We start from the raw sequence: 144179 nt of genomic DNA on the forward strand, positions 1-144179 counted from the left end.
TCTTTTGGATTGCAGAGACTCAGAGTTGGAAACTGTCCCAGCAGAACCCTAAGCTTTACAATTCAAACCATACCAGCTTCTAAAACTAATAAACACTACTTACAGAACTGTGGGAAAAAAGCCCCAAACATTAGTGTGGAAATATTGAATATACATCCCCAAGACAAGGCCTGTTTTTCTCAATTCTCCATATTGCATTCACACTGCCTCTGTATTAGAAATAGTTGGAAATCTCTTGGCTAGGAGTATTTATGTCTGAGCAATGTCAAGCTGGATCTTTTATGAAAAGACACTTTGATTAACCACTAGGAAAACTTACTGATTGCTGTGATCAGCTTGCACATTTCTAAATGTCTGTTTATTTATGAAGCTTTGTAAGTGTAGAATTTGCCTTGCTTCTTAGTACTGTGCCACGACTTGCAAACTCTTCTGAAACTGTTAGAACAGAAGGTTAGATGTTACTAAAAATGTTGATTTATATAGATTATGCAGATTGTATATAGCTTACAATACAGCCAGTCATAACTGCAAGTAGTTTTTCTAAGAGCACAACTGTACTGAATTGAGAAGACAGTAATGAGTGTCAGCTAGTGATTTTTGATGATGTTTAATTATTTAGATGTGCATTAACATCATATTTACATATTTTTACATCAATAAAAAAAAAAAAAACAAACAACCACTGAAGACAGTTTTCTTTCCTTGTATAAAATAGGAGAAAGATTTGAAGGTTATTTGAAATTGGGGCATTTGAATAAAACAGCCCTGAGTAATATCAGGGAAGTTATCAGAATGGTTTAATTAAATGTCTACTTGATCATTCATAGAAGCAATTCATAAGCACTAATCTTTGAACTAACATTGAACACAGGCATTCTGTTAGGACATACCAGTTTACAATACATAATTTTGACACAAACTTCAAAGCAATGTAGATACTTCTTATGAAACTAGTGCTGTCAAACCCATTGATCCGTTGTCAGTACAGCCTCATATCAAGTGCTGCAATCCAGTTGTGATATTTATTGCTTACAAATGCTTCAAACCACAGGAAATCTTTGGTAAAACCAAAATTGATAAGATTTTCACAATAGCTTTACATGTAGTATTGCACAACAAGGCTTTTTCAATACACAAGAAAAAAAAAAGGAATGCTCAGATCCTCAGTGAGGAGATTAGAACTGTACAACATTCATTAGTTTACCACTATAAGCAAAATTTCTTTCCATAAATGTTTAAAATATCTTCTGGTTTCTTTCAGCATATATGAACATTTATTTTTTAATCTATATTTGAAACAGAGGAGTAGTCAAATAGAACAATTTAAATAAAAATTGGCAGCTATACAGCATTTTTTTGTCTACCCTACAACAGCATCAGATCTTTTCAAGTCTGTACTTCACAAAAAACTCAAGAAGAAAGAAAAATGCTAAAAATAATCATAGTCCTCAGCCCTCTATGGAAAAGAGGAAAATAAGTTTCATGTCTATTCTTGAACATAGACATTTCTCTAGTGGTCCAATTGTGCAGATTCAAACCTAAGTGGCATTAAGCTGCTCTAAATGAGCTCTCAGCTCAGGACACAGTTCAGTTAGCAGCAGTTCCAGCAAAACCTGAAAAACAGAAAAGAGTTCAAATGATGCAGGTGCCAACCAAATTTCTCTTCCTTTCTGTCATTTTTAGATAACCATAAATAACAGAAGCACATATGTTTGATTACATTCATACTTTTGTTTCATCCAGAAGTTAGCACATGCCCTACAGATTACATGGGAAATGTCTTAAGGCTGAAGGGAGGCAAGCGTTGAGGGCAGCTCCATTCAGATGGGGATCTCCCACCCAGTATAAACTGGTGCTGTTGTGTCAAAGACTCCACAGCATCCAGCAGCAAGCAGCAGGGCATGCACCTTTTCTCTCTGGTGCTGGGGCAGCATTGTGTGACAGGCTGCTGTCTGGAATGTGCCAGAAGAGACTGACTGACTGTGAAGGTGTCATACTTAGATCCAGCTGCATGGTCCAACTATTCCCAACAGCTGAGGAGTGGAACTTCTGGAAGGCTGTCATGTCCTAACTAGGATTCTCCAAGGTATGTTTATTTTTCTAAGCTGTATGAAGAAATTAGTTTGTACCTTAGGAAGTCAGGCACATTGTATGTGGTAGAAGATCTCTTTTAGACAAAAACAACGCTGCTGTTAAACAGTCTTTTGTTATTTAAACTTAGTCAAGTGATCAAACATAGAGCAACTGACTTATTTTAATAATAAATGAATCTCTGCAAAACCACATCCCCTAGGCTTCAATACGGAGTGAGTGGAGCTCAGTAACTTACAGGATTATGAAGTTTAAAAGGTACTTTTCTGGGTACTCACATAAAGTAGATGCTTATTAGCCTTTCTCTCTTGCAATGCATTGAACACTTTCACTACACCATGACGGGCATTTTGTTGTCCAACGAGATTCTGCAGAGTATCTGCAACAAACATTACTTCAGTTTATGTTGTTTCACTCATGCTAGGCAAAACCTCCAGCCAGAATCATCAATTTACTACCCATAATCACAATCATAAAGGTTGGAAGAGACCTTCAAGATCATCTAGTTCAACCATAAAGACCCAAAAAGGAGGGGGAAAAAGCCACTGCAGTTCATTGGCCCTTGACTACAAGATACACACAGTCCCTACTCAACAACCTTTTAAAAGCACAGCTTGAAAAGATACCCTTATTCTCCAGTTACCCACTAGATAATAGTGTGTGCATCTCAGAACATTTTAAGTGTTCTAACATGGTGCATCAAATGCCTTTTCAGTAGTCTACCTCACTAAGTCAAGTCTCATCTCACACATCATTAAACTTCTCACTCAAATACACCTTAAGCCAAAGACACAACTTCTACAGCGTTTAAAATAAATTCAGCACTTTAATTGCCACTCAATTATCACAGAATACTTCCCACAAGAAGGCAGTTAGAATTCTAAGTCAATTATTTACACTTTGGATTAAATTAGAGAATAAATAGTGATTCAGTGTTCCATCATTAATCCAAGGTGCATTCAGCTATGTCTTGACATATGGCTCCAAGCTCAGAAACAAACAGGAAATCAAACAATACCACAAACCAACTATGGAAGGCTATTTAAGTAAGTAGATGAGTATACAACACAGGCAGTAAATGGAAGGGTTTTTTACACATCAAAAGATAAATATTTTCCACGCATACCTACTCCTTTTGTGCTGCAAAAGTTGATTAAACTGCCTAATGCATGGGGGTATATGAGATATCTAAGTGAAGCCATAAAATAGCTCATTCTCTTCACACAGAGCAGAGAAAAAGCATTCAAGCTATGCTGAAGTGCATTTCCAAGTGCTAACGGTAATGATTTTGATTCTTTTCAGTTAGGTGCCTTTGGGTTTACATGATCTCTGAGAAGTCAGAAATTTGTAACTGCATTTCCTGTCCTGTGAGTGGGACAGCATGGAACATCTCAGAATAGTGCCCCAAAAACATTCTGGCTGAAAAAGCAGCTGCCCAGGCTTGGGAGATAAGGGCAGGTGAAGGAAAGTACTGAGTGAAGGAAAGTACTGATAAAACCACTCCATCTAGGAGCTGCTTCTGCCCGGGCTGCAGGTCACTCTAATGTTCAGTGCCCTGAGACCTCTTATCAGAAAGAGACAACACACAACACTGATGGCATGCGTAGATCCCTCGCTCTCCAACTTCAAAATATAGGAGGAATTGGGGTGGTGCCACTGTCCCTGTTTGACAAGTAATTCCAAGTAGCAGAACCACAAATTTGCTCACAGAGAACCAGCAAAGAGAGACTCGACTGAGATTCCTTGATGAACATTATGCACAAAAATACAGCAATTCTGATTTTGCATCCACCAGTAATATCTGAATCCATGCCTTTTACCAGACAGGCAGGAGAGGCAAAGACTAAGACCAAAATAATCCTTGTTTATGCAAATAATCATAACTTAAAAGTCTACATGAAAATAATTTGATTAACCAGTTTCCTTATAAGTTATTAGATCTGTGATTAAGCAGAATCAAAGTGAACTCACCTGGAATGTTTTCAAGTAGTTTTTGCTGTGCTCTCTGTTTTGTCTCCTGCTTTTGTTCATCGCTCTTGGCTCTCGGTGCTGGAGCTAACTTTCCATTTGGCCAGAAGGCATCTCGAAACACCCCAATGTAGTAAACAAGCATTGGCTCACTGAACATCCAGTGTACAGTGTCACGGATCTGCCTGTAAAGAAGTGGAGAAGGGAGCCCATCAGAGCTAGTCTCATGTTTTATCCAGATTTATTCTTTTTTACTCCTCAAAGTAGTGGAAGAGATGTTCTTTTTCACGTAATTTTGCCAGTATGCCTGAGTTGATTTCATTGGTATAACAGCAGGGCATATTCAGGCCTGGGTGCTCTAGCATCCAGGTCACTCCTGATACATCACTTAGATCTGGAGAAGGCTGCTTTTCAAGGTAATCCACAAACATCCGTTTCAAATTACAAGTACTACATTGAAATATACATCAAAGCTACATTTCAAGGACAAGCACTACAAATGCTCCACCAGGAAAAGTCAGGAAAATCAGGTCACTAATAGTAGCAAATTCCAAACTAGTTGCCTGTGGAGATGTGCCTGCTAGGATAAAAACAGACAGTTTTGATAGAAGCACAGTAAGTTCCTTCACAGATAGCAAAGCACATTACTGAAGACAGACAGAGATAGCAGCCTCTTCCTGTGGCTGCACCCCTCAGTGAAGCCTTCAGCACCAGGAGTCTAAGGCAGAGCAGGCTCCAGTCAGTGCTGTTGCCATACAGCCAAATCCCTTAAAATCAATAAAGTCAACCTACATGTAAAAGCTACACAGGAACTTTGCATGCAAGCTATGCTCAGAACTTCTCTGCCTCTCTGTCCTCCGTCAGGCATTTTCCAGTTATCAGCAGGGTATGAACAAATGAACCAATCAATTTAAAACTCAGTGAGTGGATACTGTCTGAGACCAGTCCAATTTACTGCTACGTAATACACATCAGAGGTTTTAAAAGCCATGCTGGCAAGTGCAAAATTTAGTCACTGATTGGACAAAAAAAAGCCTGCTGTGCTGATAGAATACTTCTAAAATTTGTTTCTGACCAGAGATACAGCTTTCCATATGAAGGTGTTTACAGACAGGTATGCTCATAGCCTCAGGCAGGCCTCACCTGGAAGCATAAAGATAATTCACATATCTGTGTTTTCTCTAATAAATATAACATAGCTGTAAATTGAGCTATGGAAAACAAATGCAGATTACCATATCCAACAGGATGTTCAGATTATTTTAACAGTTCTTCTGTCAGCCTTTTTTTAATAGAATGATGATGAAAGTTCAGTTAAAGCAACAGCTACTTACTTGTTGATGGTTCTTCCAAAAGTGACTTGTACTAGTGCAATTAATGTTTTTCTGACCCACTTGAACACTACAACAACAAAAAATTATAAAAATAATGACCAAGAAGTTAATAACATTACAGAACCCATGACCACGTACAAAAACTTCCCCCTACCTCCCACCAAACCAAACCCAAACAACCCACCCCTACAGTAAACACATTGTTATAACCCTTTCTAAGATTCCATTAATTGTACAGAGGTTTCACTTTTCTTGATCACATTCCTTGTACTGTTTGCTGTATGGTTTTTAAGCCCTGCAGATTACATAACCATGCATATAAAATGCACTCTAGGTTATACCGTAAATTTTTATATACAGGAATATTTCAAGTTTATTGAGCAATACAACTACTCAAAACCCTTTTTCTACTAAAAAAAAAAAACCCAAATATTTTCAAACTTCCCACCCTTTTCATAACTATTAGTATAAAGTACACACAGCAGCACCATTAAAATTCTGAAAACATTTTCACTCAAACCAAGCAGTCAGCTTCCCATTACAAATAAATGAAACAAAAGTGAGTGCTTCCTAGTAATTACTGGCAAACCTTCCTTTCCTACTGTTCAACATCACAATAAAGTCTATATTTGGGAGATATATCTACCATTTTTGGAAGGTGACACATTTTGCAATAGTTACCCTGTAAATAATTTTATAGAGCATCATGTGTGGCTGCACATTGAAACAGAAACAAAAATAACTTTATTATGATCATTCAGTTACATAAAGGGGGGGAAATCCAGTATTTAAATATACCTCAATTCTAGTATAATTTTCATCATAGAAGTTGCAGAACTAAAATGCATATATAATTTACTTTAAATTGATATTAAAATTATATTTCTTTGTCAGAGACATGTTCTATAATAAAGTCATCTTTCCTTACTCAAGAATTCCTACAATCTAATGAAAAGCCTATTTACAAAGAGAATACTACTGTCCTTTTTTTCTAATATTTTCATGAAAAATTTAATAATATTAAGTGTAAATGCTCTCCCCTACCAGTTACATTTTTATTGCCATTTTATATTGTAATTTCACTTTTGAATGAAAGCTTTAAAGTTATGAACTACTGAACAATAGCTTGGTCCCAAACTGGCCATACAGATTGAAGAATGAAGATTAGGTGCAATATAGATTGCACTTATTGAAACAGCAAAAAAATTGAATTCTGAATTGCCCTCCAGAACCAAGAGATTCCATTAGCAATTGAGCAGGTTCACATCTTACTTCCTCGCAGTTCAAAAATCTCTCCAATCAGCATGAAACACGGCTCAGCAAGAGAGTCCTTCTTCCCATCCACCTCCTCTCCGTAGTCTGACAGGTCACTGTCCTCTTCTGTTTCTTCCTAGGAAGAGAGGGACAACATGGGTGTGTGCTGCTGTTCCCCAGCCTTCTTCCAGAATGGATTTAGTTACTGCCATGCTCTGCAGAAGGAGCACAGCCAGTCCTCTCAAAAAAAAGAGCCAAAAACTGCTGCTGGCAGGATCTGGCCAAGAGGAATCTCACTAGGGATCTTGAAAACTTCGCATTGGACTAAAGTGATGAGGACACTGCACTGCTGGAATTATCATCACTGCTGTATCTTCTGCTTGCAGCCTTGCCCCAGTAAGCACCTCAATGCTGCCTCTATTGCCCCACCAACACCAGCTGGATGAAAGAAAGCAGGTGATGTGGGAGTCGTGTACTGCTGGGAAACAGGTGACAGCTGTAAGCAGGAGATGGCACTCAGCAGTGTTTGTGATTGCAAAGCTCCCTCTGACACAACATCCACAAAAAACATTCAGGATGGGGAGCTAGACAGCTGGAGCTCTTTGCCACGCAAACAGCTGGGAAGAAAGGGGGAAAATCTGGTTTTGCACCAGGAAAAGCAGGTAGCTGGTTCCCCAGGAGAACAGACAGTGCCTCCACAGCTGAAGCCCCTCAGTGGGATTAGGCCCTAACCAGTTGTCCTTGAAGTAAGCTGGGAGCCAAAGCCAGCAATGGAAAGAGAACTAGCCAGAAACACAAATTGTGATAGTTGGTGACCTGAGCCTGAGGATACCCCAGCTCAGGGCACCAAAGGGAGAAGAGCTATTCAGACAGACTCCCAGAAGATGACTGGGTTGAACCCCCTCCATTCTGGCAGTACCATCTATTTCAGAGTGAAGGGCAGACAGCAGGTTGTTTCTCACTATCATGAAGATTGCTTCAGGATCAGGACTACAACTCCTGTCACTGCTCATGGCAGCCAACACATCCCTTTGCTTTCCTGGATCTTGCCCTGCCCGCCTTTGCTTCCAGCAAAGCTAAAGACAGGCAGACCTGACCTCCACTGAGGCTGGCGTGATGCCCCAGTCTCTGGATCAGAAATGGTCACAATAATGTGCAAATTTTCTTCTTCAGCCTGGTTTTCAAAGATATCAATCATCTCTTCCTTTCTTCCTCATCATTCAATCATCTATAATTGGTTTATTTTTCTGCTATTCAGTGAATCTCCTGTCATTTAGAAAATGCAACAACAATTGTAAGTTCTTACACTACAGTGCATTTTCTATCCAGTAGATTTATAAACCTAAAAGCCCTTCTTTCTAGATGATATCAACTGCATTTTTGCTCTGATTTGGTTTTGGTCTAGAGAGCTAAAAAATACATTCTAAAGCTAACCCTGTCCAAGGAGTTATATATATAAAGAAATTGCTGCAGTATCTAATCCTGAACACAACACTCAAGAGGTAATTTTATTGCTCTGACATATATTTGAAAAATGTGAGATGAGATTAAGGGCAAAGAGAGCTGAATCTGAGAGCATTCTATACTACAAAGTTCAAAACACAAACTAAACCAGGAAGTCTCAGTTACAAAAAGAACACAATTATACCAGCTTTACGTGTGGTTTAAACACAACCAACTTCATTTATGGCCTTGTACCAAATTATTTAAGCCCAGTTTAACTGCTTTAGGGAAGTATCCAAGGTGCTATCAGTGGGGCAAGACTGAGCTGATCCAAAGCTCTTTCTGAAAGACATGGGAGTCCAGGAAACAGCAGAGCTAGTCCCAGACTGCCTCCCAGTCTGTCTTCCTCCATTTTATTTTATTACTTTCACTTTAGGGCAATTGTTTGACATACTCATTCATAGGGTCTAAGAGTTCCCACCATCTGTATTCTGTTATGTGTAAGCTTAAGGAAAGAAGGGAGAAGAGAGAGAAGAGAAATGTGAAGCAGTAACAGCTGCATAATTTCTGCTTTGTTTATTTGTTCTTTCTCCTTTCACACACTGGTATTAAAAATTCTTTTTCCTTCTCCTGTATTTCCCAACTTTTTCCTCCTACACACGCCCATAATACAATATCTAGCTCCCATAATACAATGTCTTGAGGATGTTTTTCAATTAAATAGCAAAATATAAATAGCTTCACCCTTCAATACTCTTATGCTACTTCTACCTATCATTAGTCATTTTAGTGAAAGCACTTTGGATTGTATAACTCCAGTACTTCTATCAAAGTAAAACTAGTTTCTCAAACTTCCTTTATATTTATTACTCTGAAATGAGGCACACGCATTCAGCATCTAGATGCAAACACAGCACTCTTTTGCAAGGTACGTATATAGGATTTTCTTATTTCTGAGATGCAAGACCACCTTTCTCCCTATAAAAGCCTAGAAGTATACATGCTCCTCAATCTCAAATTGTCCTGCATAAGACCCATCTGCTCCAGACAACTACAGCATGTCAGAAATTAACTGTTTTAAATGAATTTTGTATAACATGTAACTAAAAGGGGGAATATAAACATCTCCTTGAATGTTGCATTGTCTGAACATGAACCACACAGAAGAGAGTGCCATGGATTATGGTCAATTTAGTCAATGAGCTATTTTGGTCACTAATCTATTATTCATTGGATTTTGATAAACAATGGGGTTTTATGGCTTAATAACAAATTCTCCATCTGGTTTGCCTACATAGACTCCTGCCTGCACTTGCAAATTCCCTCAGTAAGCCTGTACTATTTGCCAACAGTTTTTTGTCAAAACTAGCTCTGCTTATGAACTTGTCCTGAAATTAGGGATACACAGCTCTTCTTTCTTGCCAAGAGAATATTCCCAAGTGTATTTTTACCTGCCAAAACCTCTCTGAAATACTCATGTCCAGAACTCAAAAAGTGGAAAATTCTGCTGTAAAAAAATAAACAATCCCACATGAACTGCAATTTGTTTATTTGTGATAGCTTACACATTTGCCTATATGCATGTACCAAAAGGCAGGAAACCTGCTTTATTAATAAACATCTTTTAAATTCATAGGTGGCTCTTTCTTCTCTTTGTTCACTTACAGTAAATTACAAATGACCTTTGGAAATATTGCCTGCCACTCAAATACTAATGACTCTTGCTGCTTACTTAGGATAAGTAATTAAATTTGGGAAGATTACTTTTCTACCACTTACCTCCTGATGAGAAAACAAATCACCAGGAAGTCGTTCTAGAAATGAGGAGAGTGAAAACGATGACTTCTTGCCTTGCACATCAATAACTTTGAGGTGCTCTGGGGAGGGGCTCAGGAAGGCATAAAGTGCTTCACTCTGGCAGAGTCTTTCATCAGAGAGTAATTTCTATGAAACAAAAATAATGACACATCACAACACAGCAACACATCAATTAAATATTTCTTGTTAAGCAATAAGATGTATTGAGGCATCCAATAAAACTGATTAAATTGCAGCTCAGAGGTAGTGTGAGAAAAAAATCCCTATCTCAGAAAGATACTTTAAGAAATTATTTCTAAAGTACTGGAACTAGTAAGAATAAAGCTTTTAGTCTTACAACCTTCTTGTTTTATAACAATTTCTCACGTGTAAGGAATTTGTTGTGAATGTTGTGAATGAAGGAGTTTTAGCTGAAAGTGGCAATTAAAGGATTCATTATGATTCTTCAATTAATTGAAGTTTAAATTAATTTACTACTAGAGGAATGGTTACTATCAGTCAAACTCATCTCAACTTTGACATTTTGTACAACTTTGACATTTATAGTGTCAAATTTTACATTTGACCTATTTGTTCTAGGCTCTTTCTTTAGGCAATAGAGAGGCAGCAGCCTCTCAATTCTCCTGTTTAGATATCTGTCGGTTTTGTCCTTATTTTCTTACCTGTAGAAAGTTATTAAGCTGGTTTTTGGATTTCTCCATGAATTTCTGGTCTACAGATTTGAAGGGCAGCTTGCTGAGAGAAGGCAACTGAACTTTCTTTAATGATGGAAAACACTGTGTAGGAGAAAGGAGAGCTCAGTTAAGATGCATGCAGAGAAAAAGACAGGTAGTTCAGAATGGAAATGAAGAGACTCCTTTTTGCTCTCATCTCACTTCCACACCCCTCTCAAGAAAACACCTTCCCTTTACCACTATGGGCTGACACATCTGAACCCTTCCCCTTTACAGCACCATTATCTATTCCTTATCAGACAGAAAGGTTAAAGCACTGTGAAAAAAATCCCAACCTCCTCTCTCCCCAAAAGCTGTCATTTCTACTACTTCCCCAGAAGCCAGACATAAAACCTCACTCTTATAGCAGGCTCTTGTATGACAGTGCAGAGCATATACCATTTTGAAATGGGATTAGTCCAGTAAAACATTATTAAGGGGAAAAAATTAAAAACAAGTTTTATAATCATTTGTCAGAGACCAGAAATATGCAGATAGAAATCTAGTTCTAAAGGGCTAAAAGCCAAAAGGCTGGCATTAAAACTGGAAGCATTAAATTGTTATCATTCTGACAAATGTTGTCAGTTTGTATCTTTTCCCTCCCGTAGCCAGGATTCATACCTCGCTGAGTTTGCGGTGTAGGTTCTGAAACTCATTGAGCTTCCTGGGAACAGTCCAGTTCTTAGTTTCAGCTCCACCAACTTCTTGTAAACTCACCATGACAGAGTAACAGGGCACTTGTTCTCCATTCTCTTCTAAAACCTTGTGGGGGAAATAAAAACAGATAAGGTAATATCTGTTGAAAGTAAAGGGTGGAACATTTAACTGAGAACACAGGAACATCTGAACAGTGAACAGGTGACTGGCTTACAAACTCAGTCATCAGTCCCACACTTCTCTTAAGATTTGAAGGCTACATATGGAGCAATTCCCTTAATGAAGTAACATCACCCAAAGTGCTGTACCAGCCCCGAGCCAGCCCTGCAGCTAACCACTATTACACCTTACCTTCAGTTTGCAATGCTGTCCACCAGCAGCCACGTCCTCTTCAAACAGCTGAGTGTATTATTTTGGTTTTTAAGGTACCTACCCTGTAGCTTTGTGATTGCTGACCAATGCTCCATCTCTCCTATCTTCATTTACCTGAGTGTTCTTCCTTCACTTCCCTCCCTCCCAGTGCTTCTGCTGAGGCACCCACACACCAGGCACAGCAGCTCTGCAGCTGGGTCTGGCAGCAGCTGCTGCTGTTATGGAGTGATTTCTCTGCTCACTTGAGCTGCTCTCCTTGCACAGTTTGTGGTATCCATGCACTATTTCTGAGGAACTCACAATTTTACAAAAATACTGATAAATCCAAAGACAGTCCTCAGGCAGAAGAAGGAGAAGCAATTAACCACATTGTGCGAGTGGGAAAACTACAGCAAAGTTAAACAATTTTTCTTGAGATTACAGCAGCAGTGTGACCACATTGTTTCTTAATTTGATATAAGAATTGGCATAAGAATTTCATCCTTATGTCCTATTGGTAGCAAATTTTTCACTTATTTTGAGGAGACACCCAGATTGATTATGAAATACAAATAACAGAAATGCATAAAATATTTCACTCTACAATGCTTGTGTCTTTATATACATGCAAATAATGATAAGGTAATTATAAAATATCACTCCCAGTCTTTTTGAGCAAAGTTATAACCTTAAAGCTTTAAAAAAAAGAATATTTAACAAATCTAATTAGAATAAGAATAAATGTTAAAATTCATATAATTATGACACCTTTTCTGAGAAGCCTGTAGAGACAACACAACGCTGTGGATGAGTAATTTGACAAGCACCTACATCACCCTTGTAAAAGCCATGTGGCTGAAATGTACCTTCATATTTTTAAGCTATTCAGAGCTGTACATTGATAATATTCCCTGTGATGCATTCCTCATAAAGCTGCACAAGGACCACTGGGAAGCCAATCTGAAGCTCAGATTTCACAAATCTCTGTCCAAAAGCTGCAGCAGCACTCAGACAGAATACAAAGCACCAGCCTGAATGCCTGCAAATGTGCCTGGTTCTCAGTGCAGCTATTTGGAGAAGTGCCCATCTCCTGCCAGACTGCTGCAGAAATAGATGCTTGAACAGCCTCCAAGGTGCAGGTCAGAGAGACATGGTGCAGAACAACTGGGGTTGTCTGGGACAGTCCCTGCCCTGCCTACCCTGAGCTACACTGGATCAGAGTTTGCAGGTGACCCACAAACACCTCCTGGCTGTCACTTTTCCGCACTGGGAGATGAGTGCTGAAATTGCTGATTGGAGTCATGCCTATGATTTTCCATGCTAAATTTGTTCCCAGGGCAGGAGTTTGCATGTGTAAGGTCAGCTGAACTGTAATTGTCAGGAGAGAGCACAGACCCTCTGAAAGCACATTTTCAAAATGGGAGGACTTAGTACTCCTGCTTCAAGCTGTGTGCAGAATCCTCTAAATTCCAATTACCAGATGTAGACACATTACAGCTTCTTTTTTTTCCAAGTACCCTCAAATAAATACTGAAAACTTTCAGGATCTTTATAGGAATGCAAATTTTTTTTATCAACTTAGGTGCTTGTGAATTTGTTTCTCCAAATTAATGAATAAACTGGAAAACAGAAAAATTGAATGTTAGGAGGTCTTCTAAACCAGGAGATCTTGTCCTCTGCTGTTAGCAGGCACCACCTCATACAATTGCTATCAGGCATTAGTTCAAACTACAGAGCCATATTCCTCTGATTCTCCCTTTTGCTTAGTTAAGCAAATGAAGTTTGAAAGTGTTTTCAGAACCACTTCTCATGGGAGAAGTTCCTCATTCAAATCCCCCCTTCCCAAGGGACACGGCCCAGCACCTGCAATGGACTGTAACACTTCCTCATCCTGAGTGGAAACTCCTTCCTAATGTGTCCAGGGGTTGCATTTACCCTTGACAGACCTGCAGCCTGCTCAAGACGAGCTGCACATCTGCCAAGCCAGCAGCATCTCCCCTGTTTCCAGCCAAGAGGCGCTCAGGGGGTCAGAGCTGAAGCCCAGAGCTCCTGCAGAACACAAACCTTGCATGCCACATCATGAGACTGCACTTCTAACGCTCCTGCCCAAAAAACCATCTGGCTTTTCCCCAACCTTCCCAGCTCTGTTTCAGGTGCTGTCTGTGCAGTGCTGAGTACTGGGGGAAAATCACTTCCCTGCTCCTGCTGGCCACACTATTTCTGGTACAGGCCAGGCTGCATTTGGTCTCCTTGACCACCCAGGCACGCTCCTGGCTCATGTTCAGACAGCTGTCAACCAGCAGCCCCAAGTTCCTGTCCACTGAGCAGCTTTTCAGCCACCCCTTGTGCAGGTGTGTATGTGGTAACCACAAGAAACCTGCAATTTGTTCACCTTATTCGGATCTACAAACTCAATTCCTTCTGAAAGCAATAGAGTTTTTAAAAGATGTTATGCTCTGAAACAGTCATTCTTTGGACAAGGAAGACAGAATGTCTGTTAAAACATTAAATGATACAAGGCCAAAACAAATAAAGCAAGCAGATCAAGTTAGATAATTTAGCTCTAAGTTACATACCTGTAATGAGGTATGTAATTACGGAATTACACAAGTTGTTAGCACAGGTCCCTCATTCTGCATCTTCCTATTGTATTTTTCAACCTCTACCAGTCAGCCACTGAGTGTCTTTCAACACTGAGTCTCTTTCAAAAATATGAGCTACCAAAAGACACCTAGAGACTATATTATTTACACTGATTTATATATATATATATATATATATATATATATATATATATAGTTCACACACAGACTTAGTATATTTTAATTACTCAAAACTACAAAGACTGAAATATTCAAGCTAAGAGATTACAAACAAGAGTGTGGACATGGTTTTTTGCAAGACTTAAGTAATTTTTTTCTTTTGTGCATTCTCTGTTAACTGATTTAGTAGACCAGTTTAAAAGCTAAATGGCTGGCCATTACACTTTCAGCTCAAGATCTATAGCAAAAATTACTTTTACTAAAGTTTTCTGCTAAACAACAGGGCCAAGATTTTCTCTCTCTAAAATCACAGAGCTATATTCTAGGATTGGCAACAATATATTTTGCAGATAGAAAGACTATGTCGTCTACTCATGCCCCCTGAAACCATCAACTGCAGCTGGAATATTCTCAAGAAATTAATTGCCATAGATAACTACAACACCCATGTTTTCTCCAGCCTACCCTTTGAAGCATGGAGCTGCAAACAGCACAATTTATGCAAGCCTATATTTAATTTCCTAATCCAGTACTACTCATAAGTTATAGCTAAGGCAGCAAGCAATTAAAAGCCTTTTCTAACTTCTCTCTAATTTAGCCAAAGCACCTTCTCCTCTGGTAGAGAGGCACTGGACAGTTGTATATGGTTACATAAATATAAATATGATATATAAATATGTGTATGGTATGTTATATAAATATGTATGTTTGTGCAGAAAGCTGCCGTTCTGCACCCAGAGTTTACCAGATTTTAACACCAGGTTTCAAAAGCTACAAATAACTCTTAAGAAGACAACTTAAGAACTTTTCAGTTCTCAAAAGTGCCACCTGCCAACAGCATTAAAACAAAAACAAATCCAGATGTTTACACATGGGAGAATTTGGTTTTAAAACTGGCACCTCACATTTTTTGACCTGTTGGATTTATTTCTTTCACAATGACTTTAACAGTTGACAGACCTATCACTGGCTTGCAAGAGCTTAAGACACAACCAAATAAACTCCACAGCACATAATTTTATGCTCCAACAAAGAGTTACCTCAAGAAAACTATTTGTATTTTTTTCAGGAACATTTTCTTAGTGGCACACAAAGGGAAGGCAGTAGAGACCCAATTAATCTTTAGATCTTTGCAGTGATACTTTTAAGAAGATTACTTACGTATGTCAGCCTACACTTACTAAATAACCAGCATTCACTGAGTTCCTTTCATGGTAAGTGTTACTAGAGAGCCAGAAGATGGTAATACTTTCTGTTTTCATCACATTTTTTGGCATGGATGCTACAATTGTCTGCCTATGCCCAAATGGAACAGCAGAACAAGATCAAAAAAGAGTAACAATTTCTTCAACTTACAGATATAAAGTACTTTCTTTCCAGGCATTCAAGCCCCTTGAAACTGTACAGCCATTAAATACAAAACCCAAAAAGTATAAGCACTGCATCTTTGAGACACAGCAGAGACACAACTGCACCCAAGTGCAATAGCATGGTAATATAGGAAGACAGTTCTTATGAAAAACAGTGCCCCTAAGATAGCAAATTACTGTATCCAGTGCCAAAACTCCTTTATGTACATGCAGGTAATTTTTATAACTCCATTACAACAGTGTCTGAGGAATAGAAACTGTGTATGCATCACAGTAGCCACTGGGAAACAGAGAAGGAGCTCAGAAGATGTCAGGGTTCTTTCCCCCACAAGCAAATTTTAAGTATAGACAGGTATAAGGAAAGCATCTACACATTTTTCTTCTGCTTTTCATTCAAGTTTGAATAGACCCAGCGGGTCAAAAGGCAGAAAAAAAATGCCCTACCTCTCCTGAGACAATGAAGGCTTTCCACATGCCAAGATTCTCACACCACCAGTCTGTTCTTGCAATGTGCAGCTGAAGGTCACTGTGCTCTCTCTCCATCAGAGTAATTTCATCCTTCAGCTTAGAAACAATCTGCAGAGAAAAGTTTATTCATTACAATTGGTAGGGAAAAGCTTGTGCAGCACACAAGATTTATGTCTTTAGGGACACTGTTCTGAAAGAAGGTACAAAAGCACGGGGAGAACAATTTCTGTGGATTAAAAAAAATAAATTACAAGTGAGAAAATCGATGATGTCTCAAACTTGTAGAGCACACAGCAATCTTAAAGGTCAACCCTCACATTAAAATAAAAAAAGAAAACAAGTTAGAAATACAACTACTATCCCACTACCGGCATAAAAGACACTTGAGATAGGATTATATATTACACACAGTATGTTTTATAAGAATTTGAAATTGCCATTAATGAAATATACCTTACTGAAGGCATCTTTATCATTTTCAGGTACACATCATGTGACTGAAGAACCTGGGAATAGATTTCATGTCTAGGAATTTAGCTAAGTTAGAAATCACTCAAAGTTATCACTTATTTCATTCTAGTTTTGAGAAGGCAATGATTTGTTATTGTGGAAAGCACAAAAAGTAGCCAAACATCCTGCCAGGAGACAGTATAACAAGAGAAGGTGGAAATATACATAAGATGTGACATTAGAAACACAGCAAAAGCAAATTACATTTTTCCATTTTTAAATATGATATACCACTTAGCCAAATTTATCAGTTCTATCACTTGTCACAAGTAGTGCATTCTACAGAGCTACAGGAATTCTGTCTTGTTCAGAATTTTTGTCTCATGTCAGATGTAAAATATGTATGGGACAGCTATATAACAATTTTCTAGCAAATACCTCGCCTTCAGAATAACTTTATATTTTATTTGCTATCAATGCTGAGGCTTCTCTACAATCACCTTACATTCACTCCAGCAGCATCCAGAACATTCAATAAATACAGAACAACTGGTAAGATTTTATCCTAAATAAACAGCTGTTACATTTACAAACTGAATACTGAGACGTTACAATAATACTGGATCCATTTTACTGTTCTGTTTCAGAGATGTAGCTATTTTCCAAGCCCATTTTAGAAACAAAACATACAGGGAAAAACCCACAACTTCAGTAGGGGTGCAATCCCTGCCTCCCCAAAAGCCTAAGCAGAGAAAGAATACAGCTGTTATGGTTTCAAGAATGCAAAAGGAACATAGAATATTCATGTGAATGGAACGCTATATAAAGGTTTAGCTATAGAGAATCATAGAAGGGCTTGGGTTGGAAGGGGGACACCCCAGAACAGCTGCAAGCACTTTCAGTTGTCTGCAGTACCCTCTGGCAGAAGGAAGATGTGGCAGGGACAGAGGGAATGAAGCCAGCCAGGGTGGCACAAACTCTGGTGCCCACACCTTTCTCCTGAGGTGGCCATGCCCAGAGCTGGGGCGTCAACTCCTATTCAGACAAGCACCTCACACTCACCCTGAGTGCAGGAAAAATGTATACAGAAGCCAGCCAGGTTCAGAGCAGTGACTAATGCCCAGGTACATTTCTGCCATCGCTAGCAGCGGGATTTTAGGAAAACACTTTGGCTCCCTGCTCATCTTACCCACCATCTACCATCTGCAGCCCAATCCCATTACAGCTGACAAGACAGGCCCAACTGCACCTGAACAACAGGCCTGTAAAATCAACACAGGTAAGTTGGCCCAAGCCATGTGCAAGCCCCTTGCTTCTCCTGAGTATATTCTCAGATTAGTTACCCGTTTCACTTTGCAAAGACAAAAGGCTGGTTTTTGTTTGCCCTAGTCCAGAGGTTAAAGTTTCATATCACTCCGAATTCTCCCTATATATCACATTCACAAGTTTATTCCCCATATATAAAAGCCATTGTAACTAAACAATTAAAACTAAGTTCTGAGTTCACCTTCTGTTTTACAAGCTGACTGAAATAACCATCTGACCCATCCAAAAAGTGACATCTGGATATTACACAAACTTACACTTACCCAAAAATAAAATAAATCAAATCAAAGAAAAGAACTGAAGACACTAAAGTTTCATACCTTTTTGTCGGGTTTTGGTGAATTACAAATGGAATTTAGAGCCTGTTTCTTATACTCAAGCTTGTCATTTAGCTGGCGAAGTTTATTTACAGCATAACTGGCCTGTTCATTAATTCTTGTGCTGCATTCTTCAGTAGCTTCTTCACAACAACCTTGGCTCTAGGAATAGAGGGTGGGGGTAATTGCTACATTAATATGAGAAAAGAGACAGTTATTCACAGAATGACAGAATGGTTTCAGCTGGAAGGGGCCTTAAAGATCACACAGTTCTGATCTCACTGCCATTGGCATAAACACTTTCCACTAGACCAGACTGGTCAGAGCCCATCCAGCCTGGCCTTGAACACTGCCAGGGATGGGGCAGGAGGTGAGTTATTGTTTGCTTCTTGATATAGATGAAAATGTAGGTAATAACAGATATTCCAGCCTTCAGATCCAACATGAAATGTCAGTCTGTTGTAAAAAGCCAAACCAAAACCAAACACCCCAACAGACAAAACCTCATTACCACTTCTAGAATGGGTCCTTGTCAACTCACAGCAACAGTGTAAAAACGACCTTCAAGCTGAGGCTTTAGTGTTAATGAGAGGTAAAGTTTGTTTAAAAAGCAAAAACAGCTTAGTAGTCCTGATGAATATTCAGAGCCAGATAGAAAAGTAAATACTTAGCACTGAGCTGAAAGATAATGAGGATGGGGCAGCAGGGAATAAAACAAAAAAAAAATTCCATATTTCTAACAAACAGACCTGCCTCCCACAAAACTTCACAAAACAGATTTGTCATCCTGCACAACAATTTAAACCAAGTGCTTTAGCTTTCTACGCAGATTTTACTGCTGTTTTTAGAAGTGTTAATAAAAATGTGTTAAAAGCACATATGCCTTACCCTAAATTCATAAATCATTTTCATATATTCATTCAGACAAACCAATAGCTTTTTCCATCATGTGTACTACAGGCTGCAAAAAAATAGAAAACTTCACACCTTTCAGTGACATTTTCCTTAATATCTTCTGACATATAGCTCAACCTCCCCCTTCTTACTGTACTTCCCCAAATAGACATGAAGACCTTGAGATCTAGCAAGCAGCACTCAGCTTTTACTGCTGCTATGTTCAAAGATCTTTGAGGTCTGTTTGTGACTGAGTATATCTAAATTTGTCTGTGGGAAGCTGAGTCTATTCTCTTGAAGAGGGGTTCTATGTTATTTAATGATATTCCAATTAAGTAAACTGTATCCTTATATCATAAAGAAAAAGTTAACAGAAGGAACTCTCATTCTCTTGTAAATTCTGTGAGTTTTAGAGGAGACAATCCTGTTGTAAATTCCATCTTTTATCTTATTTAAGAAAATCTGAGAAGAGACAACAACAGCAACAATAACTAATCTCCTTAGCATCATTCTCGAACATAATGCAAAAGTCAGGAGTTCTAGGTTGAGAAATCCATGCCCTTTTCTAGCTCTGCATTTGCCTGCTCTGTGGCTAAGTAAAAAACCCATCAGCTCCATGCCCTGTCCTTTCTTCTCTCTATTCTGCATGGGCTATGAACTCCTAGGGTCAGAAACTTGTCTCCAAGCATGAGCACAGACCTCAGCTCAGAATGTTGTCTTCTGGCACTACAATAACACAAATAATAACAATTAACAATATTGGGTGTTATTTAAAATGCTAATGTAAAGAACCATAAAAAAACCCCCAAACCTTACACTTGTGGGGAAGCACAGAGGTAAAGAATGAATCAAAAATGCTATTTTCAACACAGAAGAATTAGAAGACTTTTTATAGGAAGTTCAATGCTAGCAATCAAAGAATTGAAATTAAATTAGAAATCAGTGAGGCTGTGCATTGAGTGCATGAGATGGCTTTTATCTATTCAGCTACAGCAGTGCATGAGATGCATGAGATGGCTTTTATCTACTCAGCTATAGCAGTGAAATTTATAGAAAATGAACACAGGTGATGCCCGCAGTGCCCCAGGAAGTGAGGACATAGACCCAAAACCCAAACTAAACAAAACCAATCTGTATTTCCTAACAATACGTACCCCTTCGGAAACATCCAATATCTCAGCTGTCATTTCCAATATATGGGGAGAAAAAAAACCCACAAACTTATTAGCCAGTACTGCATTTTCACCAAAATTTGAAAGAACACGGGAAGTTTCAGAAAGACTTATAATTTGCTTTCACCTCAAAAACCCTGAAGCATGGCACAGCACCATAAGAACTGCTCTATTCGAGATACTCAAGCAGTATATACAACTTCATACTTAATTAGTTGTTAGATTTTTTTTTTAAACTGTTTTGAATGTTATCAGCAGACTTGGCAATATATTAGTCTTTAAGGCTTCACAGCTCACACAGACTTCATATCTGGTCCACGCATATCCAAGGACTCAAAGAAAGGACAGATGACGCTGATGTCAAAAATCAAACTTTTTGGCAGCTAAAGTAGATGTTATCAGTACAGCTAGCCCTAAAGTATTGTGCCAGTTTCCTCAGAGAAATCATTATCTGTGTAAGACTTTGAATAAATCATATGAAGAAATTAGAAAGCACAGCACTTAATGCTTCAAGAAGCTCTGAACAAAACTGTTCAGAGCCATTGTGCAAAGCCAAGAACACAAAGCCTTTGAAGTACCTGCCACTCTCAACACAGAGCTGAGTTAGCAGTGAGAAAACAGGAAAACACATCTTGAATGTTTTATCAAGGAAAAGAATACAGGGGAAAGCAAACATTGAAAAGATTCATCAAGCTCTAAAAGCACATATTGCAAGTAATTTACTTACAACTATTCATCTCTGCAGATTTGCTGATACACAAACAACAAAGACTAGAACACCTCACCTACAGAAATTAAAGTCATTTTAAGGAGTAAATACAAAAGCCTCAGGTTCTGGGAAAATTGTTTCTAAATAGCAGAATGTAGATCAGCACTTTTGGACTTATTTATTTAGACCTGGTTTTGGACAAACTGTTACATTTCATTGAGTTCTGAGCAAGTTCACTGTAAAACGAAGGCATGCATGCTGATCTGAAGCAGCAGCCTGACTGAAAGAGGCACTCAATAGTCTGAGAGATGCTCTTGTCAAACTGTTCTTGGATAAACACAACACACAAGTTCCCCTGACATGACTGACTGACACAGCCCAAGGAAAAAACCTGCCCTAAGAAGAGCTGCCATTGGCTTATTGCTTATGGCATTTAGAATGCTCTGTTTCAGTACTTAGAGTTCTTGTGCCAGATTTATCTTCCAACATGGTCTATTAATTTATTCAATTAATCAATAAAAACCACTAAGGTTATATTTTACATTACTTTTTCTTCTCTTTTGTGCAATTTTAATACCTATTTAGTACCTAGGAAATGCAAGGAAGACAGGGACAGTGTCTGGGCAGAAACCTACTAATGTTTCAGTGAGAATTTTTTCACTCAAAAGCAGAGCAGCTGAGCTTACACAAAGTGTGTTTTGCATTCTCTGTTTCTAAGGAGCATAATGAAAGATGTGAAATACAGAAGGCTTAGGAATCTGAACTATCTACTCCAACTAAATTAAAATTTAAGTAGTCTGTCATTTTGTACCATTTTATTTGAAAGCATGTAAACAAAAAGTTTTATCAGATGAAACTACAAGAGTGATGATATTTCTAAATAAATGAGTAAAATAAAGAAGGGTAGTCCAAAGCTGAAGGACAGAAGATGCTACTACATTCTTTTCTCAGGACAGCCTCTCAGATCACTTTAAATAACAGTGAAAGAAATTGTCTGTGTGACTCACCACTTCATCTTTGTCCTCAGGAGTTAGCTGAGCAGAACTTCTTTCTTCCTCCTGCTTGACTGATCTCTCATATAAATCACTGACAATGAATGAGGGGTAGTATCTGTCCTTTAGAGTTTCATAAACATCTGCCTGAATTCTGTAGAATACTTCAATGCCTTTATTTCCCACAAGACTTTGCTGTATTTCCTTATAAAGGGATTTTTCCACAGGTATTTCTCTGCTTTCCACAAAAAAATTCTGGTAAATTTCACTCACCAGTTGAGGTATTTCAGCCTAGGAAGCAAGGGAGAGGGAGGGAGAAAAGAATAATGAAAAGATACTGAAAATATCAAGATGACTCAGGACCCAGGTGCACAATTTGAAGCATAATCAAGCTAATTTCCCATCCAAATGTATGGGAAGACATCTGTAAACCTCTTACTGAGCCCAAGCATGCTGCCTGCCTGTGCACCTCTGCTGAGCAATCCATTTTACAAGTTAAGTATGGATGTTTGTTAAGTGAAGGAACAGCTGTGCCCTACAATTGCCAGAGCTTCCACACCCACTCTTTTAAATCCATGTTCCAAAAGCTGGCATTAAAAGGAAGAAAAGTGCTAGAGCAACAGTGTGGTCACCATTTTATATTCAGATGGGAAAGCTCAGCTGGATCAGCTCTCCTGTCTTCTGCTGAATAGAATCAATTCACTTTACACATCATTATAATTCATTTGCAGAGGAAAAGAGAAAAAAATGCAAGAGGAAAAAAAGCACAATTGAAGAGACATTTACCAGGACAGGAGGCTGGGTATTTTTACTGAGCACAGTAAAGTGCACAGGATTGAACTTTGCATTAATGAACAGGAAAGAGAGAAAGTAATGCAGCAGAGCCCATGATCAGCTCCCTAAATTACCAGAATTAAAAAGGGTTTATCCACTCCCTCAGAATGGCACAGTGTTCTTACCTGCCTCATCTGACAACACCACAGCCACACGGCTGCAGGACACTACCTCTGTGCAAGCTGCCCTGTAGGGGCAGATATATCCATTTCCATATGTACATGCATGTTGTTTTCAACAGGAGGACAAAAAAATCACAACTGAGCAGTCATTAAATGATTTATAGTACCTTTTCCAATCATGAGCAGTTTGCAAGTCAACACTGATTTACAGAGCTCTTCTCTTCTCTCTGACAAACCATTTTTATCAACACTCTCTAGCTTGAGTTGGTTGGTAGTCATTTTTTCAGCCTGTATTAATGGTTCACTACTCATACTCTTACAATTTATCTCTCTCTTTACAGGATGCTTTGTTTTCCAATTGATTGGAGTAAGAGCAATAAAATTACAGTGAACAAAAAGTTAACTGATAATCAATAATCAAATCTGTATTTCATGCTAGCATGAATCCTGAAGGTTTAATTGCTTCCCCCAGAAATCCACCACACTGGTGGCAAACAGCAAATTTGTATTCTACAAATTCTTCCTCGGCACCATTGCTTGTTGCAACTTTAAGTGACATTCCCTATCTTTGTTTCAGGGTTCTAACTCCTACTTTATTTTAGCCAAAATTATGATATAGCATTGTTTCTTCTCTCTATCAGTAGTGGGGCATTCGTGGAGAAACTTAGCTGCTACAGATTAGGGAGAGGTCTTTTAAAGCAACATCTCTCTTCCAAAAAGATTTTAAGAATGTATATACACACGATTTCATTATTTTGGATGGAATGGGCTGTCTGTAATTGGCAAGATGAGACACTTATGTACAGAGTATCCAAGTGCAACATTCTTCTCGATTTCATGTGAATTAATACAAATAAACCTGCATGTTTTACTGCATGTTTTTTCTCTGGTGGAGGGGGCTACTCCTTTTGCGTATCAAGTATTCCTTTTAACAGATGTTGTTACACCAACCAGCAAGAAATTATCACAACAGCCCACAAATTTTAATTGCAATATTAACCTCAAATATTGACACGAAGCAGCTAAAACAAACCCCAAATTGCTTAGAACCCATCCTATGCTATTGATACTTCAAAAACATGAAGACATTTCCTATCATCAAGACCACAACAAGCAGTGTCACCAATGTACAAAGCCATATAGGCTTGCAACTTCTTCCACCTTGTTAGCACTCTTGAGATTCTCCACAGACTCCCAGAAGCCAATCAAAGCCATCTTGTCCATCCTCTCCATGTAGATCCGGAAGTGCTCTCGGTATGAAGGACTGGCCAAAATCTCTTCAAACTGAAGAATCTGAAGAAGGGAAAACTAAGAATAAAAACTGGAAAAGTGCCTAATTCTAACTCCTTTCCTTATAGGGAAAATCTTTTCATCATGCATCCCACAAACATGTCCTAGATTCAACTACACAGACCTCCTACGGTAATAGTTTTGCTTCGTTAAAAAAAAAGAGTTTTAAGTACTTGGAAGATAAATTCATCTTTGCTTCTATCAGATAGTAAATACTCCACATCTTTCTAATCAGGATACATTTCAAAGGACTAAGATGGCATTTCAAGTCACTCATGAAATGCTATTGTCAAAAATTTAACTTCCCATGTTCCTGCAAAGCAGAGGAGCCTGAAAGCTAAATAATCTGTTCTTGTTTCAAACACTGGCAGTTTCCATACCACAGCCCACAGAGCTTTGAGATATATCTCAATTATTCCCAGAGACACAGAAAAAGATGTAATACCTTGTCTGCCAGGGCATTTGGTGCCCAGTTCCCACTGTTATTGAAAAGCATCTATCAGAAACACAGTCAGGAATGAGTATGTTCTGTGATATAGTGCTAAGGACTTTTCCTGAATGAGGAGGGTTTGCATCAGGCAGCAAAGGAAATGAAACACAGGCTTCCTGTACCTATGCAGATGCTGCAGCCATTGAGAAGTTGCATTAAAAAGCAATTATCACTTCCTTATCCTCTACTATTTTTGTGAATCCAGGCCTTTTCTTTGAGACAAACACCTGAAAACAAACGCTTCTCTGATAAAATGAACAAAACTTTCCATACTGAACAAAATTAATAACTTTGTTTTTCTCTGAAAAATAGGACCAAGTTTTTCCTATTTTCCAAAAATAGGACCATTTTTTGATGTTTCCTCATCAAAACCAAGCAACCTTTTCCCTCCAACCCTCCAGTCTTGCTCTTGCAGCTGAACCAGTTTTCATATCACTTATTTAGTGCCATTACTTTTATCACCAGGAACCCAAACACACTACACAGAGTAGTCTGAATTTCTTTGTTTCTCACAGGCACCAACCAACTCACACTTTTCCCTTTGAAAAGAAAGAAGGTCCTCAGGCACTAATGAGTCTTCCTATGACTTTGCATTTTATAGCAAAGTTTGTTTGGTATGGAGCAAGATGTGAACTCTGAGATTGAGGCATTAATAATTTCTCTAATATGGGTTTTCTTGTACCTAACAATAATGATACAATTCTAGTCAGCATCAGGATGCCTCCCTCTCTGGGAACATTGCTCCTTTTCCTAAATCTAGCACCTGTGAAACTCTGCAACCAAGTTATAGGTAGGAAAAACAGTTTCCTTGTCTCAAGCTACACATGAGGAAACCACATACACAATTATTGGCATAAAATCAGTGCCTTTAAAAAGCAAGCTAAATATGGTTCTTAAACAACTGCAGTCCCCTATGTTTTGTCTGAAACAGCTCCCCCAAATTTTGGGCAGTGTTTAAGCAAATTATATTTGTCTCATATGAAATGCTCATTTACATGTTTAAATTTCCCCTGTGAAAGTCATGTGCCATTCTTCTCTTTATCATCCCAATATCTTCTGGACATGACTTTATTCTTGGGTTTAAAACTATTCAGATATATGAATATCTGCCCTTAAAAGCTCACTCTATAAACCTCACTGAAAAGCAGAGGGTACCTTGTTCAAGCTCAGCTTAATACAGAAATGGTGATCAGGGTGATCAGGCTGTCAAACAGAACAACACAGACACGGCAATTTAAAGGCCAGTCTGTGATTTAGCCTCATTACTGTACATCATCACATTTTCTATTCAATCCTTCTACCAGGGACAATGATTTAAAATACAAGTGTAAGAGGGTCTTCCAGCCCCTCAAACAGATGTTTTCCCCATCTCAGGGACTGTCAGCTCTGTGAATAGCAGAGTTAATAAACCACAACATGGGGCATGTGCTGTCCCTTCTTGAGTGAGAGGTCACCCTGGTCTCCATGCTTCCATGACCCAAGCTATGCCACTCTGGCTGCCAGCAAGGAGGGTAACCAGCAAGCAAACAAACAAACAAACAAACAAACAAACCCCCCTCAGAAGTAACTGGGGCTAAGTGCTGCTGCAGGCAGCAAGGCAAGTGCCAACACCTCTCCCACCTAACAAAGGGCCCATTGCACCAGTGCCCCACAGTAACCAAAGCAGTGGTGCCTAGCAACAAATCTCCTAATAGATAGCCTTGCAAGCTGAAACAAATAAATTAATGGCAGAAAAGCTTACTCCCTTGTAGAAATGAGACCTCTCAAATGTCTTCTTGATTTTTCTTTAAGTCAGGAGTATTCTGGAATCATTAAATATTACCAGTCCTGTACTGAAAGCGTTATGTTACAGCTGCAACGCCAACAATGACAGACACAAGAGGGTTTCAGTTTTGAGGTGAAAAATCATAAACGCATATCTGCTGGTTTTGGTGGGGGTAAAGTTAAACATTCTTAAGAGACTGGCAGGGGCTATGTTTTAGATTTGTGCTAAACACAAGGCTGATAACATAGAGATGCTTTTTTGATGCTAAGCAGAGCTTCCACAGAGCCAAGGCCTTTTCTGCTTTGGGTACTGCCACCCTGCAGAGCAGACTGGGGCTGTGTGGGGCACTGGGAGCAGACACAGCCAGGACAGGGGACCCCAATTGCTCAGTGTGTGCAGGGGGGATGTTTGGGGTGATGGCTTTGTCCTCCCAAGTCACAGTTACATGTGATGGGGCCCTGCTCTCCTGGGGATGGCTGAACACACCTGCCTGCCCATGGGCAGCAGTGAATTCATTCCTTGTTTCGCTTTGTTTGTGTGTGTGGCTTTTGCTTTCTCTGTTAAACTGTCCTTATCTCAGCCCATGAGTTTTCTGGGTTTTACCCTTCTCCCCAGTCCTGCTGGTGGAGCAGTGAGCAAGTGGCTGCATGGGGCTTGGCTGCTCCAGGGGGAGAAACCACAACAGTCCTTTTTGGTACCAAACTGTTCTGTGGATCTTACTTCCTTTCATGATTTAAAGAAGTTCTGCAGTAATTTGTAATCCTCAGCAAAAGATCATTTTATGATTCAGTATCACCATGGATTAGAGCACAAAACTCTAAGCTGTGCTGGCACATAGGCAGGCATTAGGGCATTTGTACACACTCAAATCTAATATCCAGTTAGCAGATATAATCTCAGAATTATCAGCCTCCACAGCAACCCTTCAAATCCTGTTAACTCAAGAGCAGCTTCTGGGTTTGGAAAAACCAGAAGCTTTAGTGTTGCCACATCAATTCCCTGCTTCAATAGGAATGTAACATATATCACAGCTGGTCACAGACTCTGCCTAAGACTAGGAAAGGGTTAGGTTTTTCTATTTCTTTTTCTCAAGTGGGATGCTTTAACCAGCATCCCTAGCATGTGCCCACAGAGGAGACTTGTCCCTGGCCCTACAGAGCAGAGACTTGTCTTGTTAAATCCCTAAAGACAGTCACAACTTCCCTCTGGACAGGAACAGAGAACTGCTAGGTAACTTGAGACTGCACAGGCACTAGGCACAGATTAGATGCATGGTACTGTATTTCTTTGCAACACACCAGATTCCCATTCACTACAACCACATTGACCTATAATGAATAGCCCAAATAAAGCTGGTAACAGCACTGCAGATGGTTGGGATGAACAGCATTTGGGTCACTAAAGGAAATTTTCTGCTGGGATAACAGCATACAGTCAGACTGCAGAACTGGTTGCTGCTTTGGATTTTTTCCTTTTTTTTATTGGTAGAAGCCAGGAATAAGTGAAATGTAAAAACCATAAATATCTTTTTCCAAGCTGTACTTTAAAAAACCCTTAACTAATGTTTTTTCCGTATACTGACCAAAATTAAAGCCTATATTTATCTCGTTATGCTTTGAAAAGAAACAAGTCATCAAAGTCTCTCTGTCACAGCGATGTGAACTAAATGCAATGATTATATAAGTATTAGAAAGTACATACTAACCACATAAGGTACCTGACTACTTTACTGCACATACACTAATGTAAAAGCCCCTGCCTTGAGACTCACATGTTCACAAACATACTTCTGTCATAAGAAAACCCATCACCAGGCAAACAGGTGACAACAATTGAAGCTTGGTTTCTTAACATTCCCCAAATTCTGTACCATGATGTATCCTGACATAATATGATCTTACAATCTGAAGCTCAGAAATCACTGTGAAAATCTGCTAAGTCACCAGTTAAATCAACATCTATCCACAGATGCAGTGGAAGATGTTCTGCAGCAGTCTCACCTTAGTCCTCATCAGCTGAATTATGAAGACAAGCTCATTCCACCTCAAAATACACTCAGATGGTTTCCTTGCTATTTCACAGCTAGTTCAGGGTCAGATCCCCAGATCCCCTCCCAGAACCCACGATCCACAAAACAGCTCCACTAAGATGCTGTGACTCCATATGTCAAATCCCACAGATGAGGCGGGGTGGCTGTTATGCTCAGCACAACAGAGGGGAAAAAACCCCATTCACTGGATAAACACAGACAAAAAATTCAACTAATTACTGCAGTACTGTGCAGGCATAGTTCCTAGGAAAAAGGACTAAAACAGCACTGACTATAAAGACATGCTTTATATATTGCACTTAGTCAAACTGCATTTTCTCCAAAAAAAAAAAAATCTAACACCGTGGGCAGAGTTTAAATCAGGATCAGAGGTAATGACAGAACTCAGATTCAGAGAATAGCTGTGGTTTATTTGTCTGTTTGCTTGCTTATAAGCATTTGATTAGAATTCACATATATAGGATTTCCCTAGAGAACCTGGATTCAGGAAAATTAGGTAAGTGAAACATGTACAAAATCAAATGAATAAAAATCACAAGACTACATAATCAAACAGAAGACTAACAGCTTTTTCTTGACTGCAGTAGCAGGGGAGTAATGGCATTGCTGGTAAAAAGTCTTTTATGCATGTTCTGATTATGAGCTTATATATGGAGATGGATTATTTGGAGCTTTCTATAGGATGCGTAAGTGAAATCAAAATACAAGTTTAATTCACTAGTCAGCTCTTTGTTCAACTAGTACCAAAAATTCCCCAAAGTTAATAATGCATTCAAGATTCTACACTACACTTATATAAAATATTAATTCAAAACACCATCAGTAAATATCCATTTCTGACCAATTTCATGCAAGTTGAAGAAAGGAAGGCCAACATGCAGTTTCTTCTGCAAAAGCTAGTTCTGCAATTCAGATGCTGCCTTAACAGAAATGTTAGCACAGCCATACTCTAATATCTAAGGGCCACAAGCTGCAACCTACTAATGTATCTTACCTACTAAATCCCAAACAATGCCTTTCCCTTTTGCTTAGAAAAGAGCCTGAGTGTTCAGTCAATACTGTCCAAATAGGAGGGGCCAACATCCAAAATAACACCAGCTGCCCTGAAATAAGTACCCAGGCTGCAGCTACCACAGTGCTAGGAGAGGATAAGAAGGAGCAACAGTGAAGGAACACTAATTCCTCAGATAAGCATGTTTTTGTGCTCAAAGGGGGACAGCATGGCCTCCACCTCTCAAACAGCTTCCCACAGCTTCTTTCCTGGCAATGGAGAATCAGGGACAAGAGAAGGGGGAAGCAGTTTTCCTATTTTCTATACTGACATGACATTAGAGGAGTTCTAGGGCTTCTTCACAGAAACACCAAAAGCTTAGAAGTAAAACTGCCTCAGATCCCACTGTTTACACCATCACCACAACAAATGCTTCTGCAAGATGTCATTATTTCTATTAATAGTACCATTAACTCAATATTGAGCTGCTCATTGGTATATTTGCAGGACGTAACCCCAGGCCAGCAACTCCCACTAAAAAACCCTATTGGTTCATGAAACATGCAACATGAACTTCAGGAATTCCTTTAGTTTTAATTACAATATTATATTTTATTATATTCCTGACCAATCCCTGCCCCTATCAAGTGCACTTTCACTGCTGGACTCCAGTCTGGAACAATCTTATGTCCCATGTATCTATCCAGAAAAGTTGGTAACATCTCAGCAGGCATCAAAAGTGGCATCATTGGCTCATGCAGTGCTGCCACATGCTCCCAGCTCTCTTTTTCTTCTTGGCACCACTTGCTGCATTCAGCTTTAGGAAAGAGAATAGGACTGTCTTGGCACAACCTATGACACACCATCTGAAATCATGCTTTAAAGACAAGTGGGGAGTAAGGAATCATTGTGTTTCAGACCTTACTCAAGAAAAAACAAAATACAAAAAGTAGGAACTATTTCTCCATTATTCTACTTCTTCTAATATGCTACTGAGTTACAATTATTATAAGGCCATAATGAAAATAAAGATCCCGCAGGAAAAGACAAGCTATTTCCTACCTACATGAAAAACATAAAATCTTTTCACATTTGAATACATCAGCTACTATGCTTTGCCCAAAGGGAACAGAGCAGATTACAAAAGTCACTAAAATTTTTAAAGATTTGCAAGACTAAGTAGTTATTTTATTTTTGTAGATCCTGGCCAACACAATAGTTACTTCTAATTCCAGACTACAGTGGTATTGAAAACCAGCATTCAGTCACAGCAGCTTTGCCAAAGACTTTCTGCAACAACTGCTCAGAGTTTTGTCAATTGCCTTCCATAAGTGTTTACTTTTGAATAATTCAGTATCCTCAAAACCCACACATATTTCCTAAAGTAAGTATAACGAGGGCCAAAGACATATTGCACATATGCTGGCAGCCTTTTATTTGAAAGCAAGTTGCTACTTTGACAAAAGCTGCTAAGCTGCATGTCCTTATTAACTCCCTTCAGGTGGTATGTCTGAAAAATCACACGTGCTTACAAGCCACTCAGCCCTCTGTGAAGTTTCACATTGCACAATATTCCAAGCTGAGCAATTAATGTGTCTTTTCAGGTACTTCAGTAACCTTTTCCCAAGGTAAATAAACCAAGCAGCAATTAAATTGTACTTGACTCCTGGGGGAAGGGAGGGATTAACGGCAGTGAGGCAACACGATCCAGTGGTAACACACTTAGAAGGACCTTCAGACAATAGCATTTGTACCTTCTGACTTGGAGGGCCATCACCTTCATCAGAAATGCCATCTTCCTGCTGATCATAAGCTGGCCCTCCCAGGAGCCTTATTCTCTTCTCACATTGCTTCTTTGCCACTGTCAGCTGATTAATGTACCTCTTCACATTGCGAGCCCTTAGGAGGTCAGCTTTCATTGCTGCAGTTTCTTTTCCTTTTGAATCTAAGAATAAAGCAAATCAGAGACTGTATTTTATTTTACAACAGGAAAACATCCTTGTACCATTGCTTCTGTGTAAAGCAAATCAGAGGCAGTATTTTATGACATGAAAATATTGTAGCACTGCTTCTGTGACCTGTTTGTCATCCATGAATCAGCTATGCTCATCAGTACAGATACTGGCAAGTTTGCATTTGAAACAGAATGATGATTTTGAAACATTCTGCAATGATAACTCAAGGGTTTACACAAAAAAAAGTTGAGGAAAAAAATCCTTATTCAAATGCATAGCAAAACCCAACCCCTCCAGCTCTCTTTATAGTTTGTTGCAGGACACAGCCCAAGACCTCTATACAGGATGTACATTTATCAGATGGCATTAAGGAAATTACCTACAGCCATGGCAAATGATAACATGTGGAGCTGATGGCCAATATACCTCACTGAACACAGCATTGACTGCCTGGAATCACGAGGGACTGGGCTCTCTTCCCCCCAGCCCAGCATGACACATTCCCACATATCTTATTTGCAAACCCAAACCTCTTGTGCCTGATGTGAACAGCCTATCATACAATATCCCCTCCAGACAACTGACCAAAGTTCACTCAAAATAGTCAGATGACTAAGAAAAAAATCTTATAATGCCACGCCAAAACTGCACAGTACTGTTAGAAAGTAAAGTAATGTGAAGATGACAGTCAGCTGAATAAGACTTAGTAATAGCCAGTGTAATGGTTGTGCATTCTACATTCCATCCCCTTCAGCTAATTACCAGGGTTTAAAAAAATGAGCAGCAGATAAAGCAGATATAAAACCTTATTGTGCAGAAATCATGCTTAATATCTGCAGGATGCAACTGATTTACATTTATACACTGATTTTATTTTCCTCTTGCTCGATGATAACATCCATGCTTTTTTGGGCTGGAGCTATTACTCAGTAGCAAAGTACTTGGCTTTTACTTGGCTCTGGATTATCTGACTGCTCAGGGATAAGTGGTAAAGATCTATTCTACTATGTTTTCAAACTATTAAATGCTAGCAAAATCATCTAGATAAAAACAGCATTTGATTTTCACAAGAGTTGCTGTTAAGAAACAACTACATAGGTTTGTGACTGCAAAAACAGCAAAAAGGAAATCTCTCAGAAATTATTCAAAATCCCTATTTTAAGCAAGTTTCCAATACATTATGGCAACTTCTCCTTTTACAACTGTTTTTATCCTTATATTTCCAGCTTAAAGCCACATGTAAGCATTGGATGCAACTCTAAGTTGTCTTTTGCATACTGAAGGACAACTCAAGGTACATGGAGCTCCCTTAAGTTCTACACATAACTGAGTCCAGATATTCTCCCATTATCTTCACCCATATCTTTAATCTCACTTGATTTCCTTTATGTTTTTATGTTGGTAGGGATGGTTCCTGATACAAATACTCTTAGTATTTTAACGGATGAGTATCATTTGCATCTGAGCTGCCACATAATAGTGAACTAAAGAGATTATACTCACTGAAGCAAATGATAAAATTACCAAAAAAAAAAAAAAAAAAAAAAAAGCCATCTGTTTTCCTGGCATGTTATCTCCACAGGGAAGTCAACAGAGCTTTTAATTTAGTGTTTCAGTTCCCTAAACAGAAGTACCAGTATTAATGAGAGAAAAGGAAAGGAAAAGACCTTAAGGACAGAACAATGCTCTCCCCCAAACCAAAACATTTACAGCTATTACAAATACAGGAACAGAACTTTAAAGTTTAAGATTAAATCCCAACCTTCTCCTTGCTGCAGTTGACTTTAAGATGATTTTTGCAAGTTATCAATTCTTTCAATAGTTTAAATGCTTTGGGCTCATAATGCATACCTGAAAACCCACAAACAGTACAATGCAATGATCATTCAGTCTTCTTAAAACAAAAGTACCCTTCTTGATGGGAACAAGGCATTCTTGAAGGGTTTTCAAAGCATGCATGTCTACTTCACCTGAAATCTTATCATCCTGTGACTGCAGCAGGCCCCCGGGAGAGATTAATGAGCCCACCATTTCCAGTGATTATTCCCTGTCTTAACAGAGACCCTTCAAAAACATTTACCTCAGCTCTTCATATCCAAAAGGAGCCACTCCAGCCAAGCATGTCTCAGGGCAGCTCCAAAGCTGGTGCTGCCAGGCTGTTTCTGCTCCATGGGTAAACAGGACCAGGCACTGTGAAAGGGCCAGTGACGTCCTTCACACATAAACAAGAGGCTGCTGAAAAGCAGAGCAAGAGCAGCACACAATGGGGCTGATGTGCTACAGGGCAGGAAAGACAGCATGGAACTGGGGACTAACACTTTCCTCTTCCAAATTATGAAAGATAAACTAGCAGAAATCAGGAGGAGCATTTTCAGCTCAACTGGAGAAGGTTAGGTGGATCACTGGTTTCATCCAAACCTGAATGTGTTTTGAGATTTTAGAGATTTTCAGACCTAAACTGCTCTGCTTTTATCATATTAAGCACTATCAAAACAATATTGTAAGTTATAAAGATTTCTCTTTTGAATATATTCTTGTCTGATTCCATAATCACCAAAATACCGAGACAGAATTAAGAGTGATTCTCTCCATTTCTGAGCATCAGGAAAGATGATGTTCACATTCAGGTATCACTGCATAAACCAAATAAAACCAGAAAGGCACGAAAGGAAAGGCTTGCATGTATTCACACACCCTCCAGCAAGCTTCAATAAATAGAAAAGAAGTCAATTTCTGCTACTAAGAGACTTTCACCACAATGCAAGGAGGAAAAAAGCATCCTTTGAGTAATATTTTTTTCAAGAGTAACAACTTTGCACTTTGGGTATTTCTCTAAAAAAATATTATTAAAAACAAGCAAAAATCACTCCTTATCAGCAAGACAAGAAAGATGCTACTTTGGGATTTCCTCCCCACAAGCTGCATACACTTTACCAACAGCAACTGAGCAGAGCTTCCATCTTCATAGGAGCAAAGTGTCTTTTACTAACTTCCTCCAAAATAATTCCCCTTATCTGGGGAAATTTTGACAGGACATGCACTGCCTTGGAGGAATTTTAAATCCCAGAAGGGTCCTGTGCAGCTCTCCCAAAGGCAACCCAAAGCAATTAGTACCAAAAGCTGAATTTCAAACTCTGCTTATCAATCCACAGTTGTAGATAACTCAATTTGCACCAAACAACATTAAAATATAAATACTTGAAATGAGCTCAAATTTACCAAGCAATCAAAGCTATGCTACCTGTGCAAATTGTTTTATTCTCTGCATTTTTTTTATATCTCCAGTGATTTCTGACAAAGCTGTCTTCTAAATCACTCCTAACTATCTTGACTTGAGCTAAACTAGAAGCATATCCCCAGAAGCATATCCTAATCCACCAAAATGATTTCTGAAAAGTGATTTCTCACACCTAATTTTCTTTTCTCTTCTTTTTTTTCCCCCAATGGCAGCTTTGCTACTTGAGGAGCTTTATATCTATTAAATAGATCAAACTGAAGTACATATTTGCATCATCCATTTTTAAGTCAGAATAAGTCAGAATATGGGGCCTTCCAAATTGTCATGCCACAAAATGTCACACAACCTTTATTATACTTAAGCACACTGGAGGATAAACAAAAACAATGTAAATTTGCTTAAAGCAAAAACAATGGTATTTTAGACATGCATGACCTCTTAGTAGTGCTAGCAGAAGGCAGAGATTTCTCATTTTACTTACAAAGTTATATATGGCAAAAGCATGAATAAAACTGAGAATACAAGTTCTTGTTCCTTTATAGTTTCAGTAACTACAGATCCATGACACCTGGCAGCACATGCAACAGCACTGACCAGCCCTACCTGTCACTGAAGGAGCAACACACATACTCCCCATCACAAGCTTTTTTGCAAGATTTTTTCCAAGAGCCAGGTTAAGCACATGCAGGGCCTCCTAAATACCTCCTAAAACACTTAGTATTTAAGTAGTGAAGATCAATTTAAGATCAATTTAAGCAGTAACTGGAACCGTATATATAACTTACAAGTCTTTATGGACCTCCTCATATCTTAGAAACCTTGAATTACAAGTTTTAAAAGCCTACATAGGCCTGTAAAAGCATTTGTTCAATTCTGTGAGAGCAGGATGACCTTTAAGAACAGCACACACTGTTGTTCTAGTGCCCAAGGTCCAAGGAAAGGACCTTGAGGAACTCTCCTCTGGTGTAACAAAAGACTGAGGAAAGGAAGTGTTAAATCCCAACCACTTCCACAGACAGCTCTGGGAAAAGGGGCTTGCAGGGAGCCCATGGACAAGTCAGGCTCTGATCATCAGCAGTGTGTCATGCAACACAGCCTCCCACTCACAGTCACAGCTGAGAAAAATAAAAACTCCAGTGGCAGTAAGGCAAAGCTGAGCCTGGGAGTCAGCATGTGCCATACAGTAAAATAAAATCCACCACAGAGAGCCTCTGTCTGCAGGTCCTTGCACCCCCTGTGGTCACATCTATCTGAGCAGCCAGCCTCTTCCCTCCCTCTTCCACTGGACAGCATCTCCATTACCATCACCAGCAGACACAAAGGATCTCAGGAACAGAAAGAAAAACTTCCCCTACAAAGCTGATTTGCAAATCACAAATAAAAGCAAATAAATGTACCACAGACTCTGCAGTCTTTACCCTCAAGCACATGGATTCCCTGCACATTTACTGCTTGAGTATGACGTGCAGGCACAATGTCAGCTCTTTAAGCCTTGCCAGAAAACTGTGCAAAAATAATTGTGTGGGAATGTTTATTCCTGTGTGGAGGATGCAGGTCAGGGGGAGGAATCATAATAGAGTTTTGGAATCATAATTAAGTTACATGGCATCTGTAATCTTCTGGAACCAGTACCCATTTTACTTCACTTTAAATTACCATCTTGACAAAACCCACACATCACAACCCACATAACTAAGCTAGCCCACAGTCCCAGGGTTTTTTTTTTTTTTAAGTCCCTTTTTACAGCTGAACATTGAAGCCTCTTTCAGAACCCCAGCACCTGAGAGGCCTGCTCACAGCCAGGCCTGTTCCTGTGCCACTTGTCAGCTTTGCTTAGAAAAGCAAGTATCTAGACACACAGTGGGAAGGCTCAGCAGGAGAAATCTTCTGCTGCAAGGCATCAGATCTCTCCACACAGAAATGGCTGCTTATTTGATCTCTCTCACAATCCCTGCCTGAAAACGAGCAGTTTTCTCAACAGGGATGCCCTGGGGTCGATTACACTGCAGTGTCTGAAAAACAGCCCCACCCAGTCACATCCAAGGGTGGTTTCTATTCATACTGTAAAGTCATGTGTAAGGTGGAGGGCATAGAAAATTAAAAGGCAAATCAAACAAATCCCTTTACAAAAAAATCCTTAAAGAAAAAAAAATCTATTGAGAGACCTGCTCTGTGTTGCCCTAAGACAAGGTATGTGCATTTTACATTTTTGGGGTTTGTTTTCAAAAGCAGCTAGTAAAAGAACCTTGCTGAAATTCTGGTAGGATCCTGTAATACAATATCAGTATGAGAAGAAACAAATGTGTCTGTTAAAATTAGAACCAGTGTATTTAAGCAGCTTCCTATTCATGTTACAGCAAATATCAAGTTAATATAACAACTTACTTTTGTCGCTATTTCTCAATTGGTGTTTTCGATACCTTTTCTTTACAAAAATTTAAGATTCTTGCTTCTAGAAACTTGCATATCATCTGTCATTCATGCTAAAATGCCTAATCCAGGTATTTGTCCTCTTACAAACTGCTTTAATAGATCAAAATGCAGTAAACATTTTCAGATAAGCAGTTAGAATCCTTCAAAATCTTCAGCAGATAAGATAGGTTTTGTAAAATAAATAAAAACAAACCAACAAACAACTGAAATAGTTAAAATGTAGCTTAAATTTTACTTGGTTCAGTATTTAGAATGAATCTGTATCAAAAGGTAAGATGAGGAGAGTTGTTTATAATTAAAGGTGTAGAAGGATGTGACTATTTGAACCATAGCGCATGTGACTGTAGAGAGGTACCATCTGAAAATACCAACAGGAAGAAAAACCAAACAAATTAAACAAAGAAAAACGACAACAAAACTACCACCAAAACCAAGCTGCCTCCTACAGCCACTGCTTGAGTGATCATTACCATTTTGGAAGAAGATACACAGGAAGATACTGCTGGAAAAGTGAACATGTACACACCAGATTCTGTGCTTTTGTGCCAGTGTAAATGAGGGAAGTGCAGTGTCAGAATGCAAGGAAACAGCTTCTATTTACAGTGGCCTGCAGTGCTCCAAAATAAACTATCTACCCCTCTAGAAACAATAATGCCGTGTTATGTTTCTTATTCAACTTCAGCAACAGCCAAAAGCAATTCTCCCAGCCACAGAAATTCCACCATCCACCCACAGCTGGCATCACACTGCAAATCCCTCACATTACTTTGTGTCCCAACATTTTGACCTCTTTGACTCTCTCAGGGAGCCAAATGCAAACCTTACTGCTTAACATGAATCAGATGCTTCTGTACATTTTTGTTTGCTCTCTTATGCTCACATACCAGAAGATTCAAGTCATAGAAATCTGAAAAGTTATAAATCCTACAACACGCCATTGTTTAACTATAGAGGGTTTAATAAAATCATGTGTAGAAGTACTTTAAAATACTCTGATTTTATTAAGGTCCTAACAGCTAAATATTTTGCCAATAGGTGGCACCAGCACTAGTTTAAAAGTGTAAAGAACCTTGTCCTTACTGAGCAACAAGCCTTCCTCTCCCACCTTACTGGGCACCAACATTAAATGCATACTTTGGCATCACCAAATAAAATAGTAAAAAGGTCAGGTAACTGTAGCTCCTATGAGAAGTCATCAGTCTGATATCTGGTCCTCAGACTATTCATCCTTTAATAATAGACACCTAATCTTTTTAGAAAAAATAAGTCTTTTTGGTCAGTTTTAGAGACTTAATTATGTCTCTTTAACCAATAGTAAAAGCCCAGTCCTGCTCAGGAATACTGATTGCAATTCGTGTGGTCGCACAACGCTTCTTTTGCTAAAAGTATAAATAGTAGCTAAGCACTCGCTACTGCAGAGTTTTGGCCACTCTGCTCCACTAACTGCTCCTCAGGTTTTTGTTTATTTCTTCTTCTATTGCAAACACTGCCTTGGAGAGCTCCCATATTTCCAAATGATGGAGGCTGAGACCACTCTTGTGTGGAACTCCACACTCTTGAGTACTGCATCCAGTTCTGGGGACCTCAGCACAGGAAAGACAGAGGAGGGCCATGAAGATGATCAGAGGGATGAAACACCTCTCCCAAGAAGAAAGGTTGAGAGAGCTGGGATTGTTCAGCCCAGAGATGAGAAGGCTTTGGGGACACCCAACTGCAGCCCCTCAGTACTTAAAAGAGGCCTGTAAGAAAGATGGGGCCAGACTTTGCAGCAGGGCCTGTTGCAACAGGACAAAGGGGCAATGGTTTTACACCAAAAGTGGGGCAATTTGGATTATATAAAAGGAGTGTCTTTTACAATGAGCATGTCAAAACACTGGAACAGGCTGCCCAGAGAGGCGGTCCCATCCCTGGAAACATTCAAGGTCAGGTGGATGGGACTCTGAGCAGTCCAGTTGAAGATGTACCTGCTCATTGCACAGGGGCTGGAGTGGAGGATTTTTAAAGGCCTTTTCCAACCCAAACCATTCCATGATTCTACATCCACATACGTACTATCTACACTTGCTCTACTCTCACACCTTGAGAGCAGAATGCTGGCCAGCCAGAGCTCAGCTGCTCCAGTTGAACAGCCAGGCACTAAAGAAGCAGTTACATTTTCAGGAGCCAACTTTGCCACAGGAAAAAGGAAACAGCTATCAGTAAGACTCTCTCTTGCCAGGCTGGGGTCAAAGCTAAGAGATGCCCTTGACACAAAAGCCAAGAGCTCATTTAGCAGCAAAGGAGGAACTGTCCTATTCATCCAGCTGCCATGCTCACACATCAATGCAGGTGTGCACCACATGCTGGGGGAGAAGGTTAAAAAGAGAAAGACAGAATGAGATTGTGCAGACACACTTTGATTTTGCATAAAGCTCACATTTAGTTATTCACCATTAAATCCAGGGGTAGCATTACACTGTAGCATCCAGAAAAGGAAACATCAAAACATGATGGCAGTAACATGGCAGTCTGTTCAACAACATTTCAACAATCTTTATGTTAGCAGTGAGCTGTGCTGGGTTTTTTTATTCGGTTTCATTTGTTCTAAGAAGGGTATCACAGTTTTTCCTTTTGTTTTTAAAATTCAGGAACATATTATATTAATTACCACATTAGGTAAAATGCCTCCACCTCCTTTAGGAAAAATAAGGCACAAAACAGTCTTCTGAACTAAATTTTACCCCTCTACAATTTTGATAGCCCTCTTAAGAATTTATTGTGCATACACAGAGCCTGAAAAATTTTGGTAGATGAAAACCTGAGTGGAATAACTGAAATTAAAAATCTGCCCTAAATTTGTGCGAACTATAAAACAACACTTAAATTATATGTAACGTTACCACAGGAATAAACCAAAAATAAAAGTCCATATCATAATAAAAAAAGTCAATGCACCACCTAGTGAAATTTGTTAGGTTTTTTTTTTTTAGTACAGGTAGAAATCAAGAGCCCATAAAAATGCAGAATCAACTTTATCACATACCACCAACTCTATATTTTTGTATCTGTTCTGCAGCAACAGACAATTGTAGCTTCAAAAAAAAATAAATCTTCTGTTCATGATTTAGAACAGTAGATATTTAAACAGATAAAGTCAAGTGAGATAGAGGAGAATTAATTAATAAATAATTCATTGTAGGAACATAAACTGTATCAAAATATTCCCCAAATCAATTATTGTCTCAAAAAGACCAATGGTAGCACAAATGGAAATACAGGCTTAGCAAGATTTGATTTTTCATAATGCTCTCAGAGTTAAATTCCGTATCCTCATTTTATTACTTTATGAAATAGACTTTCCATTCAATTATCTTTTATCTGAAAAATATTAATATCTATTTCTATAATGTACACTTGAATAAAAACCAATGCCTACTTTTCCTTTTATCTTGGTTTAATACAAGCAGGATAGCCTACTGGAATGCACATTTAGCCCTATTTTAGAGAGTAAACAAAAAGTATAATTGGTATTGACAACCTTATACTTTCTAAAACTTGAGCATGGACCTCAAGCTCTTCAGATTGTCAAAAATTTCCCCACCCCACAGCATGTTCATTTTCTGTTTCTGCATTTTTCAGTACACTTGAATATACTTTTTAAAGTTTGATATAAGGAACTAGAAAAGGATTTTTTTAACCTAGAGAGATTCAGATCACATGAGAACCTAAAATATTTTGTATTTATTCACAAAGAAATTAATTTTACTATCTGTTGCCTTTTTATTATGCATTGATACGACTTAAGTATACCTCCCTAAGCAATGACTTAGTCAATAATTTTGCCATTAAGATCATCTCCTGATGATATACCTCAGTTTTCACATATTTTGAGAGCCATAAAAAGTAGTATATGTAATAAATATAAGTACAGCTGTAATATGCACTGCTTTTTAAAAGGCGGCCATTGCCAAATCATTGCAGAAAATGAAGAGGACTCTTTATTGCAACTCAAAAATGTAATACATTAAAAAGTCAAAATAACTGACTGACAAATAATGCTGTATCATTCCTTCTTCTGTGTTTTGAAAAAAGGACAGACTGAGATTTTGAGGAACAGATTGTATGAACAAGAAAGTGGAAATATGATTCTCAGCATATGAATTTGTAATGTCAGAATTCCCAGTTGCAGCAAGTTCTGAAAATAAATGTATCATAGATATGACCTTTCTCATGATCCATCAGCTTAGATGAACATAGGATAGGGGGGATAATCATACCATGTGAGCTTCTGGAAGATTCAGACAAATGAAACAGAACCAAAACACTAAAGGCATAGCATTCCTAAAATCTGCCTAAAAAACCCACACACACTGATTGCATATGTATGGCAAGAGTTCAAACAGCTTTTCAAAATGAAAACAACAGATGTTGGAATCTTACCTTTCTGTCTCTTCACTTGGGGAATATTGCTGATTGTGGTTGCCTGAACTATTTCCACTACAATTTGATACCTAATTTTAAAAACAGTAGGGAGTAAGGGTGAAGAGAGGGAGGAGAAGAAAAAAACATGGTATTAATTTTTTACAATGTGTTCTTCATACAGCACACTTAAGAACTAATAAAAATCAAAATACTTTTACTTCCTCCTCACAAAGAAACAGAATAATCTCACAGTATACCTGAAACCTAAGGAGCAGTGTGCACAGGGAGCAGGGAAAACAGATTATCTTGAAAATGAGACATTCAACTAACAATAATGCTGCACTCTTCTCTCAACTGATGGCATTGCACAGACAGGTAATATTCACAACACTATATTAAGTCACAGTATAAAGTCACACTCCAAACATTAAATATAAGTTTTCATAGGAAACCAGGATGGTAGTTCAGTTTAAAAGAAAAGAGCCATCTGTAAGGTTCTTCCAGCTAATCCACTCAAAACAGAGCATATATAAATTTGTAGAAGAAACAAATTACACTGAAATACGTAAAACCTCAAACTGTTACACTCCAGGAATAATTAAACATGTTTATCACCTAAAACTACACTAAACAATAGCAGACAGTTAAGCAGCTAGCAAACTGAATTTTAAGTAAAACTGATTTTGCAACTAACAAATACCATGCACTCAGCAAAGAAAATGACTGTCACTTAAGTTTCATAAATGTCAAAGTCCAGGTCATAACACTCAAATTCCTTTCAATGCACTTACTTTGGTAGCAATTGATTGGTAAGAAAGCAAGTATTCCAGTGAATTTGCTATCTATCAGGTTAACTCTTAGATGAAAGCTGAAGCCTCCTGGAAAGGCTGCTATTTCTGTGATGACCTATTCTCCATTTAAGAAAGAACATGTGATCCTCAAAATATTTCCCTTCTTTCATGTCAGCTTTCTTCACCAACATCACTCAATTCCCCCCATTTCTCTTGCCTCCTGAAACTCTTTTAGGATTTTGATTGTCTCTGGCTCTTTGTATACACAGTTTTATAACACAGCATACACTCAACTACATTTCCAGATTTTTTTTTCTGCAGCAAATTCTTCAGTTATCAAATTCAAGCCTGAAAACCTGTTTGAAAACCTGTAATTTTTGTAACACTACTTCCTTCTGCCATTACTGTATTTTGATTGTTTTCACCCACCAGCAATTCTTGCCCAGTCCATCAGAGGAAGAACAGCCCCATAGTAAGGGTGGTGCTATGGTGCATAGGAAGCCTCACAGTTAATTCCCTACTCAGACAAAGATTTCCCAAATTATTCAGGGCAACTAAGTTAGACTTTTGATGCATTGATTATGACATCTGTAAATGCACTGCAACAACATTCATTCACCTTACTCAGGTGTTGCAGGCTAACTGTGAAATAATGAATTTATCAAAGTACAGACAACCAACTGCACATGGAAGGTAGTTCCCACTTATCTTGCAATTTTTTCCCTTCCAGATTCCCTCCCATTTGTTCACTTTGCCAGTTTCACATGTTTGTACTACCAATACTTAACACAGCATGTCTTTTTTCCTGTTCTTTGTATTACTTTAACATGGGAGATGCTTGGAGTTACATGCTCAAAGATGCTATTTTGTCTGTTCCTCCCAAGCACTGGGCTCTTGCTGCAAGTACTCAGTGGGAGTGCTGTTCAACCCTGCAGCAGAAACACCCCTTGCTACACTGCCAGACCATGACCCTTTTCTCCCTGTAACTCTGTTCCAAATATTCCAGCTGATAGATATTCTGTGGTGCTGGTGATTAAACATCTAAGGACATTTTAAATGTGATGTATTAATTTAACTTTGAAGAAGTGACTGTACTTGATAAACTGGACCCTTCGTGGCTTCACATCCATATTACTTCCTCCTTCCCCATTCTCTGTTCTATTCCTGCACTCCTCTCATTTCTTAGGTAAAAGAGGATACAGAGCCAGTAGTAATGGTCTTTCTTACTGTGAGCTGTGTTGTGACTTTTTGCTGCTGTAACGGTAAATATCAGAATAAATACAATGCTGAACCTGAGAGCAGAATTAAACCTATCCACCAGCTTATTTCCTTATTATTTGTTCTCAACTATGTTTTTAACCCAGCAGGTCTTTTATCTTTAGTCTTCTCCTGATAGAGAGGGTGCATGTTTCACATCTGATGTGTAAGAACTCATCTTTTCTTCCTTATTTGTAGCAGAATTCCAATTAATCCATGCTAACTTCAGTCTGAGGGGAAATGAAGGTGAAATTTCACTATTTCTTTTTGAAAGACAGGGACAACACTCTTTGTGAAAACTTGGTAATAAAAGTTTGCCTCCCTTCATGACAAACATCAAAGAAATGAAACATTAGAAAGAGTGAGTTTGAAGGACATTAGTGTGTAACCATACAATGGTCCCTTCTGTGAAAGCTTCACTGCTTTGTTTTTCTCACCCCATTCCCCTCAGTAAATTCAATGTTTCAGATGGTAAAGGTACGATAGGAAAACAAACAAATCCAAAATAACTCCCCGGAAATCAGCAAATTCCTTTTAGTGAAAATATCACCTCCCCTGATTTCCCTACAAAAATTAAAGGAATACTTCCACAAAAACAATAGAGATTAAGTGACTAAATGTTAGAGGTTCACTATAGACACAAACAAACTATGAATCCTAAAGTTCTCCAAAATTAAGTAGTTACTGCACCATTCAAAGGCATTCCAAAAATAAAATCCATAAAAGCAATGCAGAAAATCAATACAATATTTCTTCTTAAGGTAGTGCTTCTAAGCCAGGAGAGAAACAACATTTAGAAAATCCTAACACCATTATTATCCTTTCAGGGAGAGCTATTTGCACAGCAGAGAGCTTTACACTTGCTTACAAGGAGACCCAGATAGCCTCCCTCTCCCTTTTCTGACTTCCTGTGTGAGAGCAACACACACCTTTCACCCACAGCTTTCCACTGAACCAGCCAGAGGTTTTCCCTGCCTTCCCCACCATGAATCCCTGGCTATACCCACAAGGAAGCCCAGCAAAACTCTGTAAATGAAACTAGTCTGGGAGGATGCCTCAGCAGCCCTCCCTCCTGTACTGTCATGTGCATACACCCAGGAGCCCCTGCCTGCTTGGCTGTGCTCAGGCAGGAGCCTGAGGAAATGTTTATCAGTGTCCCACAGCCTCTTGAACTTAGCAAGGTATTTCATCTTTATTTCATTAAACGGATAATAATCAATCTGCAAAGATAAGCATGACAGGAATGTTTAAAGCAAAATAATGAGCTCCCAGCAACTGCAGTACCTTAAGATAAATTTCCCTCAAAGCTAAGCCTACAGTGAAAATTGCTACTGCCTGTACATGTTCTTTACCAAGATGTTATGTGGCAACATTATAAGTAACAGGAGGGAGCTTAGAGTTCATGAATGCCATGCACTGGCTTAGAACAGACACTGAAACACTATTTCCAAATAAAACCAAGAACAGGAATTCTTGATGAGCATAATTACCCAGAATAGCATCTATCTGGAAAACTCTGTTTAAGTAAAACATGCCAGTAATTTATTTGTTGTAAGAGAATGGGAAGCATTTGCCCCACTCCCATCACTCCAGCAGACTCTCACTGTGCTTCTCAGGGATAAGTGCTCAACAGCTTATTTGTTTCTTCCCATTTAACTCCTTGTCTATAGATTTGCCCTGTGGTTCACTGTTGTGAATTACAGCTAAGTACCACCTGGTTTTGTTCGTTTTTCAGTCCATATAGGGACCACTCTCTGGTTTGTTAACACAAATTTGCAAGCTTTCACTCGTTAATCATGAAAGCTTTGCCAAATAGACTGCACAAATTTGAGATGACTGCAGGTTGGCCCATCTCTCTCAGGGTGCTCCCAAAGAGCTAGAAGACAGAGAATGTGAATGCCTCCTCCCATAGGAAATGCTCTTTAATCACTATACCAGAGGAAGGAAGAACACTGCCTCCAAAATCAAATACTATTTCTCTTTGAAAAGAAGATCCATTTTCTCAGACATTTTCTATTAAAATCAGGTTAGACTGACCAACATTTCATAGGGTGTAGAGGAACACATTTCAAGATGAGGGCAGTTGGAATTCATGGACTAGAAAGGAAAAACGTAGGAGCAGCCAAAACCACATTATTTCATAAAGCAGATCTGCTCTCTGGTATTAGAGAACGCAATTTAAAGTGACCTATCAGCTAAAAAGAGAACACACTGAGCATTAATGTGCTTGAACAACAACAACAACAACATAAAAGTTGGGCTGCTTTTGAAACAAACAGATCCATTAGTGTGATTATGCTAATAAATACATCAATTAGGTTTTAGGCAGAGTCTAATATAGACTAATTTCTGCTCTCAGGAAAGGCATGCTGTCCTAGAGTAACGAGCAAATTTTACAGCAGATGAACAATAAGTAGCCAAGCAACAGAATCATTTCACCATCACCTAAATGTATTTTCCTATCCCAGAAATGCAAGTGGTTTCAGAATCAAAGAGAAGAACAGAGAAAGGATGACGTTATTTGCACAGCCCGCGCACTCCATCCCGATAAGCCAGCTCTTGGCCTGACCAGGCCAAGCCTAACAGAAGTTCAGGGTCACAAGAGATGGCACCAAATGTAATCAATATGCATGTTTTGTATTTCAGATGTTTCTGCAGCCATTTGAGAAGAGGAACAGCTGGCCTGCAGCAGCAACAGGGGGCAGTTGGGAAGAGGAAAACTTGCCAGGTCGGGCTGGTGGTGAGAGCTTAGGACAAACACTCCAGACACAGCTTCAGGAGTCCTCCAAAGCTTTGCTCTGCTCAACAAAACCAACTCAAGGACATCTAGGGAGGTTCTATAACAGCAGAACCTTCTCTATTCCCCACTTCCTAGTCACTTGCTCCTTAACCTTTCACATAAATCAGAAATCAGAGGAGAAACAGCTGCAAAGAAAAAACAGGCATAAACAACCAGTTCTTGGGCAAGCAAGCTGGAGGTGCGGGCAATATCTCATATTAAGAGGAGAGATATAAGGAGAAAGAGATGAGACAGGGAGGGGAATTAGTATCAAAGTGAGCAGGTGCCATTTGCACTAGAAAACAGGCAAACAAACATCAAACAAACTCGTGAGATGTAGGAGCTCAGTGATGTTTTTAACGAGCTCTGTAGAGTTCATTAACACAGTTAAGAAGAATGCAATTGGGAAACACCTCCCTGCAATAGTCCAGGAAAACCTCTCATCCAGTAGTATAATGTGCTGGAATTCAAACCCCTTCTTTCCACACCACAGCTGAATGCTCAGTGTCCCTAAGGTCACTATAGTTCACAGTCACCAGACCACCATGGCCAGTCATAATTCATAAAGATAATGAGGAGAAAACCATCCACACTAGTGGAAATTCAACATATTTCATCTAATTCCACAGAGGTAAGTTGCAAAGGAGTTTAGTATGCCTTTCACACATTTAAAGCATTTATCTCTTTCAACGGTAAAATCATCTCCAGTATACTACTAAGCAGAATTTTTATGCATTTTCTGCCACTGAGCTAAAATGCTGATTACATCAGAGATCTAACAAATGTTGTAGCTTATCATCCTTATGATCTCTGCTTCACCATACAAAAAGAAATCTAAAATTAAATTTAAAAAGAAAAATCACAATTCATTCAAATCTTAGTAATGGGCTGGAAAAGAAGCATGTTTAGTTTTGAATGAGCTACAGTGAAATGTTAAATACCTCAGTTGTTTCAGGAACTCAACATCGGAGCTGCTGTTAATGAGCTTGATGAACTCCTCATAAGAAGGAGCATATGTGTAGTCTTTCTTCTGATGCTCATTCATCTGTTCTCTGTACTCCAGCTGGCTGAGCAGCATCCGGTTAATGTAATCTGGATCACTCAGCAGTTCCACCACTGGTTTCAGTACTGGAGAGAAAAAATATTTTAAAACAAAATCCTTATGTTGAAAAATAACTGCTGTCTTGCAAATGAAAACTGCAGATGAAAGGCAGAAATAAATATCCAAGTTTATAGACATCAAAAATTCTAAAACCAGTCTTCTGGACAACACAGTACATTTGAGATTGCATATACTTTCTTGATAAAACTGGTTATTTTATTAGAGAAATTGATGTATATTGACAAAGCTGAGCTCTTTCTGGAAAATTCCAAGTGTTTTTATTCTTTATGCTGTGTGTTCTGAAGGCTATGACATTATAGCCAGTATAAACGAAAGTAAACTGAATCATGTAATACTTGGGACTTCATAATTTCTGAGTTTGACAGTGACATAAAAAATTTGTACTGTATTTATAAAGTGTATCTGATAAAAACAAAGTAGAAATCTCTCAATTTAAAAAAACACACTGCATAAATCAAAGTATATCAATATAATATAATGATTCAGTTATAGGATCCACAGATTTAAGGATGTGTTTATTCATTTGAATGTAATATAAAAGGTCAGAAATAGTAATATAATCCCTATAAATAATGCCAAAGAAAGCTTCAAAAGTATTCCTCTGTGAAAAAATCAGAATGAGAAAGGACAAATTGCGTTTCATCCTGAAATGTGATAAACAGTCTGGCAACAGATCATGAGAGTTAAGTAAGTATATGCTTGATTTTGTGAATACAGTGTCTTACTGGCTATCACAGAAATTAAACTCCAGAATGTAAAAGCAGAGCATCAATACTTATACACAATAAACTTCGTAATTGCTACTATTGTACATGTACAAATGGTTAGTCATCTCTTATCTTTGATCTACCTTTTGTTGCAAGTATTTCTGCAAGGACTATGCGCAAGCTGACAGACTGGACATCCTTTGAGGGTAGGAGACAATACACCAGAACTTGAGAACATTTTTGCAGAAATCTTACTTCTTCATCAGAGCTCCTCAAGCATGAGTGCAGCAAAAAAGGTCTTGGTGGATCTTCCTGCCTAGAGAGAGAAGAATACAGATTAGAGAACTTACATACACTTGTATCAGAAGTCACCTATGACCATCAGTTGCTAATTGATAAAACGCTGCAGCGTGGACACTGGGTGGGAGCTGTGCTGAACGTGCACAGCAACATGCTGCTGGGTGAGTAAGCCCACGGTGCACACTGGGTTGTTTGCAGACTCCTCACAAACAAGTTTTTGGATGACAGCTCTGAAAGAGACAGGGAGCAAATCTCCCTCACCTGGATTCTGTGCCCAATACAATCTAGTTTATCTCCTTGCAGGTGCCAATGGTTTTCGGGACTTTTCAGAACATGTTTGACTGAACTCCTCAGTGCAGGCCACAGTTGTACCTTTTCTTTATACAAAAACAGCTGCAGAAGCAGAGACAAGGTATCCTAGCAGTTCATTTATGGCCACATGCCTGATGTGCTCCAATCCACTTTAACAACAAGGTGACTGAGCCAGTGGTTCCAGACAGACAGACAGACAGACAGTGTCACTGGAGAGGCACCACAGTAACCTACAGAGGCACCCTAGACTGTTATCAGTAGAAGGCTCTAAGGGGCTACAAAGGCTTGTATCTCTCATGTCTCATATCAGTACCTGCTCCTATTTTCCATAACATCTGCTTTCTTCCCAGAGCTGGAGGCTGCCAACCTGGCTGGGTTAGGTTGCTGTCCTGGTCAACTGACTGCTACTCACTGAGCTGCTCTATTGCCTGCGTTTGTGGAAAAAGTGACCAAGAACTGCATACAGTCAAACCAAATGTTTTCAGTCAGACACCACTATAAGGCCAATAGTGACAGGCAGGATTATAAAATAACTAATTTTTGCTAGTCAGTTCAGGAGGATGAAAATAGTTGGAATAGTAACAATAACTGACTTTGTTCTAGTAATACAATAATTTGTCTTAAGGAGACTAAAAATAGTTTTACAATTAATTTTCAGAAAAACCAATGTAAAGATGACATTTGGGTTTGATTTGACTGATGCCTTTAACTGAATCACAAATCAAATGCTTTGTTTGCAAACATGGATCATGAAAGGTGTTTCAATTGTTATAGGTAAGACAAATTTCACAACAAGTCCCTTGGAACATCTTGGATACAAATACTCTTTTTTGAGGAGAGGTGGTTTATGAAGATGACGTGTAATCTCCATTATCAACCACTCCAGGTGGTGCAGCTGACTGAGCTCAAAGCTGTTTATCTTGCCCTGGTAGGATCTTTTCTCAGTGGCAGCTGAATGCATAGCTATTTTCCTCAGTGCATTTCTACTTTTCTTTCCTATTCCAGACATATCCTGAAGCTTCCTCTACACCACATCAAACATCCCCTGTCATGCTGTCCCTTAGAGGCACTCATTTATCCAAACCCAGACAAGTCCCAGGCAGATTACTGACAGAAAGTCTGGGTCATTTACCTACAGCCACCTCTTATTGTGGAAGTCAAAGTCTTCCAGACAGGTTGGTGCACCTAAAGTCAGCCACTTAGAAACCCAGCCAGAAGCATATGCAAAATGCTGGCTAACAGGTGACTCACAGGGAACATAGAATAGTTAAGGTTAAAAAAGCCCTTCTAGATCATCAAGTCCACCATTAAACCATGTCCTTAAGTATCACACCTTCATGAATTTTTAACACTTCCCAGGACAGTAATTTTATCACTTCACTGGACAGCCTATTTCAATGCTTGACCATCTTTTCAGTGAATGCATTTTTCCTAACAATGTAAACTTCCCCTGGCACAGCTTGAGACCATTTCCTCTTGTCCTGTTGCTTGTTACCTGGGAAAGAACACAGACCCCCACTTGGCTACAACCTGCTTTAAGGCAGTTCTCTCAGTAGAGAGCAATAAGAGCCTCCCCTTCCCCAGAGGACTCTCACTAAACACCCCAGCTCCCTTGGCCACTCCTCATAAGGCTGATCCTCTTGACCCTTTCGCCAGCTTTGTTGCCCTCCTCTGGACATGCTCCAGCACTTCCATGCCTTTATTGCAGGGAAGGACCCAAAACTAAACCCAGGATTCAAGATACAGCCTCACCAGCACCAAGTACAAGAACTATCCCTGGAAATGATTCCTGTGTATTAACAGCCACAATACAGAGACAGAACTAAATGCAAATGGTGACTGCTTTTTGGCCTGTGAACAAACCCCATCTATTTTGGACACCTTATTTCTGAGACATCTTGCACAGTGATTAGATCAAGATATACTTTCATAGCACGTGAAAAGCATAAAACAAAGCCATAATGCACAGAAAGTTTCATTGAACTGAGATTAGTCTTCTTTGTCTTCAATATCTATCTACAAGTCCCCTGAGGAATGCCAGTCTGTTTAGGACTGCAAACACACTGGAGCATTAACAGTACCTATAGTATCACCCATGCAAGAGAACTGTCTCCCTACTGCAAAAATTTATTCCCAGTCAAAGCCAACACGTACAGCTTTGCTGAGCTGGACCTATGCCAGGATTTTTCTGCCACACGGTCAGGAGAACACAAATGGAAAATGGAACAGAATAAACAAGCACTTAGGCAAATATTTGGTTCTTACCCTTCTAATTTGTCTAATGTGTTCCTGCCTACAGGAATGCAAGGGGGGAGCAGAGTTGCCTACTCTCCAGTTTACAGGCTGCTCAAGAATATCTTCATTTTTTCCTGGAGTTGTCTCCATTACCTAAGAAGATACGATTCTCTAGAACAGGTTTTCCTAGCCAAACTGTACCTACATGTGGTCTAAAAAGCAAAAGGGAAGATATTTATGAAAATAGAGAAACAAAGTCTTCAGGAAATTCAACTCTAAACAAGCCTTCCCTGTCAGTGCCAAACAGTTCTGTCAACAAATCCTGCAGTATTCATCACTGTTGGGCAAGAGAAATAAAAGGAAGACTGAAAGCAGGAGAAGTAACTCAGGGGGAAGCTGAACAGCTAAAGAATAAATCACTATGACAGCGATAAATCAGACAAGACAAAACATACTGGTTTATATCCTCCTTCGCATGTATACAGGAAGCATTGCAGTTCTATTTGTCTCAATATTACCATTGATGAGCTTGCAGGGAAATACTGTGTGTCAACTAGAGGTCTGGCCAGTAAACAGCTGCCCTTTTAACCCAGGCTTCCCCTCCACTGAGACACATTTAAAGAGAGAGCAGTGAGCAACCAGAGAAGTATTAAACCACTGCTCAGCCATCAAACCAGGTCTGCTTACTCCCTTGGAGCAAGAGCTAAGATGTCCTGATCAGGCATATTCTTAAGGCTTGATATAAAACCTAGATCTTCAATTCTGTGAGAATGTGGCACTGTCCATTTTGCAGAGACCAACAGGAAAAGCAGAAATGTAAGTGCAATCCATAAACATGTACACAAAGCAGAGTGCTGCTACATCTCTCCAGTGTCAATAAAGCTATTAAGCACTATTAAACAACCCAAATAGTAACACAGACATTATTTCTTTTCCTATCTATCACTGTGTGGTTGGATTTTCCAAACAAACAGTCCCTTAGTAATCACAGAAAACTGAACAAAAACTGTGTGCAGATATTTTTAGACAGAGCTTTAAAAGCCCAGTCAATTAGCCATAAATTCTGAGCACAACTGTGTGCAGTGAACTAATATAAATGTGGCATTCTAGAAAATAGTTCCAAAACAGGCATGATACAAGCTCTGTAAACCAGGCTCCATTAATCTCCTTTAGAGGATATTTGAATAATGGCAAGTGGCAACTTAATTCATTTGTGTCTTCTTGAACAATTAAGACTGAAGCAATAGTGACAATAGTTATTTGTCAAGATGCAGGTGACTTTTTTAAAACAGTAGACAGAACATATGCTCTATACAGCATTCTTACAGATCATACCCATCTTCTCTCCCCCATGAGCTACAAAGTCAGCCTTAACCTTGCCCAAATTCCTTTTCTGTAACTTTACGAAGAGCCTTCCCTGAATTTTCAACACTATCCAATACTTTTATATAGTGCCAGAAAGCAAAGGGATTTCCTTCAGTTGCACCTCAAAGCACTAGAAGATTAAGCAGCAGAGTACAAATACAGATGAATAGATAGGACCTGCCCAAGTGAGTTCCTTTGTACCAGGTCTGTTCCAAGCTGCACTTTTCTTTGGGAACAAAGTGACACCTACTGTAACCATCCTCTGCTCGGAGGTGGCTTTGTGCATTTACTACCTGCGTATCCCACTGAGTGTCAGCAGGGCTAAGACTTGACCCCTTACTGCTGTGAGCCTACAGTTCATCCAGCACTTCATAAAGGAAAGCAGAAGACCAGATTTGCTGCAGTATTCCTGAAGAGAAGCACTTAAAACATTACCAGGCTTATAGAAGAATCATCATTTCCTTCCCATACTATAAGTAAGCAACTCTGAGCCAAGATCAACACCTTTTTAACAACAATACCTCATTTCTCAGGAATGCAGGACCTATGGCCACTTCATAAGACCAGACTATCACCTGGAACTCCAGGTTTCCCAATACAGCAACCTCATGGAAATCTTTTTTCCCCAAGAATCTACTCTAGATATCTGTGGTGGTTTGACCAGGAAGAAGTGGGAATTCTGGGATGCTGTGGTCAAACCAATGGGTGCTCGGATTTTGATATTGGCACCTGGTGTAGCCAGTGGGATTTTGGACACACCTCCGAGAACACCCAGGGGTTAAAAGCAGAGCTTCGGGCCTCGGAGTTTCTCTTGGGACTTCGAGGGACGGAGGTCGGATCTCCCTCCCTGTTCAGCTGCTGCTGCTGGGCAGGGGAGGGGCAGCCCTGGGTAGGCCTGGGCCTGGACAGAGATGGGAGGTGAGGAGGCCCTGGAGGATGGAAGGGTGGAGGAGCCCCAAGAGACATCGGGCAGCCATCCCACCCCCCCCCCCCCCTTGGAGACAGACAGAGAGAGAGAGAGTGCAGCCTGTGTTTGTGGCCGTTACCTTGAAATTCAGTAAACATGTGCTGGCAGCAGGCAGCCCGGCTGAGGAGATGGGGGGGGTGCAGCCAGGAGTCCAGCTGCCTTGAGGAGTTTTTAACCCTTTTTGGACAATGAAAACCTTACAGAACATTAACCCTTCCTAGACGAGAGATAAGAGTGGAGGAGGACGAAGGAAATGAGCGAGTGATGGAGGTCTGGACCAGAGAGAGAGAGTGAGAGAAGATGTTGGAAGAATGGAGAAGATGGAGTGGCATTTTATGCTGGACTCTTTCGTGTAGCCATGGACAGAGCCATGTTTCCGTGTGATACAGAGACTGAGTCCAGGGGGAGAAATGTCCCAGAGCCAAAGAAGATTCAGTGTGGGGACCCCTCGGCCCCAGGGGGTATATAAAATATGGGGGGGACAGATGTCCCAAAGGTGAAAGACTGTGCTTTTCTGGAACTGGACAAAGCATCCTTAAAAAGACAACCCTGGAAGCAGTCCTGATCCCTATTCGGTGGTGAGAGCACCGGAACAAGGACGGAAAAGGCCACCATGACACATGGAAGGACTCCCTCTCCTCTTGAGGAACTGAAAGTTGAGCATTCTAAAGGGGTAGTGCTGGACCCAGAACTGGTGATTTTGGAAGACGTATTGTATTGGGAATTTAGGGGGGAAGAGGAGTAGAGTGTTTTTGTGAGGTTTTCATTTTCCTTGTGTTTTCTTTTTTCCTTTTGTGTGTAGTTTAGTAATTGTTTGTGTAGTTTAGGTAATAAACTTTTCTTCATGTTTAAGCTGGAGCCTGCTTTGCTTATTCCTGGTCACATCTCACAGCAGACATCAGGGAGAAGGTGTACTCATGAGGGCTCTGGCTTTGCCAGGCCCAAAACCATGACAATATCCATATTTTTGACAAGGACCATCTGGTAACCGTCTGACTCAGGAGTATTAAAAACTGGTATTTCTGGTTGGATGCATGAACCTGACACAAAGCATCTTTGACAAACCTAAGTCAGTTTGCTTTGAAACTAAGGCAGGAAGCAAATTTACACACACGCATACCCTCCCCCCTAAAAAAAACAAACCATGCACCCAAAAAAACAGCCAACAACCCAAAAAAAAAAAAAAAAAGAAAAAGAAAAACACCAAAAAAAACCCTCAGACAACAAAACCATGTAAAAAATTAACAATTCCTCTACAGGAAATTACTTAAGGGATAGGTGGATAACAAAGTGTTTCCTTCAGCCTTGATATTTCTTTATTTAGTCTTTCAAGAGACAGCGTTGCGGAGCTCTATTTAAGTCTCAATCAGTACAATTGTGAGCAGAAGTGGATGTGCAACTCTAAATAAGTGTCATCAGTATTTTCAACATTCACCATGCATTTTCATTAAACAGACTCTGAGAACCACCAGAGCCACAAGCAGGCTGCATCTCTTCACCTGTATCACCCTCAGAGCTGTAAGCTTCTTGACAATACAGCAAAGTAAAAACTGCTTGATCTATACAAGTTTTCTAAGACATAAAAGAAACAAAAATTTAGACCTTTACAAGACCGTATAACAAATATACTAGAAAAAAAAAAAGGCAATGAAAAGAAAATCACATAAACCTCAGAGAGCCCAACAAAAATAGAAACAGCAGACAAAGCCAAACCCAAAATTTCCACAGCTGCTATTTTATCAAGATATATCAGCAAGTTTTATAAATCATTTCAACTAATGTTTATGGCGCATAAAACCTCTCATTTATACATGCCACAGTTACCTCTTTCAGGAAAAAGCCATATTAGTAACAGAGGCAAAGAACTTATGAATGGCTCACAAACTGTGGTATGACCACATCAGCACTAGGATGTCTTAATGCTTATTATGGTATCAAGGTTACACTCAAGCATTAACAGGAAACCTAACTTCCCACACTGAAGCATGAAAACAAATGGTGAGCTTCAGACCTGGTGCTAGCTATGGGCTGAATTTAATAACATGCTCAGGCCTTGGTTTTTCATGACTAACTTGCTCTCAGCACTTTCATACACAGCTGTTCCCATTGCAACAAATCTCTACAGCTTCATGCTAATCCCCTTGATACACCTTTCCAGAGGCTGACTGTGGTAACCAGCTCTTAGCATTTCTGGTTTCTGGCAAATGGAATTATAAAAGAGAAACAAGACTTGTGGGAGGCATTTAGTTGCCAGATAACTTGGATCTATAGAATTAACCAAGTTAAATCTCAAGTGTTTATAACTCCCTTTGTATCAGTCTGCTCTTAATCAGTTTGTGGTGACATCGCCCTCTTTTTTTTTTTTTTTTCACTATCTTATCACAATACACATTGCAATCACAAAAAATTGAAGTTATATACCCTATACATGCCAAGGTATTCACCTGGGCACAGAAAATTAAGAGCTATTTTCTCCCCTTACCCTGTCTGTAATAACAGAAAACAAAAGGAATATTATCAAAACACGTATGATACAAACTTTAATCCCCAAACAGCTTACCATACTGATCACTTAAGCAGCAATTTCCCAATTTCCCCACAACACTTTCCAAGAGCACTGAGCTCTTAACTATAGGTTCTGAATCAGCACTGGTAGCAGCCTGCAGACCCCAAGAATTCATTTTGCTAAGTCATAACTTATGCTGCAGGTCTGGGCACAAAAACACATAAAAACACTTCAGCATATACCAACAGATGCTGTGTAGTAGACAACTGGTCAGAAGCAGCCTGTGATACCACATATTCATGTTTGCAGAAATCAATTATTCCTCTGTCTCTGGGGTCAAAAGTGCCCCGGCTGCATGTTAAAGATAGAACACTCAAAACCAAAAGATATAGGGGAATAATAATAATCATCATCATCATCCAGGGTAATCTGACCTCTTCTTGCTGGTGTTTGTTCAAAAAAATCACTGCTTGTCAGGGGGTTCAAGACACAAGGATTAACTACCTTCCAATCCCACTTGCCTACTCTGCTGTTTTTTCTTAGATTATTTTCTTCCTAATGGATGGTATTGGACCATTGACCAAATATTTTTTGGTTGGTGCTGAACATAGGTTAATAATACAAAGATGGCTTTGCTATTGCTGAGCAGCACTCAGACAGCATCAAGACCCTTTTCTGCTTCTGAATCACCCACTGCTGGGGGTGCACAGGGAGGTGGAAAGAGACAGCCAGGACAGGTGACTCCAGCTGACCAAAGGGATATTCCAGGCCACTATGCTCAGTGTGTAAAGCTGGGGAAAGAAGGAGGAAGGGGGCATGTTTGGAGAGATGGTGTTGGCCTTCCCAAGTCACTGTTACATGTGATGGGGCCCCGCTGTCCTGGGGATGGCTGAACACCTGCCTGCCCATGGAAAGTGGTCAATGAATTACTTGTTTTGCTCTGTATGCAGCTTTTGCTTTACCCATTAAACTGTCTTTATCTCAAGCCACAAGTTTTCTCACTTTTAACCCACAAGTTCCTGCACTTATACTTCCAGATCTGAGCATGCTGGTGGGGCAGTGAGTGAGTGGTTTGTGTGGGACTATTGCTGGCTGAGGTTAAACCATGATACCTACTTAGATAATGCAGGCAAATCTTATTTTACCTATGCTGCACCCAGCAAAAAATAGGGGTCTACTTATCAAATGTTAATAGTTCTGTAACTATTTAGAGCAGTTATTCTCAGCCCAAAGAAAGGGAAAGGGAACTCCCTTTCATGTGGACAGCTTCACAGAAAGACACTTCTTCTCTGCATCTTGCTCAAGTCCTTCTGGCACTGACTGAGGATTTCATCCAGAAGAATAGCTGCTTCTAGCTTTCAACAAATATATCATGCTACCAGAAGGAGACTAAATTCCTGGGAGCAGATAATTTCAGCCCCTGAAAAGCACACTGCCACCAGAGACAACACTGCACCCACATACCAACATGACCATTTCCATCATTATACACCACCTTACTGAGCTCACAGTCCATCCTTGATTGCATAAAATGGTATTGCCAGTATTCAGCTTGCTTAAATTCTAGTTTAAGTAACCAAGCAAAGACTTCTTAACAACATATGAAGGAATGAAGGAATAAAAGGTGCTATGAAACATGAATGACTGAATACTAACCTCTTTACCCTTGCAGGATGCACTTGTCTAATCCTGTTATAAATGTGTTCCTGATCCTGCACATATGGGAAAAGAGCAGTGGCTTCTAAAAATAAATCCAGGTATGACTTTTTCTCCATATCTCAAATTCATAAGCTAGCTAATGCTGGACACAGGAAACTATCATATTCCATTTCTATATACCAAGCCAATACTAGAAATTAAATGGTTTCCTATCTAAATTATTCAAAATGCCACAAATTTTCTCACTGAAAAGTGGCAGTTTCCTTTGAAATCCCAACTGAACCTCAAAGTACACCCCAGTGACACATACAGGATAAAAAATTTGGGAACTGTCTTGCCTACAGCTTGCATTGCTCCACGTCACTCCAAACAGTTCTGCCCATGGCTAGAAGTGTCTCTGCCCTTATTTCACTCTGTGGATGTGTGTGGCATACACAGGAAAGACAGCTGCTGTCATGGAAAGCCAGGGGATAGAATAAAGAAATGGAAACAGACCTAACACTACAAGGTTCCTTTCTCCCAGTGCCGTGTCTCCAACCAGGCACCATGGAAATGGCCTCTCCTCTTATCAGAGTCATAAAATGGTTTGGGCTGGAAGAGGCTTAAAGATCATCTAGTCCCAAACCCATGCCATGGACAGGGACACCTTCCACTAGACCAGGTTGCTCCAAAGTCCCATCCAACCTGGCCTTCACCCATGCTTTGAAGGGAGACAAGGCCTGCCAGCACTTTTCTTCATTTCTGGCCTCTACTGGCTATTTACCTTAAGCTGTTTATTACTAAGTGAATGTTTGAGATGGTTCAGATAAGCCAGATGAAAAGCAGGAGCAAAAAAAAAAAAGACTGTAACACCCTTTCTCATTCTGAAGGGCCTCAGCCTATTTTCATCCCCTCAGACATCCTGGTTAATCACAGATTGAAGTTCATCAATGAAAGAAGAAAAGTAAAGAATTTTTGTGTCCAACATGCACCTAGTCACAAAATACATGAACTTCACTCTGAAAAAACAGAACATCTGTCCTCCTGGGCATGGATGACTCCTTTCTGCTGTGCTAGTGGATTACCTCTTATATAGGAAAACCAAGACAAAGTGGCTCAGGTGGCACCCCCTCCATAGACAGTATTAGAGGTATTTAAAACTTCATAAGCTGCCACACAATGGACAAAATGCCCTTTGCCATCATGCTGCAGTGTAAACTCAGTGGCAAGAAATGATAGAGCACTCCACGAGGTATCACAACAGGAAAGATACCTCTCTCTAATTATAGCCTCTGTTCCACTATATTTATCATCCAAAACTAACTGGATTCATTATGAGATACAGAAGGAAATGTGAATGTCAATTTACATTTATTACTGTCTTCAAAACATTAACAGAAAGCAAAGCAGATCAAGAAGATCTGCGTTCCCTACCTCAGGAAGACAAATTTTTTGTGTTTGAACTGTGGCAATTCAACTGTGATTCAACCCAGTAGACAGTTGAACACCACACAGATTTTCACTCACTCCCTCACCCTCCCACAGTGAGATGAGGGAGAGAATAGGAAAAAAAAGGTAAAATTTCTGACTTTGGGGTGACCTAATTGCAGCCTTCAGGTACCTGAAGGGAGCCAAAAAGAAAGGTGAAGAGAGACCATTTACAAGAGCCTGTGGTGACAGGACAAGGGGCAATGGCTCCAAACTGAGAGGAGGCTTAGATTAGATATTAGGAAGAAATGCTTCCCAGCGAGGGTGGGGAGGCACTGGAACAGGTTCCCCAGACAAGTCATGGATGTCCCATCCCTGGAACTGCTCAAGGCCAGGCTGGATGGGGGATTGAGCAATCTGGTCCAATGAATGGTGCCCCTTCCCACAGCAGGGGTTTGGAACTACATGACCTTTAAGGTCCCTTCCCATCCAAACCATTCTACAACTTGAGACAAAGCGAGTTTAATAGAACAGAAAAGGCAAGGAAATTAATAATAATGATGATGACAATAATAATAGAATTAGAATATATAAAACAAGTGATGCACAATGAAAATGCTCAACACCTGCTGGCTGATGCCCAAGCAGTATCCCAGACAGCTTTTCACCTAATTGATATACTGAACATGACACTATATGGTATGGAATATCCATTCCTTTGGCCAGCTGGGCTCTGCTCTCCTGGCTGTGTCACTGGCCAGCTTCTTGTGTTGCCCACCCCCTCAGCTTCCTCACTGGCAGGGCAGTATGAGAAGCTAAAGTCCTTGACTTAGCATAACACTGCTTAGGAACAACTAGAACACCAGTGTCATCATCATTACTCTCAACCTAAATCCATAATACAGCACCATATCAGCTACTAGGACAAAAATCAACTCTATCCCAGTTGAAAATCAGGACAATACAGGAAATAATTAAAGGCTTCCAAGCTTGAAGTAGCATACTTTTTAGTTCTCAGTCTACAGCTTAAAATGTCAGCAGGTTCTAGCACAGTAAACTCCATAGCTGTAGGCAATTTGTACAAAACTCCAATTCTTGTTAAAACTACAAATTCTCAAATAGAAAACACTATCTGAATATTTGCTGTGCTTTCAGGTTTATTATATGCATGCTCACATCACTCAGCAGCACAAATTCCATCTGTAGTGTATGAGCACAATGTCACCTTTCTGCTGACTTGGCCTGTACATAGCGTTTAAGCTGTCTCTCCATCTGCTAAGAAATGGTGAGCCCTGTGCAATATCCATACAGCTCCCTGGACTTTCTGAACAAGTTTGGATGAGCAGCATGAGGAAATTCTAGTGCTTTACAACTTGCATCATGCAGCATCATGCTGCTGATCTGTCTAGCACATTAAAACCAGACCTCTCTCCTTGTGAATTCAGTCTTGCAGTCTGCAAAAAATAGTCACTAATTCCAATTCCAGCCTCTATAAATTGTTTGGTTAGAGCTGTTGGGTTGGTTTGTTTGGCTTTTTTCTAACCTGCTATTACACTAAATCTTGATAGGACTTTTTTTGTCATTCCCATACTAATGCAGTTTTATCCAGAGTTAAAATGCATTTACTACTTCCAAGTGAAAAGTTAACCAGAAAATAACCAAAAGAATTTTAGTTCTACATAGTGGAAATAACAATCCAACAAAGACCTCACCAACAATCAGTTTTAATACTACTTAATAATTCTGCAATTCTAGGTCCTACATCCCCAGCTTCAAAGAGAAAAACATTTAGATTTTAAAAAAGCAAAAAGCAAGCAACAAAAATAGTTCAACTTCCTCATTCTTTAACTGTTTAAATCAAGTTCTTCCCAAAAGCAAGCACTTTATTCTGATCAAGGACAAGTGCAAGCATGACACTTAAAAATCAAGGAGCACACTTAGGGGTTTTATCTAAGAGATTTCTACGTCATTGCAGAGCTGAAAGAAAGTAGTACCTAGAACCCACTACAAGATCTACTGCAAAGCACATACACCTTAATTTCTTTTTTTCTTGAAAGTAACCACCCTTTAGTGTCTTTTCTTTTTCTATGCATTAGCTTACATAAAATGTAGCTAGGATCTACCACAAATACATTAACTGTGTCTTCTAATGCAGAAGAGAAAGAAGTGCCAGTGGTAACAGATTGATCACTGACAGAACACAATTGTTCTTTTTGTCTGAGGGGGTGTCAAAAATACGTGGATCTAACTGTAAAACAACTTCACAGAATAAAATGTAGAGTCTAAATCTGAATGGCCAAAGCATATTCCAATTAGGATAACCAAAATGCAGGTAAGTGCAGGTACAAAACCAGGTTCCATGCATAATTAGACAAATTGTGCATTCAGATGTGGGAGCTGCATAGGCTAAGATTTCTTATTTGCAATTACAATTTGGGTGGAACTCTAGTATTCAGGGCTTTTTCAAGTGGACAAAGAGATCCTCGCCAAACAGGAAATTTATGAAATTAGCAAGATAACTTAAGCAGAGAAAGAAAATACAGCAAACAATTTTTCCACTAGCAAAATCTTGTTACTGCAGGACAGGCCACCTACAGAAATCACGAGGCTTTGCCTCCCAGGGCTAGAAGAAATGGAAAACTGAATGGAATCATTCCTGGTGCTATTCTGGGAAAGGTGCAAATAACTGTCTTCTTGTCTGTTGACTGCACTAACAGTGGCCCTTCTTCCCATTGCATGTTCACAGCACTTTGCAGGAACTGCTCACACAGCCCACCTCCTACTGTGAACAAAGGATTCATGGATTAAACTGAAAAGAGTAGTGAATCCCAACTCTTAGAAAAAGGAGTCCAAGTGTTTCCTTACAGACATCCTGAAGCCTGCCTGATCTCTAAAACTGGTAATAAGCGTCAACTATTTTATCAGTTTTATACACAGTCTTCATCACTTTGATTTAGTACATCTGTAAGTGAAGAGAGAAGCAGAAAATTCCAAAGAACTGCAATTTGTTTTTACCTGGCATTGGCTCCTTTAAGGTCACAGAAGTGTGAGAGTAAAGCTTTCACTACATCGTTGCAGACAACTTTAACTACATCAATGTGACTCAGCCTCTGTCGCAGCTGCTTGGCAATCTCCCAAAAGTCTTCAGAGAGCAGCTGGTACAGCTGCCCCTCATCTCTGCTCAGATGCCCATACCAGGACAGGATGTAATCTCTATAGCTGTAGTCAAACACTGAAAGGAGAAACAAAAGAATAAATTGCAAAAACTGCAAAAGGACAAAGCACACCAAGAGAGGAAAAATGTAACCCTCGACCCATCTCAAACACTGGATGGGTAACAGGCTTCACATCCACTTCTTACCGAAGGAAGTCAGGCTGGCAAGGTTACAGCAATCCACACCTAACAGGTTACTGCAGGTCACTGTGCAAAGCAAAGCCTTAAAGTGGATTTGCTGAGACAATCAGGTTACCAGCTACACACAAACCTCAGACTAATACCTGTCTCTCAGCAGTGCCTTTGGTTATATGAACTATCATATAAATTTGGCTGTGTCTAAAATGTTGCAGGCTGAAGCCAGCTCTCTTTACATAGGAACTGAACAGTCTCCATTCCAAAGTCATGGCTAGAAAGGGAAGATGGTAATATTTTTGGATTTCCAAAGATATATACAACACAGAACACCACCACAGAAAGTACATTATAGGATCAGAAGAGCTAAGAGAGAGCAAGTGGATTAGTGAGACCCCATGAACTTAAAAATGACGAAGCATTCCAAACCATACTGACAGGCAATAACAACATTACTATAATTGCAAATGCCATGGCAACACTGTCTTCTACCATTCTGACTTTGCTTTTTGGCATTTGTGCGTCACCAGTTTTACTGATGTTTCACTCCAGCAAATGTCCCTGGAAGTCTAAGAGAGCAGGAGCTGTTCAGGGAGAACACATGAACTATTTAGCAGTTGCAACAAGGTGGGGGAAAAGCTGGGGTTGTAAGAGTCAATTTGCATCTACCAGATAATAAAAAAGGAGGGAATAAAGTCATGGGCCTGGTAATTTGAGTAACTTATTTACTAAACAATCTGGATTCAAACTTTCATATCAAAAGCCCATCTCATCTGTCAGTGTAAGCCCACAGTGCAAAGGAATCATAAGACTCCATAATTGCTTACCTTCTACTTTGATAGAAGCTGTTTGTTTGGTAAATTATATAAATTATGAAAATCTCCCTGGAACTGGCAACAGTGAACTAATAGCATATTAGTAGACAATAGCTTAAATATTTTCACCTGCCTTTCAGGCAAAACTAGCAAACCTCGACCGATATAACCTTGATGAAAACATTTCCAGTGAAATGGCTAAAACTGATTAAAGTTTCTAGTCAAATGCTTCACAAACTAGCTTCCTCAAGTTTATAAAGAAACTGAATCACTTCAATGAGTATGCTGAAATATTAAAAGCCTTTTGCTAAGTCATTTCAAGGCTTTTTAATTAATAATTCAGAAAAAATTCCACAGTTCTGTAAACAAATATATAACAGGTTTAATTATTTTTTTTCCTAATCCAGGAGAGAAAAAAGTATGCAGAGCCAAATAGCAGGATAGGAACTTCCAAAATCCCTTTCTAAAATTTTCAGTGAAATATTTCATCTAAAATAGATGAAATATTTCGCTGAAAACTCCTACCCACAAATACTAGAGTGATAAAAACAGTTATAAAATAGTGGTCTTCTGATAAGCAAGGAGAGGAATAATCTGTTAAGACACCACAGAACAGAGGAAATAGCATTTTAAAATCTGAAGTTTTATTACTTATCTCAAGTCTTCCAACAAAATACACTTTAAGAATCTATTTTTCCACAGCTGTCCCCATGTCCTTCTGCAGCCACCTTTTTTGTTATAGCTTAGTTACTCTCTTCTGTTGCAAGGTCTGAAACGCTGTGGAAAGCTGACCACAGCACTGATTCTTCCTTTTCATCTAATCCATAAGAGATTAATAATTTCTCAAGCGTGCTTGCAGCACACTGCACTGTGGTATTTTTTAATCAGCATCACTGGCAGGTAGTGACTATCCAGATTTTCTCACAGACACCCCCTCTATCCTTTGCAAGGGTGCAAAGCAGCTCTTTCTTCAGCATATTTTGCCCAAGAGGACAAGCCATTGTATGGAGTGGTGGCTCCTACAGAAGTCAATTCAACAGAGCTCTAAAAAACAAGACCACAAGAGCAGAATGTGCATCCTGATCCCTTACAGACATATTGTCTCTCAGAGAAAATCTATTCCTAATGATCATTAATATATTAATTTTTAAATAAGCTATAACATATAATTTATATTATATGGCTCATATAATATAATTTATATTATATTATATAATTATTATAATTCAATAAACTTAATAAAATAATTTATTACTTTTTAAGCAACTCCACTCCAAAATGAGCTCTGTTTCCAGCACACTACATAATACATTCTTTTTGTTCCTTTTAGCCACTCATGAATTCTGTCATTCAATACAAAAGAGCCACAAAATCTATTGGCAATATCAAGCTAGAGACAAAAGATCATGAATCATCATCAAAAACCAACCATGCAATTATGAAATTTTTCATTTGTGTTTAACTCTGCCAATTACATACTTTCAATACCTTAAAAGGATTACACTGCTTTAAACTCTATTTTTCTGCACCTGTGCTTTACAACTCTGTGGCTTTACATGACTCCCGTGGTTTCCTTGTCCCCCTTCCTGCATCACAGCAGTGCTGCTCTCTATAAAATTCAGGGTTCTTTAGAGCCCAGCATGTATGTCCAAGCGAGCAGTGAGACAGCTTTTAAACAAATACAATTTTAACAGGACACCAGCCACAGACACTGACAGCAGCCAGTTAAGCCTGGGTAAGACACTGCCTTGTGTCATCCTGGCCTTGGGGTACAGCTGCTGCTTTCATTTCATGCCCATTGATGCAGCTGGTGCCTTTTCAGCACTCTAAGGAAATACAGAAAACAAGTATAACAAATTTATGGAGAGCAGCTTGCTCCCTTCAGAGAAGAAATCTGCTCATGCATCTATTCTCATTATTTTTATACTACATGTTCTCTAAAGCATTGAAAACAACAGTCAGAAGACAAGGAAGGAATAAAAAAAGAAGCAGAACATATTCAGGACAGAACCTTGCTACCACTAAGTCATCCACTACAATCATAAAACAGATTTCTTCTGATCAAATCAAATGCAGTGACCACAATGAGTCTGGTGCAAAACTGTAGAAATTTCCACTGGGTTTCCTAAATTAGTTCAGAAGATCCAAGTTCCAAGTTATTACAATGTGATTAAATGCCATTCCCATTGAAATTGAAGTTGAGCCTATTCAACTACTCTTTTTAAACACTGTAAACTAAAACAGTGTTGGGCATAGGGAGCCAGAAGCTTGTGTGGAGGTTCAGTGAGGACATCCCTCTAGACCCTTCCCTCATTCCTGCACATGTCCTACAGTAACTGCTATCCCTTTTTCCACACTCACGCATTGAGAGGTTCAGTGGCACCACCAGGGTCTGCAGGTCAGACTGGTTTCAAATCTGCAACTGGCAGAGCTTCACACTAGACAGTTTTTATATTGCTAAGATTCATTATACAACTTTATTAAAAATAACAACAATCTGAATAACAAGGATTAAATGCCTACTCTTTTTCTCAAAGCAGTATTAAAAAACAGAGCATAAATATTCTATGCAAATGCAGACAGACTCCCAAGTTTCAACAAGTAAAAGTCCTTTCCTGAAAACCCTGGAGAAGCTACAACCACCACATTAATTTATAGTTAAATCCAAAACTCTCCTGTGACTGTATGAACAAATGAAAAAAGGTACAGCTACAACACTGCCTTGAGTTATTCTAGAGCAACAAGCATTACAACCCATAAAGGAGAAATACAATGGTAATGTGAACTGTGTTAGGATCCTGCAGGAAGAAACCACCTTCAAAAAGCCAAGAATCATTACCAGAATTCTGTGCTACTACAACACTAGATCTAGCATGCATGATAGGGTTATAATAAGCTATACTTTTAGAAAAATACTTTCAATAAAAAACTAATAGAAAAAAATGACAGACTATACCACAGCCAAGTACCTGTCAAAGTACTGTTCTAGAGAAGAAAATGCTGAATGTTTATTTACTTCTTACAGCCACTACCTTTTGCCCCTGCCAAAAGTCAATTCAGACCAAAAAAGAAAAACCCAAAAACAAGGAACAATGACAACAAAAACCTGAAAGAAAATTTAAAACCCCTACATTAAAGGCAGCTTTACAATTACTAATAAAATTACTAATAAATACTCTGAATATTCAGTTTTATAATTTCCAAGACACTAAGATTTAAATTGAAAGAGATGAAAGACATTTATCACTTATAGTATTTTAAATTTCATTAAGTTTTAGCTATACAAGAGGATGAGGTTTTATGCTTATTAGCTTTACTGAAGTTTCTCATGGCTACTAAATCTTTACTTAGACCATGGTGTAAAAGGCTGACAAAATGATGTCTAAATGCCAGCATTTCAGTGACTGTGAACTAGCAATAGTGGTTTAAAGATTTCAGTGCTCTTCTGAAGTTTTTGTTTTGAAAATCACTAGCATTTCTTGGTTTATTTCTATATTCAAATTCTATGAAACTGACAGGTTTCGTAGGCTAGATGCTATCTTTGTGCATGGATGGATTGGTCCTGTGCAAAAGGAATCCCTGACAGTATCCCAATTCCCCAATCTTTGGTCCACTTTTATTAAAATTTTCCTGGCATTTCTGTCTTTACTGTTTTTTTATGCAGAAAAAAAAATCATAAAAATATCTAAACAATAGAGAAAAAAATGTAGGAAATGTAGTAAAATAAAAACAGACAAATTTATGTCCAAATAATTTTTCACATGCACCTTTTGCCAAGAGTTCTTAGCTTCAAATGTTTGAATCCCAGCAGCACAGAGAACATAAATTCAAATTGGTTTGCTGATATTGTGGCCAAAAAAGAAATTGTTTTGAAAGCTGTTTTTTGAAAAAATAAAACTTAAAAAAATTAACATAAATATTTTTTTTAATCTCCTAGCTTTTCAAATAGAGAGTAGCAGGAGTTCTTTTTCTAAATACCAATATGCACATATTAAGTTGGGAAATGAGACATCATTTCTCCCAATCTTTCTCTAAAGGAAGTACAACCTTACATCCCCAACACAGTTACATCCTAAGGGGTCAACACAGATAGGCAAGATCTAATCCATAAAAAATATCTAATTAAATACCCAAAATATTTCCCAAAAGGTCACCTCAAGGCAAGCTTGAAGGAAGACAACCCACTCCAAAAGAAGAGATGGCTCTCCAACAGGAAATATTTTTAGATCTAAGAAACAGGTGAATTTTCACAGCGGAACAATTTCACCAGTAGAGCTCTGCCAGGATTTGAGCTGTGGCCTGTACTTTTCTACTTACTCAAAAATGACCCAGTGAAGCAGCTAAGTGATATGAAGACCATTCTTCTTGGCACTGCTAAAACTGTAGAGACAATGACTGTGAAAAACAAAAAGACCGCAGGACTTGGAGCAATAAAAGCAGAAAATGAAATTCAGTTGCTGGGAGGCCAGCTACCCCCCCAGCAGATCAATCTCCTGGCAGCTGCAGCCTCAACCCAAGCAGTACACAGTGTGCACAGCAGCACCAGAGGGACTGGGCACAGCCTCTCTCGGGAGACCTCTCAGCACACCACTGTGTGCATGGAATCCAGACAAGCAGCAGGTAGCATTGAAGGGTATTTGTACAAGTGGCTTATCTTCTCTTTTCGTAAGGTAAGCGAAGGTCAAACAAAAATCAAATCATTCTCTCAACAGAAAGCATGAAAAGTACTGAAAAAAAAAAACATATTTCAATGTTAGTTACTCAAGTGCTACTCAGCTGCAAAGGAGACTTGCGGTTGACAACTAAAGGCCTTTTCTTTCTGCCATACTCAACAAGGAAAATCTCTTTGTAGCCTTGCACTTGTTCTAATTTTGAACACTTAGATTTCATAAACCACAACACACTGTGGCAGGGCTAATTCACAGCTTTCCCCCACCTTGTATCTACAGCTAAAGCAAGTATCCTATTATTCATAATGAAGCAGCACTCTAAAGCATCCACCTGTTACACTGCTCTGCTCTTAATAGAAAATAACAAAGGCATTTAGGGCAGAGCTGTGAACCAACATACACAGAGCTCCTTCTTGGTGGTGTTTAGTGTGAGGCACACTGTAAAAGGATGATTCCCAACAATTTTAGTACAGCAAGACAAGAAGCTGTATAAGACACAAGCAACTATTATCAGCCAGTGACTATCACAGGAAAACTATCTAAACATCTACTAGTTATTGAAATAAGACTGATGGTTGGAACAGAAACATGGATGACTCCTTCAGTTAAACCAAGGATATGACCAAGGATCTTTCCAACAGACTTTGATGGGAACATCAGGAAAAACGCAGTAAAGCAAGCTTGAAGTGGCACAGACCCTCAGGTGAACCACACTAAAGTCAAAGAGAAAAGACCACAGAGCCTGGCTATAACACCAGCAAAAGCATGGCATGACCAACAGACAACAGCAGTTCTGGAGCAGGGCAAGGTAGTTAGCAACCAACAGTAAACCCCAGGCCAACTTAATTACACCATGATGAAACAGAGCTGAAGAAATCCGAATTAACCAAGGGCTGTCTCTTCACACCCAGCAACAGCATTTCTGAAATCAGATTACATTATCCATGCATCTCAAAGGTAATGTAAAAAGAAGTAAAATCCGTTAAGGGAAAAAAAACACCAAAAAACCCACAACCCAAAACCTCAAGAGGCACTAACAGTCCAAACTGGTACCCAAGATTGAAACTTCATTACAATTGAATGTCCCCTAGCTAAATGAATAAGGCTTTCTAAAGCATTTTGTTGAGTAGCACATTACACCTAGACAGTAAAAAGTTGTCCAAAATTCCTGGGATTTATAAATGCTTTAATCCTAATCAATGCAAGATTGGAAACACAAATACAGATGGTATTTTTAATATTGCTAGTAATAAAGTTTTATTTATCCACAAACTTGTGGGGGGAAAAAATCCCAACAAAAAAAACACCATTCACATCAAGACAACTACAAATTTCAGAACTGTCACAGGCAAGAAGTCCTGTCTATTTTCATAGAGACTGATCATTTTGTGCTAATAAAAAATAAACTCTCGCTTTTGGGATTGCATTCAGTATTTCAAAATTATTGCATTCAGTATCTCAAACAGAAGATGACTCAGTCAGTCACCTTTCAAACCAAAAACATTTTGTATGGCAGAGCAAAAAGTACAGCCTCATCTTTGTCAAACTGCAAAACGGAGAAGTTGGCTTCATCACTTAGGCCTGGAAGAAATAAAACAAAATCTGACAAGTCTGCTTTCCAAAATTCAGTGTGAGAATGGAGGGTAAAAGCTGCTCTGAAAAAAAATAGCAGAAAGGCATGAGCTGTCACAGCATAAGGTACTTAACTCTGAAAAATGAATCATTTAAGTATTAGTAACTTTCTTTCAGCCTTACTGAGTAGGGATGGCCTCATGCATCCATCTCAATGACATAGGTAGGTAGTGCTCTAAATTTATAATTTTTCTACATACCCTGCTAATAGCTATTCATAAAAATAACTTTAAAAACATAAGGTGTCACAAGACAACCAACCCATTTAAAGCAATGATAATTTTCAAAGATACTCTCAATTTATGAAAAATACAGGAAAAAGTGCTGCAAAGAAATCTTAAAGGAAAAAGTATTCAAAATTAGATAAAATATTTACAAAAGGTTGATATACTCTATCAGTCAGAAATAGAAATGTTGATTTTAGATTCAGTTTTAATGACAAGAATTGCACTAAATGGGAAGACTGTACGCAAGAGTCTACAGGATTTCTCAGTACAGGAAAACCCAGTCAAGAATATTTTAAGTGTTACCCCTTTGTGCATAAGTATTAAGGACTGTATTTCAATTTACTTCTGTAAAAACCAGCCACTACAGTGACAAGATATCAGCTGAATAGCAAAAGCAACATCACATTACCTACCACAGTGGATTTCTTGAGAAGACTAAGACCTTGCCATTACATTTTATGTCATGGAAGAAACCAGGGTCATATTCTAAAGTCTTGGAACATTGTGCAGTTATGGTTTGCTAAAAGGACAAGAGACATTTAGACTTTAATGCTCCTAAGACTCACCTTCTTTCAGTGCTTTATCCATATTGTGAGAAATAACCACTCTCCTTGATTGGATTGAATCATGAGAGCTTCCAGACCAGTTACTCTGAAATTAAAACAGAACATACATCATAAGAGGAAGAAATAAACTAAAGTTACAGAAGGAATAAAACTGGAATTCAAGGCAATAGTAATGTATCATTTGGTCTTTATGCGAATATTGTCACCTCATATGGTAAAACAGAGGACTGTCAGTTGTCCATGAGGTTATTATACATTGTTCATTAAGCACATATTAATACTTATGTATCACACATTGTACAACTTGCAAAATTATCTTAAGTGAAGTTTTTTGGGTAGAAAGGAGCTGTATTCATTTGCAAGACAGCGCACTGAGGATAGGACATGCATGTAACAAAACAACTGGAACTCTTTTATTCAGTATTTTCACAGCAAATAAAACATTTTTATAGCCTGCTGTGACAATGGACTTCATTTATCCTTGTAAACTACTTTTAAAACAGAAGAGAAGCCTTTAGATATCCTACGTAATTTTGGTTCACACTTTTTGGGCTTCTTTCTTCAAAGATACTTCTGGCCCTCTGCATTTTCAGCTGCTGTTCTACACAAATATTTGTCTTTACTGGAGTATTCACTCCCACAGTGTCCAAACAGGTGGGCGGATGGAGAAACATTTTTCAGGATATAGACAAAGAGCAGTGACTCATGATGCATTTATATAGAAAGGAGTATAATTCAAAACAGAAATAGAAACTGTTCCCACTGTCAATCAGCTTGGAGCTCACTCTCCTTCCTAAGGGGAAAGCACTGCAGAAACATCCCCATCCCTCCAACATTCACCACACAGAGAATAGGAAAGCAGCATAAACGTGAAGTAAAAACACTGTTTAATGTTCTTAAAGTAATATACTGTTATTTCAGCCAATTTGCAGGCTAATAATCTGTATTTTGGTTTAATGTTTTTTGTCTACTTCAGATGCATGCATGGAGAGTCTAACAAAGTTCATCTAATAGAACCTAGATAAAGGAGTCTATGCACTACTTCTACAGCAAAATAAAGCTTTTCAGGCTCACTCACACCTATCACACAGCAAAGTGACTTGGAAAGGTACTTTCCATGCCTTGAGTGCCCCCCTGCCCACAGCTGATTTGTTCCACCTTTTGGATGAATGCAGCAACACTCCCTGGAGTCCTTCCAGTCACTATTGTGAGACCATGACTGTGGTCTTCCAGCTGATTTCTTCCCTCCTCCCCAACACCTCCAATGGCAGGGGCAGCAGGACTTCAGCACATTTGCCTCCATCTGCAGTCCCCCCTTGCTATTAAGACTATAGTTAATGAGGTGTGAGAACAGAGTATTTAGTGAACCACTATAGATTTCCAAGCCCCTTTTTGATGTGACCACTGATAAAAGCTTCAGCCATACCCAGCTAAACAGTAAGGAAAAGTATTTTGTCTCTTTGTAAGGTCACCTAACACTATTTGTAAGGCTCCAATACATCATCTCTGGCTGCTAATGTTATCACACTTCCTCAACACTGTTCAAACCTGTGTTAATGCCAGTCACATAATTATTTTCTGCTTTATCTGCAGCAGGAAGATGCATTATTTAAAAAATTAAAAAGAGAAGACTCACAGAGACGTGAAATACCCTAAGTACCTTAGGGGAAGGGAAAACCCAATTAAACAAACTCACTCAGGTCTTTCTGTGAAGAAAGAACTCCTAAACATGAGCCAGCAATCCTGACTCAAGATCCATGCTCAACACACTCCATCTTCCTTAACACTCATGCCAGCTTGGGTGTCCTACAAGGCTAATCCTTCTGCTGAACTGAGTCCTACCTGCATGGAGGTCACTGACCTCGAGCTAACTTAGGCATCTACAGTTGCATCACATACATTGCAGGAAGCATTTTTTATGGCCTAAAGCATCAGTAAGTGCTCAAATGCAGTGCTCACCAAATTATTGCTTTCAAAACTAGTTTAAACACAAGTTAAAAAAAAAAAAAAAAAAAAAAAAAAAAGAAAGCAACCTTCAGAGGGGATCTATAGTTGCAAGAAGTAGCTTGTTCCACTATTAACTTGTGATTCTGGTTGGGTTACTTCAGGTTTAAGAACTCAACTTCAGGGAGACCTTACTGCTGTCTCCATCTACTGAATGACAGGATACAGAGAAAAGGGAGCCAGACTCTTCTTGCAGATGCACGGGACATTAGGAAACATTGCAACACAGGAAATTTCCATCACAAGACAAAACTATTTTAATCATGAGGCTGCTCAAATATCAGAATAGGAGTGCTGACAGGCTGTGGGGTCTCCATCTCTCAATCTTCCTCACTCTGAGCAAGAAAGTGAACTAGATGTCCCCCAGATATTCCTTCCAACCTGAACTATTCATGATCCTTGATGACCCTTCAGAGAGCTGTTAATTTAATTTCATTATTAATAATATGTCAGATCTAAAGGTGCCTTGTCTAAAACAACTGATCAAACTCCTTTTTTCTTCCCATTTTATGAACTTGCATTTAGCAGGATCAAGACTTAAGCCTTGTTAGTTTAGGTTTGCTTTCAAAAAGTACTGTTTCTGTGACAATAAAAGTGATGAATAAATTAAATAAGCAGGCTCTCCCAAGTTGGATGACATATGGCAGCAAACACCTGAAAAACAACAGTAACAACCTGGTAACGCTGATAACCAACATCTGCGGTAACAGAAGGATTTCAAAAAATTCACAGTCCAAGCTCAGCTCTAACAGCTGAGAAATGAAAAATATAGCATATTTCACTGAAAGGCTTTCTTCCCACCCCTGACTCAAGTCAGATGGAGGGCATATGTAGAAAACAGTTTCAGCTAGAAAGCTTAGATTTGAATGCTTTCTCATTTTTCTTCATGTCATTCATCTGAAGAAAAACGGTGCTAGGCTTCATGAAATAGTTGGCATAACCCTGACTGAGCCAAAAACATTTGTAAATGGATTTAACACAGTCAAAGCTCTAGTTTAGATGCTCCTTTATGCAGAATAAAACCTGGTATGTTCCTCTAAGTCCTGACTTGCACTATCATAGCCCTCAATGATTTATCTTTTTTTAATTGGTGTCAAGACAATTGGGTTCCTGTCTGTAGATTTCATTGGTAAGTAATGACAGAAACCAGACTGAAACATAAATAAAACTTAACAAAAGGACTTGAAGGGGTAGGGGTGGAGAACATTTTGAACGCACATGCTAAGAATGAGGTTGCTAACAAACAGGGAGGCCTGTTTCCTGGAACACTTCAAGTTTTCTTCAGTTTTGACTTTGCTTAGAGGCCAAAAAAAAAAGGATGTGTGCATTTCCTGTAGATTTCTGAACAACACTCATTGTTTGAAACTTTTGAAAACTATTTATGATGAAGAAAACAACAGTCTGAATTGGTCAAGAAAAAAAAAGGCTGACATTGAACCTGAAATTTTGTCCTAGGTTCAGTCTCCTACAGATTCAAAAATTAAGTAAATGTCATTTATTCCTTTAAACTATATAAGTAATTTTAAATTAGCTCTGAAGACAACAATAAATGTTAAATGAAAAAGAATTAAGAAATTATTTCAGCAACAATACTCAATAAATGGCAAAGCATAGAGAACACAGGAGTACCTTCCACTATCAAGAAATTCATTTGCAACACTTTGTATCAAATGCAATTTTTAAAACACAGCAGCAGAAAGCCAGGCAGCTGCTGCAGGCACACCACACGCAGCCTTACTCTGCCATGGAATTAAGGCCAGAAGCAGAGAAAAATTTACAATTATTCCTATTACATTAACTCAATTACAACAGAACTAGAGCAGAGATCACAACAGATGCCACAATATAAATGGGCATTGTGGATGAGACAGTTTAATCACGGATCTAAAAGGGAAAGGCTGCATCTAATTCAGCATACACAAACCAACCAGTTACTCATAGTTACTTTTTCCTCCCACTGTTGCCCTATTAACTTTCCTCTTATCTTTGTAAAACATACATTAACATCAGACTGGACCTTGATAACAAAGAGTCACAGCCTTAAACAATACTTCACTGAACTCTTCATAAATTCATATTTAACAGATATGGATAGATGTGTTCTTATCCACATATTACTTCATATAGATGTTATTACCCCAACATTATTTCAACTAATGATGCAAAAACAAATTTATGTTCACAAGAGTTGATATTTTTTAATCTTTACTTATAGTCTATTTAAGATTACAAGGCACATATGTATCTGTCACAGTCAGCCTTAACAGATACCATAACTATCAATTTAAAAGTCAACATACTTAAAGCATGTTAATCCTATTATCTTAAGCATCATTATCTTGGTAATTATTTTATGATATCTCATTATTTCTACTAATGTAGTAGCTCCTGAAATATGTAAACTCTGTTTATCATATGGGGATCTTCAATCTTAGCTGTTTAAAACTGGTAAAACTGCAGCAGTGTAAAAACTTTGTAATCAGGATAGAACTTGCTTTGCTTGAGATTTCATAGAATACCAGACAGATAAGAATAAGAATATGAAAATGAAACATTTCTCAGGTACTACTTTCATTCTATCAGTACAGCTAAGAAATAATTGGTAAGTTAGCATTCAAATCACTGCTCAGCAAGAAATGGAGCATTATCCTGTGCTGGAATTTTTAATATTGCCATCAAAATAAAGCCTTAAATGAATTCTCAAGGTACAGGCATAGCCCCAATTTACTGAACATTTCCACACTCTCCTCCTCCTCTGCAAAAAGAGATGACAAGAACCTATGGTCTATACTTCAAGGCCAAAAGAGCCATATGGCATGAAAACTAAATTGCTGGCACGCCAGAAAAGCCAGCACAAAATCATGCTTGAGCTGCAGAGCCTCAGCTTAGCAGCCAGAGAGAAACTCCTGAGAGGCCTATTGCTGTACCCTCCCTGTACATGACTTTTAACCATACACACACTTTATAGGGTGTTCTGTTTTCAAGAGCACCACAAAACATGCCACATGAACCATCATCATTCATTTTATTACCATTAACTTGTTCTGTTTCACTGTGCATATTTAATAGGGGAAAAATGGTATAGAATGACTGGTCACAAAAACCTCTTATAGACACAACACAAATCTGTTCCCCTCATGGCTACATGATTTCTTTATCTTTTTACCACTTGAAGTAACAGCTTGGAGAGGATACAGTATTCTATGTAACTGGCTTTTTCCTTAGGTAACTTCTGCTGCTGTGCTTTGCAAAGAGCAAGAAACCAAGACTTGGCAATGCAAGAGAACTTTATGTGATTTTCATAATATTTCTGGTACACGCCTACACTATTTTCAATGTCAAAGCATACCTTGAATGCAGGATGTCATCACTCTTGACCTTATTACAGAGGTTTTATAGCCACCCTTAGGATCTCCCTGCAAGAGACTTGGACAGTAAGATCTCTAGGAGCCCACCATCCATCCTGATTGACTCAGCAGAGCTTGGTTATCAGGAGAGATGATCTAGCTCCCTAGTTATGTTTTGAATCATAGAACACTGTTCATGTGAGAAGCAGTCCCTACAAAGGTTAAAACAGTCCATTCACAGCAAAATATGAGATGTCAATCCAACACAAAGTTGAGAAAATTAAATGTCAAGAACAATAAAAAGCAGAGCTGACAAAAAAGGATCCAATGAAAGGAATCAGAAAGGACTGCATGACAAAACAAGAAATCTCTAAATATACATGATGAATAAAAGAAATCTCTAAACATACATGATGATGAAAAATGTGTGGAAAACTAAGTCTGCTCACTGCTAAGGAGTTATGGGACAAAGAAGGGAGTATCAGAGTCTGAAAAACATTTAATTTCCTGAGGTCAGTCTCCTGTAATAAAGTTATCACTGCAAAGTTACACGTGCAGGTAATCAACATATGCAGTCCTAACAAAGTTCCAATTCTGAAAAGGCTTATAAATCCCAAATTATAACAGATGTTCTACAGATCCCTAAAAATAAACTGTACCAGAAATGTCCAAACCACAGGCCCTTGCTGAACTATAGCAGAACACTGGCAATTAATGCAATGTTCCCTTAACATTTTAAAATATTCATGGAATTGGTAGAAGTTGCTAAAATATATTTTTATTATTTTGATTTCATGACTTTCCTAGCAGTAAACTCAACCATATCAACAAAGGCTCATTATTGACCTGCCTATAAATGAGACAGAACTAAGAATAAATGCATGAGACTCTGAGTTCTGTTAAAAACACACTAAACATATCTTCTTCTTTCTGTCCAGAAACAACCCATCAATTAAAAGACTGGCACTAGATCAGAATATCTGCTTGCAAGCCCAAAACAGTCTAAAGTGTGACAAAAGTGCCACAGCCAGAGATTGCTGTTGTTTTAAAAAAATCCTGCAATATCAGAGCTCTAAATATCCCCTGTGCAGTCAGAGAATGAGACAGACCATAGAAGATGCTTGGCTTCAGATTTAGAAAAACCCATAAATGCTTTTAAAGTCTTACTAAGGCATACAGATCAAAATTCTAAGGGCTTGGGAAGCTTCTCCTCTCCCTCACAGTTCCTCCAAACTACTTATTGCCTCAAGAATTCTTTTGCATCCCACTGGAAACTTTTGCCCACGGATGGCAAACCTTCCACTTTCCACAGCTGCTGGGGCTCCTCCAAGCTTACCTTCACTTGCTTCATCTCATGGCAAAAGTCCAACAGAGAAGGAAAATAAAACTCTGTGTCCTTTCTCTCTGCTTCCCTTATGTTCTTCACAAAGGGCCGAGCACTCAGCTTGGCTACTATGACAAATACTCAACCTCAGTTAAGCTGCCATCACATTTGAAAGATTGGGACCATTTCCATTTCACTATACATCCTCCTACAGCTTGGATAAAAAGCAGTACCATGTTCCAGGATCCAGATACTTCAAAGACAACCTGATCCAATGAAAAAAAGCTTTACCCATGCCCCCTGCACTAATGGCAAGTTCACAAAAATACACGTTCAAGGATGGAACAAGGCTTTAGGAACATAAAACATGATCACATGTAGTGTGATTTGGCTTTAGGGCCAGAAAGGGAGAGGGTTACTTTGCTCACTTATAATTGAGAGCTATTAAACTGTAGTAAACAATAGTGACCAAATATGTCAGGAGACAAGTTTTAAAGAAATTTAAAGTAATTGACAACTGTTAATTGTAGGAAACTAAATGTAGGACATTAAAATCCATGTACCCCTTTCATTAGGAAAAAAAAGCACATTTACTATCCTTCTGTTAGTGCTGCACAGATCAGGTAGATCCTTCTCTATACAGAGTATCATCCACTTAATCTGAATTTAAAATGCAGTACTTAAATCTAATAAACTAATCAGTTTTTTGCATTATTTAAAAGAAGTTGATAACCCAACTCTCTGTTACTTGGAGCTTTTGCTTTGAATCACAGTCAAAACATTATGCTGAAAAGAAAACCCCATCTCTGCCAGTTTTTTTGGCAGAGAAACAACTCACACGAACGTGGGAAAAGTTTCCCTTCCCACTACCTTGGTTAACAAGACTCTTCACACGAGTCAAAGTCACCTCCCTCTACAACCACACAAGGTAAAAGGAGTTTTGGAAGCAAACTCGAATTTTAAAGGGTTACATATGTTCTAACCCAGGGCTATCTTTGCTATGAACAAGTCCACTGGTACTTGAGAAGTGAAGTTTAAAACAGAAAAAACAGACATTCTCACTAAAATACAATTGGGTCATCATGCCTTTTTGCAGCCTTGCATTTCGCTGTTCTCCACCACCACAAATCATCTTGTCCTAAAACAGCTCCTGCAAAGTGCTGAAAAACACCTGACAATAACATAATGTACAATTTCAAGGACTCATTCAATTTCAATTATTTCAATATCAATAGAAACTATTTACTAATATTATCAGTACTTGCAAGTACTTAAAGTATTAAGTAAGACATTATTATGAGTTGCCTGTATACCTCTCTTCCAACAAAAGAGAGATTTTTATGTGGAAGCCAGGATAGTTTTTATGAACAGAGCTACAGAGAAAATACATTGAAAGCACAATTTATCATAGGGATATAAATCACACAGCTTGCTTTGCAATTCTCAGCAGATTTCAAGTGTTCTTTCTGAGATACCTGACTTCAGAAGGAAATCTTGACCTTTCAAGTCCCAAAGGAGTTACACAAAAAATGGACAAAGCACAGCATTACATTCGAGAAGATTGCTTCTCTAGTTGGAACTTCAGGCAAAATGGAAGAAAAATATATGTACCTTGCTCTTCTGAAATCCAAACCTGCAACACTGCACTTCCTCACTCATATTCCTCATTTGCACAAACAGGTCCATGAAAATCAACAGCACTGAACTCTCACATGCTAAGTGGTTGCTGAATTGAGAATGTACAAAAAACTCCCTTTATTCAGCTCAGCACGAGGGACTCCATTCAACTCTCTTTGAAGTTGGTCAAGAGTACTCCCACTAGCTTTCCAAGAGCTGAGTCTGACTACAACTAGAGTAAACATTTATTCCTGAATACTTACTGTTTCCTCATTTGTTAACCCCAATGTGAAAAATCACACAAAGAATGAAAAGTGAATTGTCTAAATTTTGTACATAAAACACATGAAGAGTTAGATGCCAGTCATCATAAGGTTTTTACCTTACATTTTTTCAATATGCCAGTCATAATATGGTTTTTACCTTACATTTTTCAATTATTAGACCAACAGGCAATTCTTCCTTATTCTTGAGGAAAAGAAAACACAAGGTTGAAAAAAATTATAGCTTTACTGTCATACTACTACTGGCTCCCAGAAAAGACAAAAGGATCATAAGGCTCTATGAAAAGCATGAGAGTAACAACTGAATGATAAAAAAAGCAATGTAAATGCAAAAGGATGTAAAATTAAAAGACTAAATTAGGAAGTTCTAGTGAATGGCCTACATTTCTATAGGCTGCCTATCTAGACAATATTATTTTCTTCACCTACATTTTGCTGAAACTCCAATTAGAAAGTCTGCTACACATATACAAAATCATGTTCAGAAAAACTCTTCAAGAAGCTTTTCAGTCCTGAAGCCACTTGGTACCAGTAAGAAATCAATAAAACTATAAATTGAAGGTATGAGAAACCCAATTAAGATGTCTGGCATTACATCTTCTAAATAGGGTAAAATGACTCACTCCTTTTTTCAACATCTCTTTCATGTAAGTAAACTTTTGGGAACAGTGCAAAGAGGGAGGAAAGAAAAAATTGAATGGAGTCAGGGAGAGGGTAAAAAAACAATCCTAGGAAAAGGGTTCTAGCAGGTACTGGTGCCTTACCAGTGAATTTTAAATACCAAATTTCAATTCCCTTCTGAAACAACAAACATATCCCATAGAGCTACGATAAATGCAAACACTATAAATTAGATAACACAACAGCAGGTGTGCACTATTAATACATACAAATCCAACAGATGAACAAAACATCTTCAAGAGAAATGCACAGTAACACATCACAAAAAGAAAGTGCAGATGGTACAGTAGCAGAAGTGGCTATTTGTCTCTGGACAGTTCTACTTCCACTGCTGTTCTGTAGGCTTATGTTTTTCAGTAGGCTTACATTTTTCACAAAGGAGGAGACAAAGAAATTAATATCTTTTTTTTTTCCTTCAAATTTTGGCTTCCCCAATTAAATTGGCTGTTTCACAAACCTGAATGTTGCTCCTCATTGTGTCAGCAGGGAGATTTTGATTGTTAAGTGTATGTATAGATATGTTTGGTACTATGTAAAAGTAAGCTAACTCACCTGATGCTCAGATAAGTACAGAAGTACATAAATGCCACTGAAGCTATGGCATTGACACTGAAACATCTATTCTTGTAAATCTCAAAGCAACAGGAATTGATGTTTTGATAATCAATTGATCCACTTACATATTTTTTCTGTTTGGTGTAACATAGCTATATGGCTAAAAACAAAAGCATATAGTCCTTTACTAGAAGGTGCTTATGCACCTAACACACATTTGTTACCTAGCACTCCTCTGACAAAAACCACCTGAACAATCCCTAGCTGTACCCACCTTTTGCTTACCACTTGTGTGTTACACCTTCTTACTTCCCACCGTAACGCTCATACACATTATTTGTTCTTCCCTTCCTTCAGAAAGCTGAGTATGATGTTGAGTGTTCAAAGCAAAGAGGATGTTTAAAAAACTCTACCAATAAGACAAAGTGAGTATCAGACAGAGCCACACACATATCCTGAATGCACCTTCACAAGCTGTATTATTCACTGAATTCAACAACCCTCAGCCATATGATCCCTACTGGCAACAATACTCTGCCGGCTTCCATTAAATGCAGACAGGAAAAGCACATTGCTCCCAAACACAGGCTGCTTCTCTCCCTAGGTCAAAGAATGAAGGAATAAACCATTGCTACAGGTTGTTAGCAATTTGACTGAAAAGACAGAAAGACAGTTTCAGCCGGTGATCTGTATGAGGTTCCTGCCCTGCCGGCACCCGGGGCGTTCTGCAGCTCCGGGCACCCGTGACAGCGCTACTGACTGACTGCCGAGGAGGGTGCGTGTACCGATGTAACAAACTGGGTTACCGGAACAGCCGCGCTGCGCACCCAGGCGACGCGAATTCCCTCCCTTTTCCTTCTCAGAGCGCTCTCAGGTATCCCAACATTACTGAAGGGAAATAGCACTTACGCAGTACAGTCTATTTATTGCTGCGGCAGCTCAAGTGCTAACACACCTACAAGTCACCGCGAGGGGCCAAGGGCTCCGGGCTGGAGCTTCCAACTGTAACATTCAACAGCACATCCCTGTGACCCACTGCAAAGCAGGACTGTGGGCAGATTCTAAATTTCAGCAGAATTTTTGCAGGCTCATCTAGGATCAGCTCCCAAGCACTGGATGATGGGGAACAGGGCTGTGGATGGGAGGAAAGTTTCCAAATGCCTCGTGCTATCAGTCCCATTCAGAAGAACCCGAAAAATACTAAGCTGTGAGCTACAAAGAGCTTGTGCGCTAGTACATTTTGGAATATGTAGAAAAAATGAAATTGTTTCCCTTTTGCATAGAGCTCTGCAACGGCTTGAGTACAAAATAGCACTATGATAACACTATCTGAAGCGGTCCGACTTCAGAGAACGCATTAAAGGAACACTAAGCTGCCTCTTCGACCAAGTCTCTCTTTTACCTGTGACATTTCAATGGGAGGAGCAGAAAAGGATTTGAGACACAGCCACTGTGGAGCGAACACAGCGAACCACCTTGCGAGCATTCCCGCAATCCGGAGGTCTCTCCGGAGCAAAGTGTTGGTTTTTCCGCTGCGCCTGCTACCGTCCAGCAAAACTTTGGCCATTTAAAGCCCCGCCGGGCGGCAGAGCGCGGGCAGGCTCCTGCGGCCGCGGTAGGACAGCAGGACACGGGGTCCGGGTGGCGCGCCGCTCCACGGCGGAGCGAGGGCCGCGGCCACCGCCCGCTCCGCTCCGCTCCCCTCCCGCTACTCACCCCCGCGACCGGCCGGACCGGAGCCACGGCGGCGAAGTCCGGCGGCGGCAGGCGGCGGCGGCCGCGGCACATCAGGACGATCAGGGTGCCCAGCGCGGCGGCAGCGGCGGCGCAGCCCACGTAGAGGGCGAGGCGGAGCAGCAGCAGCGCCAGGCACGGCGGCCCGCCGCCCCCCGCCTCGGCCCGCTCCTGCCCCAGGTGGACGACGGACACAGCCAGAAGCCCCAGTCCCGCCGCCAGCACGAAGCGGGATGATCCGGGATCCTCGTCCTCCTCGTCTTCCGCCGCCTCCTCCTCGCCGCCGCCGACCACAGCGGCGGCCGCCGGGGCGCTGCGGCGGCGCGCCTCGCCACCGGGGCCGTGCGAGCCCAGCGGGCCGGGGGGGGCGGCCCCCACCGCCTCGGGCTGCCCGGCCGTGCTGCTAGCGCTGTCGGCACCGGGGAACATGCTGCTCCTGGCGCCGCTGGGAGCAAGCGCATCTCCCGCCGCGGCAGCCCCCTGCGAAGGTCGCCGCTCCCGGGGCCCCCCCTCTCCTCCGCCGCCGCCGCCGCCTCCTTCGCCGCCCGCCGCCGCCACTGGCACCGCTGCGGCCGCCGGGGGAGCCGGAGCTCATGCCCAGCGGCAGGAGGGTGCGCGGCGGCCGGGCCGCTTTCCGGCGGCAGCGCTGCCCCGCGCTGGGCGGCGGGAGCCGAGCGCCGTGGCAGCAGCCAGGGAGGCCCCGCCGCGCCGCTCGGTGTCCGGCCGGGCAGGGGGCGGAGGCGGAGGCGGTGCCTGCCGGGCGGGGGGGCCCGGGACATGTGCGCCTGCCGCACCGCCCCACGGCGGCGCCCGGCCGGAACGTCTAGTGCCGGGTTGCGAGTCAGGGAGCTCCGCCGTGGCGGGGCTGGAGGCGTCCCCGGGCGCTGGCCAGGAAACGGGTACGCTCGGAGGAAGCGAGGGCAATCCCCGCGGGCTGCACTGCGGAGCTTGGCTGCGCGGAATGCCGCGGAACGCCTCCCCGCCACGGGGGCTAGGCCCAGAGGGACCCGGCGTGATCAGACCGGGTCATCGAGGCCCTAACCAGAGCTTGGGACAAAAGCCTTGGCGAGAGGCATCTCGGAGATCCGGAGTGTGGGCGCTATGCACCCCTCTGCCTGCTCCCCTCTGATCGGCCAAAGGAAGTCACAAATAACTGGACTTCAGAAATAAAAAGTTGATTGAACAGTGATGCTAAAGAAACACAGCCTCACCACCCCAACAGAAGCATGCCAGCCCTCCACTCAGTACCCTCCCTCTGTTGTATATTTTATATCTGTTTGTGTTAGATCTGAGAACAAATTCCTGGGAGGGTGCAAGGCTTGCCATATTTCAGCTGTGCTTGGGACGCATGTTCATCTTGCTATAGGTGTGGCACAGCTACAGCTCCACCAAGTTTGTCAGCTCAGCTGAATTGGGAGGCCCTGATCTCTTCAGAGGGTTGTCTGCAAAAATCAGCTTCATTACCCAGTGTGCAACAAGCCAATAATTACACACTCAAGAAAGACACTGACTACTTATTTCAGAGTTGTGCAAGTCTGAGTGCTCAGTGGTATTCAACAAATCAAGCACACCAAATATCAAAACTTATTAGTATTTATATATCTTAGCAAACAAAGGAATTAGTGTTCATTGTCTACAAGTTCCATAGTTCTCTTATTAATTAGTATTTTATCCTCTATTGGCTAATGAGTCTCGTTTCCCATGCTAATCTGTCTGTATGCTCAGCCTTCTTTTAGTTTGGTGGATTTCTTGGGTCAGTGGTCCTTGAATTGGTGGTTGTGATCTCCCTTTGCAGGAATTACCTTTTATCAAGTTGGAACTGATTTCAGCACAATTGCTGAGTTGGGTTTATTGGTTTCTTCCTTACCTTGGGAGTTCTGCCAAATGTCCATATGTCCCATAAATTCTTCATTCTTTGTGTCCACTATCAGTGGTACATCCTTTTCTCCAGGCTTTGTTTACCTCCTGCTAGGTCTGAGATCACTGAAGCATATCAAGCCCTAAACATTAATAATGCAATTCCACCAACAAGTAATTTGTTTTTCTAACACATGAACATCACTTATAGCTTGCTTTTTAGCTGCTATCTCTTTCAAGGATTAAATCTCCCTTCTTCTTGATTAGTCTTGAAAGTATACAAAGATCAAACATAAAAGAGCATCCTTTCTTAAGAGAATTTTTACATATTCCACATTTTACAAGAGTAGGAGTAAATGACAATGCTTTCCTTACAGAAGCCACACTATACCAAAGTGGATTTACAAGCATTTACTAACGGGCTTCATTTTAAGAACTGATAGCTGTAAACTCTATAGAAGTGTTTAGAGATAGAAGTATACTGGTAAGCAGCTGATAAGATTCCCACTGTTCTGTCCGTTGAGGTGTAAAAGAAAAACCCAAAGCCCTGAATTTTACTTTTTAAACACAGTTATTGTTGCAGAGGTTGGAGTAGTGATTTATTTATTCATGCTCTCTAAAAAAGTTATTTCTGTCAAATGAACTCTACTAGCCAATCAATGCTCTGATCTTGTGAGTTTTTACATTTCCTCATAACTTCTATGGTGCAACAAAGCACCATTGATAAAACCAGACTCCAAACTTCCCTGAGCTTCTGCAATGCTAAGCAAGGCAGGAAACTAAGCATGAAGAGTGCAGGTGTCCAAAAGTCTGTTATAGCCCTGGAGCAGCACTTGTAATAGGGAATTGCATGTCAGCTCATGGTGCAGGACTGTGATGGAAACGGGCACAGAACAGCATGGAGCTAGTCAGGATTCTGGGTTACAACAAATGTTTTACTCCATCACAATATTTTCTAAGCTCTTTCTAACCTAACTCACAGTGTCTGATGGGCTGGTGTCCTGCCTGTGTGTATTAGAGGTTTGCATATTAGAGGTTTGCATTTGTATTTCCTCTCAAAATCACAAAAAGTGGTTATGAAGTGATTTTAGGGCTCCTGTTGGAGCGAGAGGAGACACTGATCCTTAATCTGATCCAAAATCCTTACTGTAACTTAGTTCTTAGTAAGATAAAATATATAATTCTATTACAGTTTGTTCTATTTAGTGGATATTAAATTGCACAAAATCCTTTTAAATGCTAGTTCAGACAATTCACAGAGTATCCAAAATTGATTATTTAAGTAACATGTCTAATGTGATTAAAGATAAAAATCATCAAATCATAATAGTGAAAATGCAATTGCAATGGCAGTCCTTTCCCATGTGAATTACTATGTGGTAAAACATCCTGATGATGCACTGAAGGGCTTTGGGACCATGGTTTTTTTCAACACATAAGACCATTAAAACCAGCAGAGATTTTTGCAGAGTCTGAAAGCTTTTGGATAAGGCCCAACATGCCAGAAGGTTTCTTATAAAGCTATTTTATTCTCATCAGGTGGAAAATAGAAAACAAATATCCATCTCCCAGCACACACTTTACTCATCAAAGATTTCAGAATATCCAGGACTTTGGACTGAGTTCAAGATCTACTCTGGGATCTTAATAAAGATCCACACAAGAAACCAGACAGAGACCTACTGCAAATGCATTCAGGAAACTGCCTGGGCCACTGTCAAAGCTACTTAAGGCAATTGAATTTTTAAATTAACCTGAAGCAAAGCATGCAGTGTTGATAGTCCTGTGTAAACAGAGAGTATTTTCTTACAGTATTAATTCTCAGAAGTGGAGAGGAAGATAAAAAAAAAACCAAACCTACCTGCAATAACAATTTAGTCCTGCAGTGCTTATGCACAAAGCCACTTTTTATCTGAATGAGTAATCCTACCTATTTTAGCTAGGATTTACACATCACATCCTGAATTAGATATGTCTAAATCAACTCAAGTGTGCATCCATAGAGCTAGAAGAAGATTTGATTCTTTTTCTTTTAGCTCTTAGTAAGTTTCTATGACTTTTCAACCTAAGGTACAATTCCTAATATTTTAGATATCCTAGCTCTACTGAAGTTAATAGCAATTTTCAAGTTTTCCTCAGTGTTACTTGAACCTCCCCTTTTGTACTTTAAAAATTACTTTTCTGTACAAAAGGACTTCAATGAGGTCAATTTTGTGAACTGGGGATTACTGTAGGCTCCTTCTGTAACTGTTTACTCAGTCATAGAACTAGTTTATGAGAAAAGAGATTCAAATTCCTCAAATTCTTCTTATCCAAGCATTACTGCAAATATCTTTCTTAGAGAGATAAGACAATTACTTATTTTAAAAGATAAATGATGTCTGATTTGGGGGAGGATTCAGCATCTTCACTATTTTCCTTTGAGCTAGAAGTATCATTTATCTTTGTAACATACCCTAGAAAAAACCTCAGTGATTTGAACAGTTTTGCAGCTGCCTTTAGTGACAATTGTTCAACTTCCACCTTCACAGTACTGCAAACTTCAATGAATTTGCACTTTCAAACATTTAGGCAAGATTAAAATAAATACTTTTCCTGTGGGCTTTTTCACATTTGATTTCTGTTTTGTCAGCCTTTCTAGCTCTCCCATTGCTGTAAAAGGACTAAAATAAGTTATGACTTCTCAATTAAAACAAATAAAAAAGTTGCATTATAGGCAAAAAAGAGGTCTGTATAGTGCTTATGTAGCTTATATTTTAGCATACTTACAATTTTGAATTAATTACATGCTTTTTTGTAACTGCTGTGGTGCTGCATTGCAGTTACAGTCATACTAGAAGTTTATAGAAATTTCTAATGTTCAGAGTACAAAACCCAGAACTGCTTGTGAACTTATAAACCTGGTGATAAACCAGGAAAACCTGCATAACTAACACTGTTAGAAGCAATCATGGGAATCCTAGAGCAAGAGAAATGGAAATTGGATGTTATACTTGTCAGTATCTTAAATGTACAAAATACGTAAGTTGCTCTAATATTAGCTGATTTAAATTTTTGCTACACCTTTTAAGACAGTGGTGTTGTATTTTGCATATTCGCAGTCAGGAACTTGACACACAGGAGAAAAATGACAAAAGCACCCACTCAGTGTCCAATGTAAGGAACCTAAGACCTCACATGGCGAGGTCAGCAAAGGCTCAGCGTTTTGTAGCACGTTTTCCAAGTATGCTTTCCATTTATTTAAGTTGCAGTTGTCATTATTCAACATTTCAACAGTGAACTGGGAGAGGTGCCAGAAAAATAAGAGGGAAACACATGACAAGTATAAAAATTTAGTCAATGTCGTTCGCAGAACCTCCGTTAAACACTGTGTAGCACAAGTAGGACTTGATTCTGGTTAACTTAGACGTGTTCAGTTGTATTATTCAAGAGAGTTCTTTCTTTTCTTGTAGCGTTCTGACACATTTGCTACATATATGTATAAAAATGTGTGTGTGTGTATGCACACATACATCCATACATATGTGCCTATGTGTGTGTGCCAAGTGAAAAGAAAATAAAATATAAAAGAAATAGGACAATAGACACAATAGTTGATTTGGCTGCACAGCCCTGATTTAATTCAAAATTCAGTTTGCTCAGCAAAAAATGTGATCATGTCATTAAATCACTTTCCTGCTGAATAATGGGGCCAAAGTAAAGCTGAATTTTTTATTTTGAATATGTGGATCAGTAATCTGGAAGTCTTTATTTTCACATAATTCTTTCCTTCTTTGTTAAAAAGTAACTTTGCTATTATTAAGATATGATATTGCAGCTGATCTCTTTGAAAGAGCTGTAAGTTTTCCCATCCTTACTCAGGAAACTACTGCTTTTCAGGGGCAGATCACCACAGGAAATCATCAGTTACCTACTCAGTGCCAGAAGTAAAGAAACTACCAGCACATCAAACAGGAATGCCATTATCCCAACCCAAGGCACCACCACCACAATCTGGGGCACCATCAACTTGATATGGGACACTTATCCCAACGTGGGAAACTGTCACCTCAGCATGGAGCTTCATTGCCTTAATCTGGGGCACTATGACCTCAACCTGTGATTCTGTCCCCTCACCCTGGAACCTCATGATCAAAATCTAGGGGCAATCACCTCAACTAAGGGCATTATTTCTTCAGCTTGGGGACCCACTGCATCTCAGTCTGGAGACCATGACTTAAATTAGGAGCACCATCACCTTGGAGGCCCATTGCTTCCACTCAGCATACCATTGTCTCAACCCAGAACCCCACTGCCTCAGCTTGAGGCACAATCAGCCGAGCACACAGATCCATCACCCCAGCCTGGAGTAACTTTGCTGTAACCTGGGGACCATCACCCCAACTTGGGGCACAGTCACCTCATCTTGGGCCCTTAAGGCCTTACTAAGAGTCCCAGCTCTCTGCCTCATTCCCACGGAACAAATAAGGGCAGGAGGGGACTGATGTCTGTATCAGAAATATCTGATACAGACATCCTGGCCAGCAGGACTAGGAAAGGAATTCTCCTCCTGTACTTGGCACTGGTAAGGCCACTACCTGAGAACTGTGTCCAGTTCTGGACCTCTCAATTCAGGTAGGACATGAACCACTGGAGCAAGTTCAGAGAAGGGAAAATGAAGCTGGTGAAAGGTCTGGAGCACTGGCCTTAAGAGGAAGAGCTGAGGCAGCTGGCTGGGGTTGTTTAGCCTGGAAAAGAGGAGGTTCCGGAGAGACCTTATGTCTCTCTAGAACCTGAAAGGAGGCTGTACCCAGGTGGGGATCGGCCTCTTCCCCCAGGCAGCCAGTGAGGACACAGTCTTAAACTGCGCCAAGGGACTCTTAGGTTGGACATGAGGAGGAATTTCTTCACATAAAGGGTGATCAGACACTGGAATAGGCTGGTCAGGGAGGTGGTGGACCCACGGACCCTGGAGGTGTTTCAGGAAAGACTCGACGCGTCACTTAGAGCCGTGATCTGGTTGACACGGTGGTGTTCGGGCAGAGGTTGGAGGTTCACAGATCCCCTCCAACCTCCTGGTTTCTGTGACTCTGTGGAGGGCCCGCGCCTGAGGGGCCCCTCCCCCGGGAGGTCCCGGCGCCCGGCTCCTTCCCGCCCCGCTGAGGCGCCGCCTCTCCCCGCCCGGCGGCGCGCGGGCCCGGCCGGCGCTGCGCAGGAGCGGGGCGGCAGCGAGGGAGCGGCCTCGGCGCTGCGCAGCTCCCGCCTCCCCGGCTCGCTCCTCGCTCTCTCTTCCCGTGCCTGTGAGTATCTGCCCGGCTGCCTGCGCGGTTACCACAACAAAGCCGGGAGCAAGGGGAGACGCGGCAGCGGCCGCTGCTGCTGCTTCCTCCCGGGGGTGCCGGCCGGGTGCTGGGGCCTGCGGTGCCTCCTCGCCACGGAGGGTGCCGGGAGGGCGGTTGGGGGCGGTTGGGGGCGGTTGGGCACGACGGGCATGTTCCTTCCCCGTCTGCGGTAATTTTTTCCCCAAACAAGGTGGGAGACATGTTTTGTTCGTGTGTACATATGCATTATTTTTTAACCATTATATAATTTCAAAAAATCATTTTGTTTTAATTAGCTGTGTGCCTGCTCGCGCCCCTGCCCGAGCGAGGCGCACGTAGGTGTCCCCCGAGCGCGTCGTGCGCGCTGCCTGTGCGGGGCTGGGCTGGCGTTGAGCTGCCCGAGTTTGGCCGTGCCGCCCTCAGACGTGCGCTCCGCCCCACCGGTGCCGTGCCTGCCCGCTGTGTTCCTCGGGGGGATCGGAAAAGAGGTGGGAGACTCCGTTCTGAGACACCGGGTGCCCTCGTTGTCGCCTCAGTTTGTCGGCTTTGGGAGAGAGTTACGGTGTCTGTGCGCTGCCCTTCAAGTTGCCGGACTTTGGGAGACGGCGTTGCAGTGATGCCCAGATAGAGTTCAGAGGGGTGTTTTGGTTAGGCTTAACTGGTGGGAATTAAGTCATTTGGAATGATTATTGCAGATAGCTTGCCTCGAGCGTGTTAATCATCGCCAGAGTCACGTTTCCACATTTTCCTCAGAGCTCACGTGTAACTCCCCCTGCCCAGCACAGGGCTGTGTTCTGCAGCAATGGCTCCCAAAGTGGGGCTGGCGTTTGGAAAGGTAGCTAGCCACCAAATCTCTTGGCCCCTCTGGATTAGGTTGGAAATCACAAATAAGGTAGTTCTGAAACCTGGGCTCCTGCAGCAGGGCGGAGTACTGAATTAATCTGAAAGAGTCAGTGAGATGCTGCAACAAAATGCAATATATGTTGTCTTTGTCAAACATTGGACATTTCTGGGGTTTTCATGGCATTTTAAAATGTAGTTCAGCAAGGCATATAGCACAACTTAATTTATAACATATAATCTTTAACATATAATATTTATGCCTGGTGCAAGTTTTTCCTTTCCAAACAGTTTTTTGAAAACTTGTTTAATTATAGTATGCAAAAACCTGCACATTTATAGTCTTACTATATAATAGAAATAAAAAAAAATCTAGTGTTTGCATTTGGACGTGTACATATTTTTAAATTGCGTGGTTAAAATTTCTATGTAGCATTCATAAAAACACCAGGACAAAAATGTGGGATGGAATGAATGTAATAGCAATAGCAGTGCTAAATTTCTTTTGTATCCCTGCTTTTGTCTGTAGTGAGGTGCTCAATATAGTGAATAGAGTGCATTGTACACATTTTTGCTTCTTTGAAAAAGTAGTTAATCTCTCTTTTTTTAGATAGAAAGTAATTGCTGGAATTGTCAGTTGAGAGAGAACAAAGTTCCACAAAGTTAAATTCTTCAGTGGAGTTAATTGAAGAATAAAATGAAGTTGTTGCTAAAAAACAAGTAAGCTTAAGAATGGGTTTGTGAAATAATTGGCATTTAAAAATATAGATGTCAGAGCTTTGGACTCTTACTTCTGGAATGCTTCAAGTTCTTGCAACACTTTTTCCTGCGTTTTTTGGTTTGTTTTTTTTTTTCTGTAGTGCATATGTTGTTCTTCTGGTTTTCTAAACCTAGATAATAATCTAATGGTTTAGGATAGCAACCAGAGAAAAGGACAAGTAATTTGGGGACATTCTATTCCTTTTTTTGGAACTTAAAGCTGTTATGACCTACTGGGATTTTTGTTCTGATTTTGTGCTTGCCTGCTTTTAGAATGGCATTCAGAAGGTCCTGTGTTTGTTCATAAGACTTACATGGGCTCAGAGGGCCATCAGGACTGCTAAGCCCATTGAGACTTGGAATGCAGTTGGCTGATTGGAAGGCTCAACCCAGGAACACCTAAAAGTGCAAGTTTTGTAGGATGGGTAGCGTGTGGTCATCTGTGGCATAGGGGACAGGATCATCTACAAGCTTTTTAACATCTGTCCTTTCAGATGACTCAATATTACACCTGAAGCTTAGATGTAAGAATCCAAAAGCAAGGTGAATCCTAGGTGAGCCTAGGTACTCCCTAAATTCATGGGAGATAGTCAGACTGTTCCCTCACTGCTTCCACCAGAGCTGTTTCTTGCAGCTGTTTCATTCTTTGCTTCCTGATGTTATGTTTGAGCAAGACATGGTGTAAAACATGATCTGTGTTCCTTGGCTGAATTATTTTCCATGCAACAATTTCAACTGATGTTTAAGCCACAATTCAGTAATGAGTATTTCTGATTCTTGAGGTGTTTCATTGTAATAATAAACACTGGAATTCCAGGAAACCCATATTATGTTGAATTTAATAGAGCCCTCTGTTTCAACATCTTACCTGCTTTTCCATGCTTGATATTTTCTCATCTGAAGAAAGGAGCAAGTCACAAAAATATAATGCAAGAGATTATCTCAAGAGGCTTTTACCTCATTTGCCTCTTACATGCATTCTGAGGAAACAGAAGTATATTTAGACTCTTCCCAAGTGATATTTTTTGAAGCTGCTCTTTCTATATTGATTTAGTGACTGAATTTTTATGTTTTCTCTTGCTCATCTGTATCAGGCAGTGCTTGTTCCTCTTATATAGAAATATATTCACTGAAAATTAAAAATTGCATCTTATTTTCAGTGGTTGTTGAGAATGTAATTGTTACATCTATAAAACTGGATATGTGTGTTTTAAACTGTGATAATAAGCACATCTTGTGATGGAGTGCCTTAGCAGGGAAATTCTTCCAGAAACTCAGGTCTGTTTGATGTGTGTTGAAGCACATCTATGCAAACAGTTAAAGGAAATGCTAATGACACGCCTATTTGTCTAGTCAGGTCACTTAGCACACTAGATTTATAATGTTAGAAGCATGGAAAACATTTGTAGTTTAATGGGCATTTCTGTTGTGGGAGACAGTTCACATGTTGTAGAGATGGTAGAGATGGTCTGGCATTCAGAAATATGCAGTGGTTTATCTGCTGTGGTTTACCTCCATCAGTAGTTTGTGATGTACTTGATTCCTTTATGGTCCTGCCATGTGTTTCAGGACTGGCAGATGTAACTCCAGCCCTTACGTGGCAGGTATGCTGAAGCTTTGCTTTAATAAGAGCAGTTGTTTTCCTTTTTCTTGCATGCAGTTTTGTGCTGCTGTGCCACACTCTTCCCCTTCAGTTGTGGATATCCTGGTTGAGTACATGTGGCCCCCAAATTTAAATTCTTGATATCAGACAGAAATACTCTTCATAGATATGTACCAGTATAGAAGGAGTGGGAAAACAAAGCTGGACCTTTACTTTGCTCTTCACCATTGATACCTGGCAGTGGAGTCTGTCCTTTTCTGGGCTTTTTGTACCATTAGCAAAAGACTGTGGCTATGGGTCACTTTTGGGAAAGATCAATACCAATGACCAGTTTTTCCCTAGCAGCTTGCTGCCTTCTAGTCTTTGAGGTAGCTGGAGTTGGGACTCTTCCAGGTAGTGAGAAATTGTATGGCAGCAGCCCCAAGAGACTTCAGTGTGGGTGGTGTCACTTGTGCTTGTACAAGTGGAAGACCTTCCAGAAGCTATTGCTACTTTTATCAACCAACATATGATTTGTTGTCTATATTTTTGATTGTAATTGTAAGCTACTTCTTTTCTGCCTGGGTTTAGAGAGTGTGCAAGTAATTTTCTTGGGATTCTCCGCAATGAGTGAGTAGCCATGGTCTGTTTGGACAGACCTGGTGGCCATCATCACTCCCATTATTTAACTTCAGTGTTCTCTGACCCAGCCTTTCTGCTCCAGAGGTCAAAAGGTGACCTTTGCTGAAGAGCCTGAAGAGCAAATATTTAATGTGTTTCTATGAGCGAAGTCTGGAGCTGCAGATACACACCTCTCCACATTATTGCAGCTTCTCACAGTAGAGGAATGGCTCATTTCTGGCTCAAGAGGAAATATTTTTTATTTTTTTCCTCCCTCATTTCTGCCTGTTCTCTCTCCTCCTTGCCTTGTACATCAACTTGAAAGGCTTTGCCCAGCAGCTATCTGGGGCTCCTTGGTGGTCAGGTGCTTGTGTGCTTTCATTTGCTCTAACTATGGTGGCAATTGACTGTGAAGAAGATTTAGTGGATAACTTCAAGGTTTAACTGTGTTTAAAATACCTCAAATCTTTCACTGGGTACTTAATGCACTTTGTAAGTGTTAGTTTCTGACATTGAAAAATGTTTTCAAAAGGCAGGATATGTTGAAACACAATCCCACATCTAAGTCTGTATCTTCAATTCGTGACTTTTCATGTACCATCCCACCTTTGCAGAAGAGACTTCAAATTGCAGTCATCCTAATGGGCTGCTCTTAGGCATTGCCTACAAATATATTTCAGGTAGTGCTGTAGTTGGCAGGTTTGCAGCTGGAGGGGGAAAACACTCAATGTGCCTTATGTGATTAGTGTCTTGATGTGTTTTTTGAGATGGAGGAGGATGTCAGAATGCTGCTTGTAGTTTGGGTAGTGCAGAGCAGGCTGCAGCAGCTGCTGACCTGTGCAGGGCTGTGTGTCTTTGTTCTCACTGGGGAGGGTGTGGGTGTGCTCTGGGTAGGTTGGCAGCCTCTGTGTGTCAGCCCTCTGCTGGGAAAGTGTGGGTCTCTAAAGCCCTGAAAGTCAGACTGCACATTCACCTTGGCTGCTTAGCCACTGCTTTCTGATCTTAAATGGGTCAGGCTTGAAGGGATTAACAAGTGGTATGAGCTAGTTCTTCCTAAACTAGGAAGAGCTGCAGTCAGGAAGAGACAAAGACAAAAGGGTGCGCTCGGCTGTGGCAATGAGTGATTGTTACTGTTGCAAGGGAAATGGGTGAGAGGTAGAGAATTACATGGGGAGAAGAAACATTACAGTAAAAAAAATCTGGCAAATATTTAATGGCCAGGCTGCTCTTTGGAGTTGATCATGCTTGTGTTAGAGGGTTTCATGGCAGAAAGCCACAAAAAGCATGTGGCTTTTTTATTTTTTTGTAAATAAACACAGCGGTCAGTAAAATTAGCAGTTAATGGTAAGTATTTGGCTGTAATGGCAGCTTTTTTGGGATTCCAGAGTATCACTTTTTGACTCTGTGTTTTAAAAACAGGCAACATAGCAGAACTCTGTATTTCTCACTGAAGTAAAATTACACTCTGTGTTCTATATAAATGTGAAATTGTAAATAGAACCAATTTATTGATTTAAGTAGCTTTATCAGCAAAGTTACGTCTTCTGTATTGCATCACCTTGGCAAATTCCAGCTCTGTTGCAGACCTCTCGATGCAGGAGTGGAATAGGATCTAAGAATACTAACTATCTCTTTGTTTATTTCATCTTGTTTGTTTTTATTTTAAATTAAACAATTAAATTAATTTAAAAATTAATTAATCTTAAGTTTGTGAATGATTGACAGTGAGAGACATGTCATGTTGGTTTTCCATTAAGATGAAGGCTAAAGTTGGTAGGGACTTATACCAGAGGAGTGGAATATGCATTTGTCAGTGGAATGACTGCTGCTCCTTGGGCAGGGCCAGGCTGCTGAACGATCTCTCCTGCCCTGGTGGTTGCTGTCTGCAAAGCAATTGTGTCTCAGTCTTCCTAGGAAAGAGCCCACTGGCAGGTGGGCTGTTCCTGAACCATGTAGAGTGGGAAGATGTGTGCTCCGTGGCTGGCATTAATAGAAAGGAAAGTACAAGCTTGTTGCTATCTTTTATCACCTTTTGCCAGCTCTACACTGCCCTTTTGTCTTGAGTTAAATCCCATCCTCACGTCAGAGGCTGTTCAGAAGGGTCATCTGAGAAGTGCTGTGACTAGGCATTATAGCTGATGAGATATTGTTAGTTCAGTCTCCTTTGCAGGCATAGCATTACATGAACTAAAAATACATGGATGTGGTTGCATCTCAACAAAATGTTGTATTTTAGGCTATGCTAAAGTTTTCAGCTATATTAAGTTATCCTAGTTTGTCTGCACCCACCTGCAAACCTTTTTGCCTTAGCCCCTTATGCCCTTATGTATACAACAGTACTAACATTATTTCAAATCTGTGTTTGAGACACGTGAAGTACCCCACATACCTGCTTTTACCAATCACTTGTAATATTTCTAGTTATGAGCTGGAGAGATGCTAGTTCCTTAAGTAATAAAAGCCTTTCATAATGGAAAAGAAACTGTTTTATTTTTAAATTCTGCTTCCTAATTTTCTTCATAGAATTGGCTAATTTTCTTCATAGAATACTTGCTAAATAAATATTTGTTGTCTATACTTAACAGGTTGTGTTCCCTTCTGGTTTAGATTACATGAGGTAGAAAATTAAATTTTTGTGTTTTATGCAACATCTAACTATAATAAGTCTCTTTTCAGTTCTTTGGCATTGTGATTCTTAAAACCATAGGAGATTGCAGACTTTTTGGTTTTATGTTGTGATTTGAGGAGCATATTTTCAATTCCTCTAAGCCAGTATTATTTGAGAAGTGGCAGAATATCTGAGTGACCTTTAAAAACTCTGTATTTTGAAGTCATTTTAGCTAGAACCTTTCCTGGAAATTCCTTTTTTCCGCCTTCGTTTGCCATGGCAACAAACTATATGTGGTTTAAGGGAGACCATCCATCCTGTAAAATATTCTGGTTCTCTGGCCTTGCATGGTTGCTTCCACTGTCATCATGTTTGATTTTCTTGGGTCTAAAGAATGTTACATATTTATTGATTGTAGCTTACTAAATTATTTCAACAGTGAAATCTGTTGTAAAGAGTAGGAGAAAAGTGCCTCTGGCTCGCTGGGACTGGTAGTCTTTGATACTGGCTGATTTTGTTTGGTTGTGGGGTGTTGAGATTTTTTTATTTTAACTATGTGTGTATTACTAATGAGTGGAAACTTTTGTATCCTCCTGCCACATGCATAAGATCACACACCATAAAATTCTGTAAGAAGTAGGATATAATAGGAGCAGATTTGTAGAACATAATGGTTAACACTGAGGTCCTGATGTCTGCAATATTATGTATTTGGACTAGCCATGATCTGGTCCCATGGCCTGAATGGTAACTTCTGTTTTAAATGTGCTGGTTTCATGCCTGGATCACCCTTTTTAAAGTCTAGGTTCATTTGAAAGAATTAAGTTTCCCTACTGTACTGTGGAGTGTGAGTTACAGCAAAGCAAGCTCCTCGTCCAAACTAAAACATGAACACTGACACACCCACAATCTGTCAATTTAACCTTGGAGCCATGGATCTTTCAATGTAAATTGAAATTCCTCCTAATTTTAAGTACTGAACGTCTGCAGTGTGCATGGCTGTGTCAGCCAAGATGGTGACATACTAACAAGGTTTACAATATAAAATTCCAACTAATGATAGCTCATTAAGTGGCTCTAGCTTCAAATGGCTCTACCTTAAAGGGAAAAAATAAGACATGTTAATTGCTTGTTTGTAATAGTTAAGGTTTTTTAGCCACTAAGGGTGTTTGACAAATTTGCTTAGAAGTAATAGTTTGGAAATTGTGATGGGTTGGCTAAAGTAAAGCTGTCTGGTCTAACATATGAGCTGTGTGCAATAAGGTGGCACTAAATTTTTTCACTGAGCTCACTATGAAATTATCTTTAGCAACTTCATGAAATTAATTGCAGAATTATAGATTACTAGAGCTAAAAGAGTGAAGAGCAAAACTCTTATACTAAAAGTGTATTTGGGTCTGTTTTTGCACAAATAATTGGAAATGTTTTCTGATGCTTGCAGGTGACACGTCATATTTTGTTATGGACCGTTTTGAAGACATATCAGATGGTGAAGTGGATCATGCCTTCTTTGACAGTGACTTTGAGGAAGAGAAAAAGAAAGCCGAAGAAAATGGTGAACATGTAGAGAAAGGAAGTACAAAGGCAGCTCTTGCAGACACTGATTTGGTTTCTCATTCAAAGGATGAAAAGTGTTGTGAGGAGGAAAGTGAAGAAAAGCAGATAGATTTGCAAAGAGATCAGTCCCCAGAAAATAGCAAAGGTCCTAGTGAAGAAGCTCCCTCTTTGACAGTTTCTCCACTTGCAGAGAATGCAGGTACATCTGGAGCAACACCTGCAGCAAATAGAGGAGCAGAGGAGATTGTTCCTGCTGGAATTCCTAAAATAGTTAAAGAAGGTGAAGAAGATTATTATACAGATGAAGAAGACAGTAGTGATGATGGCAAAAAACAGGTTAGACCAAAGTCAGCTAAGCAACCAAACACAAAAAAGGCTAGCAAAAAATATGGTATCAGCTCCTCCTCCTCTTCCTCCTCCTCCTCGTCCTCATCATCATCATCCTCAAGCTCAGATACAGATGGTTCTGACACAGATTCTGATAGCTGTTTATCAGATTTATCTCATTCTTCCCCAAAAAGGAATGCTTGTAGAAATGCTCTTCTGTCTCCAAAACAAAAATTCAAGTCAGCAATGAAATTAGCAGAAGGAAAACCAAAGCTTGGTGATGACCTGGAGGAGTCTGAAGACACAGTGACTGACGTAACACCTCTGTCAACTCCAGACATCAGTCCTATCCAGTCCTTTGAATTTGTAGCATCAAATGATAAGAAACTAAAAGTAAAGAGACAGGAAAATGTGAACCAAGAATTATATGGTAATTTGGAGAATTTAAGTACAACACTAAATGTGCAAAACCTATGGGGCTGGGAGATTCAATCTTGTATCTGTATTTTTTTCATTAGATTCCGAGTTTGATCGCAGATATAGTCGAAAAGTATTGCATGATGCCATGGACCTGAATCAGCTTCTGAAAGGTGATTTTTAAATTTTATTTTTACAAAATACAGCATCTGCCACTTGTTGAGAACAGCTGGGTTCTAATACACAGAGAGAGTGGGATTCTCATACACCATGTGTATTTTTAAAACTGATTGCTGCTTAACTGGTGTTGATCTAATTCTTGGAATTCTTCTCTGTGTAACAGTACTGATTCTGCAGTAGAAAAAAGAACCATGCATTGGTTTGCATATACCCAGATGTAAGATACACAGACAGGGTGAATCTAACAAAGGTCTGATATATTAATAAATTGGGCAATGAAACTGCACATAGATCTTAAGCTGTACTGGACTATGGCACAATTTAATATCTAAATTAAAGCATCAACCTTTCTGTTGAAAGGCTGGATCATCAGCCACCAAGACTGAAAGACAATCAAAATTTCATTGCATTATAGATGGTATTCATATACTTAAACTTCTAGTACCTTTTTGATAATTAAGCAGGAGTATTTGAAGTTCTTTTCTGAGCTAGGTGTCTGACTTCTAAAATACCATAGGTTGAGTAAAGGTTTTTTAAAAAGAAAAATAGCAGATAATCTGTACTTAAACTCGAGTGGTTGCTTCTGGCTAATAGACTTTCAAAATCTTAGTAATGAAGCCTAAGAAAATTTGCAATCTCTTTGCCTGCACTCATTGCAAACCCTTATTATATGGGTTAAGAATGCTATGGATGATCTCAGGTGCACATTTTAAGGTCTACATGGTGCTTTTGCATTTGTTTTCATGCCCCAGAGTTTTCAGTACTAAAATGTGTGGAATAAAAAAGGCTTGAATCAAGAAATCTGCTGATCTCAAGTGAGGAAAGCCTCTTGCAGTTTAGGTCTGGTACATTCCAAGCCAGGTTTGCTGTGTTGAAGTAAGCCTGGCACAACTAAAACTGCATGTGTTGTGTTTCTTCACTTTGCACCTTGCCAGGCTGAGCTTCTAGTGAAGAAGGATTTAGAATGTATTGTACACTTAGTTTAACTTGCCTATAGGTTAGAACTGAGGATTTTACTTGTATGGAAATTCTTCTGATGATAAGAAAAGCAACACTAGCAATCAAGAAAGGTAGAGCTTTTTCTCATCCCTGACAGTCCTTGTGCTTCATTCTTTCATACTAGAAACAATTCCAACCAGTTGTCAAAACATGATGTCAGAAGAATTGTTGCTAGGCAATTGAAATTATGATGTCCTTTGTCCTTATTTGTTCCCCATTAGCAAGAAGCTATTTAATAACCAGTGATTACCAATGGATTCATCTCATCCCTGAAACAAATTGATATTATTGCTCAGAATAGGTATTCTCAGAGATGAATCTCCTTTGGGGAGAGGAACAGAGTTTTCAGTTTTTTATCAAAACTGAAAACCAGTTCTGAGTAGAATTCATATGGTCTAGCAGCTAATGTTCCTGATTAATGTGTATATTACTCCCAAGTGCCTCTCTAAATCAGCAAGCACAACATAGCTTAATTAGTTTGGGCATTTTGAAGTTTAAATGGGGCAGAATTATTAATGGTGGAAAGTAACTAGTCTGGGAAAATAGGAGCTAATCTTATTCTGAGTTATTGCTTGCAGATTTTTTTGTACACATTAGGGGGGGAAAAAAGTGCAAATAATTTTCTCCCGCCCACCAGTCTCCATTAAATGTTCATCAGAACTGCATAGGCATAAATGTTGCTTCAAGTGAGAACACTGCAAGCCCAGACCTGAGTGCATGAAAAAAACTTAAATAATCCTTATTTGGTTTTAAAGCATAATATTCTTCCAGTACTTTATACTGATGAAGCATTTTATTTAATTTTTTTTTTCAAATATTCTTGTAATATAGCTGGACCCAAGCATTTACAGCAGTTATACAAGTTTAATTTCCCAAAGTCCCCAGACACTTGGAAAAATTTCCATGTGATCTGTTACTATGTTGTTTCTATGGGGCACACAGTAATTAATTTTGTATGATTATTCACATCATCAGTGCATACATTTGGGAGCTCTGGACTCTCTTCTATTAAAAAAAGAATTGCAAGAACAAAAAATTTGTTTCTTTGAACAAATTTCTTTTTGCAAGAAAGAAACTTGTTCAAAGAACAAGTTTTGGACTAGCACAAGAGTCTGGTTATTAGAGGCAGCAAGGTGGTTTGTATCTTAAAGCAGAATTAATTTGAAGCATTTAGAAACTGTTGCAGTTAAATTTAAAAGTAATTGAAAAAGTTTTTGCTTTATGTCTCGTTACCTACTTGTTTTCGTATTGAAAATTATTCATTTGTAAGCATTTAAAAAATTATATTAGACAAATATTTATCATGTCTTTACAACTCCTAAAGCTATGCTTGTTCTTGATAAAAGCCAAATTTTCTATTACACATTTCTTAATAAGATAAAATCTCACAACACAATTCTAGTTGGAAATCTCATAGTTTTCCTGCTCTTTATTGCACTTTGATTGTTTTTAGATGGGTAGTGCTGATAGCAGGTGTGATTATAAATTTTCAGGTAGAAGTACAGTTTTTCTGTTGTTTCATGATGTTATTTATATCTTTGTATGCAATTGTTTTGTGATTCCATGATGTTTCCATTTTGCTATAAACCTTACAGATACTTCAGAAAAGTAATAACTGAAAGAAATATTCTAAACCTATACTAATAAAAAATGTCAGAGCTATTTTCTCTGCTGTACTCTTGAGTAATCTGAACACAAAAAGGGAATTAAGTATGACAATGCAAAAACAATCTTTTACAATCTATTTCTTTGAAGGCAATTTTATAAATCACCATGTTAGAAAGCTGGGAATAAAATAAATTGGAAAATTTTCTGATGCTATTTTGCCTGATCCTATGTCTTGATTATTATGCAGATAAAGAGATGGGTTAAGTATATGAGTGTGAACTAAGCACTCATCTATCTCAACCCATTTTGCTACAGATTTGCTCTGTCTCTAGACAGATCTCATGATTTCTGTAGTCCAGAACAGAGTTGTCTGCTAAAATTGCTCTGTATCTCTTTATCTAAATTTGTTTGGTATCAATACAGTGAGATAGCACAAGGTATATACAGTGCTGAAGAATTTAGTACTTCGTGTTTTCTTCTCTGTAAAATAGGGTTGATACCTGCTTATTTTACAGAAGTGTCTGTGAGAATTAGTCTGTAAATCCATGGCATTAGCTATTATTAACTTGAGGAGGCGGTGTGCTGGGGTAAGTAGGGCAATTGGCCACAGACTGAAGTTCTATCCTTGAAGCTCTCACTGACCTCTGTGCTGATAAATCTTTTTGCCTCTTCTATGCCTTAGATTTTTAAAATAGAGGTTCCTCTGTGAAAAGCTCTATAATATAAATATTGTGATTATAAAAGTAAAAAGCTCTGTGTTTCTGAATAAAATCTATTGTAGAAAATTAAATAGCCGCTTCAACTCAACATGAAGCAATCACTTCAACTTTTTTTTTTCATGTAATTTGTCACTCAGGAAATAGAGCAGGTTTTGATAACTGAAACTTTGTTCTCTTCAGGGATATGTTATCTGTGTGCTCATTCATGCTGAACTAGTGTATTTGTAGAAAAGCTGCTAAGCAGTATCTAAATTTAAAGTAGACTGCAATATACACATACCCAAACTGTAGAGTTGAACTAAGCATATATAGCTGTTCTATGGAATTCTCTTCAGTGTGTATGTCAGAGTTTGAACTAATTTTCTGTATGTGTGTGTATTCATATGCTGGGTTTTCACAGGCCTAGAAACTCATTTTGAGGTGGAAGAGCAATTGCTAGCTTGTTCATATGTTTAGAATTTCAGAAGAGTTTGAAAATCTGCGAGATTACGGAGAGATACAGGCTCCCCCACATTCATGAGAAACTTTGTAATTATGGAGGGGAAAAGTCCAACACCTCTAAGATATCTTTCTCATGATATCAAGAAATAAATAGCAGCCCTATTTAAGCATGTTTAAATAGGGAAATTTGTACCTGAAAAGGACATTGTCCATTTCTTAAAAAAACCCCTCCAAATCTTTAATTCTCCAAAATCCCTTTTAAAGGGCTCTGTGGCCTGCAATAATGGATATTATAGGAAGTATTTGTTTAGAGGTACCATAGGGAAATAGTTTCACTCTTAAACTATTAGATATTGATGAAGAACTGTGATTTATTTAATCCTTTTGCACATGTGGTAGTGTAGCAATATAAAATAAAATATCAGTCAAGTGTAAACATTGAAGCGGTTTATATTGGGATTGCAAAAGATACACTGAAACATACATGATTTTCATTTTAGCCTTAATACTGTTAGGATGGCTGTATCATCCTGTCCTAATGCATTTGACTTGCTAATTATATTTTATATAAGGTTTGGCCTTTTTCATTCTGGAAGGTTATTTCAGTGCTTAGAAGTTGAAAGCAATAAACAGCCTGTTTATGGCTTAAAAAAAAGTCAGGTATCTCTCCATGGAAACCAGCTTTCATAGAAATCCTGTGAATACCAGGGAATTTTCTTTTCCTGCTTACCAGCAAATGAGAAGTAGGCTCTACACTGTGCAAGTTGTTATGCAAATGTTGCTGCTTATTTATCATCTACCCCAAATTATATTTAAGGTCTGACTGACAATGAAAGTAACTAGTGGTTTAGTTAAGTTACTAATTACCCACTGATAGAATACATATATGAGAGGTAAATCATATTTCATTGTTCCAAGACTTACAAACTCTTTAGAAGCTTAAATCATAACCTTAGAACTGTAGTGTTATCTCATGTTGTCAGTGGCCACTGCAAAAATAGTCAGGCTATTCAAACACTTGGGCTTTGTGATTAAAGAGTAGTGTGGGTGAATGATGAATAAATCATTGAAATAACTATGAAACTCAAACACCTGAGTTATATAACATGAACTGTGCTCTCAGTATTTAATAGCATTTGGAATCTTACCTTTTATTTTGCTTTTATTTGCTTATTGATAGTGAATTGTCTCTGGTTTTGTGGGTGTGTGCTGACCTCACTTAGACACCTACTGCCATGAAAGCAGTGTTGCCAATGAGTGCTAGTATGCATTCAGTGCATAATGGACATACATTCCTGCTGTGGATTACCTACTTTTCTGTCATAGCAAGTGTGTGGAGAATAGGAATATGATGCTGTATAAATGGTGATTTACAGAGGCAGGTTGGATAGATTTTCAGTTTGGTGATTGGAAGCAGTGGTAACTATTACTGCTGATTTGAAATTCAGGGGTCAGAAGCATCTTTCTGAACCATGGAAAGAATCACCCCTGCTTCAGGGAGACCTACAGAAGTTTTCCCCTGCTGCTTTCTATATTGCTTCTGTGACTTATTTGAACATCATTTAAGGAGTTGTGATTTCTTCTGCTTATTTGTTTAGGAATATGTATGCTGTAGTATTAGTGGTGCTCTTTCACAAAAATGACACAGTATACATTGTGTTGGCTTGTTTTTCTACTAAGCTTTAGACTCTGCTGTGACACAGTTCCTTTGCAGATCAGTATTGCATTTGTGTGGCTTAAAAAAGACAATTTATGGGTAGGGTCCAGTAAGTTATGGTATGCTTTGCTGTGGTGTTTTCTGATTAAATTCTTCCTGAGCATAGATCTTAACCAAGTAAAACATAACTCCAATTAATTAACAGTTTGAAGAACAACAAACCAGATACTTTTACTGTGTTATCTGATCCAATGCTTTGGTGTATTGCAGCAGTGTTGCAGCAAAAAGCTAGTTGTGAAGTTTCAAATGGGTTCCTGGGTCATATAGAAGGATAATAATAAAAAGATTATTTAAGGAACTGGAGAGTTTTAGATTGGTGTTTTCATTCCATCCCCTTGAAAAAACACTTGCTACTGTATGTGTTGCACTGGGTCTGAACTTCTGATGCAAAATTAATGAGTCTTCTGTAATTTAGCCATCTGTCAATAGATCATTTACTGGGTTTTGGCAGTTGTCTGCTAAGGCTTCACTGAGTAACTTCACAACAGAACCTTTGGGGTGTTCTTAATTCCTTCTCTGTATTAATATATTTCTCTTGAGTTGTGATAAATTCAATATTATGACTGTTAGCAAGCTCTCAACCTCAAAAGTTGCCAGAAAGCTGTTTGCAGTAGTAAAGCCAGTTTCTACATTAAGAATAAATAAATAATAATGAGGCTAAGAATGAACAACATATGGAAGAAAGTGGGGTGGAGTTTCTTCCTGCTGACACAGGTGGGAAAAGCTATCTTTGTGGTGAGGTGATAAAAGGTGTGAATGAAGCACTCTAGAAGTGATAGATATTTAAAGGAAAAAGGCTAAGAAAAGGAAGAAGGAAGAAGAGATGAATGAAAAAAGGAGAAGTCTGTGTGTTGAGGGGGGGTGTGGCTGAAGAAGCTGGAAGATGAGAGTAAAGTTAGTAACATTTTGTCCTTGTATATACAAGTAGTACCCAGCAGAGCAATGCATGGATATGTACATAGATATGTATTCACTCTATTTGCCTGAGAGCTTCTGATAAAATAGGGGGTGTTTAATGCTGCAGAAGTTACATACCACTATCCCCAGGAGATCTGAGTGACAAAGTAAAGCAGTGCTTCTTGAGCCCTGTGTGTAGCAGTTGCTCCAGGGTTCCTTGAATCATTGTTTCTAGTAGCATTTACTGACCAGCTTTGGAGTAAAAGGGAAAGGCCTTTGTTCCACGTCATTGCTCTGGTTTTATTTTTTCATCACACCTGACAGCAGTTTACCAGAAAAGTGAACAAGTCAGAAAATAGGTAGTAAGTAATTACCTTGAAGCATTTTTAATCTCTTTACTGGCTACAGTTCATAGTTACACCCAAAGAATATAAAGTCTCTGCCAAAGTATAACCTGCTATCTAATAATTAAAAGTCACTGACCAGTGAAGGCATGAAACACGTATTTGTACCTGAAAAAGTCTTTATCCAGAATGCAATTGCTTTAAATTAATTTTGACTAGTTGGCACCTTCCACAGAGGCAAAATAATTGTTGGAAATTTGTGCTGACAGTCATTCAGAAATTTAAATGTCTCCTGTAATAGACTTCATCATCAATAGCATTGATGCCACAAGACTAGGTCAAAACTTGAGTTTAACAACTGTTCTTTGTCTCAACTGTATTTCCACTTTTGCATATGACATGCAGTCCTCTTTAACCCATGAGGTGCTATGGCTATAAGGCAAAAGCTCCATAACAATACAATTATCAATTATGTGACATGATATCTTCTTCACATAGTTGTTCAATTTACTGTCATCTGGCTGTGTCCTGCAGTGCTGATTTTGCCTGTTCCAATAAAGGCATCCTGTAATATTTTCTATTGAGATGTATGCTGCAGCTTGATGTGAATTGTGCAGCTCTAGTTATTTTCTTTGCATTTCTCTTTGTCCCTTGTAGGCTTATCCAGATGAGTCTCATTCCAGGTTTGTCTCCTCCAATGGTGTTGATGGCTGTACTAGTTTTACCTTGAGAATAACTTACTAAACTGTAGAGATGTTTCTAAGACATTTATATTGTATTAACCTGTTGGTTGGCACACTTGATCTGCGCTAGTTTACACTGGTTTTGAGGTGATTTGCATCTTCTCTTGACAAGCAAAAGCAGAATTTGCTGCTGTGGGCAACCTCACAGTTAGAACTGCCTAGGGACACTTCTTGTCTATATTGGCTAGTGTAACTAGCAACTTTAATGAATTTCAACATTCATCTAGAAATTAGTAAATGTTTGAGTTTTACATTTTGAATACCGTTCTTAAATTTCTCAAAGAAAATAGCAACATTTACTTGCATCAATTCTGAAATAAAATCAGTTGAGATACTGCAAGAAAGATTTAATTTCATCTTGAAGTGAGAAAATGCTCTTCATTCTTTGAGTTTTCTTCACTGTTAGGCTGCCTCAGACAACTCTTGCGAACAGATTGCTAAAGCAGAAGTGTTTGCTGAGGAAATATTACTGCCTGCCTGGGTTTGTTTTTTTTTTTTTTTCTTTCTGCTTTGAATGCTTTTTTTTGCCTGTGTGGGACTTCTAGGGGTAAGAATGAGGGATGTCTTCTGAAGGCGCTGTGATATTGGAGGAGTGTGGGGAATGGGACAAGTAAGGCTTTTTTTGTCTGTGTCTCAGCTCCAAGAATGTGTCTAACCTAACCAGGTGCTGCCATTCCTGTAGCACAGCTAATGCAGTGGTTTGATGGGGTAGCACCATGACAGCAAAACTCTCACACAGCAGTTGCCAGAAGACCTGCTGCAGAGCTTTAGAAAGCAAAGGCTTAGAAATAGGTCAACAGCAAAGCTCCAGTGGAACTGTAATAAATATAGCTGGCTCTGGCTGAGAGTGAACTTTTCCAGTTATCTCGCAATTGTGCTCATCAAGTTGCTGTGCATTTTTAAGTGTGCATTCTTTGTCTTGATACCTTATTGTCATTATTTGATTGTTGTTTGCTTACTGTTTTAAATTTCCATGCCCCAGTAATTTTTCTTTGTTATGTGTGCTCATTCATTTCTCTCCATCCATTCAATTTACTTCTCATCATTCCCTTTGCATTTCCTCCACCAACACGATGAATTGCTTTAGGAGTTAAGTTTCAGCAAAATCACTTCAGGAAATGCACTTTGTGCCTCTGTGTCAGGCTTCCCCAGTGTCAGTTTTCTGTCTGAAGCATTTTATCTATTCTGCCTCTTAACTGAGATGGATACCTTAGATAAACTTGGGAGCAAAGTTTAAATTTTTTTTTATGGCAAACATCTAAATACTAATTTATGTTTTAATTCTTGGTTCTGGTTTATGTTTACTCCTGGGTTCCTGAAGCTGTGTTTTCTGATCTCCTTGTTTATTTCATCTTTTTCGATTTTAAAGCTTTCTTACAGTTGGATAAAAAAGAACAAAAACTAACCATCGATCTGCCATCTAAAGGAGTAAGGAAAAATTTCTCTTTCACAAACGAAGAAGTAAGACAGATTGATCGGGAAAACCAGAGGTTGCTGAAGGAGCTGTCCAGACAGTCTGCAAGGCCCAGGAGAAGCAGCACGCTGAAGAAGGTGTCTGTACCACCAGCCAGATTGTACCACAGTGCCCTCAACAGGCAAAAAGAGCAGCAGAGGATTGAAAGAGAAAACCTGGTGAGTTTTCAGTGTGGTTGTGGATCAGTAAATTGAGAGGGACTATCTCTTGTCAGATGAGCTGTTGCTAAATATTTAGAAGATTAATGAGGCAGCACATGGACATTTACTGCAATAAGTCTTCAATAAATTTCCATTACTGTGATGTTGGAATAATTGTTCCTATGGGTGAGTTTCTTGGATTTTTGGGAGGGAGGTGGGAGTAATGATGGGGTTTTTTCAGATGGAAGTAGATTTCAGTTTATATGCATTTGCTCTACTTTGGTATCGTTTAATTTAAGAGGAATGACTGTTATTGTTAACACACTCAAAACACTGGACAGCAGTCTGATTGTTCATTCTGCTTCATTCTGACTGCTAGTTTCTCAAAAACAGGCTTGCATAAAATAAAACAATTAATATGATAGCATCAAACTCATTATATTTGAAATACAGAGGATACGAAGTCAGTGTCAGTTCTGGTTTTTGACTCATAGCTATCTCTGTCTTTGAATATTTATTGCACTCTGATTGCCACAATGCAATGGCAATTACAATAGCTTCTTTACTGGAAAACAAAAATTTAGACACATTTGTAGGGATATTGCCAGAGTCCTCAAATAATAGAAGTAAAACTGGTTTAAATAAGATACTCTTAGTAATTGAATTGAAATACATACATGTAATAGCATTTTATTATCTCTTATGTATTTATCAGTGTGTTTGAAAAAACGATACAATTATAGTTTAAATAATTGGAAAATGTGTACTGGAAGTAATATATTACTTTTTAGCTTCTGTGTAACTATAGGTTGCAATTTCCTTTTCTGTACACAAAGAGATACAAATTCAACATGGAGAAAGACTGATTACTGTATTTGGGAAAATCTGTTAGGCTTTCATTCTTTCAGCTTTCAGATATCTGGATTGTTCAAACTTTTCAAATTAGGAAACTTTCTTCTCAGCTCCACTAGACTGCAGTTTACATTATACTTTAAAGTCTGAAGGAATTTAGCACAAGATTTTGTTATAGATGTGTGATATTTGTCATTGGCTGGGAAAGAAATGTGTTTAGGTCAGTAGGAGGGTGTTGATGGTGTTTATTTCAAATGTTGAAAACGGGTCTTGCTCTATGACATGAGCCTTGTTAAATTGTTCTTGGGTGTTGGGGAGGAAGTGCTGTGCCACAGTGCCTCAGGATGTCACAGTTATATGCTGTACTGCATAACAATTGATGATTACAGTAAATGAATGTATAGGATATTTTAAAATACACTTCTTTTTACTCAAAGCCACATCCCCTTTCTCTTACGATATATTGCAATGTTGGTTCAAGACTGTCTTGACTTTGCAACTTTTGAATCAAAAATGCAGTAGACAAACACATAGTCATTTCACATATTGCTGCTTTAGTACACATTAGAGATGAATGGTGGTTGCATGAAGTCTAAGAAATAGTATTGTATAGTTACTTATTCATTTATAGTTTAGTTGTTGCTGTCAGCAATGTGAGTGGACATGTTTGATATGAGAATTAATGTTAGGACATTGTGTTAGTTCAGACTATAAAAGCATTTGGTTTATTCTTTTCCCCAAACTCAGGATGATATATTCTGTTCTTCTTTTTGGATCAGTGATTCATCAGTGTAGCTCTTCCATTTTGTTTAACTTTGCTATAATTTTTTTAATATTTTTATTATGTTTGAAGTGTATGTCCCCCTAGAGCATCACAGTTTTAACATACTGATTTTTGTAGCACTACCTTTTGAGATTAGAGGTGTCACATACTTCTCTCTGAAACTGTAAATGAAAGAGCAGCCCTACCCTGCTCATTGATGTTGGTTTTTTGTCTTTATATGGATAAAAGTATGTGCTTTATGAACATGTTTTCTTCGGGTCAGCAGCTTTCCTCACCTTCTTAAATTTAAAGAGGTGGAATTGGTGGAATTCTGTGGAACTTTTCTATCAATCTTTTTTCTCTTACTTCTTGGGAATCTTTGTTTTTATACAAGACCTGAGGGTACTGCAAAGAGGATACGGTGTTTGATACACCTTTTTAAAGTGTTTGTTGGAGAAGGATGCAGAGTTTTGTAAATAATTCAATAATAGAAATCTACAACAGTAGTCTCTGCAGGGGATTAAAGAATTTTGATGCAGAGATTATTTTTTGCTGGTGTTGGCTCAGCTTTTATAATTTTTTGTCATGAGGTTAACAACTTGGCTATGGGAATGTTCATTTGTTCTACCAAAACATTCTTGGAGTAATGCCTATATTTACAGTTATCAGAAAGATTGATTTCTCTTACAGGCATTTAGTATCAGAAATGATGCAGGAAGGTAAGTAAAATTTTAGGAAATTAGAGAGGAATCTGAGTGCTTTTGTGCTCCCTAGCTTTGGAAAGGGGTGCCAAGAGGTACAGGAAATATATCTTGTTCTCACAGACTGTGTTAGAAAGAGCAATGACAGATTAGCAAGATGCATTGCTCTGATGAAAAGTAGTTTTAAAGTACTGATTAGCAATTTATGGGAAAAGCACAATTAGCAAAAACAGATGACTGCTAAAATTAATGCCAGATTTTTGTAATTGCTGCTTTTGACTGTGCTTTCATAAATGGAACCTACTTTTGGTTGCTTTTCAGAGCTAGCAAGATCAGAGTGTGTCTCTTGCCAATAGAGGATGCTGTTGATTCAGAAAACATTCTACTCTTGTGTTTGAAAATAATTTCAGTCCCTCTTCAGTGGAAAGGAACTTCAGTGTGACTGATGTGTTGCTTTGTTCCCATGTCTGCATATATGTGTGTCTATTTGTATTGATACAGTAATCATTTTCACCACTGTAAATAAGATACTGAAGACTATATGTCATTGAAACTTTTAATGGTTTATTGTTGGTTTTTTATTGGTTTATTATTAATGTAATGCTTGACATATACAGGGAAGTGTTTGGGGTCCTTAAAATACTGATTTGCATTAATTACATAATTCTTCAGTCACTTCATCAGAACTTAGGAGACATTCATATCTCTGTGTTTTCTGATGGGTTTTTCATCATTTTTATTAATTCTGACTAGGATTTAGCTGTTAGATGATCTCAGTGAGCCAAGCTGCTATGTTCAGCCAAATTCCTAGGGAACAGTGACCTTTTGAGTTCACCTAGGAATTTCACTGGAAGATCTCAGCAGCTCTGGTAGGGGCAGTTCTCAAACCTTAGATCAGGAGGGATAAGGGTGTTCCTTTTTTGTGGATATTTGGTCTTTCCATGCATTCCTGCACCTCATGCTGTTGTGGCTCACTGCACATAAGACTCCATGTTCCTCATTCCCTTATATCTTATTCCCACAAACTGCACCCTCAGTCCTAATAGACCCAGCTCTGATTCCAGTTCCAGTATAATGGCCCTTCCACACAAATTTAAACAAAAATCACTTATTGTGTTTCTCTGCAAGGGCTTTCTCTTTTCACTTACTTGGTTTCCTGAGTTCTCCGTGCTGCAGATTTATTCTTGCTTCTGGCCACCACTTGTTGCAGTCAGTGGCCTCTACCAGCACAAGGATTCTTCAGGGAGACTTTCCCTTCTTGTGCAGTCAGAGCTGGCTTTGTCCTGCTGGAAATTCTGAATCTCCTTTAGAAATGCATTTATTGTGCTGCCAGAAATGAATGTGTATTTATTTGTCTCCATTTGATTTCATGGTACAGATGTGCTGTCATAGTTGGGTGGGGGAGTCAAGGGCAAGGGAGGGACAGTGCTTTTGGCCATCCCTACCTGGCTGACACCAGAATATTCCTTTGATCCTGTGCTGCACTGTGCCTGCCCTGCCAACTGTGTTGTGCTGCAAGAAGGGAAATAACTTGTCAGCATGGAAAGAAGTAGGAGAAGGGCTACTGGGTTATCAGGGTTGCACCTGAGCACATTGTACTTTTCTCCCTGGAAGTAATCCATTCTGCTTTTTCTCTGCCTTGCCTTTTTCCTGTCCCCAAGGACTATCCCCAGAGTTAGAGAGCATCACCAGGCCTTGGACACTGCACATTTACATGGTTGTGTTCAGTCTCACTGGTCTCAGTCAGGAGGAGAAAGCTGTGCAAAATGCAGTTGTGAAAGACAGTGTAGTCTCATGTGTGGTCTTAGGAACTCAGAAATACTCATGTTGTATTGATGACTCCTCAGAAACTCAAGTACACAGAATCTTGTATGATATTTTCACTTACGGAGTTCAAAGGTGGTGTATGCCAATCCAAAAGACAAAATGTTGGTCGTTCCTGAGATGAAAAAATGCAATGCCAAAAGTTTCCATGGCCTTGTCATAACAGGAAGCTGTGGGATTGGCACACAGATGTGCATGGCTAAAATATGCTAGAGTACAGTGCAAATGTAGTATAATTCTGTGATGGTAGTATTTAGGCTATAGGCTCTTTGTGGTCAGATTTTTATGGTCTTCAGATCCTGACCCAGACTAGCACTGCTAAGGTAATTATAATAAAGACTGACTAATTGGCATGTTCAAGGAAAATTTTGAACACTTTGCAAAGTGCTTAATTTTGTGGGATTTTCTTTTCTGTACTCTTAACCTACTTGCCTTGTGGTGTTGCCAGCTACACATAAACTTGATAGCTGTTCAGTTAAAAAGACTTTTCTGTAAATTGAGCACCTTAAAGAGTTGTCTGACTGTTAGGAGTTTGTCAGGTTAGAGCTAGTTAATGCAGCTGGCAATTAAAGAAGATTACAAATACTTTTATTGATAAGAACAGAAAGCTGTCCTTGAATGCAGTTATCTGTTTCCCCCTAGACTCTGCAAAGGGACAGTGTGATCACTAACATCAGTGACATTAGAGGAGGTGTAATATAAATAAATTTGAACAGCTGTCAAGGCACACTGGTCAGCTGATTAGGATTCGCAGGAGGTGAAACTGAAGCCTTCATACTTTTAAAAAGCAAAGTAAACCAAGGAAAAGTAACATTTTTGACCTTCTCTCTGAACTCAGTTTGAGTGTTACATTTTCAGTGGGTTTTTTCCTTCCTTTTTCAAAATAGCTGCAGAAGAGTCTGTGCTACTTATGCTTGGGGTTTTTTTCTTTTTCTGACAGAGCTTTAGAATTACCTTCAGTGCTCTCCTAATGTGTCCAAAATTGAATTAGCAGATTTTCTTTTGGCTCACTATATAGCAGCAGTTTTTTGGTTATGTTGGGTTTCTTTGTTCTCAAATTGTTGGCATTTCTGACATTTCCATCATTGACAATATGTATTTTAGTATCTTTATAGATGCTAATCTATGTCCAGATGCCTAGATTTATAAAGGATTATCCTGTTCCTAGAAGGTAGTCATGCCAGGAACACCTTCTGTGACTTGACTGTTTTTAATATTCTACTTTTACTGTAAAGTCAGTATTAAAGTAAAAGAAGATGGGGGAAATATAAGCCAGGGAAGTCTTTTGACAAGATGAGAGGTCATCAGTGATACAATCATACAATGATACTATATCTGTTTTGAGCTTGAATCAAGAGCTCTGAGCACCTACAGTGTAATTTAGAGCAACTAATAACATTCCTGCTGTTAGTGTCTGTTCCTCTTTGTTTTTTAATTCCTTAAAATTTAATTGAGAACATATATTTGGTTCTAAACACCTGAGTTATGTTCTGTAATCTGATTCTTTGATTGTTGAGATCAATGATGAAATTTCTATTTACTTCAGTGATGCAGGATTAAGGCTCCAGAGATTTGGTACTTTAGGAGAACAAGGAAAGCATCAGCTTTCTTCAGTTTGTTTCTCAAAAGGACAACAAAAAAAATTAGTAGAGTTGTACATATGGCTGAAAAACAACATTTGCTCAAGGTAGTCCTCAGATAAGGACCTCAAGCTTGTAGGGTTGGTAGTAAAACCATAAGAATCAGACTAGTTCTGGGTTACAGATTCAGTAGGTCAGGGCTGCCGTTTCACTGTGCCGATGCGTTCATTTCTGCCTGCAGCAGGCTGTTTTCCAAATGGCAAAATCCACAACTGAAAATAGCATGGATGTTAACCTGCCCTTGGTACAATCCACAGCAGAAAGCAGGGAGCCACAGGAGCTCTTTTCTCATTCTCTAGAAAGGCTTTCCTTCAGACACTGCTGCACCACAGAATCTGTAGCTGCTTTTTCTGTGGCTTGTTTTTTTTTTTTCCCCTTCATTAATGGCAACTCAATACTTTTCAAAATACAGGCATAAAAGCAAAAGCAGACAATTTTATTTAAATTAGAATTAAGCAGGCATATATATATATATATATATATATATATATATAAAAGCTAGTGTATTCAGAATCAAGCTTGAAATTACTGCAGTGTTAAGGTATGCAAATTCTATGAGTCTGTTACAATTGAGTGCAGACTTGAAACATGCTCAGCTCTCACAGGAAAGTCACTTCTACAGTTTACCTGATCTATTTGTGATGGAACTGAATGTATTGAGAGCTTCCATTTTTAATACTGAAGGTAAAATAAGTGATCTCTGCAAGTCTAAACATTTGTAGTTGTATGAGGAGATGTGGATGAAGTTGTGAGAAAAATGTTGGCTATAACTTTTAGAGGCAAGTCTACCATTTCATGTTCTGTAACTGGCTTTAGTGAAGAGCTATTTCTAGCTGAAGTCCTTCCTTTGACTTTTGCTTACTTAGGTATTCCTGCTTACCATGAACTGGCTGGCACTTGATGCAAGCACTTGTGACATGTTACATCTGAGCCAAAGTCACTTGTCCTTTCTCTCTTGTGCACTCTGCAGGTTTCCAGTGCCCATGCATAAACTACCAAGAGTTTGTAGATTCCTATTATAGTTAGACAATGACAACTGGCATCCTGAATACTATACTATTTCCTAAGTCACTTCTTGTAAATTTATTTCTTACTAAAAAGAAAAAAAATCAGTACATGACTAAGTGTGCAGTTTAATGGTGATGGTTTCTTGACCATACAAGTATATATCTAGACAATGCATCTTATGAAGAGGGTTATCTTCAGTACTTTGGAGACTTTGTGTAAGCACAGTTTGCATTCTCTTGTTGATAGGATGCATGTCACAACCAGCAAAAGTTGTGTCATTGCCTCATGTTTGCTAGCCATCAAATGAATTTAAATTAGTTAAAAGAGAAAATAAATAGATCTATGTGAGGCAACTGCTAAAAGTGCAATATATTAAAAATGTGAAATTGTTAATTGGAAGTTGCATGTAGCTGGGTATTTCCCAATTTGTCCTCTTATCAGGTCCTTTTTTTAGATTATTGAAATGTCTTAAACCATAAGTTCTGTTTCAAGTAGAAATAATTATGCAGAATAGGAATGTGTCTTTAAAATACTGTGTAAGTAGTTACTCCAATGCATCACTTGCCACATGATTTCTAGGGCTAATTTCAACAAGAGGAAATGATGTCTGTATCAAATATTTCAAATAGAATCTCTTAAAATTAGATTATGGATAAAATGAAGTCCTGTAGATGTTTGTGCTTTGCTTTTGAAATTAGTTTCACAGAACTGAGGTCAGTAATCCTGTCTGGGCTTCCTATAGAACAATATAAAATGGTCTGTTTGCAAAGCAAAGATTTAAAAAAACCCCAAACTTCTCATTCTTCTAGAAATTTAAATGGGAGGAGTAACCAAAGGCAGGATTAGAATAGTGGAGCCCATTTCTTCACTACCTTTGGTGATAGTCACCAAATAAATGTATTGCTTCATATCACCATGGAGCACAGAGAACTGTGAGGTACTAAAGATGTACTCAGAGTAGGATTGATGGTGTGCAAGGGATAGTAACAATGTGTGTCATAGCACTGAGAAAAGAACTGAATAGCAGAGTAGTCTATGCTGGTCACCAGTGGAGGAGATCCTGTTGTGTACTGCTAAAAATTTTGGGGCGTTCTGCAGCTCAAAGAAGAAGTCAATTTGTGACTGTTTTACAGCACCTTGTTCATTTTTTTCTCTTTCTTGATGACATTTTTCTTCAATATGAAGGCTTTCCTGAAAAGACTGGAAGCAGTGAAACCAACAGCTGGTATGAAGCGCTCTGAACAGCTGAGGGACTATCACCGCCAGATGAGCTACCTGGCTTCTTCACCTTCTCTAAGAAGGGCTAGATCTCCTTTTGGCCAGCTTAGTCCTCCAAGTAAGTACTTTGAAGTTGCAGATTATTGCATTTCTTTGCAATATCTTTTTATAATTCAGAATTGTGAAGCACTTACTTGTTAAGAATAGCAAATATGTTCTTTGTCTTCTTTAGATTGATTGTTTATCAAATGGAAGTCATCAAAATTATTTTTCTAGTCACCAAAAGCGATTACTATATGCATTGCTTTGTTGCCATCCTAAATTTCTAATAAATGGTCTTGTCAATACTCTTTTCCAAGAAGAAAGAAATCCTAGTAGTAAAGTATTTCTCATTTTGCCAGTACCCTTTATCTAAAGAAGAAGGAGGGAAAAAGAAACCCAAACAAAAACCCCAAAATAACATCAATGAATGTTCAAATTCTCATTCAGAAAATTTAGATCTGCTGATAGTAGCCTTGTTTTTCTCAGAAACTCAGTGTGTAAGATGGGAAGTAGACAACGCATCTCAGTAGAACCATGTGCTTCAGATTTAAGAACCAAAGGCTTGATTTTTTTTCCTGATCATGTGTGAACAACTCATCATCAACTCTTTTGCAGTTGTATTCAATGTACTGTGATTTGATTTGGTTTATTCTGAGAGCTAGGGTAATGAGTGTTGGAGTACTAACATAGCATGAAGTTTTCTGTTGTGTTGAGCATAAGCATTCTCCCTGTGTGTGTTTGTGTGTTAACAGGAGGAACTTCAAGATCATCCACTCTACAAAGTGCACTGAGCCAGAGGAACGAAAAACCCACATCTGATTCAGCCAGTGGGGCATTACAGAGACCTAAGTCTACTAATGTTTGTGCTGCCTGGTTATAAGTGTGTTCTTTGCCTTCTATACTGAGATGATACTCAAACTTCTATTTTTAGTGCTTTTGTAAAATCTATGTGCAAAAATATTTTCTGCATTGTTCAGTGATTAAAATGCATTGCATTCCAAGTAATTGTTTATAAAATGGTCTTAAAATTGTATAAAATGCTTCTGTCAGTGTTTTCCATGACAGGAAGAAGTTATGAAAGAGAAGGAGGTGTTTAAATGGACACATTAAATAGAAATATAACTGTTAGACTCAGCTCCTAAGTGGAATTTGTATCCATAACATGGAAGGACAGAATTGCTGCACTAGAAGTGCAAAATGTAAATAAAATTTTTAAAATATTAATTATACTTTAAAATAATGCATTACAATTCTAAGCATTTGCTTAATTCCTGGATTGTCCTTGGTTTACATCCTGGCTTTATGTAACAGCCTTCTGAATTTTGTGGGTCATGTTCTTGTGAATGAAAGAATCTTTAACAGCAGTGTGAAGAGGTGAAAAGCAGATTAGGTATTCCTCCATAATGAGCTAGAATACTGAGGTGCAGAAGACAATGTTTTGCCACTGTTAAATGTTCAGCACCTGGAGTGTTTGGTATGCAAGGCTGCGTCTGTTCCAGATCAAAAGGATTTTGGAAGGATTTTGTACTGGACTTTGGAAGATGTACTGGGATCTTTATGTAGGAAAGAAACATCTGATGTTATCTGAACAACAGTAAGGATTGAAGTAAAAAGCAGTTTCAGATTTAGTGTAAACAAGTAAGTTCTGGTTCCTTCTCAAACTAGAGAATACTTAAGTAAGTTAAGTAAGGGAAATAGTTCACAGCCCTGCTTTGCAGATGTGTGCTCTTCTCAGTGCAGAGATGTAAACTTGAGCTGCAGGAAACATCTTGAACATTGATTTTGAGTGACTTCTAACCAGGATTTAAGGAAAAAAAGACAATAGAAAACAAAGTGTTGTTACTTTTCTTGACCTGTTTTAAATGTCATGTTCTTATCTAATATTTGTAGTAATGTCAGATAAGCTCCAATAGCAACATCCATTTACGAGAGGAGTAAAATGTAATGGTAGTGGTAATCACATTAGTAGGTGGTGTGGTTTATTTCTACGCATAAAGGCAGACTTTCAGTGAGCTTGTTTTGTACGACTGTAGCCTTATAAAGAGTACAAATTGTGATGCCACTATCTGTGGATATTGCTGAAACTTTGCTTGCTTCCCCAGCTTCTTCCCAGGAAGGAAATTGCTGTATTATGGATAAGGAAAAAAAGCTGTATTTGGAAATGCTGGGTCTTTGACATGAAAAGTGCATTATTCTTTGTTAGTGCTTGCATGAGGGCTTAGGCTTTCAGGTATTCTGCATTGTAACACACTTTTTACTCGGTCCTTGTGATAGTTTGGCAGAGCTTCTTCACTTGGTGACCTGCAGATCAAATTTAGCTGTTTGACAATACTTGGAACTTTTAACTTTAAGCAGCATTGTGGCAAACAGATTTGTATTGCAATTACTATTCATGGTTAAGAACTGTTAACAATTTCTTTGTATAGTGCTGCTGTATTTATTTCTATTATTGTGCTAATGAAAATTATTCTATATTTAAAGATTTTTGTCCTTCAATGTGAATATCAGAGAAACAGTTTAAATACTTCTGAATGTTCATATTATAATTTCTTTCTGTGAAGAAACTCACACAATGGATTACTTTTAATTGCTTCATCTTATTTAACTTTGGTATGAAAGTGTCAATTTTGTATGTCATTTGTAAATCATAAGAAATAAAATATTTAACATGAATTGCCATTGCAGTGGCTTCTTGTTGATGTTTATAATTGGTATTAAGGTGCAAAGAAGGCTGAATAGCCTTCTTGGTAAGTAGGAAAACCTTTCTTGGTAAGTAGGAAAAACATAGAAAAATGCAGGTTTTCCATTGTTCAAGTGTTAGATGTAGGGGAATAATGGTTTTGTCACTGGCTTTAGTTTGCCCGTGAGCAGCTCTTGCAAAGGTACATAAGAAGTATTATCAATTTACTGTGACAATGGGAGTTCAAGTAGAAATTGCAGACTATCTGCAGTTTTCTAATTTCCAACCTCTCAGAGCTGATGGCTGCATTTTAGGTTACAATTTCAGCAACTGTTGTGCTGAGTGCCACTGACTCAGGGCAGAGCTGCTTTCAGAAGAATGATTATTCCTTGACAGTTCTGAATTCTGACCACAGGTATCTTTATGGAGAATACTGCCTGCAATCTCCCACACTGAGCATTGGCTTTTAAGCAGAAATGAGCCATTTACCTGTGTTTCCCATGTGCTTTAGTTCATGTACTTTCTTTTTAGCCAGTGGCATTTTCCTGCATTGATACTCCTTACTCTCTTTTTAAATAGTCCTTAGCCTCTCTATTTTATTTTGCCTTTTTCTCTGGAATGTAACTTCTTTAATTTACTTATTTGAAGTTTCTTTGCTTCCTCCTAATTATCTTCTTCAGATATACATTTCCTCCAAGTGTTTGTACATTTGCTTAGTACAGTGTCTCTTTCTAGCCAACTGAGATCTTCCCTAGCACATCCAAATGCCACTTGCAGCCTTATCAATGAGCTAAATGAGAACTGGATAGCTGGATTGTGTTAGCAAGCTTCTTGTAAGGAGCCATGAGGAAAATGCAGAGGAAAAAGAAGCCAGGGAACAGAAACTGGCAGAGCTTTTAAGGAAAACTAATATGCTTTGAAAACCAGCAGAAATATCTTCTTCATAAACTTATGGTTTGATAGATTGCAACCCTGCTTATTAAGCATAGGAAAGAAAAGAGACCAGATATCTATAAAAGCAAGTATTTAAAGAGAGCAACCATGAAAAAGAAAGATGAAACTATCAGGCCAGGTTTTGTCCTGGGACAAAAAACAAAAAAATTCCGTATTTGGTTAATTTAAAAACCGTCTGCCATTTTTTGGGCCAGTATTTCCCAAATGCTTCCTTTTTTCAAGTGGATATTGCTTCCAGACTGGTGCCTGTCTTCAGGGAGAACAGAGCTGCTGCTCTGAATCTATGGCAGACAACCAGAGCCTCTCATGCCAAGTGACAGTGAGCTAGGACTTACCTGCATCTGAAAAATGTTTCAAAGATGGGAAAAGGATGACTGTAAGCCATATATATGAAGGACAAAAAGATGAAGTGCAATAAAAGTTTATTTGATTATTATTTGCTTAGTCTTACCCTGTTGCCCAGAGAAATTGTGGACACCCAAATGATGGAAGTGTCCAAGGCCAGGAACTGAGTGTAGCAGACAGTGTCCCTGCCCACGGCAAGCGTGTTGGATCTAGAGGGACTCTAAGGTCTCTTCCAACACAAACTATGCTCTGATTCTGTGGTTTTTGTCCTAGGTGGATACATAGCAAATGCTTGTCTATATGTAGTCTAACTGAACAACTGCAATGGCCACACCTCACTTCCCCTCCTCTGCCCAATCAGACAGCTCCTTCTTCCATGCATTCACAACCCTGCAGCATCTAAGTTTAAAAAGTGTATTAAGCATGTTCTGATCTCACTGGTAATTAATAGTGCAAGGTGTTCATAATGGTTCAATGTGTAGTTATTAAAATAACTCTCGAGTATTCAATCCTAAAGTAATTTTTCAAGTAAATTAAGCAGTAATGACTTCACTATTCAATGAGATGCTTTAAAGTGAAAGGTAATATAAACAAATTATACAAGCAGCTAAAACTAGGTGGAAGCTTATCTCTAAGATCTCTGGACACTTAAACTGAATCCACTTGATTTTGCAATTGTAGAATGATCAATAACCTCAATAACTTCACCTACCTAAAGTTCTGTTGAAACAACTTTCAAGATAGAGCCACTAACAGTGTTCTGATTAGCACATCACCTTGGAGAGCATGCTTGTAATGTGTTCAGTGTACTGAAAACAACAGGAAAAAATTCATTAATATATTAATTTATTTCATTTCAGTTTTAGTTCAATTGAACATCAGAGCAGACAACTTTTTCCTTTGTGACAATACAGGGTATTTCTGGAACACTGTATTTCCATGTTTTACAAAGTATGTCTGAAAAATCAGATTACGGTTTCAAGCATATTACTGTATAGTTTGTCAGGGAAGAGGCTACAGTTAAGAACTCAGCCTAGTGCTTTAATATAGTTTATGATTTCAGACCTACTTTTCACTTAATAATATATTAAAAATAGAGCTTTAGAAGAAAACATGATTTTAAGTCATGTCATCACAGTGTTGGGTAGCTAGAGACATTGATTAGTATAATAAATATTTATGACAATCTATTAAGAATTCACAATATTAGATTTTAGATTCGGTATAGATCACTTACATTTTGTCTTTAGACAAAATCTATTACCTGCAATTTGAAGTATAATATATACACAGGTTCCGATACAAATGGTGGAGGAATTCTCATAGAAAATGTAACTGTGATGTTGTGAACAATTTTTAAATTAATGTGTCCTTATCTCTGCCACATACATTACTCAAATTTTATTCTGTTTCCCTAGGAAATATTTTGTTGTCCATTACATCACAAGTTCGTATTTTTAAAAAAGTTGATCGAGAACAATTGAACTACTGCATTATGATGTTATGTCTTAGACATACTTCTTGATTTCATCATAAAGTACTAATACAAAAGCTCCGCCCATGCCTCGCAACACATTCGACCAGGCACCCTTGAAGAACGCTTTGGATCCTTCGTCTTTAGCTATCTTCCTCCAGCAATCAATTGTGCCCTTATACATAATATCAGCTGTGGAAACAAACAAAGGTTACAAGGCTTGAAGTTAGACAGCAAGTATGTTTCAACTGTTGTATCTCTAAAACAACAGGGAATAAGCAAAGTACAGCAAGGATTTAAACTTTAGTAATCAATAAAGAAAAATTAATTCTCCATAGGAAATCAAGTAATTTCTCAGTCCTTGAGATCAACATGATAGAAATAACCATCAATGTGTTCCCCATAGTTTTTTTAAAGACTCCAATGAGAAGGTTATTAATTTTCTCTAAGGCAAAAAAATACCCAGTATCTCTTATCTTATCCTGATGAAGAGAAACTTTCTGCAGCCAGAACAAGAGGAGCATTTATTCTTACCTCCCTTTCGGCCAGACTGCATCATCATCCTACGCCGCACAGTATCAAAAGGATAAGAAACCAGCCCTGCCACTGCAGTAACACTCTGGGCAATCATCCAGCTCACTATGATGTGCACATTCTTTGGATCAGGCAACATACCTGTCATCAAGAACAAATGAACAGCATCAGTACAGAGGGAAAGGGCTGTGGAAGAAATAATCACCCACCAACCCCGGAGTCGATCCAAACCCAAGGCATTTCAGAGCAGCAAGTAAAGGGAGGCAGGAAAGCATGCCAGAAACACCTGTGCACATTTCTAGCACCGCACTCAACTGGTGCTGAGCCAAGCCCTGCTTGTCCTTGTATTGCCAAGTGCTCTAGAATGCCTTTACTGAAAGGATCTTCCCTTGCAGTCACTCCTCCATGCACTTCTTACCCTTGGCCGTATCGTATACCCCAAAATAGGCTGCTCTGTAGATGATGATGCCCTGGACAGACACGCTAAATCCTTGGTACAAGCCCTTCAGGCCATCAGACTTAAAGATCTTGACAATGCAGTCGCCCAGGCCAGAGAACTCCCTCTCAGTGGCTCCTTTGCCCACATCAGCCGCCAGCCGGGTCCTGGCAAAATCCAGCGGGTAGACGAAGCAGAGGGAGGTGGCTCCCGCGGCACCCCCGGACGCGAGGTTTCCCGCGAAGTAGCGCCAGAACTGCTTGTGCTTGTCCACTCCGCCCAGGAAGATCTGCTTGTACTTGTCCTTGAAGGCGAAGTTAAGGGCCTGGGTGGGGAAGTATCGGATGACATTGGCCAAGTTGCCTCTCCAGAAGGAGGCGATGCCCTGCTCCTTGGGGATGCGGACTATGCAGTCCACGATGCCCTTGTACTGCTTATCGGCCGTGATCTGTTTGCTGGCATGCTGGACCTGCGGGGAGGAAGGAGGAGGACGGCACGGTGAGAGACGGGCACCGCAGGGTGACCCCGCACGCTGAAGGGCACGGACGGGGCCGGCCCTGCCCCCGGCACCGCCAGGCGGTGCTGAATGTCCCGGGCAGCTCCCGCGTAACCGGAGCCGGCCGAGCTCCTTCCCATATTTAGTCACGCCGGGCAGCGCCCGCCGAGCCGGCACCACCTGTGGCGCGGCACCGCCGCCCCCCGTCGCCCCCTCACCTGCAGCAGCAACTTCACTCTCTCGATGGGGGCGACAGCCGTCTTGGAGACGGCGGCGGCGATCCCGCCGGCCAGAAAGTCCTTGACGAAGCTGAGCGCTTGGTCACCCATGCCGCGAGCCGGTCCGACAGCCCCGCCCGGAGAGAGGCAACGAGCGGACACTTCCCCACCCCGCCGGACAAATGTCCCCGCGGCCCGCGCCGCCCCGCTTATAGCCGCGGCCTCTCGCGATAGGAGGAGGCGCCCCCCCGTCGGCGGCCATTGGCTGCGGCCCGCCGGGCCCGCCCCGCCACGCTCCCCCGAGCGGCGGCCGCGAGGGACGCGGGGCCCGGGACGTTTAAAGGGCAAATTAAAGTTATCTGGTGCCTGCTGGGGAACGCGGTGTCAGAGCATGTGCCCGCTGTATTTATAGCTCCCGGGAGGCACCGGAGGAGAGATGGGGAGCTGGCAGGAGCGCTTCAGGCCGTGTTAACCGGTCCGTGCAGGCGAGAGGCAGCGCTGAGGGCTGAAAGCCTGCCCGGAGCGGTCTGGGAGTGCTTCAAGCCTTGCCCTCATGCGCCTGGATTCCCTCAAAGAGGGGCGCCATGGGTTCGTGCCCAACAGCAAAGCTGCCCGGGGATGCACTGCCGGCCTGGAAGGCGGTGCTGTGTTCCCAGGCATCAGCGAGCAGGACTGGCTGCGCCTCTCTCGAGTCAAGGCCAGAGAGCCGCTTCGTGCTGTACGCACTGTGTGCAGCTCGCAGGCAGCGAGGTCTTTAAATAGCCCGGCATGCTCCGGGCCTCGGCCTTCCCGAGGAGGAGACAGCATGCCTTTGTGCATTACACCCTCTTCTCACCCCTGCGAGGTCAGACCCTCGGCAAGACCCATGGGCAGTCCCCTTTTCTGAGACACACGGAGGGAAGGGAGGAGACTGGGAAGCACAGGCCCGGGCAGGCTGAAGTTGCTTAACTGGCACCAAGTGTGAAAGAAGAGTAAAGGCTGTAGTGAAGCTCTGCCTTTGTGCAGCATCTGGTTCTTAGAAAAATGTTTGGGTCTCAAATGAAGATAAAATGACTCCCCTATTAGTTTCTCATCCTTATCTGTTTCTCATCTGTTCTTTCTGGCTGACCCCCATAAGAAAACAGGAGCTTATGATTAATTGTTGAGTGACTTAGTCGTGTGGGATAGTTATGTAAAAGGCAATGCAGGAAGGTATAGATGCATACCGAGGAGTTTGCCCTACAGAGCTAATCAAACAGAAAAATGTTATACCAAGGAACTCCTAAGGGTCTCTTGATTTTGTAATATAGTATCAGTAATGAAGATAGAATTCATCTTAATGTAGATGCTAAAACCTTGGCTGTTCCACAAAAAGACATTCTTTACAGGGCAGTGCATCTCTTCTCACCAGTGTGTTTGTTAGCATGAGTCAATGGGATGGTACATCTGATCCCCTGTCTCTCTTGCCCTCTGGTGCTCTTAGGTCTGCTGTCTCTTCTCACGAGCCTCAAGTGTGAGAAGTGGGTGCCAGCTGTGATTTCCAGAAGCACCCTTTGTGCCTTGGCCTCCTGAGAAAATGGAGCCTTTCCCCAGATTCTAAGAAAGGGGAAGAGAGCTCCCCAACCCCAAAAGAGATGTTCTCCCAAGCAAGGACCAAAAGCAGGTGCACAGGGGAAGAATAGAGGATCCCTAGAATTAGGCTGAGTGAAAGGGAGTTTTATTTAATATATGTGGCTGCCTGCTACCTTTGACCTTTCCTTTTTTCCCCCTCATACTTCACTCACCAGGTCTGGTGTCTCCTCTTTTCCCAGGAAAGCAAACACCCCTTTAACATTTCAAGGCTCCTGCTGCTGGTTGCACACAGACCCCTGAGACAGCGATGCCCACAGCTGCTGCCTGCCTGCCCAGACTGACAAAGTCTCCTCAGGGTGTGCCCTCAGGTGTCAGCCCTGCTGACTGGGGTATGGTGAGTGGGACATGGGAGTGGTGGTAGGATGCTGCTGGGGAGGAAAGGCAGTGAGGGATCTGAAGTGAGCCTGGAGTGGGGGTCTAGCCTGAAAGGATTGTTTGCCAGTCCCTTCCCCACCATCTTTGATTTAGATTGGTGGGGGGTTGTAATTATTTTTTTAGGTTATTTAAATTGTTGGGGCTTTTAAAATGACATTTTAATAAAGTCTTTATCACCAGAATTCTAGTTAGTTTTTGAAGTTATTGTTAGATATCATCATCACATCCACAGAGATTGTTTCATCTGATATTTCTGTAGCAGTAGTATTGTTTACCCATAACTGCCAGTATTTAAAGAAAGGACTGCATAACTAGTGAGTTGCTGCTTTTTCTGCTTCTGCTCTCCCTTCTCTGAGCCCACATATCTATTTCCAGGAGAGACTTTGCTTCCAAACAGTTTTGACAAAAGCAGGGCTGGCCCAGGACATGTGTTGGCTACTTTGAGAGTTATTCTTAATTTGTTTGATTTTTGCTCCAAATGCCTGATTTGGATCTTTCCTGTGTTTGATGATGAGGGGCAGTTTGCTACTTAGTGTAGAAGTTCAAACATATCCTGTAAGGAATTTACTGCTAACTCTACCTTGAGCATAAGCATTTCCAGAACTAGCTGGAAATGTCATTTTAAAAAGCTAAAGAACCTTTGGTTTTCATACAGTTAGTTGGTGTTTGTTATTCAGTATTCTGATACTTTCCTAGAGAAATGGTTAAAACAGTTCTGAAAATGCAATCTCTCTGAATTATTGAAAGCAATCTTTCAAGCTTCATCTTCCTTAGATCTTTTTCAGCTTTGGATGGATTATTTTTTTCTAGGCTGAGCTTGTGTGTGCTCTGCACTGCTGACATAGCATAAAGACTGCATTTTGTTCTTAACAATTCTGAGCTAAAAATAACCTAGATCTACATTTTTGAGAGAGATTAGTGGCTGACTGCCTTGTGCTTTGGTGTGTGAATAGCCAGCTTGAAACACTGCTTTTCCAAAGTAGAGATCAACTTTTCCAAAGTAGTGCATACCCTTGTTTACTTACAAATGCAAGACACTGGAAACCTTAGCACTGAGGCTAGGCCAGACACAAAATAAAAAAGCTTTTCATGGAAAGTCAGCAGTCCGAGCCTGATGGCAGACACAAGGGGGAGCACAAGGAGTCACTCAGAACATCCTGACCCCCAGCCTAGACAGAGGTGAATGGACAGTGTATTGGGAAGATGCCAAGAAGAAATATGTGGGTTTTTTCAGGAACGATTTGTGGAGCTGTGGTAAGTTCTCATTTCTAAGATTGATGCATATTTGAAGTCAGAAAGAGAAGAATAAGAGAGCCAGAACAGAGCTAATTGAGGATAAGAGTTGAAGAGAAATAATGAGGTTGGTGATGACAAAGATGATCAAGAAGGACGAAGTAGTGTGAGCTTTGAGTTTGTTTTGGGCAGGTGTTAGTGAGGGTTATTTTAGCTGGGTGTCACCTGTCTTAGGAGCTTATATTGAGCTGGAGAGAGGGAAGATTGGACAGTAAGTGTAAGCAGCACATTGAGAAGTGTTAGTGCTGGAAATAGCAGTAAGAGTCAACATAAGGTGTGTTTGTTTATTAGAGCATGTCTGTACTGTGAGGATGAGGAGTTGGAGGAGGGTCAACATTTCAGAAGGAAACTGAGGAAGTGGATAAAAATTAATATTAAATAGACCATGAGTTCTGTTGTAATGGGACAAACATGACACATAGAAGTAGGAGGGAAAAAATACCCAACCTGTGACACAAGGAATAAACTTGTAGGAAGTGAGCATATTAATATTTCCTTTGGCAAGGATTTGTGCAGAAGATATTCAGGAAGAGAGCACTTGAAAAGTGCTTAATTTAACTTGGAAAAGTAGGAAGAAAATTTATAAGGATGGCACAGTCTTTACTCTGAATTAATTTCACTTCTCTATAGGACTGTACAGTAAACACTTGGTATGCTGTAGACACAATAACAGTCTTGCTAAGATTCAGAATTCCAGAGGATTTTCCTCATAGGTCTCAACATACCTTGATAACAAAAATCATCTTTAATGTCACAGTTGTGCATTACAGTGAATAATTAATGGATTATACATGCTGTCATAACCATTTACAGTACTCTAAAATATCTATTAATTGTGTGATTATTAATGCAATCATGACATAAACATAATAGTACACATAACAGATTTTGGTAAACTTATAAAATACAGGTATTGTGGACAGTTTGCAAGCCATGTATATAAGCAAATTAATTACTTGTTAGACTCCATAATAGTTAATTTACTATTTACTTGCTCTTCTTTGGTAAATATATTTTGATAGAAAGCATAACTCATTATCCTCAGACTGCATTTTGGAAGAAAAGACAAAGAAAAGTGAAGGACTTTGTCAAGGTCATTTTGTCAGTGTGTCTTAGAGCAAGGCATGAATAGTGTTTTCCAAGTTTTGCCAGATCTCTTTTGCACTTGTCATTATATTAAAAGTCAGGATTGTATTTGTTCCAGTAATACCATTAAAACTTATTCAAAACAAGCATAAAGCAAAATTTGAAAGCCTCCTTTGCAGCTGAAAACAATGTTGTACTTTTCCTTTTGGTGTAGATCTCTGCAGAAAATAATTTCTTTAGTAATTTCCAAACATGTTTCATTACATGATGGAATGTATATCCCTTCTTGGATTCAGTGACTTCCAGGTTTTGTGCTTCCAGGAAAAAAATACATGCTGAAAGGATCTCTGATGTTTGTATATTCATTATTCTTTTTAAATTATAATTTAAACTAATTTTGCATGGAAGAAATGAGATCTGGAGAATGTTGTGTTCTGTGCAAAAACTGTGACCTTCGGGGCAAGGTTTGCATCTCAAGAAAAGTCTTAATTGTTATGTTTGATGGATACTTGAAGCTTCATTTTCCTACTTGCTTGCTTGAAATATTCTGTTTGCTATAATTTTTTTTGAGATAGAAGTTGTGCTAAGAGATAATTAGCATTGTGCTTTGCTTTTCTACATGTTCCAGTTCATTGCCAGGGATATGCTTGTCATGGTGTTCACCAGATCTCTTGGAAGGTGTGACAGCTGCCAGCAGTGTCAGCCACGCCTGGGCTGCTGTGTGATCACAGCAAAGCCAAGCTATGGCTGAAGCCCTCTGTATTTTCCATGAGACACAATTTTCTCTTGCTGCTACTGAGTAACACATCTTAGCAGTAACATTTCAAATGTGTTTTATGTCCTGATCAGGAAATCAGGTTCTTCACCAAGTTCTCCTGGTTACCTGGTGGGGTTTTTTTAAATGTTTGTTTCCACACTGGAGAAATGCTGGATGGTGTGAATGCAGAATTCAGACGCACCTGCTTAAGTTCCATGACCTAGAAATAGGTCTGGTTTGTTTTCTGAGCTTGGCAAAACAAAGCCATTAAAAAGTGAAAGTATAAATATAGACTTTTCTGACCTGAAGTTTACAACATGCCCTTCTTCAGGAAAATCTTCTGGGTTGGAAGGATGTCTGGTGTGACAGCCAGCCCTCTTTGCGCAGTGCAGCATTCTTTACATCATTGGTGCAATCCCCTGTGTGATGGCTCCTGTGTTCAGCTTTCCATAGCTCTAGTGACTCTTGCATAGTTTTCAATTGCCTGCCTCTCCTTAGAGTTGTAGGGACTTGGTCTTTCTTCTTAGGTCCACATAAACCAGTAATTAGCATTTTCAGTCATTCATACAACATTGGTGCAAGTCAGAGTATATGAGGAAATCTCATGTAGCATTTTAAGTAGAGTTTTATTTTCTATTTTGTTCAAGTATATTCTTCTAAATATTGTCTTAGTATAAATCTTAATGGGATAATGAAAGTCTTTGCTCTATTCAATTCAAGTTGGTCTTAGCTCTTTTAAATACATCTTTTTATCATCCTTCATGTTGCAGTTGTTTTGGAGTATCTAAAATTATTTAAGTTGATCTTATGTTTGTTTGTTAATCTTCTGTTTTCTATTTTCTAAGTTGTTTCTGTGTGTGATTTTACTGTTCTAGGTATTTTTAAAAGCATTGTTTCAGGCAGACAGATTTGAATTGGTAAATTATTTAAGTGATTTATTTGTTTTCCATCTGCTCTTTCTGACAATACATCTGGTTATAATACAATAATTTTCTTTTTAATAAAAGTCTCAATATTGTTAGACTTGCTCAATTGTTGCCTCTGTTTTCAGATATTTTGTAGAGTTTCTCATGCTGTGATTTTACTCTAGATTAGTCTTTCTTCTGTGAAATAGTTCATAATAGTTCATAATTTTCTTGCTGACAGTAATTTTATTTTTGTATGTTGTAGGAAAAACTGAAATGATTTCTGACAATAGAATGTATTTAATGGAATCACAGCTTTTCCCATGATCTGATAACTGCACTGCAATAGCAAAACAAGGTAATAATTTTATAATACAGAAACAACTTCATGCATTAAATGTAGATGTAATTTTTACACATACTTGCAATAGCTATTAGCACAATAGTTTTAATAGAATTTCAAGCTTATTTTCAAGTAAGTGAGAAATAAATTGTATTACTTAGTGAATGAATTATCAAGTTTTTCTCACCCTACCCTGGTTGAATAGACCACTATTACATTGCTGTTATAATTCTAATTGTATTGATTACAATGCCAGAAATGTATTTTCAATAAATTGGAATATTGGTCTTTCTATATTTTGCAAGAAAATGGCAAATTAAGGTCAGTTCCATGCCACACATTATTAAAATGCATGAAGAAAAAAAAGGTGTGCTGAAAAGCCAGAATCCCAGCAAGTGGGATGCTGATATTGAAGACAACAACTGCCCTGCTAAAGAGTGAGAAAACTGAGTGAGAAAGTCTTTAGACGCCAGAGTTTATGGATTTTGTGGCATAAAAACTCATGTCCCTTCATGGGATATTTCAGTGCTTCAGAATTCACTGTGGAAAAAAATCTACTTTGAGTCCCAGGTCCAAAAATTCCTTTGAATTTGAATTTTTCCACTTGAGCTGATATACAGGATATGAAAGGGAACAAATTATGGGGACAAAAGCAGAAGTCAGGAAACAATTAGATTATGTGGTATATTATCTCAGCTTGATTAGAAAAACCAATCTGTATTTCATTCATTCCTGGAAAATGACTGTCAGTTTCTGATTCACTGGGAATTCAGTTTAATACTTTCTTATAAACCTTAAGAAATAAATGAAGATACTGTATTAACATACATTCTTAAATGTTGCTGTATTATTTCAAATTGGTATATATGTATGTACAGTTATAGGTAGGTATGAATGAATATATGCTGTGAAATTGGCTTGCAGTTCAACACTGTAAAAGGAATTGTCCTATTGCTCCATTTAATTTCTTTTCCTTTGTAGTAATATACAGTAATGGAAGGAGTTGAGATTGAGCTATTTTCTATTTTCCAGACAGCTATAAAGGGATAGAAGACAGGGGGTGTTCTGAGTATATATAGTGAGGAAAACTGAGAAGTTAGGAACAATGGTGCAGACATGAAACAGTCTTGAAATATCCAGGGATAAATTATCTGGACCTTATCAGTTACTTCCAGGATCATAGGGATGGGGGGTCCCCCAGAAGCTGTGTGAGTCTGCTGCTTGTTTGTGATTTGCCTTTCAGATGTTACTGGTTGTAGGTTGGCACCCTTTGTTTCTGCATAGAACTAGACCAGTGACTCGGGTCAGAAGAAACAGTTGAAATAAAATAGATCTTTATGCAATTTAAAATATCTATCTGGCTTCCATACATTTTCATCAGTGCCATGCTTCATTTTTTGAGGTGTTCTTGAAGTTGCAGGCTTTCTTGTTCACTGCTATAATCCACAGACAGAAAGGGCTAACACAAAACGAGTGAAAAATCGTGAGACAGCAGTGTTGCAGGAACCCAGCAGCTTATTCTATACTTTTGTACCTCCTGCTCTGCCCCTCACCTCTGCAAAATAAGATTAAAAAACCCAAAGCACCATAAGCAGAGCACTTCTCTTCCCCTTATCTCTCCACTTCTTAAACATCCTCAGTTTGAGAGGAGAAGAGAGCCCATTGATGCAGTTTTGGGAAAGCTGTTCTAAAGCCGTGCACTTTCTCCTACTGGGCACAGCTCAGCAGGGGAGGCTGTTCTCAGTTCTGAGCAGCCCTGATGTGGATGGGAGGAGGTTGATTACAGCAAGGGATGAGAAGCATGCATTTACATAGTCTCCTTTTCCCTGCCACCTCTCCAGTCTCCAGCAAGCACGGGTTTATTTTAGCATTGGCATTCTGAAGCAGGATTAATTTTCCCCTGAATAGGTCAGGCTGGAGCAGAGCCAGGAAACATGGCCTTTCATAGCTGGGGTGACTCAGGAAGGCAGAGATACCTACTAAGTAGACAGGGCCTATAACGGCTGGGCCAATGCCCAGTGCAGGAGAAGTATCCTGGAATAACCTTTCTGATAAACAGCAGAAAAGTCCGTATGGAGCCTTTTTCCAGGGCTGATGCCAGGCGGAGCCAGGCTGTGGTGCTGCCCTCTGCTGTTTGCAATCGGGGAGAAAAGAGAGTCGGTGCTGAAACCCCGCAAATCCGAAACAAAGCATAGCTAGGAAAGCTGTGGCAGGTGAACAAGCGCTCGCTTTGCAGGCAGTGCTTCAGTCGGCTGAAATGTGCCCTTGTATCTTCACTGGCAGTTCCGTTCACAGTAACAGAACATGGCTAATTGTTTTCTTACCAGTTTTATTTCTGGTAGGGCCCTTGTGGCCCTGCAAAGCAACTTGTGACAGAAATCATGCTTTTTGACATGCTTGATTGTGTTTCAGTGTGCAGGGGAGATGCAGAGTAAGAAACTTCTATCAGTAATTCAGATATTAAAAACTTTGCTATACTTATTATTATGTAGAATTATTAAATTCCCTACTTACACATATTTGATACAAAGTTGTATAGAAAGCTACAGCCATCTGGTCTAAATATGTGACACCTGGAGGTGTCTAGGACCTTTTTACCATAGCTAATCCATCAGGCAGCATGGAAGCAAAATGGAAGTAATCAAATATGTTATCAGAACTAGAGGAAATTGCCATTAAGGGGTATTTCCTGGCCCTGATGCAATACACTCCTGATAGACTTGGAGCCTATGTAGCCCTGAACACTTGCACATTGCAGATGTCCCAGCAGCTGTAAAGGCTGTGTTCGGGGTTCTGCTCTGGAACATAACAGCTGGGATGATTACATGGCCCTAATGAAGTAAATGAGCTTGTGGTGTATGATTCCAGAAAGTCACTACTTTGCTTCACAAAGGAGGTGTTAACGTTAAGCTTTGATCCAATCTTAATGCTTGTATCTTTAAATGTGATATGCATGTTTCACCTCTTGATACTGATTTTAAAACACTTACCTTCAATTTCTTTGTCACAAATATCCCATCCTGACTGTGTGGGATTTTGACTTAGCTATCAATGTGCTTGTGGCTCCCTTTCAAAGGAAAGAAACTTCTCATTTTACAACTAATAAAAAAAATCTATAAAATTGAAAAAAAATGCAGAACTGATCAGAACCTTGTGACTCAGCTAGTGTTGTACAGTGATAAATAAAAGCAACTGTAGTCATTTATCCTGTCAGCTCAATAAATTGTTATACAATGTGCAGAGGCTTGTGATGACTTGTTTATGCAGACAGTTAATGAATAATAAAATAAATAAAAGCTTCTTTCAAAATAGGTTAGTTAATTAATGATTTTTAGGGGTGTGATTTCACTTTGGGAAGTGGCTGTAACAGTAGAGCTGTGAGGCTGTTTATTGGCATTCCCTGCCTTCAGCAGTGAATACTTTTAATTCTGTTAGAGCAAACATTTTCTAACATTCAAGCCTGCAACCTCAAACTGAACTTTAAAGGTGAGGACTTTTCTGCTGTGTTGTAAACCATATTGAGGCCATAGCTCTGGGCCTGTGTGGGGGAAGACAGAGAACCAGTACAACCAGGATGTTTAACCTTCCACTTGGTTTACTCTTCATTTTTGCAATCATTTGGCTTCATTTCCCAGGCTTCCAATAGCAGAAGAGCAAGACATTGTTTGCCTGGGATGCTGATTTGTGCAAGCAGTATTCAGAGCTCAGCCAAGTTGGCAGGAGGACCTTGTTGAGTAGAAGTGATCGTGTTGCTTTCTACAGAGCCCAGGTGTTTGGTTGGTTGGTGTTTGATTCCATCACATTAACATTTACAGCAGAAAACAATTCTAATGGAAGATAAACAGATCAGTTTTACTTGTAGTCTCAGAACTTGAGGATATGGCTTGAAAAAAAATGGGAACAGGTAAAATTTGATTGTGTCTTTTCTTTCATAGATTTCACAAGGAAATGGGAGATGGGACAATCAGTCCGCCATCTGGTGTGACTGCAGTTGAAGCAAAGTTGGCAAATTTGATTCACCCTGATTTTATTTCACTCTTGTCCATATTTATTTCATTTAATTTGTGACCCCTTTGTGGGTGTAAACTGCTGAAGTTGCAGAAATCAAAGAAGTCTGTGAAATTTGAAACACAGAAAAATTACCTGTGATAGACGAGAGGGATCCACAATTTGATGCTACCATGTGAGCACCTTCTGAGATGTGTCAAGAAATCAAGCATTAAATTTGTGTGTCCTTCATTTTATAGTTAGGGAGTTGACATGTCGATAAAGGCTCTGTGAATATCTGCACTGGAACAGGTAAATTCCAGCCTGCACCAGTCCTGCAGTGAAAGATTTGCTGAGAATTTGTGGGCTCCATTGCTTGGAAAGTGGCAGCATCACTAAGTTCATTTCAGGAAGGGACAATTGCAGAGACTTGCAAAGACCATCATCCTTCTTTTATTAGGTGGCTTTTATGCTTCCCAGGTATTTGGATACCAGGGTGGATTGATCTCTTTTTTTGTTTGTTTCTTGTTACTTTCAGTAGCTGCACAGACCCTCTTCCACCAGAGTGCTCTCATTCCCTTACAGAGGCAGACTAACCACAAGCAGTGACAAATGGAGAAATTCTCAGTCTTTACTCTGGTTTTTTTTTTTTTTTTTATGCTTCTCACCTGGACTTGTGTGTTTCTCAGTGCTTTGTTCTGGAGGAGTACTGGCCACAGAGGACCAGTTCAGAAATAATTTTTTCATTTTCATATATGCCAGCAAAGTGTCCTAAATAATTCCCTACTGTGCTCAGTTGGTTGTTTGAGATCTCTGATATGTTGTTTATATAATGCAGTATTTTTGTAAACTCCATTAAGTCCTGTGCTGTTCCTGAACAGTGTAGGCTGAACTTGTATGCCAGGAGGGGGAAGGGAGAAAATTTTCACTTACCATGTAGGGTGGGTAACTTTCTTGAAATGGAATTGGACCCTTTCTCCAAGTGGAAGGTGGACTCTGGTTAAAGTAGTTAAATCTTTTCACTAACCTAGACCTCATTTGTTTTCAATGTGTATGAATGTATGCTTTCTTAGTATTGTTTTGTCTTTTTAAGATTTTTCTCAGGAATAACTGACAAAAAGAGAAAGGTGAATCATGAGCAGAAATTTCAGAAAGCACTTGAACACTGGTGAGAACGATTTTCTTTATCCGAAACCATCTCTCTGTGGGGACATAGAATTTTAACTTCCTAGAAGTGTTTCCTTCAGCACCCTTTTTCGTAGTGCCTACAGCTGAATGCATTCAGGGCATTTATGTTTCTGTATAAGGGAAACTATGTTAAATAACTGGATTATTTAAGGGGCAGGGAAATAATGGTTTTTTCCAGTCAATTTTTCATTTTCAAGCCATAAATGAACAATCCTCTGTTACCTTGCTACCCTCAGTGTGCCCAACATACTGATGACCTGAAGACTAAAAGCCTGAAAATCTTTTCATTATTCTTAGTTCAGTCATGCTGGAGATTCTTGTCCTTTGTTCAGGATGATGTCATAGCTGTAACTTCAAATATCCTGTATGCTTAAGGGGAATACTACATTACCATGTTTTGTTTGTGCTTCATTCTGAGTTCAGAGAGCAGTTTCTGCCATCTGTCTCTAAGAGGGAGCTCTCAACACTGCAGGAATGAGTTTGACAGCTCCTCATTATGCTTTGATTGCAGTCTGTCTGAACGTGTGGAGACATCAGCTTCATGGTGGTTATTAGTCACGAGTCGATATTGCTTCAGCACAAATTTTCTTCTTTTTCAGCTGACTTTCCTGTCAGTTGCCTTTTTTTCAGATATGGAAGGTGTTATTGCTGTCAGTGTTTTCACAGCAGCAGATAGCTTTACATCAGGATCCTCTTAATCCTTTCAGCTGGAAGTCCAGCTGCACCCATCTTCCGGTTTTTGTAGCCAGGTATGCCTGCAGATGGCTCACACTGAGTGTCTGAGATTCTTTAGGCATGTCACCCACTTCACTAGTGAACACTTCTGGGTGTTGTCCTGAGCAGAGGGGAGTCACTATGAGTTGAAAGTAACAGGTGGCACTTCCTGCTACCACAGATATAACTGAAGTCTCTTCAAGACTGCGGGATGTGAAGCTGTCCTGTCACACAGCTTAGAAACTGGTGTTCACAGAGAGCTTTCTTCTGGGTTCACCTCTGGAAATAGATTTCTTTTTTTTGGCATTGCTTATTCCAGGCTGGGAACAGAAGGCTCTGCTGCACCTCCTACGGTCCACTTTCAACAAGGAAATAACAGCTGTCTTGGTTGTCATCAGTAGCTATAATTCTTCATTGCTTCCTTCTACCTCACTTTTCCTTTGGGTGTATTTAAAGACCTGCTGGTCTTGCAGGTGCCTTTTCAGTACGCTGGTGCATTATCAGTAGAGCAGGCAGTGGACTGTCTGAAATGTCTGTCTGGTGTCTGCTGTGATAAGCTGCTTGGATGGATGTGATGGGTTAGCCCTGATCAGCATCTAAATATCCACATAGCCCCTCAGTCATTCCCAGGCAGGACAGGGGAGAGAACAGGAAGAGCAAAAGCTATAAAACACTTGGGTTCAAGCAAGGATTTTATTAAGTGAAAGAAAAAATGCAAAGGGATGCAAAACTGATCATTCACCACCTTCCACAGGCTGTCTCTGAGCAACAGCTACAATGGCTGTACCTTGGGAGAAAGCCCCACACCCAACTTTTAACACTGAGCATGACATAGTATGGAATAATCCTTTGGCCCATTTGAGTCAGCTGTTCTGGCACTGTTCCCTCCCATTTTCTTGAGAGAACAAGATATAATAGCTTTAAATTGAAAAAGAGCAGGTTTACATTAGATATTGGGAAGAAATTCATTTCTGTGAGGGTGGTGAGGCACTGGCAGAGGTTGCCCAGAGAAATTGCGGATTCCACCATCCCTGGGACTGTTCAAGGCCAAGTTGGAGGGGCTTTAAGCAATCTAGAATTGAGGCAGGTGTCCCTGCCCATGCCAGGGAGGTTGGAACTAGAGGATCTTTAAGCCTCTTCCAACCCAAACTATTCTATGATTCTTGTGCCTGCCCTCCCCAGCCTATTCACTGGAGGGGTTCAGCGTGAGAAAGAGAGAAAGCCTCCATGCTGTGCTGTGCAAGCACTGTTTAGCAATAGCCACAAGACTGGTGTGTTATCAACAACACTGTTTTAGTCACAAATTCAAAACACATATGGGCTTTCATGAAGTTAACTCAATTCCAGCCAGACATGGTAGAACACAGCTTCTTTACACTAATTCATTGGAGATCAGGAGAGTGTCATGGATGGCTTAAGGATCCTGATCACCCAATGACAGTTCAACTCTTTCTCCCTTCCTATCATATGTTCCCCATCTCCTCTCACATCTGCACTAGCAATTGTGCACTCTTACAAAAACTGAGTTTTCAGCATGTCCTCAATAGTGAGTCAAAGCTGTTTCGTAGGCGGGGAGCTGGGAAAAGTGACAGAAGTGACCTTTCTGAATAGACGTGTCAGTTTGTGACATAGCTGTGCAGTTGCTATACAGTGGTTGTACTTCATTCTTATGTCCCCCCTAACTAATCTCCCCCACCTCTAAATGCCTGCTCTCACTATGAGGTCTGGAACTCCTACTTCAGCTTCAGAGCATTTAGCTAGAGAAAACTCTATATGCAAAAAAGGATCCAATGACTTGGTTCTCTGGAGCTATGATGCATGGATCTCTCATTAGCAGTTAACTAGAAAAAGAAACATAATATTTAATGTATGGTATAGAATTAGAGATAAAATTCACTCATATACATTATGTATGCCAGTGAGAGACAGAGAAGATTAATGTTTAACTTCATGTGTTTTTTCTTAGGGGATTTCTACACAGATCATTAGAATAGATATGGAGTATTACCATGTCTTTTAACTTTTTTTTTTCTTTAAATCTGGAATATGTCTAACATATGTGGGAGGGTTTCTCTATAAAGTCCCTCTGCTGAAAAAGCAGTGGTATTTTTGCAATGTCCTGGCCACTAGATGGCAGAGTGCCCTTTGGATAAAGGAAGCGCTAGGCTCTGTTGGACACTAATTTGCTCTCAGCGTCCAAACCTCTTATTGAGATTATCAAGAGTTTTGCTGGAGTGAGGAGTGCCTACAGCTCTGGAGAGATCTCCAGTTATGTTATGGCCCTTTCACAGTACTAACGTGCATTTTTAAATTTTCCCCAGTAAAACAGAGACCTAATTGAATTCCACCAAGCTTGACACAAGAAAATAATTAAGAAAAACTAAAACTGGATTTAACCACAATTAAACCATATGTTAGTAAATATGTTGGAGAAGTCTCTGCCCCTTGTGCACGTGCTGTTTTTACTGTGCCAAGTTCTGAAGTACCCAGTCCTTGAAGTGAATTCAAAAGCGGAGACTAGCCAAGTTGTGGCCTTGGAATCTGGCTTTAAATAGTTCAGACAGTCAGTTTGCTGCAGGTGGAGGATCCAGTTAGCATTTAGAAAAGTTAAGGACTTTAATTTTCACTCTTTCACACCAATTTCATCTTGGATTAGGTCTTCATCTAATAAATTCAACTGAATGAAACTTGTGTAATGGTGCTAAGAAACCATAGGCATATTTATGTTTAAAGTAGAATTATTACAGTATTCAGAACATTAATATGAGGAATTTGTGCACATTTACTATCCCAAATATAAATCTGTATCTGGGGAAGTTGTGTGTAACACCCCTCTATTCTGAACCTTGCTAAATTGAAATGACCACACTAAGAGCAGGTCCACGTCACCAAGTCTGTGAGCTATTGAGGGGTGAAGGTAAAAGATTCACCAAACTGGGTGCTTTGTCATGGTTTTGGTGGCATTACACTTCTTTACTAACACATCTAGAAAACTTGTAGGGAAATTTTCAAAATTTTGAATTTTTATCTTTTTAGTAGATAAATAGCTAATTTTTAAATTAGTGGACTCATTTAATAAGTATAATGACAAGTTAACATTGACTTTATCAGGATATATGATCCTTTTAGCAAAGGTCCTCAAAACTAAGTGGACTATTTAACAAAAATGACAGCATTTTCAAGTTTATATTTTGTGGTGTTTGAAATGGATTGGTCTTTTTTTTTTCTGGAATACTTTTTTATACTTTATTTTTTTTTAAGTGAAAAATATTTTAAATTAATTAAATTATAAGAGGAATGTGGTTGACAAAATGAAAAGTATAAGTTCGAGGAAACAAATATTTTGTGAAAAGCTGTTTCAGACAGGACACTTGTGCAAAGTCCTTCAACTTGTGCAAAATATATTTTCAGGTGGTGTATGGTGTGACATATTGTGCAGTTTTTTAATCACAGTTTCAGAAGTTACTTACTTGTAGTACTTGCCACTGGCTAAGCTTTGTTACAAATGACACTTAATCCTGTTGAATCATGACTTGGCTCCTTTAGCTATAATGAAATACAGTAAATTTTTTTTTGCCAAGTTTTGCCCACATTCAGTTTGCAACAATCTACATTTGTTTTCACAGGAAGAAAGGTATTCCTAGTCTGTTATACAAGAGTATCTCTCTTTTGAGGCTACCTGCATTGCACACATACTATTCCTACACTACTAGGCTTTCACTTAGTCTTTTTATCTGGCTTATCTGCTCCCAAGGGCAGATTCAGAGCAGGGTGACCTAACTGGTGGACTTCTAATCACATCTGAACTGGAGCTGAACATGAGTTTTTCCAGGGTATCAGACATGAGGTATCTCTTGTGCTCCAGTAGGAGATGCTATATTTTTAGCATCCTTGTGGGCATGCAGGAGCAGCTGCAGTATGCAGATTCCAGCTGTGAGGAGAGCAGGCTGTGCTGGCAAAGCTGCAGCTGGTACACTGCTTCTTGCTGAGAGGTGCCTGGTGGAATTGCCCAGGCAGCCTCAGTTAAAATGAATTTGGAAGCAACTGCTTTATTCCATATAATGTAAGATTTCTGGCTTGCTATAGCAAAAATTCCTCCAAGTTATTTTTAAAGCCCTTTTTGAGAGAAAACATCCTGTGTGGGTAAAAAGCTCTTCTTCTTTTAAATATAAGGGCTTTTTTGCTTGTTTTGTTTTGGTTTTTAAATAATAAAAACTCTCTTTTGCCACCTTCACTGTCTGAATGGCTTCCTTTTGCTGTGTCTACATTTCACTTCAGAAATCTGCTGTAACATTTCCATGTGTTTGAACTTCAGAGCTGGCAACTTTTGTACCCCCCAGGTACCAAACACTGCAGTTCTTGGATTTGGAATCTGCTTCTGAAAGAAGACTGTTTCAGTGAGAAATAATCCTTTATTTTGTCTAGTAGCCTGTTACTCAGCCTGGATTTTTCACCCATGCTTTATAGTCCTGAATGGTGTTCCTTCTTTATGACACCGTCTCTGAGCTTAGCACCCAAAGAAAGAGAACTCTGATAATGCTTGATCAGATGTTCTGGCAAAATCTCCATGAGGCCTCTCAAGATATTTTTCCACTTTTTACCTGCTGTTGAAGCAATGGTAAGGAGGTGCAAAGGCCTTGTGCTTCCCATAACATAAGAAATGCTTGCAGCAGCAGCACATCCTTACAATGCTGTTATGGGTGTCTGTTTTACTATGGAAGGGTATTTAGTAGTCTAGCACAATTACTTTTTTCCCTTTCAATTTTCTCCCACTTCCTGTTGTTTCTACTACTAACTCAGCAGCAAGGGAGATGCTGCTGTGGCACATTTAGTATCAATAGGTGGTGACAGCTTGCAGCCTTTTAACCACTGCTTAGCTTAAGCCTCCTCTAAGTGTGAGTTTCACAGGAACACAAAAAACATATGGTATAATTGAAATAGCTTTGCCTGAGGGGAAGACACATGGAGCTGGGATCTGGGGGATTCCTTTGGTAAGGGTAGAAAGGTGTTGTATTAAGGGGTGGTTTAAGAGGCATGGCATGAGAGTTCATGACACCTGGTTTTATTTCCTACCATTGTGTAACACTGGACAATGCATCCCTTGGCCTTCTATGGCAGGCAGATGTCAGTAACTATAAAGTCCATCAGTTTGTGAAGGGCACAGGTGTTGGGGATGACAGAACTCATCCAGGCATGCTGAGAAACCTGGTTAATGCATATAAGGAGTAGAAGAGTCCAAGATACAGGAGGGCAAGACACACAACACACTGGCCAATACAACAAAATACTCATGCCACATGCTGCATTGCTAGCCCTTAATAATAGCCAACTTGGCATGGTATGGACTTGCTTACAGTTTCTTGCAATGTATATGGGGATTATAACAGGGGGACTATTTTCTCTCTGCTTCTTGGTTTTTACATTAGCGACACGAGAGCCTTTTCCTTGAGGTGTTAGTGACAGGGTGGATAAGAGCTGCAGTGATAGTGAGACTCTAGGGATCTTGGCTTGCCAGTGATCCAGAGCCTGAAGCATTGTGGTCTGTGTTAACCCCCTGGCCAAACTCTGTCCCCTCCCATCAGCACCCTGGTGCTGCTGTGTGCTTACTGACCTCTTTGGCTTTTGTAGGGAAACAAAAGGGAGACAGGCACTCCTAGTGCTACCTTTCCTTTTCACACTGCCCTCATGGAACAAATTTTTGTTGCTTTGATTGTGTTTAAATAACAAGAGACTTTCAGGCCAAATTTTGGAAGACATTTAACTAACTCACTCAAGTTAGGAGATCAGGCTCTGAATAGCCTGTGACATGATCCAACAACCCTGGCAGATTGTTACCTCCTGGCTGGGTCTGAATGGGAGGATAAAACATGGCTATAGGAGCACCATGTTGTCTGGAGCAGTAGGTTAAGCCCTGCCTTGCTGCTGAAGTATGCATCATCCTGGCTGATGCTTTGATGGAGAGATTGTGATTAAATGGGAGAACATTTGTGTTGTACTGCTGCTTGCCTAAGTGGCTGAAGGATCTGGCTTTTGAACTAAACATGCTCTGAAACAGCATTCCAGTATGTAAGTATAAATGCCAAGAATGGAGAGGCCTGCTTAATGTTAAATGTTGGAGATTAGTTGGAAAAATGTCCTACAAGAAAGATATTGTTGCAATATCAGGAACTAATCATGACTTGGAGGTGAATTGCAGTAGCTGGTTATTAGAAGCATTGCAAACCAGAGGGGCAACAGTATATAAGCAAAGAATTAATAACAAACTGGTTAATTTTCCTTTCCCTGCCTCTAAATCTTGCATGTCAGTTTTCCCAGCCACTGTTTTACGCTGAGATTGCAGTGGTTCAGCTTTCCAAGCCTGGTTTTTATATATTAGGTGTCTCCCCTTCAAGAAAGTTGCCTGACAGGTGAAGACCAGTGAGTTACATTTGGTGTTTTCCTTGATATCTATGAGAGGATTGAAGTGCCAAATAGAAATCTAATACCACAGATATGGGCTCACCAATACTTTCAGTGTTTATGTCATGAGAGGTGGAAAAAGAAAGGTTTTCTGGAGGGAAGTGGAACTGGTGATTTATGCCAATATGATATAATTCCAGTTTTTTTTAAGTCCATTGTTAAAATCGCTTTTTATAAATGTTTAAGTACTTGCCCAAATCGTTGCTGATTCCTTAAAAATTGCCAGATGGGAGAGATTGCTTCTGGTTCCTTTGTGACACTGACTTGTTACTGTTGCTTTCACAGGTGAAATACCAGGTGATCCCTTAGAAAATGCAAAGGAGGTACTGACAGAGGCCATGTTTTTTGTAAGCAAATGCAACATGTAGTTAATTCATGCTCTGCCCGCCAGCAGGAACCAGGGCTCCTGTGCATGTGTTTGTGCATGGGAACTGTAGGGTTATGCACCCCGCCATTGCTGTGGTTTCTCATCAGCTGCAAGTATCTCTGCTATGCCCTCGTTCCTGGGACAGATCTGAGGTCACACTGCTGGGATAAACCCTTACCTTATCTTTCTGGGTATATCATGCCCTGTTTGAAAATTCCTCCCACTTACTTCTTTTTACAATCAGATCACTATAAATGCCTCATTCTTGCTTCACATGCCCATCAGTTTGAGACTGCTTATCCCTCTGACATGGTCTGCAATCTTATTTGCCTTGCCATCTCTGCTCCTGTAGCATGCTAGTCTTGACACCTATTAAGTTCTTCACCTCTGCTTTCTGTGCTTCTTCCCAGTTGCTTTCTTATAGAGGACATGTTTTTGCATCTTCTCTTTTCCAATAATGACCTTTTAAAAGCATGCTGTTGCATAGGTACCCAGTAGTAGTGTCTTTATAGATAATAAAAAGACACTTCAATAACTGACTGAAACAGTTGCTGAATTAGCCAATGTACCTTAACTTACTCTGCCTCCTGGATGTAAGATATGAGAGGTAAGAACTTCTCTTTGGGGATATTGCCGATATTAAACATAGGATAAAATGGGAATAACAATTTCTTGGTTTGCATGTGCAAATGTAGGTATTGGTACAATAAACCACATGTGACTTTTTGCAGGTGTTCGCTTTGCCAGAGTTCTGGGCTTCTTGCCAAAGCATTTTCTCTCAACTTCGCTGTTAACCAGTCCCTTGTGTTTTGCATCAGCTTCTGTCTAAATAGGCTTAACCCTCCAGTTAATAGATATCTTTTTCTCAAGCCCTGCCTATTGCACCTGCTTTTGAAAATGTGCCCCGGAGAACCCAGTGATTCATCTGTTGTGTGCTGTTGTTGTTTGATTAAATCATTGCTTAGTTTCAGGTGGCTGCATTTGAGTGCAGGAACACTTGATTCTCCTGTTTACTGCTTTTGTACATCATGGAAGTGTTTGTAAAGCTTGAGGGGAAGTTCAGAATGAGAGGTATAATATCAGTGTTTGGGATAACAAATGGTATAGGCCATACACTCTCTTCATTCAATGCTTTTTCAGTTTCCACCCCAGTGAGCACGATGGATGTAATGTAGTCACAGCATGTTTCCAGAAATCCCGAGATCAGTAATGTAAAATAGGTCTTTGGAATTTTAATAATGGAGAAAATGTCAGTATGCAAAGTTGGTGCAGCCTTGTTCCTCCCTTCCCCCAGCTTCACTAGCTTAGGCCAGCCTATGTATTTTCTGACCTGCAGACACAGTATATGGCAGGGAGAGAAGACCCTCAAAGAGCGTTCATTGATTCCTCTCCTATATCAGTAGGATTGACCACCCTAAAAAAAATGTAAATATATACAGACATTCTTCAGACCACACCTTCAGGATCAGCTTCTGTCTCCTGGATGCATTTGGGAAGCTTGGGGACCTTCCACACTGAAATTTCTTCTGGCATCTTGTAAGAAGGAATGTGGCACCCCAAAAACTGAGTGCTTTCCAGGCTGCTGTTTTCCCCAGCCACTTTCAGGGATGGGTTGTGTGTCAGTGGCAATGCTTCAGTTATAACTATTTGAAGGCTGATGAACAGCAAAGTGTTGAAGAGAACTTGATTCTGACCCACCCTCCTTATAGAAATTATTTGATTAGATTTTTAAATGATTGTAGTATTTTCCTCATAAAATCTATTATACAGTGTCAAGTGCATGACTGGAGTTTCACAGATCAGCTGTCCTGCTTGAGTATTACAGATCACAGTTATAGGCTAATGCTGGGAATGAGAAATTATTTACAGGAAAGAGGAAGTGAGTATAAATTTATCCATATTGGTAGTTTACAGTGCATTAACTTTCTTGAGCATTAAACATAGATAAACCTTTTATTTTGTGGTCTCCTAATCTGGCTGGTTATGGAGAGCAGTTTTTTTGTCTTATGAAAGCAGTCTGATCAGAAGCCCTTGTTGTGATTGGTTCAGGGGCCTGGTTCACTACAGGTTAGAGACCTGCCTCTCTAGTTCAGGCTACCAGCTAGTAATGAATTATCATTATTATTTCCTTAAGTGAAATTGAATGAGCAGCTACTCAGAGCTATACTGAACCTCTATAGGTTAATAAGAACTATTCTCAGTAACATATCGTGGTCATATTGGGTCCAACACCAAGAAAATTCTTACTCATTTACAGGTTAAGGCACTTTGTTGTTTGGGTTTTTTTCATTTGGTTACCAGAAGTGAAGATTTTTCTCTCATTTAGCATCAAGAATCTCTTTTGCTCACAAAAAAAAAGAAGTTTAAAAATTACAGTTTCTGTGGTTTTTTTCATAGACTTATATTGGAACTTCTATAAGAGGACATATCTTTTTCTATGGAGAGGAAAAACTAGTATAAGCCAGAGCCTGGAGATAACTGAATCTAATGACTGATTCAAAGATTGTTTCTTGTCTGCTTCTATGCTTTACAAAAATTGTTGTTGTGAGGCAAATGACATTGTGAGAGAAATAGGGTCTCCCTTTGGAATTTTGTAGTCTTACTCTAAGAGAGAACAAATTGGGTAATAAAAATTAAGAGAAACTTCAAATCTTATGAGCCTATGTTCCTCTCCTTATTCCCATTCTTTAGACCACAGCAATTCTTTGTCTTTAAATCCAGAACACTGTTCAAAGAGCTTGATTTTGCTTTTTGAACAGTTTGTGGCTTTGTTGCTTCCCTTCCTTTTTAAAGGCACTAATGATGAATATGAAAAGGCATTTTCTTGAAATGTTGCAGTAAGTTCTATTCTTTTTCTTCAGTGGATCTCATGTATTACTTTATGTAGAACCTTTTTATGGTTACACAC

The 144179-nt window shown here is 39.5% G+C and overlaps 3 protein-coding genes across 6 annotated transcripts; 1 reads left to right on the forward strand and 2 right to left on the reverse strand.

Annotated features, from left to right (window-relative positions):
- Positions 1-770: 770 nt before the first annotated feature.
- SNX25 (sorting nexin 25) lies at positions 771-81946 on the reverse strand. Its single transcript, XM_063156080.1, has 19 exons — positions 81854-81946; positions 70326-70410; positions 62082-62298; positions 48459-48631; positions 47427-47613; positions 41677-41747; positions 31386-31576; positions 24207-24338; positions 22105-22380; positions 18326-18484; positions 16206-16337; positions 11243-11383; positions 10571-10684; positions 9870-10034; positions 6666-6783; positions 5394-5460; positions 4063-4244; positions 2370-2470; positions 771-1613 (listed from the first exon to the last, which is right to left on the reverse strand). Exons 1-19 carry the CDS (start codon positions 81923-81925, stop codon positions 1539-1541), a joined length of 2658 nt encoding a protein of 885 aa, XP_063012150.1. The 5' UTR covers positions 81926-81946; the 3' UTR covers positions 771-1538.
- A 6958-nt stretch (positions 81947-88904) lies between these two features.
- CFAP97 (cilia and flagella associated protein 97) lies at positions 88905-117722 on the forward strand. 4 transcript variants are annotated; one of them, XM_063156085.1, is made up of 6 exons: positions 88905-89007; positions 96880-97752; positions 97841-97912; positions 106757-107019; positions 114975-115125; positions 115802-117722. In XM_063156085.1, the coding sequence occupies exons 2-6, from the start codon at positions 96900-96902 to the stop codon at positions 115927-115929; spliced, it is 1467 nt and encodes a 488-aa protein (XP_063012155.1). In that variant the 5' UTR covers positions 88905-89007; positions 96880-96899; the 3' UTR covers positions 115930-117722. The 4 variants fall into 4 exon arrangements, with proteins under 4 accessions (XP_063012155.1, XP_063012156.1, XP_063012157.1 ...); XM_063156086.1 differs by lacking the exon at positions 88905-89007 and adding an exon at positions 89178-89239; XM_063156087.1 differs by lacking the exon at positions 88905-89007 and adding an exon at positions 89495-89516.
- Positions 117723-119857: 2135 nt separating this feature from the next.
- Positions 119858-122374, reverse strand: SLC25A4 (solute carrier family 25 member 4). Its single transcript, XM_063156088.1, has 4 exons — positions 122187-122374; positions 121455-121941; positions 121037-121177; positions 119858-120694 (listed from the first exon to the last, which is right to left on the reverse strand). Exons 1-4 carry the CDS (start codon positions 122295-122297, stop codon positions 120537-120539), a joined length of 897 nt encoding a protein of 298 aa, XP_063012158.1. The 5' UTR covers positions 122298-122374; the 3' UTR covers positions 119858-120536.
- Positions 122375-144179: the final 21805 nt, after the last annotated feature.

Source organism: Melospiza melodia, chromosome 5 (genome assembly GCF_035770615.1).
Source record: "Melospiza melodia melodia isolate bMelMel2 chromosome 5, bMelMel2.pri, whole genome shotgun sequence".
Classification (NCBI taxonomy): Eukaryota; Metazoa; Chordata; class Aves; order Passeriformes; family Passerellidae; genus Melospiza; species Melospiza melodia.

Bases quoted from the DNA above. Each gene is read 5' to 3' on its own strand.
- SLC25A4 (XM_063156088.1), bottom strand. From the start codon at position 122,297: ATGGGTGACCAAGCGCTCAGCTTCGTCAAGGACTTTCTGGCCGGCGGG. The intron at 121,942-122,186 runs GTGAGGGGGCGA...TCCTCCCCGCAG, and splicing joins GAGTGAAGTTGCTGCTGCAG to GTCCAGCATGCCAGCAAACA. The intron at 120,695-121,036 runs GTAAGAATAAAT...TTGTTTCCACAG, and splicing joins GCAGTCTGGCCGAAAGGGAG to CTGATATTATGTATAAGGGC.
- CFAP97 (XM_063156083.1), top strand. From the start codon at position 96,870: ATGCTTGCAGGTGACACGTCATATTTTGTTATGGACCGTTTTGAAGAC. The intron at 97,753-97,840 runs GTAATTTGGAGA...TTTTTTCATTAG, and splicing joins TGTGAACCAAGAATTATATG to ATTCCGAGTTTGATCGCAGA. The intron at 115,126-115,801 runs GTAAGTACTTTG...GTGTGTTAACAG, and splicing joins TGGCCAGCTTAGTCCTCCAA to GAGGAACTTCAAGATCATCC.
- SNX25 (XM_063156080.1), bottom strand. From the start codon at position 81,925: ATGTGCCGCGGCCGCCGCCGCCTGCCGCCGCCGGACTTCGCCGCCGTG. The intron at 10,035-10,570 runs GTAAGAAAATAA...TTTGTTTCATAG, and splicing joins AGCTTAATAACTTTCTACAG to AAATTACTCTCTGATGAAAG. The intron at 6,784-9,869 runs GTAAGTGGTAGA...CTCTCTTCCTAG, and splicing joins ATTTGTTTTCTCATCAGGAG to GAAGAAACAGAAGAGGACAG.